Source organism: Diorhabda sublineata, chromosome 6, assembly GCF_026230105.1.
Source record: "Diorhabda sublineata isolate icDioSubl1.1 chromosome 6, icDioSubl1.1, whole genome shotgun sequence".
In the NCBI taxonomy this organism is placed as follows: domain Eukaryota; kingdom Metazoa; phylum Arthropoda; class Insecta; order Coleoptera; family Chrysomelidae; genus Diorhabda; species Diorhabda sublineata.
The window spans coordinates 26,920,825-27,043,644 of NC_079479.1; the positions used below are offsets into that span (position 1 = coordinate 26,920,825).

General features: G+C 32.3%; 7 protein-coding genes and 2 long non-coding RNA genes across 11 annotated transcripts; 5 read left to right on the forward strand and 4 right to left on the reverse strand.

Moving 5' to 3' along the window:
• Positions 1–239: 239 nt before the first annotated feature.
• Positions 240–23,880, reverse strand: LOC130444823 (proteasome activator complex subunit 4-like). The gene is made up of 24 exons (XM_056780089.1): positions 23,444–23,880; positions 23,000–23,140; positions 21,492–21,653; positions 21,207–21,423; positions 20,873–21,150; positions 20,619–20,807; positions 19,962–20,123; positions 18,201–18,624; positions 17,080–17,319; positions 16,765–16,976; positions 14,951–15,199; positions 13,315–13,492; positions 12,255–12,506; positions 11,884–12,157; positions 11,328–11,559; positions 9,850–10,176; positions 8,730–8,967; positions 7,119–7,427; positions 6,773–7,017; positions 5,469–5,614; positions 4,483–4,799; positions 4,276–4,395; positions 2,665–2,865; positions 240–2,606 (listed from the first exon to the last, which is right to left on the reverse strand). Exons 1-24 carry the CDS (start codon positions 23,662–23,664, stop codon positions 2,472–2,474), a joined length of 5,469 nt encoding a protein of 1,822 aa, XP_056636067.1. The 5' UTR covers positions 23,665–23,880; the 3' UTR covers positions 240–2,471.
• LOC130444826 (uncharacterized) lies at positions 23,401–28,588 on the forward strand. Its single transcript, XR_008910000.1, has 2 exons — positions 23,401–23,570; positions 25,931–28,588. It is a non-coding gene; the product is annotated as an uncharacterized LOC130444826 (long non-coding RNA).
• On the reverse strand, positions 24,610–39,317 carry LOC130444825 (non-lysosomal glucosylceramidase). Of its 2 annotated transcripts, XM_056780091.1 has the most exons (15): positions 39,053–39,317; positions 38,843–38,990; positions 37,080–37,242; positions 36,281–36,369; positions 35,523–35,703; positions 34,942–35,098; positions 34,161–34,281; positions 32,894–33,115; positions 31,658–31,919; positions 31,260–31,382; positions 30,177–30,421; positions 28,781–29,048; positions 28,052–28,301; positions 26,920–27,108; positions 24,610–25,823 (listed from the first exon to the last, which is right to left on the reverse strand). In XM_056780091.1, exons 3-15 carry the CDS (start codon positions 37,226–37,228, stop codon positions 25,626–25,628), a joined length of 2,454 nt encoding a protein of 817 aa, XP_056636069.1. In that variant the 5' UTR covers positions 37,229–37,242; positions 38,843–38,990; positions 39,053–39,317; the 3' UTR covers positions 24,610–25,625. The 2 variants fall into 2 exon arrangements, with proteins under 2 accessions (XP_056636069.1, XP_056636068.1); XM_056780090.1 differs by lacking the exon at positions 39,053–39,317 and having other exon boundaries at positions 38,843–38,995.
• Positions 39,318–39,423: 106 nt separating this feature from the next.
• LOC130444963 (uncharacterized) lies at positions 39,424–41,848 on the forward strand. The gene is made up of 2 exons (XR_008910011.1): positions 39,424–39,688; positions 41,661–41,848. It is a non-coding gene; the product is annotated as an uncharacterized LOC130444963 (long non-coding RNA).
• On the reverse strand, positions 41,730–44,361 carry LOC130444962 (RNA transcription, translation and transport factor protein). Its single transcript, XM_056780361.1, has 5 exons — positions 44,150–44,361; positions 43,871–44,086; positions 43,041–43,130; positions 42,809–42,969; positions 41,730–42,147 (listed from the first exon to the last, which is right to left on the reverse strand). Exons 1-5 carry the CDS (start codon positions 44,214–44,216, stop codon positions 41,944–41,946), a joined length of 738 nt encoding a protein of 245 aa, XP_056636339.1. The 5' UTR covers positions 44,217–44,361; the 3' UTR covers positions 41,730–41,943.
• A 275-nt stretch (positions 44,362–44,636) lies between these two features.
• On the forward strand, positions 44,637–82,500 carry LOC130445317 (transcription factor CP2-like protein 1). 2 transcript variants are annotated; one of them, XM_056780885.1, is made up of 12 exons: positions 44,637–44,688; positions 45,172–45,263; positions 51,261–52,148; positions 59,080–59,185; positions 63,902–64,140; positions 65,478–65,701; positions 68,221–68,433; positions 69,144–69,413; positions 73,115–73,179; positions 78,148–78,262; positions 78,486–78,679; positions 79,171–82,500. In XM_056780885.1, exons 3-12 carry the CDS (start codon positions 51,878–51,880, stop codon positions 79,463–79,465), a joined length of 1,992 nt encoding a protein of 663 aa, XP_056636863.1. In that variant the 5' UTR covers positions 44,637–44,688; positions 45,172–45,263; positions 51,261–51,877; the 3' UTR covers positions 79,466–82,500. The 2 variants fall into 2 exon arrangements, with proteins under 2 accessions (XP_056636863.1, XP_056636862.1); XM_056780884.1 differs by lacking the exon at positions 44,637–44,688 and adding an exon at positions 44,824–45,080.
• On the forward strand, positions 46,278–47,306 carry LOC130445867 (probable inactive tRNA-specific adenosine deaminase-like protein 3). The gene has a single exon (XM_056781754.1). The coding sequence runs from the start codon at positions 46,278–46,280 to the stop codon at positions 47,304–47,306; it is 1,029 nt and encodes a 342-aa protein (XP_056637732.1).
• Positions 82,501–87,317: 4,817 nt separating the features above from the next.
• Positions 87,318–98,953, reverse strand: LOC130445869 (odorant receptor 33a-like). Its single transcript, XM_056781756.1, has 8 exons — positions 98,944–98,953; positions 97,202–97,374; positions 97,007–97,147; positions 95,257–95,579; positions 93,617–93,716; positions 91,898–92,002; positions 89,970–90,125; positions 87,318–87,371 (listed from the first exon to the last, which is right to left on the reverse strand). The coding sequence occupies exons 1-8, from the start codon at positions 98,951–98,953 to the stop codon at positions 87,318–87,320; spliced, it is 1,062 nt and encodes a 353-aa protein (XP_056637734.1).
• Positions 98,954–103,217: 4,264 nt separating this feature from the next.
• On the forward strand, positions 103,218–117,706 carry LOC130445316 (pickpocket protein 28-like). Its single transcript, XM_056780882.1, has 9 exons — positions 103,218–103,289; positions 106,668–106,913; positions 108,456–108,561; positions 110,997–111,142; positions 112,442–112,643; positions 115,286–115,339; positions 115,404–115,620; positions 116,593–116,851; positions 117,416–117,706. The coding sequence occupies exons 2-9, from the start codon at positions 106,723–106,725 to the stop codon at positions 117,639–117,641; spliced, it is 1,401 nt and encodes a 466-aa protein (XP_056636860.1). The 5' UTR covers positions 103,218–103,289; positions 106,668–106,722; the 3' UTR covers positions 117,642–117,706.
• Positions 117,707–122,820: the final 5,114 nt, after the last annotated feature.

Sequence of the window (122,820 nt, forward strand, 5' to 3'; positions counted from 1 at the left end):
AATATAGTGTGCAAAATTTGGTATTTTTAAGTTAAAGAGTGGCAAAGAAATAATCTTTTTGCTCCCAATCGTCATATTTCGATTCTCCTATACACCTCTGCTCTGTATTGGTTCTAATCTGGCGAACCCTGCACATCTTATCGATTTATTTTGGAAATACTGGATTTAAAACTTTGGCAAACAAATAATCTACATATGCTGTTTAGAAGTTAAGGAAAATAGTAATTAATGAGAGCAGATGGATTAAAAAACTTTTTATTAAAACATTGCAATATAACTACATTTTTGTTTGCTATTATAATAAAGAACCTTAACCTTTTAAAACAGAAAAATACTATGATGAACAAACAGTAATAAAATAATTTTAAAAAAAGTGATATTATATTAGATCTTAATTTACTAATCAAACACAAAACAGAGGTAAAAATATACTTAAACAAGTTTTTTCTTTGAAATTCGTCATTCAACCAGTGAGGGCTCGTTATGTGCGATGGGACCGATAAAATAAATTCCAAATATTTGATAAATAATCAAATTTCTTTTCTTGGATATATTTCTAAAGAAGTATATGAGAAAATAGACAACTGAGTGTGTTTGCAACAATTATTCAAAATATCTAAATGTGTCACTTTGGTGTGTTTGGCGTTGTCAATTATTATATTTAATTTGCTGAATGTTAACACATTTGTGTTTTTGGAATTACAGACTATTTCAAAAATATCTGTGAATATTCCGCCTTTGTTTTACACGTTGCAAAAAAACTGGATGAATTCTAGTGAATGTGTTTCATACTTTACGCATTTATTTTCACAAATCTTTGCTTTTAAAAAACATTAGTGCAAAAACAAAAGGTATTTTGCAAACGGTCAAAAACTCAGGGATTATTTTAGAAGATAATAATTTTACTAAAAATATTTAGGTAAAATACACAACAAAAACAAATAGTTATATATTTAAAATATATCATTAATATATTGCTTTATAAAAATATGATTTCAAATAAAAGTGTCATTTGATTAGAAAGTATACAAAGTATGCAGATATAGGAGGAGGATTAGTAAACCCTAAAATTCAATCTGTGATTTTCAACTCATTCATGATCACTAATCAGCGTTAAGCCAATCATTAATTTTTTCTATAATAAAAATTATACAACTTATATCGAAATTTAGTATATGCTAATTCTTAATAATTTATTTTAGAAATTAGTCTTATCCAAGTTCAAATTCAATATTTTTAACAGCTCAATAATCATTTTTAAACAACAATGACTTATAAGAAAGCTTTCAATTTACCCTGTACTCTACCACTCTTAGTAGATAATTGGAGTCAGTTGGTAATTTAATAGTACGCGTCCATTCTCCTTCCTTTGTATAAAAATATACTTTGTAATATTGTAAAATTATTGAAAAACTTCGAACTAAAGGCAATTATGAGTGTACTTATATCATGGATAAAACTCATAAGAAACCAATTTCTTATAAGACTACAAGTACACCAGTATCTACAATTATGATTAATCCATGATTCAACGAGCCGTCACCGATAAAAAAGTTAAATCAGGTGTCATGTCGATTTCTGCCACCCTACAGAAAAATGTGTTTATCCAATTTGAATTTTGTTTAAACAAGGTTGGAATGTGTGGAACTATTAATGATATTCTTAATGAATAACATACTACTTACTACCACTACATCAGTTCACAGATCAAAGGTACTCCGTCTCTGAAGACGATAACTTGGTTATCGAAACAGGGGGATCAGACAGTGTAATTGTGAGTGTTGGAGTAGTGGTTACAGTGAACGGTATAGTATGTTCAGGTACCGATTTTCATTACATTATTTAATTGGATTTGTCACAAGTAAATTGTGTAGTCAACTAAACTTGTATTTCTATTCTTAAGCAATACCAATAAATATTATTATGACCATTATGTTCCAAATCATTTGCTTAGCATGAAATATTGATTGTTTTTTGTCAATTATTATATATTTGTATCACTTACATCATTTTTTTCAAATAATTGTTGTTTTTAATGATTATCTAGCCTCATTATGCAAAGTACATAAAAAAATCGCTTTTCTCAATTCATTTGATTGTCCGAATGTAGAATGACAACTATTAGTCTGATTAAAATATTATTTTATATCGTATATAATTTTTGAGCTGGAGGGTGAAAAGTAATTAAATCTAAATTTTAATAAGAAAAGATTCCATCTCCAATGAACGCACACTATCTTCGATAGTTCAGTTAATTTCTAAAACACTGCATTATTGTTTTAGTAATAAAACCTGGTATTTTTTTAGACACTAATATTAGTAACAGTGATGTTATAAATAATATATTTTATTAAAATAGTTTGTCGTTGGTTTTTCTGTAGCATGACGTACTTACAACATGAATATATACCTTTTCTTCCTCACTATATCACAAAATTGAATTAAATTGGTTTCTCAAAAAATTAATATTGCTATACATAATAACTTGGGGGCACCGTTAGATCGCTTAGTAGACAAAGCTCTTCTTCTGTAAATTTAAGTTTATGCGTTTCCCAATTATTGTGATGAGTTCGTTTAAAATCTCCTAAAGTCTTACGGATTGTTGCCTGAAACACAATGAACTTGATCAATATTTGAATCATTTAAAAAGAGTTGGTTACTCACAGGAATGGGTTGTGGATCACTAAGATGGGGCCTAAGATGTTGAAAAATTTCTGGTAAATCATCAGGTACGTCGTAAGGATGGGATTCTATAAAGGCACATAATCCAAGAACTGCGGCATGCTTGGTTTTTATATTATTACTTGTTGAAGCTGCAGCATCTTTTTTCTTGTATTTAGTTTTGGCTTTTTGTTTGAACTGAGTCTGAAAATATGAAAAAAAAATGAAAATTCTCATTATAATTGTCTTTATTAGAATTGAAAGAATTTATTTTTTCTGTTTGAATTTGAAGGAAAATTGCCTAGGTTTACAGTAATTCGTTAACAACTAAATTATTATTTTTTTAAATTAATATTATTATTTAAGTAGCTACAAGTAGAAAAATCCCATCACGTTCCATTTTTGTATAAAAAAAAAATGGAATCGTTCACCCGACCTTATCTAATCACATACTGGTTTTCTGGAATAGACAAATTCTTCTATAAGTTGTTTGGCGCATAGATATTAAGATAAAAAATCAATTTTAATATATTTGAATAATTTTCCAGAAAGTTTCAGTTTAATGTCTACAAACTGGAAAAAGTTTCACTTGCATCGTGGTGTCTTTAGCTTCCAACATACTTGTAGTCCTCCCAAAGGAAGCTATTTTTCTGAGGTTCTTGTGTCTTACTTCCCTAGGTGTTAGTACTATTCCTTCAAGGTAATTTAGTGAAATGTAAAGGACATTCGCAGAGTAGATGCTCTGCTGTTTTCATGGCTTGCTGGCAGAATCTGCCGTTGTCGTCTTCTGCCAAACATCGTCTTAAGGTGATATTTGACGGAACAGTGACCTGTCAGAAGACCGACCACTAATTTTACGTCGTTTCTAGTAATCACGAGGTTACTAGATTAATCAGACTTTTTAGCTGATATTATTATCAATCTTTTGGATTGTCTTAGGCCTGGAGTGTTTCTCCATCTCTTAGCTTTAATTTTTCTGTCTGGATTAACCTGCAGGCATCGCTAAAGCTTTTTTCTTAACGATAAAGTGAAGGAGAGGCAGATTTAGCAACGCCACTAAGTCTAAGGTGGGGTGGGTTGACATTGCCATCATAATAGCTAGACAGATCAGCCTTTGAATCCTGTTCAGTTTTTTCTGAGCTGTTGTTTGTCATTTATCGACTACCAAATGTGATGATGTCTTGCCAACAATCATGCAACAAGTCCATATAGCTGCAATGTCTTATCTAGGTTATTGTTACAAGTAAGTGACTCCTACATATTTTACTTCAATAGAAAGTATCAGTTGAGTTTCATCAAGGGTACGTGTACGTATAGTAGCCTTTCTTCTTGTAAATGGGACTAGCGTTATTTTACTGGGGTTGATCAAGAATTCCTCTTCATGTCCCCAGGTTTCAATTATGTTCATATCCGTTTGCATCCGGACAGAGATTATGACTTCATGCTTGCTTTTTACTACCACTACTATCTACGTAGCCTAGAACTGTAAATCCAGCGCTACTAAGTATAGGAGGATTTTTTCCACTATCAATGACCACAGCAGAGGTGATTTAGATTAAAGTACGCCTACTTTTATTGATTAAAAGAATTTTAAGTTTCATTTATTATGCATACCAATAATTCACTTGGTTCTGGAATGAACTGGCAGTGTAATAAACCACTCAAATCTTTAGCAGCTTGAATTCTAACTTCATGTCGAGGATCTTCCAATAATTCCAGTACTATAGATTGTATCTGGAAAATAACAATCAATTTTATTTATAATTAATATTTTGGTCTTTTCAAATACCAACTGGTTTTATAGGACATTAATAAACTTACTTCCAAAACCCACTCCCTTCTTGAATTAATAGCGGCCATGTTGTAAAACGTATAAATAGGTAAAAATTCTGCAATTATTGCCCTGGCTGACCATGACGGGCATCTGGAAACTCTCTTAATGACATCTATAGCATCCGGAATGTGCTTGGGAGAAGTACCTGTTTCTGACAATACCACTAATAAATTAGTCGACAATGTTGCCAGCTCCTCATCAGCTTCGTTATTTTGAAATAACGCAGCTAAAGGTATTAGTTCGAGGAATTCCTTTCGCGCAAAGTAGTTCATTCGAACCATGTATGTCATCACGAATTTAGAAACTAAAAAATATATATTTAATAAATATTTGGTATATTGGAATGACAAAAGCTGTATTTTGATAAAAAAAATATTGAAAACTATTTAGATAGATATCGGTATAAGTTTTGAAATTTCGAATTTCCAAATTAAGTATGATGCAAATTTGTTTCAAGGTTTCAATTATTATCACTAGATACCCCAAATGGGATAAGTGTTATGTTGTTTCTAAGCCGAGCAAATAGTACAGTATATTTTTTGATGTTTGTTGGATAAGGAATTGCCGATAATGTGAAAGAAACCTGTTACCAGATTAGTTTTCTATTGCTTCCCTAGTAACCTCAATATCCCGAGTAGGTATATGAACAATTTTCAAACATTAAATGTCTACTATTAAAACGATTAAATTAACGTTGTGCCATTCGCTCATTAAATACCTTTCACTTATTTTCCACGTCTACTTTAAACTTTTTTTTTCAATAATATCTCAACACATACTATTATATAAACAGAGAGATTGATTAAAAGAAAGTGTAAAGCGATTATACTTATAGAATTAAAGACCAGTCTTAACAAGTTACGACATGTTTAAATTAAAATGTAAGAATTTTCACCGATATTACTTATGGGACACCATCTGTAGTATGTATAATCAAATAATCAGACCCTTAAAGTATTTAAGACCTACTTACCTACTTTAAATAACCTAATCAGAGACTCTTTTTCTTCATTTTTGCTATCAGTTTCTAACGCAGTGTCTTTATTTTCTTCATCTATTTTTGCTAAAGACATATCTAATAAACATTTCAGTTTTGGCGAAACCATCTCAAAAAACTTCCTACAACAGATACCCACATTAGTATTGTTTAATTTCGATTGGTGTTGCTGGTTGAGGATTCGAAGTAAAACTGTTTAAAAGCAATAATTGTTTTACTTCTAATTTCACAATTTTATTACTTGTTTATCTTCATCGACGTTTGAGTTATAATGTACCATATATTTTTAGCTTTGATGAAGATCAAATAAAAGATCGAAACGTTGGAATTTTAAAAAAACTCTTAAGGCATTTTCTTTTTGAGTCCTCAACCCGCAACACTATTCGAAATTACATGCTAGGAAGGTCAATAATATAAACAATGACATCTAGACCTGGGTATTGCGTTTTATCAATATTGCATTTTTTAATAGTTATATTAATGAGTTAGATGATATTCTGATGGGTAGACATCTGCATGCCACCTGCCGGCGTCTTAGTCTCTAGCATTGTAACGCAACTGAATTGAATACAGTTTACTTTCTCTTTATAACCGTTAGCATCCCGTGATAAAACAAAACTTAATTTTTGTTAACTTATAATATCGGATTATATGTATGTATGTGAGTAGGAATAAATATTCCTCTAATTTTGATAAAAAAAATAGTTTGCCTTGTGTGTTTTTAACAGTCAACATTGATACTGTATATGTAACTACAAACTACTGTATTTTAAATATACATCCATTAATTTTTAACCGCTAGTTAGTAAATCCACTAAACTTAAAAAATTAACTATATATTTGGCGTTTCCCAGCTTCAGTCATTTATTTATTTCTACACACTTTTTAGAGATTTCTTATCTAAGTAGACGAAATGAAGTGGGTTTGAACTCTTGAACTGAAATTGTTCATTTAATGCCCCACAAATCAGTTTTCTTTTATTTTCAATTTCATGCAAGAGATTTCCAGTTGATCTATGTTTACGAAAGCAGTATTGATGGCTGCTTATGATGTTAGCAGACACTCTTTTTTCCTTTTTTTGTTATGAGTTGAGCCCAAGCAAGTTTCCAATCTACTAGTTACTAACGTTATTATCTAGTAGCGCCACTTCTTATGTTTCATTGAAAAACATTTAAGTTCTAGATGAAGAGATGAAAGTTTTAAATGTGAAATTAACTATCATAAATTTATCGTCGAGCTCTTTCGCTAGAAACGTTACAGAATTAAAAAAGTTACAATACTTCATTTTTGAGTAGCCATCTCCAGTTCCATCATCAACGCCTTGCCCCACATTGCTAAAAGTAACGGCTAATAAAGCTGATATTCGTTCACGAATATTTTTGAACTGATGAGCTAAATGCGGTTGAAGGTACTCCAGAAGTCGACCAGATATTTCTGTATTTCGCCATGATTGTTGACTTATGGCCACAAATAGTAAATGCAGACGGGTACAAGCTACTAAAATTGTGGGATCTTTTAGTGGATCCTAAAAAATAAAATCAAAATGAATGCTATTGTTGTAAAAGTTGATCCAGTTACGAATAAAACATTTAAAAAAAATCATTAGTTATCGGATTACAAAAGTACCTGTAGAAAATACTCAATCAGCCAATGATGTCTGTTTGGATCTCGAGATTCGAGTCCCATTGTAATACACAAAGCCCAGTCGGTTTGTGTTTCAGTTGAAATATTGACTATCGCCCTCTCTAGTAAAGGCAGGAGTGTAGACCAGAGATTTTTTACTTTTTCGTACTCCCAATGTTTTGATCCTCGTATTATACCGCTTATAATTTCTGCCGCACATCTTTGGCTAGATTCTAGTTTATCTTCAACTAGTCTCTTCAAATGGGGTAAAAAATAAGGTAATAATACGTCTTCAAACATTTTAAATAAGTTCTGAAAAATTGAAAAAATTAAACTGAAATACATTTTTTAAAGCTCCTTTATTGCATCACCTTCGAAAGATGAGCTTTCTGAAAGATTACATTAACCCATTAGCATCCAACGTTCTCGTTTGAGAACATTAAGACATTTTTTTTATTTTTATAGTAGCTACTTTATAAAGTTGATTTTTTTATTTCATAAAGAAAAAAAATCCTTTCTTTGTTCTACTCTTCTGGTGCAACCCTCTGTGTAATGACCTGGTTACACCACTGGACGTGAAGGGTCTATATTTGTTATCCTTTATAGTCACTATTCCTAATTTTGAAGGGCATGATGCAGATCTTTAGATGTATCTCGCGGTACACTCTTCAAACAAGCTTGTAACAAGTAAACACAGATCTTGGTTGTATGTTATTAGATGAGAGGCCAATAAAGAAGAAGTATGATATGTATGCGAGTGAATAGTAAAGGCGCAACTTGGCGTTATTATTAATAATAGGTCACTGAATGTACGCTATTAGTTTTAATCTCCATTAACAGGGGTTAAATCTGGTGTATACGGTGGATGGTCTTCCTATGATAACAATCTCTCTACAAGTAAAATATTGAATTGAGGGAACACGAGTTAGATCTAGTTATTACGGCGGGTGGTCAACTAAATATATTACATATACGTTCTCTTATGATAAAATTTTCTCTCAAAGTAAAATTTTGAATTTAGGAAATAGGGGGCTAGATCTAGTTAATACGGTGGGCGGTCAACTAAATCTATTCCTTCTCTAATAAAAATCTCTCTTCAAGTAAAATTTTTATTTCAGATAACGGTGGTCTAGATCTGGTAAATACAGTGGATGCCCCACTAATTCGGAGTGTAATTTATGAATTTTATCCATGCCGAGTGTTAGCCTTGTCCTAATGGAAAAGCATCGATATGCTATCTCAGATGGTCGTCCAGTACCATTTGTTGCAGTTTTTGGTCGTACCGAACGCCCGTCGTCGGTCAAGATGATTTGATAGAATACTGTACACGGTATCTAAGCGTATTAATTTTCAGAAAAATATATTGACAGCTCAATACTCAATTTTGTCCATTTTAATAAAAATCCTCACAATAATTGACGTATACAATTGTTAAACAGAAACTTCCAAAATAACTAAAATTTTAGTGAGAATCTTTTAATCAACGCGCAAATATATTTCCCATCTTCAGGTTGAAGTCAGAAAATTTTCAGACAACCCTTGTACTTCAATGCACTTATTTTATGTATGAAAAAGAATACTGAAAGATAATGATATTCGAAGATATTTATTTACCTTAAATGCAAAAAATCTATAGGCGTTGAATTGATCCCGGCCTTTTCTTTCCTCCAAAGATAAAAATTTAATGAGTTTTTCTAAATTTTCTTCGTTCGTATAAAATTCTAAGATATCTTTTTCTATTTCTGTTAAATTATTCAGTCTTTTAGCAGCAGTTTCTTGTTTTGAAGAAGAATCATATACTTCCAAAGATTTCGGCCAGCTGTAGTATCCTGTGTATTGATCATGAACATACCTGTCAACGTAAATAACTAGTGAAAAAAAACGTGATGATCCTATATAGTGAGTAATATTTTAATTTCTGGGAAAACATTTGCAGTAGACATGAATTAGCTGATTCTTAAAAAAGTTGAAAACGTTAGCACTAAAATTGATAACAGAAATAATGCAATAATAAAATATCAAAAAGAAGCCAATCAGCTTGTTACATATTGTTCAAAAATTTTTCGTATACTGTTGTTTAGTTATTGTGGATCAATAATCACTTTTGTTTCCTTATCACGTTCAACTTTTTGAAGAAATTATGTTGCTGCCGACTTCTAACTTCATTAGAAAAATTTAAGTGTCCATTCTAAAACGTCCTCTATCTGTAGCTCCTACCAAAGGTTATAAACATTAGTAAATTCGTGGTGACACTGTTCTACAGCTGGAATTAAGCGGTAATCTAGGAACCAAAAGGTGCACCACTACCTTATTAACATCATCTCTAACAACTTGTACCCCAGTGGAGGACTGCAACTATCCCAGCTTTCCGTAGATAAGTTAAAAGTAGTTTTAAAAGGTCAAAAAAAGCGGTAAAAAAATTGATATTTCATGTCGCCGGTTCAAGGTCAATGCCATAGCGACATTAAGACAGATTAAGCATTTTTCAATTTTTTTTCTCCCAGATCACTACAAGGGCTGGAATCGTGTGAACCAGGATGCAACGTTTTTTTTGTAGACCCCACTTTACTGGCCTGTAATTTATTGAAATTCTGTTTTTTTTATTACAATTTTTTTATATTCTAAAAAAGTCAATAAATATATGAAAAAATGGATAGTTAAAAAATTCTGAATTAGTGAGTAATTTTATTATAAATTTATTTAAAAAACCTATTTATCATAAAAAAATTTCTACCTTGGTTCATTCCAGTCTTTAGAATTTTTTGGGATATTCTCACTGCTATACATTAACCACTGGTTTTCTTGTCGTATACCAGGCCTAACTTTTCTGTTAATCACAGTTTGTTTGACAAATGAAAACGGATCTATTTCAATTTTTGTATATATTGATTTGTTCTGAACCAAAATATAAACGAGAATTTTTAAAGAAGTTTTTCTAACTAATAATGAATCGTCTATACATGATTTTAGGAAAAATTTCACTATCCTTGGACTATATTTCACATCTCTGTGGACAAGATCCTTGATAAAATTGATAGCCATTTGATGGTATCGCCAATGTCTGAAAAGTTTAAAAAATCAAATTGTGACATCAATATAACTCAAAGTCAATTGAAGTCGATAAACAACAAAAATAATATAATAAAAAAAGATTTCGACTTTATAAACCTGGAGCGCAATAAAACTGATTCCTACATTATCGTCTATAGTAGATCAACCGTTCGTGTTGAATTATTTTTATTTGCTTACGAAATTACCTTAAACGTCGGTATTTAATATGATTACCAACTACTAACATCCAGTCAGTAGAACGTGTCAAAATTATACGCCGTCGCTCTCTGATGGTCAGAAAATGGTATTATGCTGCTAAAATCGTACATACACGCTTCTCTGGATTCTTTTGTTGCATTGATATAAACCTGACAGATACTACACGAGACCAAAACCAAGACGAGTTTTTTTGATTATTTATTTATTTGTGTGATTACAACAAATAGATGTAGTAACATGGAGCATGTAAAATTGAGTAGCCCATTACCCTTCTTTTTCTTCTTTCGGTACCATGCCTAGCTTCAAGAGTGGTTTATCTCAATGACAATTTGGTTGAATTGGTATCTATCTGTCGCTACTCGGAATATTTGTTCTTGCCACTTGCGACTCATCCATCTTCTGTCGTCAACCTTTCTCTGAATGATCAGGCGAGGGATGTGATATTTGGTACTTTGCATTATATAATGTGGAAAAATTGACCCTTCTTGTTTTTATGATGCTTATGATGTCTGAGTACTTCTTTAAATCGTCCATTCATTGCGATTGTAGTCGTCCACTGTTTCTGTATGCTTCATCCCTGGAACGCCATTCTAGTATTCTCTTCGTCTCACTATTACCTTGGCAGTCCACTTCCATTTTAAATGTGTGACTCTTCCAATTGAATCTGTAACTATTGTTCTTCTATGCAGTTCTTCGTTTCGGATTTTAATTAGTCAATCCTAACATGGTCCTCTGCATGACTCGTTGAGTTATTCTTATTTTATTTACAATTTTTTGTGTCAATGTTAGTTTCCGAGCCGTGAGGCAATACTGAGAGGACAGTTTCGTTTGAGACATGTCAGTCAATATAACTGAAATATATGTCCTTGACTATGATTTTATTTACTAAAGAAAAAATAATATCTTCACACATAGTATTTAGGTGTGCACTAAATTACTTACAAACTTCCTGATTCAAGAGAGTCCATTAAGGCATTTAATGTTCCATTATAAGCAGCTCTTCTCTCTTCACTTCTTCTTTTGATATATTCTTTACCATTTGCCTCTAATTGATCAAATTGATTCATGTCACACACTGGTTCATTATTAGCCAAATCGTAAGTTAATTTTATCGCACTTTCTGGTATTACTAAATTAATGGCAATTGTTGGAAAAAATTTATCGACAGCCTCACCTGAAACATAAAATAAGTTCACATATGAGCTCATGAATATCCACATGCCACAAGTTAACGATTCCAACACGCCTTTTTGGTCTCAGTTTCTTAAGTAAGGGTTAGAGGTGAGAAAACGAGCTTTATTTTATAAGATGTTCCATATTTTAAAGTGTATGTTATTTTCTAAAATTTGTATTTTATCTGGATGTGTATATTTTAAATATCTGTTGTGAAATGTGCTATTTTTACCAAGGTCTCCTGAATATTTCAAATTATTTAGTAATTATCAAATCAAACGTCTGGTTTTGTAAATTGGAATCCCTTCTACAAAAATGTACTAACCTAACGCCATGATCAAATTAATAATAGACGGTTTCTCCGATGGCATGGACCTAATGATGAGGGGCCATAATTGTTCGATAAACTTCCAATCATGTCTGGCAATTATTGGAGAACCTTTAGGCCCCAATAATATATACAAACAACCTTTGAATTTTTCGTGATTTTTTTCTGAATCCATCTGGAGAATTTCCGTTATTTTTTCGGTTAGTACTGAATACGAATAAGGGAAATAAGAAACTATTGAGAATAATTTAGCTTGAGCTGCCACCCTCACCTAAGAAAAAGAAAAAAAAGTATTAATTATCCCTATTACGTGTAGATAGATCAACAATTGATTCACAATAATTTATATTGAATATTATTATTTTTACTTCACTGTATCTAGACGTGCTCAACTCGAAAAGATCCAACATTAACATTCGGTGTGTCTCCGTAAAAGAACAGTTTCTGCTTTCAATTCGAAATTCTTGTTGCAACATCACCCTATCAATTAACAAATGACGCAAATGAAGTTTTTTTTGATGTAAACGATCTTCTAACAGTTTTTTCGTCATATGAAAACTTTTCCAATGAAACTCAAAATCTTGACCACGTGTTTTGTTGAACAAAATTATATTGTAAATCTGCAAAGAAATATTTATATTGAAATGTCTATTTTGGAAAGTAGAGTTGATGTAATTGGGATATGTGAATAGGTATACGACGTAAAAATTAAATATTTTCAGTATTTTCTAGAAAAGAAAAAATGCAGTAAAATACTGTCAATATTATGTAGATATAAAATTCATCCCTTGTCCCAATTTACTAGTTTCATATGTCATATGAATATTACAATAATATATCAATTATCTACATATTCCAATAATTATGATTGTATACAGGTTGTCCATAAACTGTCCTGTTATATTTTTTTATTTTCTTATGAAAAAGTATTTCATAAAATTTAAAAGAAATGTTGATTGGATTTTACTTCTTATCAATCAGAGGTACCTACACCTGCAGACAAAAGATTTTTGAGACTGCTAGATTTACGAAGATATATAATGACAATATATAATGACAAGACATCTTCAACAAGAGTTGGCAGAAGCTCGAAATGCAAGAATAATTTTACAAACCATGAAAAATGTTTTAAGAAATTCTGGAATTTAAATCACTGCCCCTCAAGTGACCAGGGAACACCAAGCAGCTAGGCTAAGATTCTTCAAAAACAAGTGATCTGGAATGATTAATATTGTCCAAATTTTATTTATATACTTAAGACTGGAAAATTAATAAAATGAATAAATATCAACTGCATCAAATCAGGTTGAAGCCCTCAAGTTGTGTTATCATTGCAAATTTATAATTCTATTACTACAGGCATGAAGTATCTTGACAATTCCTAGTCACATGTTTTTGGTTTCGGATATAACAAATTTAGATACTCACGTTGATAATGTTCTGAATACTTTGTGTATCACCTTCATCCACTTCCATTAATCGTTTTTGCAACTTATGTAAAATAGTAACAATAGCTTTTCGAACATTGGAACCATCGGGCATTGTCACAGTTCCACATCCACTAACTTTGAGATTGAAAGTCCATGGTTCCAGTACTGTTTCTACTCTGAAATTTCAAATGCCAACATAAGTCTCAGGAATTTTTATATGGGTAATAACAATGAGTGATTTCGTAGAACAATAGTTGTTGGGAATAGACGAGGAGAGTGTAATATGAGAAATGATTTTGCACTTTCGACCTTAACCTAAAACTACAAGAATGGTACCACGTATATCTACTTTTATATCGCATTAAAGCATGTAACTGGATGTACAAATCCATTGTGCGATCATTGTGGTGGCCAAGAACAAAAACTAAAATTGGGAAAACAATCCTAGATAAGTCCAAGAGCGGCCTACCCGGCGATCTCACTGGATATCTCAGTATTCTAAAGGAATGTAAGATGTCCATAGATATGACCATGGACATCATGTTTTCCATACCTATGCCTTACCAAAAACTATAAAATTAAAATAAAAAGTCGACAGCAATGGATAAATGCAGAGAATGAGTTCCCACGAGGCTAATTAGAATTCTACACTGATGCCTCTAAAATGAAAAAAGGATAAGTAGAGGTAGAAATATATGGCCAACGAAGCAAGCTCGCTATCCCAATAGGCTGAGAACCTTTTATTTTCCAGATGGAAACATACGCTATCCTTTTATACTCAGCTCGTTGCATACAACGTAACTACCGCAATGAAAAGATATCCATCCTATCTGATAGCAAAGCAGCCCTACAAGCACTCAAGTTTCATAAAATTCAATGAATGAAGACGATCTAGCGAAAAAATTCCTTTCATACGACCACAACTTTTCATAGGTTCACCAAAAAGTCATGGTCATAAAAAGTGGAAATTCGATTAGAAATCAGAAACATGGAAAAAGACCCCAGGTCTGAAACAATGGAAAATATGTTAGTTACTGGTATGCTTACTGGATACAGTCCAGCGAACTACCATCTAAAGATCATTGGAGAATTTCCCGACAGCTATGTCGCTTTATAAGGAACCAAAGGAAACCGCCGAACGCCTCCTTCGTGAATGCGAAGTTATTCATAACAAAGACTACAAAACTTTTCAAAATCAGAAGAGGAAAGCTGAATAGCCCTCAGACAGGTAATTTGCTTTGCAAAGTCGTTGTCACCTGACTGATGGACAGTCATTATCTATCATTATCTAACCTAACCAAAAAACGAATAATGATTTGTTGCCCACATTAAAATGCGAGATTAGGAGGGTCCAGCTGTAACAGATCAGTCTAACACAGCTGTAACAGATCAGTCTAACATGGCTGTAACAGATCAGTCTAACACAGCTGTAACAGATCAGTCTAACACAGCTGTAACAGATCAGTCTAACACAGCTGTAACAGATAAGTCTAACATGGCTGTAACAGATCAGTCTAACATGGCTGTAACAGATCAGTCTAACATCCATGGCAGCCACTTTGACGATACAAAATATTTCGTATAAATAAATAAATCGATAATAACAGGTCATTAAATAAAATATAAAAACTTACAATGGGATGACGTCTTCTTCCCACATGGGTAAGAGGGGTTGACACGATAAAATGGAAATGATAATTTTTAGGGACCTTTTCAATTCGTGTCTCGTAAAATTTTCTTCTCCGTTAGAATATTTTTCTAGCTTCTCCAATTCCGGCATTAAATATCTGGCCAATAAATTTTGGGCTGCTTCGACTTCTTTCATACCTGGAACGTACCAGGATATTTTTAGGTCCTTAATTTCTTGCGCCTTACCCCATTCTCTAAAAGTAACACATTGGGATAATATGTATGATTTAAATGTTATTACTTAACCTCACGATTATCTATTTAGAAAATAGCGATACGAATTATGTATGAAATGTACACTTAGAAAGTATAGTTGATAATTGTGAAATATATAGGCCCGGAGTGGCCAACCGGTCGTTCAAGACTATTAATCCAGTCGATCGTGGCAAAGCAAAAACTACAATACGACTGTTCAACTGGCATTCGTGTTTCGGTTCAAAATATTTATGTGAGTCAGTAACAAAATATAAACACCGTATATGCTTGACAGGTTGTAGATTGTTTTGGGGATTCGTTTTGGATTCATAGCCACTCTGCACATATACCTAGAAGATATTTTGTACAAGACTACATCCATTGTTCTTCTTACAAAATACATACACTTCTCCCAAAGGATGCTTTCTTTCTGGGGTTCTTGTATCCTACTTTCCTAAGTGTTGGTACTAATCCTTCAAGGTACTTAAACATTTTAAAGAAATGGGCAGGACACTTGTAGAGTAGATGCTCTGCTGTTTCCATGACTTGCTCGCAGAATCTGCAATTATCGTTTTTGTTTATTGTCCCTGTCTGTTTGCTTCCTCGTGTTACCTTGCTTCTATATTTTTTTCTTCATCGCCATTGTCTTTGATATGTATTCAAAGGTAGCGGTATCTGTTGACTTGCTCGAATTCAATTATTTTTTGCGTGTATAATTCTATTGTAAGTTTTTTACGCAATTTAGGATGCATCATTTTCATGAACTCGTTTTAATATAATCAAGTTTATCACATGGTACAATTTTTTTGCAAAATTCATAATACTAAAACAAAAAACACTATTCTTCATAATATTTGTGAAATATAAATAGTAAAAAAATGTAAAACCAAATTTTTTTAACGAAATTTGATGATTTTCAAAATTCAAACTTTTAAAAACTTTTCGAATTCCAATTTTTTTTATAATAATAGCCCCAAGTATTCCAACCGAAGTCCATATCTATATTTATAATAGTTTTTGACAATTCAAAAAATAGAGTAGAGAAATTTAAAGAATATCGAAACTTTTAAAAACTTTTGATAGAAAAATAGGTGGAGATCATGTGAATTCGACTAATAGTTGGAATTGACTTCTTCAAATTTGATTAAATTTTGGTCAAAAGTTTCATTTTATCATAAAACAAAGATATGCCAAAGGGAAAAAAATTGAAAAACGAAAAACTTGTAGAATTTTTAATTTTTAATGATTATCGAAATAGAATTTCGATACAAAACTTTGGGCTTAAATATTTTACTATTATGTTCACCTTCAAATATTATAAAGAGACACTAAATTTTTGAGAGTGGCGTTTTTGTTCCAAAATAATGGATTTTTTTATTTTGACAAAAAAATTTAAGAATGTAATCAACCGAACATAAAATTTTCATTTTAAAAGTGAAATTTATTACATATTTTAATTCTTTTGCCAAAATTCATAATTTTTGATTATTTTCGGTATAATAATAATAATATAAATTAAACCTGATAAAATGTCCTGAATAAAAAAATCTATAAATGTACTAACCTAATAGCTAAAAAGTCTTTAACTGGCGTTGAATAATCTATTGAACAGCTTCTAGCTTCAGTCGGTTGAATATTAGTTAAGGATGACATCATAAGTTCTAGCATTCTAGCCGATAACTGGCTTGCACTTTGACATGTCATATGCAGAGTTTTATCCAATATTCTCGTTAATGGTTCCATGTAGTTCAATATTTCTGATCGTCCGTCAACTAACTAAAATTTTAAATTTTAATCATATTAAAAACATTTTTCTAGAAAATTTTTTTCAGTTCATGCAGATGAGACAAGGTTAACATTTCAATAGAAACTTACTTACTTCAGACAACATTAACAAATTATATAGTAGTTCATCATCAATATGTTCTTCTTTAAGGATATTTGGATTTTCGTTCAAGAGCTCTTCTATTCTTTCACATAAATACGGTAAAAATTGTTTTAAAGTTTCTTTTGGGTTTATTTTTGCAAAGCAGTGGCATCCAATAGCTAACATCTTACCAGAAACATGAACTTCCATTACTTTGCTTGTAACAAAATTGTAAATTTTCTTTAAGGCACTCTGAAAAAATATTTGTGGAATTTGAATAGCCATAAGCTTTACAAAAGATACAAAATAAGAAAACAGATACACTACTGGTCAAATTTCAATTATTATTGATAACCATAAATAAATACCATCAACTTGTTCGATTAGATACGTAATATTTTTCAATTTAAATACATAGATTTTTTTGTTAATTATTATGAGTATTACGATTATTATAATTTTTTCTTATAAGCAACAAAATTTTCCATAAAAAATAATTAGTCGTGGATAAAGTATAGTATTCTACTCGCGTATAATGTGTTATTAGTCATTCGGTGATTTATTCAATCTCAATCGCTCATGGCACTCATATGTTGTCCTCAGTAACATTTCCAAAATAAATCTTAAATTAAGGGTAACAATACCACCCTTGACCAGTGTCCATCCATTTTTATTCTAACTTTGTATCCAAGAGTGATTATGTCTATTATAAAATGATGGAAGGTTTTATTTAAAAATTATAACAATTATGACATTTCCATCTCTATCATCATAATTATGCGAAATTAAAGAAATTTAGGAATGAATATAATCAAAAGGCTTAGAAATAATAACTTAACTGCAATTAAAAAAAAACTAATAAATTATACATGGATATTAATTAAACGAGAGAACTAAAAAAAGCAAATTTAGAAAATTTTTCAGTAGTGGATTCAAAGATTGAAAGTTGCATGATTTCTATATATAGCAAATTCTAAAAACAAAATCTGAAAGCTAAGGAATATTTGATCTAAATAGCAAAAATGAATATATAATAATTAAGTTTAATGTAAGAATTGAACTTTAAGGAATTTATTTATTTATATTTCTTGGTTTTATATTGTTTTATTGTAATATGATAGTGTTATTATTACCTTGAAAATAGTAGGAGAGCACTGATTCAAAACAACTGCAATCACAGATCCCAATGCACTTTCTGAAATAGTTTCGACTCTATTCTTAATGTTTTCATTATTCGTCATCTGTTCCAACCTTATGAAATCTAAACTATTTGATTCCATCCAAACACACAATTTATCAAAAAACTGTAAAACGAAATCTTCGAAATTGGCCGAAGCTTCACAAACAATGTGTTCCTCTTCTGTCAAATCATGGTAAGTACTTGCTCCAGATGAATCAATTAAAGGAATCATGTTGACGAAATGAACGATGAAATTGAATGTTACATAAGATTTTCTAATATCATTTGGATCTATTCCAGGAAGAAGTTCCATTAATAGTGGAATTATGTGCGTTGGACCTTCTGGATAGTTGTTACGACTACCTTGCACCATGTACCTAAATATAATGTCCAAAATAATGTAATACAGAGGAATGTTTTTACTCATTTCTCAATGTTCAATGCAAAAATATATATTGGAAGAGAAATAATTTAGTTTATTACTGTTACATTCTTATTTTGTCAGTTTATCCAAGTTTTGTAATTTGTACTCTGAATAAAATTACAGTATAACAAATTGAATGGCCACTAATATTTGTGTCTGAGAAATTGATTCAAAATTTTTCAAAAATGAAAAAGTAAATGATTCTGTACATTTCGCTTAGACAAATTGAGGAAAAATAGGACAGTATTTCGATTAATGCGAAAAATAATTGTTTTAAGAAATTTGTATATTTAACAATTTCAACTACCTTGTGAATTTTTTCCCAAATTATTAAAAAGTTAATGTTTTGAATTAAATCCGCCAGCTTTTGAGTATATATATATTAAAGACCTTGTCAAAGGTTTCGTTGACATCAAGAAAAGTGAATGTGTAGTAGTGTTTGTGTTTCTAGGACAAATTTATGCAGTGGATTATTCTCTGCACCTGCTGGACAGTGAAATGTTCTTTTCGAAAAACCAAATTGGTGGAGTAGTATCCAATCTTCCGTTTCTAGGTCATATTCGATCCTTTGTAGCAGTAACCTTAATGTTGGACAACATTTGTAATAGGCTTATGGGCCTGTAAGACGTAACTTTATTTGGGTTTTCGGCTGACTTGTGGATTAGTATCATTTGAGCAGTTTTTGGCAATTTTCGTCAGTAATTCAATCTTATAATGGCATTTAGTAAGTAAGTGAACAATACAACACCTTCGACTGGAAGTTTACTACTCATTGTTGGAGTTATTTTGTCTATACCATGTGCTCTTTTTGTATTTATGCATCTTGTTGAACTTCCCTCACCATTAGTGGTTTAATTGATGGGATATTCATTGGAATGTTATTTAGGTCTTTTTCCAATTAATTGACTTCCATATTGAGTTATCAAACCGGTTCAGATTTGTTATTTAGTACATGAATGAGTTTTCTTGAGCTTCCTTTAGATTTTAAATGATTTTTTAAGTAAGTTTCTGGTCAAGATGGAGGCCTAGATATTTCAGTAGCGACTAGAATTTGAACGTCGTTTATAGTTACTGCAGAGCAAACGCTATGGCCCATGGTAAAGGTGACTTGGACTGATTCATTGTTGATCTGAGTTCGCCACTCAGTTCATCATTCATTGAGTAAGTCAAGGTAATTTTACAGGTATTTAAAGGCTACTAAATCAAATACAGTAAAATCAAATTAAAATTAATTTTTTTTTTTTACTTTTTTGGTCACTTCATTAGTACAAAATGATAAATTATTCTTACCTTCCGCATGCAATCACTGCTATCATAGAAGAAGTTAACTTATGAGGTTCTGTTAAACTATTCATTGATGAGTACAATTTTTCCAAAGTCATTGGAATGATAATATTTGGTCTTAGACATGAAAGATATTGAAGTGTTATACTGGTATCATGTAATCCCGCTCTATAAATTAAAATAAAATAATTAGTACTTTTAATAAGCAGATATAGATAAGGAGGTACAAAATAACATCCAACATTGGGTGACCACTAAAAATATGGATAAGGTTGACAATCAACATTAGAGTTGTTAAGTAGCTCAACCTAAACAGCAAATACTACTTGGCTATGTATTTGGCAACAAAAATCACAAGAAGTGCAGAGCTGGACCAGAAATAGAAGAACCAATAATAAAAGTAAAATAAATAATTGGAACACTTAGCTCCATACTATGGGCCAATAAAATTATTATATTTAACACAATTTTCAAGAGCGTTGTTATATATCCGTGTGAAACTTGGCAATTGACGTCAAGAACTGAATAAAAACTATCATCCCTAGAAATGGATGGTGCAGTGGATTAGTGAGTATAGAATACCAAAACAAATAATGAATTGTAGCCCACTAGAACGTCTTAAACAAGGAAGACTTGAGTTAAAATGACAAATTTTTCACATACCTATTATACAGGGCCTGTTCTATACATGGTTTCATTATATTTACAAATCTATCTACATCTTCTTCAGTAAGTTTAAAATGATCAGGTACTTGGAATTCCCAAGAATTTGTTTTATATCTTTCACAATGAACCCTTTGTATAAAATAAAACGACAACATTCTTAATAATTCTCTCAATTTTGAAGTCCACCTAAAAAAATTTGGTATATTATTGGATTGATTCATTTTAGCTGAAATATAAAAGTAAACATGTACCTTCCAGTATTGGCAGGGTAAAAATAAGATTCTAAGCTTTGCATGAACTTCTCAAAATGAAAAAAAGCTACATTCTTGTCCCCATTTAAAACACACACTATCCACATAGCAATTGCAGAAATGTCAATTTTATGTGATCTACCCATATGTCTTTGTTTGAAGGCTACAGGTAATTGAAAGGTTCTTTGAAACCTAACAAACATATTTGGGATGTAAGGTTGCCAGTCCACACGACCTACTTGAAATCTTGCGAGGCCTGTCATTATCCACATCATACTCTAAAAATAATAATTCATCAATATTGATTTATATCAATTGATGGAGATTTCATTACATTTTCCCATGAGCTATCATCCTGGCATGTATCCCAGATATTCATTAACTCTTCAAACCACAATTTGTAACTAATATCTGCTTCTTCCAACTTCATACTATTTGGCAGAAATAACTCTAGATATCTAATTGTGGTAGTCATTTCACTTTGATTAAAAACACATAATCTTGGTCTGAATTCATCCAAAATATCTTGAGTGGCCGAAGCCGGAAAATATCTGAAACGGTGAACAGTTATTTGAAATTTGTTTTTAAAAATAATACCACAAAGTTGAACAATACTTACACCTTACATAATCTTATAAGATGAAAAATTGTCATCTCAAAGTTAGAAGCATATCTATACATTCCTATTCCAGTTTTACTCTTTTCAGTTATCTTTATACACAAGTCATATAAAGGTCTCCAATCTAATTGCAAATCGTCTCTAGTAAGCAAGTATTTCTTTCTAAAAGCATATTATTACACTATTTTCAGAGAAAACGAACAAATTCGGATTTTACAAATATTTTAACATAAAATAGCTTTATTATGCCAATAATCTCAAATTCTATGAGTGATATACTACTATATACAAGAATAACATGGAAAATTGTATTTTCATATATTTTTTTATTGATTATAACAAAATACTAGTGTATACACTACTGGTTAAAAGTTTTTGCCCCCTTATAGTCTGTGTGATACACAACAAAAAATATATTAAAGATATCTTGGTCCAAGAAGTATAAATGACAGCACATTCTTGAATGTCACAGGTGTAACTGTGACTACTACTATTATAAATATGGAAGAGATAATTCACAGTTGAAGAATACAAAACAATTAGCTATTATTTTGAAATTTAATTAATGGACTATGAGGTAGATAAAAATTTTTGACTAGTAGTTAATATAAAAATATTATTTTACCATTGCCACATATCTGCAATACCTCGACATTCTTTAGACTAAAACATGACCAAATATGTATCTACAGGAGCTTTGGAGATAGAAAACATTCAGGACAGCCTCGAAGAATCACAACCTCTGAATATAAATGTATTGTAATCATCATGTGATCAACTACTCACAAACCTAGAGATAGTAGCTTATATTGATGAATCTAGGGATCTGCCTTTGATTTCTTCTATAGAGATTGAGGAAAGCTGGCCTTTTTAGAAGGGTGGCAGTGAAGAAACCTCTTTCAAAACATCAAAAGAAAATTGAGAGATTGTAGAGGGTTTAAGAGCTTAAAAGAGTCTTTGGGTTCAGGTCAAATAAAGAACAGATGTTAGCTCCATGTGTAATCTCAGCTGCAAAACACCGTGGAGCCTAGGTGATGGTTTCTGAACGTTTGGAGGAAGGGCACTGGAGACCTGATAAAAAATTGAAGGGATTTTGAAAAAAGAAGGCAATAAAAAATATCAAAGGAAAATGTAGTATGTTCTTTCCAGTGTCTGATTGGAAAGAATGTATCACCCAGTATGAAAAATTGGATAGGGGATAAGAAAAACAGAAAGTGGTGTTCTACTTCCACTACACATCTTTGGAGTATCCTCACCAACAAATGGAATCAAATAGACGGCGGTACTTGTTGAAATTGTTAAAGAGAATGCCAAAATTGTGCACCAAAATAATAATAGTGAAAAGGAGTTACATTGATGAATCAAAAATTTAAATATGTTACTAATACAGACTGTCATTTTTTGTTATTACAATATTGTTTTTGTTTCTTGTGTATCAAGTAAACTATAGGGTGGAAAAAAGTTTTGACCAGTAGTTTATATTGCCAGAAATTATTCATGATACTTACTTCAATAATTGGATCAAAGTATTTGCCCATTTATTAATTCTAGTAGGTTCTAGGTCTGGAATGATAACTAATTCATAGAATAACTTGATTAAAGTAATATGATTTTCTTTTGAGAATTTCAATCCATAAATTTTTATATACCTAAAAATAAACATATTTGAAGGGGATAGATAAAATACTTTGAAAGTAAAAGGGAATCATCTTATTGTCAATAAATATGCTTTAGAATGAATTAAACATTTTTTCATTCAAATTATGAATAGTATTTCCAAAAAGTCATTATAAATAAAGGGTTTTGAATGTCATGCTCATAATTATGAATAAGCAACTTTGAAACTTATTTATCAAACATATGTCAACTATCACAATTGTCATGACAAGACAATAAGAAAACACAAAATATTGCTAATTTTTAAAAAATTTCAATTTTGAAAATAATCTTACTTCATCAACCTAGATGTCCATAAGGCACAGCCAGGTCTCATTTCTCTAGCCAGTAGAGATTTCACAAGATTGCTCTTAATATCCTCAAATAATTTTGCGGACTCTCCTTCCAGTTCCTCAGCGTAAGGTAATAATTTATTATAAACATTTTCTTTCTGATATTTAGAATTTTTATTCAATGTTTCGCATGAATAAGAATCTATTTCCATTATTTCTTCCATTGTTTAGAATATTATTTTTTCACTATTACCAAAATACGATGCATCAGAAACTATCACATTGAAAGTTTACAATTACACTAGTTGTTTTTGTTCACCTTCACAATTAAAAAACCTAATGATAATTAAAAGACGTCTATTTTTATGACTCGATGAAAATTTTTCCTTTAGTCATCACCGTCAACAATTAAATGCCAGTGTCAACTAATACTGTCATCTGTCAGAAATACGCTATTCACTTACATTAAATGGGTACGTTCCACTATAATTGCATCACTCTCTGTATCGTTCCACGATTCGTTGTTTTCAGCTATCATTGGCGTCATACAAACATAGAGATATTACAGTAATATCTCTATGCATACAAAACGTTACTATTGGCAAACACTTGCCCCCCCCCAAGTTGCATATGCATTCATATATGGATAAGTATTGTTATTAATTGTGGACTATTCCGTGGAATTATTTATTCCAAACTACACCTAATCACTCTATTGTAAGCCCACATCGCTCAAGATGAACGTTTCGACCATAAAGCTTGACATAAAAACTCCAAGATACCTACAGAAGATGGTAGTAAGCTACTTCACAGACATAATACTTAAATACGATACAGAGAACGGTCCCAAGAGGTACTAAGTCATTGGAGGGGTAATTTATAGCTCGGTCCTAGATCCTCTCTTGTGGAACATCATGTATGATGTGCTACTCAATCTTATACTAACGGAGGAGGCGAACCTCGTAGCGAAGCAGCTAGAAGAGATCAACTTGAATATAAGTAATGGTTATCAAAAAGATCTCTAAGTGAATGAAGAGAGTCGGTCGGAAACTAGCGGAGCACCGAACAGAGGCTGTGCTGATTACCAGTAGACAATAAGTGGAGACGATGGAAGTGCAAGTCGGGGAGCAGGCGATAACATCTCAACCATTCATCCAATGCCTGGGAGTGATTATTGATGCCAGAAGTACCATAAACAAACTTTTAGCTCAATTATTATTAAACAACACAAATTTGATATTAGATTGCATACCAATGACTCAAAGAATAGATTGGGAAACTTCCTCCGATATTCTTCCATGCATCTCTATAATTTCCTTCACAAAAACCTGCTTTTTGAATAATATTGTTGAAAATATGTCTTTGGTTATTCGAATTTTCCTTGAAAATGATAAAGTTGTAGAAAAAGTTTTAGAACCAATTTATCCAGAGTATGAAAATAAACTATTATTTAATCAACTGACATAAAAAACAAATTTTCATGTTGGTTCACCCCTAACTAATCCTCCAGAATGATTCGATCGCCTTCTACTTACCATTACTTAATGCCCGTAAGTCTCATTCAGTGTACCAAATTTGGTATTTTTAGGTTAAGAGATTGCAAAGAAAGTAAGATTTTTCTAAATATTGGGCCCCACAATTCATTTTGGATGCAACTTTGTATAAAAGTAAATTGCCTCCAATCGTTGCCAACCCATGGACTAGCCATATTTCCATCAGGTACTTCTTGAAGTAATAGTAAGGAAACCAGTGAGATGGTATAGCTTCTCACTGTGGAATATTTTCGGATTTAGTAGTATCAAAGTAATTTTTTTTAGTATGTGTCTTCATTTTTTTGAGAGTGTATTTGCCTTTTATTTTCTTTTATTCCTTAACTAAAGAGATTCTTCACTTGTCAATATTTATTCTTGCGTATTTCATATAATGTTTTTCGATACTTCCATGCCAGCTTTAAGTAAAGAAATGACATGAAGTAGATATCAAAATAATATAATTAATAATTTGAATTTCAACCAATTCATGCCACTATTTTTATTTTGATAAATAATTTGATAACCGCACTTGAGGAAATGAGGTTATCAAAATACAAATAAAAAGTTTTTAGAATTATACAGAGATTGACTAGCAGTTTTAAGTTTTATATAATATAAAGTTAATACTAAGATAAATATTAACATAACTCCAATTATTTGTCATTTAATGATTTGTTGGAATTTTCCCAAGCTATTTGCATGGACCAAATACTTAGAGGTCTCATGTAAGCAACTGCTCTCATGTATTTTTCAGCATAGAGAGCTTCTGGAGTGTCGAAGGCTAATCCTAATTTATATACCATAGAGTTATACATCCCTCCAGCTGTTTGAAAACCTTCTTCTATCATACCCTAAAAAATTAGTATAATATGAAACAAAAATCACATATTTAATAAAAATATACATAGTTCATCATTTATTAGTCCATATTGATGATTGTTTTTGACAGAGAAATTAGATTGCAGGAAATAAAACAAAAGGCATAGGATAGGAAAGAATGGAAACTACCGTTTCCAGGGGGGAAGCCCACGTAATGACAACTCCAGCATGGCTTATGCCTGAAAAGGTAGAAAGGCTTCAGGATGAAGTAAGTAATGATTGTTTTATTTCTTTGGAGCTTGAAATTTATCTAGTTATAATATTTTCATTTTGTTATATTCAGTCCCAAGTTTTCATAATTTTCAAAAATATAAAAATTGTAGCATGAGTGACTCTGAATATCATTGTTTTATCAAAATACACAATACAAACTATTTTTCTGGAGGTTATTTGTCCCACTTCCTAAGGTGTTAGCACTAGTCCTACGAGGTACGTAAGCCTTTTGCTGAAATTGACAGTACATTCGCAGTGTAGACAATCTACTGTTTACATTGTCAACTTGCAGAATCTGCTCTTGATGGATTCAAGTGAGGTGCTCTGAAAAACGCCCCCTGAACAAAAAGGTCTGCTAGAGCAATTTACTGTTTATAGTAAACCCTTATCTATAGTGATCCTTTCTGATAAGAGAACTGTTTTGTGTAAAATGGCCTTCCAGTAAGAGCCCTGCTTCTTGTGTCCACACTTTTTAAGAAATGGGATGTCAGGCTGATCGAGTGGTAAGACTTTGGTTGATCATCTGGTCTTCTGTCCTTTTAACAAGTAAGTAAGTTTTGATATAAAACATTTGTATTCAATTTTTTTTTGTCAAACTACCAGCTACTATTAAGGGGTTATTGCTTTTTATATACAAAACACACATGTTTTGGTTGATAATAATTTTTGTTTCCTATTTTCGATTTTTTAGAATATTTTTCATAATTGAAGTAACTATTGATAGGAATATTGAGAAAAACAGTTTCCCTTCAATTATATTATAAATCAGTTCAGTCCTTGAATTGTTTGAAATACAACATGGTTGTAAACTATGGTCATCAACACTGACTAAAAATTTTATATACTAAAATTCACCTCTGAAATCATTGTCGAAGCAAGAGCGTAAGTTACTCCCGTCCAAACTTCTACACTTTGAACGGTACAGTTATCGACATTACCATCTACAGTACCATTCACAGCACCCATGGTCCCATTACAAAACAATTGAACATTATTTTTGAAAATACTGTTTAAGGTAATTTCCACATTTTCCTTAGGAAACACCTAAAATAAATTATATCATTAATTTATTATCAAGTTATATTAATATCAGTGGTATACCAATTAACGCTCGAGGTTACATACACAAAAAGCTTTTGCCGAAGTAAAACAAACTACAGTTGGGTATAGCCCGAAAACAGTGAAATGTACCTAAAATCCAATCAAGAGTTTTTTTGCCAATAACAAGAGTTACGTCAGGAAAAACAGCTTAGAATCTCAAAGCTTCATAATAAAAGATGGATTAAGACATGGAGAAGTAGTGGTTCCTTTGTTGTTGGGTATAATAAATCTGAAGAAGAATATTGGCAGGTCAACAGTAGTATAGATAGGAGAATAAACTGTTGAACATAGGTCAAAATGATCAGATACTTTTGCATGAAAATATATAGAGAAGGAATAGACGACGTGGAAATAAATTAAAGAAAGTTTAGTACATTGAAACAATATAGTGCATTTCTAGGGTTATTCATGGCAAAAATATCAGTAGGAAAATAAAATCAAAATGACGATATATAAGACAGTATACTGGCCAATATTGACATATGGAAGTGAAAGCTGGGTACTGACGAAAGGAAGAATTAAGCATTGAATAAATTTAGATTATAGAAAACAACAAGCTTAAATGGTTTGGTCAGAATGACAAATAAATAAGACACCAGTTAAATGTAAGCATAATCAAATAACAAACTGAAAAGAGATAGACCTAAGAAAAAATGGAGTAAAGAGATAGCAGAAATACTGGGAAAATGAGGGACCACATAGTACCAAGCAATAACTATGTCAAAAAAGAATAGAAGTTTATTCATGAAAAGAAAAATATAAGGGACTCAGCCCTACACATTTGGGTACACAGACGTTTAGGATTTTATATGATGATGAGTTTAATAATAACAGGGGCTCAATTAGTTATATAATATAGTTCTAATCTAATAATGAATATATTTACTTCATAATCTTTCATTCCCGCACACCTTAAATACCAATGACCACATAATTGGTCGGCCATTATAGATTTGTACTGCTCTTTGGAGCAATCAAAGTTATAATAACTACCGTTCCATAATTTTCGTTGATAAGCTGGTTTCGCCTTGTTTAAAATATTTTCAAAAACCTTTTTATGGTTACCCTTTCCTAGTTGATCCGCCATTGTCATCATTGCTTGTAAAGCAGCTAACCATAAACCTCCACAATAAGCACTAAAAATTAGTTTATCAGTAATTTTATTTCGTTCCAATAATTTTTTATTTCACAAAAAATATCACATAAAAAGAGGGAGAATGGAGGGGAGAAAAGCTTGTTTCAAATAAAGATATATAAAGAGGATAGTACACAAGATATATAACTTTTGAGGAGGTGAAAACATTGGTCAATTAAAGAATTATAATAACCAGAATAAAAACAATAAACATAGAATTATACAAATGGATAAAAAAATAGTAAAAATAATAGTGAAGATATAAATAGAAACAATTATAAAAATAAATAGAGAAAATAACAAATAAAACTAATAAACATTATTTAAAATTAAGTACATGAAATATTAGAAAAAGAAAGAAAATACTAACGACAGGACCGCATGGAGAATAATCAGCGAAGGTTGGATTGAATATATATAATGCAAATGAGATTTAGAAAGACTCGCGCTTATTTGGTTTTGAAAAAATAGAGCGTTTACCTTACTCCAGTCATATTCCACGAATCATACGTCTGGTCTGGAATGCCACCATTTTCAATTAAACCATCTTCATCAATATCATTTTCAATCCATATTTGTATAATTGAATAACAAGAATCATACATATCATTTAGGTAATCCATATCGGGTGTTTCGTATGAAGAATAAGCATCACGAAACGTTTGCAAAATGAATTTTGAATTAAGATCTCTCCATTTACTCACGTCGTGAACAGGATAAGCATTGATGAGTTTGAATGGTTCTTCACCTAAAATGTAGTCATACTGTTATATTGTATACACAGAAAATGCCGTAATAAAAAGTGTCACTAAGCTTCATACTTTTACTAAAAAAATAAACAATCAAGATCAAAAATAAAAAAGTCCCAATATATACTACTAGGTAATATAGAATTTTTCATGATTTAAGAAAGTGGTCCCAATGCTTTTGTCTTTATCATTTCATTTCTAGCCCTGAAACAGTGTATATTATAAAATTCGATAGTGATGCCTTTTAAAATATTTACAAAATGGTACAAATGTTTGCCCGTTGAAGCAAAAATTATATTTAAATTGAATTAGTAGAGCGACGCCACGAAAAATACTTTTAATTGAAAGAGACTTCAGGTTCAACGAGCATTCCTGAAAGTAGAAATTGAAAAATTGGGAATAATTCTATAGCTCATAAAAAACAGCATGAAAAGACAATAGCGTACCAAAGTGCATTGATTTCTTTCACCACAATCTTTATGGAATGTACGCAAAAGTGCCAACGTTATTCTTACTTTCACGGAGACTGTTCCAAAATACTGATGCTCACAACGTAGAAAATACTCTTAATAAATATGCCTTCAAATTCTTACAAAATATTATAGATTTTAAATAAGCAAATGATTGTACATTTTTTCGCATTGCACAGTATTGAGCCTTTAACTAATTCTGAACGTGGAGTAGGTAGATAAGATCGTGCTCCACTTTCTATAGTGGAAAGCTGTGTAATGAATTTTCTAAAATATGAGAAGCTTGTTTACGGATTAGACAAATATGAATAAGGAAGGAATAGCCAATATTTTAAATTCGATGAAGAATTTCTAGCAGTGAGTGCTACGTTTTTGTCTGAATAAATATCTAAAAGCTCTCTTTTGTAGTTTGGGGATCAGGATATTGGAGATGCGACTCAAAAATGGCATAATGAACTGTTATAGAGGTTGATACGTTTAGTTCCTTGGAAACAACTACAACAAGCCCTAAGATTGGAGACAAGACGAAAAATTTCCATTTAGATTTAAATTTTGGATCTTTAGGTTATGTTCAGTGGTTACAAAATAAGTTATTACAAATGTGAAAGCTACAAGCTTAAGTTTATGAGTAGATATATATTGAAATCGAAATATTACCAGGATTTCCAGCATCGTGAGGTACGGAATTTCGATATTTCCTTTCGATCTTATGTCCGTTGTATAATTCATCGCTGTATTGTTTTATTTCAAGAGAAATGAAATCTTTCAAATCATATTGTAAGCATTTTTGTAAAAAGGGCCAATTTTTGTGTAGGGCATGAGAAGCATAAAAGTGAACGTCGTACGAATTGTACATAATATATTCTTGTCCTTCCAAATACGCAAAACGACCATATGTGATTCTAAAATGAAAGAATATGTCAAATAATATAAAAATTTTCAAAATGTGTTTGTTTTATACATAATCACATACGAAGACGGTTCAAATATAAACCGGAATTTTACGCAAAAAAATTTAGTGTTATACAAGTAGCTGCACTGGATGTTAGAATGGTCTATTACGAAACCTAGAGAATAGCCTGGATCGCGTAACCTCGCTTTTCAGTGTACTTATAACCATGCGTGAGAAGGATGTTCCTGTGTCAGTTGGGTAACAGATCATGATTTGTTTTTTGATGAAAGATAATATAAAAACCGCAAAATTTCGGGAATGAGTGCTTCTCCAAGTCTCATGAGTATGAATGGTGTTCCGCTTTCAGGAAAGGCTACATGCGCGGCGCCCTAGAACCGATGAGAACGTCAGTACTGTAGGAAAACTCATATTGAGCAAATAATTCATTAAAGGCTCGGTACCGCAAAAGTTCAGCCAGATGAGCGGGGGCAAATGAAGCGATACCACACCAAAGGAAACCTTTTTTTAATAATCACCACAATCTCAGCCCTGCATAGAAAAAGATTTCCTATATCATAAATGAACCACACTCACGAAATTGATCCTACTTCCCTAATAAAAATAATCCAAAGAGACCCTCTGGTGACATTTTAAATATTCAAATAACATTCACACATCACAGTGCTAGTACCTGTACACCAATACCTCTACAATTAAACTGAGACAAAGACCATTTTACCTTTTGTCTCTGAAGAAGATAACTAGGTTATCGAAACATTCGGGAAATAGTGTAATTATGAGTGTTGTAGTATTTCTATAAATTATTTTAAATCATGACTTCTACATACCTAGGGTCATTTTTAGAATACATTTTTGCTTCTTCGTCATCCACCAAAAGCCACAAAGTTCCTCCATCACTAATAAAGTAAGTTTCATTAAACAAAGCTCCTTTATACCAATCGGGCAATTTGCTAAAAATTAAAAAAAAAAGTTTTCATACTATAATCTTTGAACAAATTTTATATTTAATAAAATTTATTAAATAATGTACAAGGTATTATCTGTATGAATATATGATGCAAGCAAAAAACCAAACCCTCTATTTTTTTAATTAATTGCTTATAACTTTTGTAATTACGAACCGAATGACACCTGATCAATATTTTTAGAAGCCGCGAAAAAGTTTTGACCTAAAAAGCACTTATTGACTAGACTACTATTTGATAAACATATAATTGTTCCATACCTGTCTTCTAATACCGGTTCCTGCCAATTATAAATGGCTTCTTCCCATGAAGAATAATTATTAAATGAGTAAGATATTATTTTCAATATGGCATTTTCTTTTCCAAAATACTTTGTATAAAACTTCGAGTAGATTTTTTGTCTTAATGGGAAATTAATTGTAGGTATATCCCAAACAAGGCTCATTTCAACTTCTTGACATTCTCTAGGACCAATACGTATTTTGGCCGCTATTCCACATGCCATTTCACCGTAAACATTTTCTGTCAATGCACAAATAAATATTTGAGTAATGAAATAAAGATAAAATGAATGAAAATTTTCTAAGTCTGTTTTTTCTCTTAATAATAATTATCTAAAGCATGCAGCCAAAATTAAGAATTAACATTAAATTAGTAGTTGAAAGATACTGAAACTACTTGTAGTTCATGCTGAAACTTAAGAATAAATTTGAAGAGTTCGCCAACTTTTACCTTTTTAGTTTAATTTCTGAATTTTGTGAGGTTATGAGCACAGAATACTTCAGGTTAGTGAGTATTAGTGGTATTTTTTTGTTTACATCATATTTGTTCTTTGTTTGTGAAACTATTATTTGCATTATTGCACCGATTTCCGCCTTTGTGTTTTATTTTTAAAATTGATAGCAACAAAATAAGAAAAAGCAATGTCTGAAAGTCAGCAATGTTCTTTGAACGATAGAACGCTGATAGATAGTGTCAGGTTTCCACATTTGTATGACAAAAAGGCCCATACAGGAAATTTCTATTGGTTTACCAGTAATTTATAATTATCCTTAATTTACTGCATAAATAAAAAAAACTACCAAGAAAATTTAGTTTAGTGTTGCATGACCAAGCTTAAGATCCATATTACAGTAACATTTCGATACCTCGAATGTGTACCTTTTGGTAGGTACACAGATGTATGGTAACTTCACAAGTTCAAGTTTAGTAAAACAACACATGTACACATGGACAAAGGATTGGCAGTAGATTGTTGAGAAGGCGCTGGTTGTTAAAGAATCGTAGCGCCAGTTGAAAAAGAAAGAAGATAATTTGCTTTGTGTAATAAATGCATATTTATGTTTAATTTACTACCTAAGTGAAAAAAAGAAACGTTCATATCAAAGTAAATCAATAAATTGCATTTTTTGTATATTTTCAACCTTGTTGTGCATATTTTGGGTTTCTATATGCATATTAGTCTCCCTAGTTATCTCTAAGGAAAAAATACTAACCAGTAACTGAAGTGTTGGTTTTATCAAATTCGCCATTATCTTTGAGTTGCTTCCATACGTCAAAACCATTTGATTTTGGATTGAAATACAAGCACTTCGTAACTGACAAATCATCTCGAGTTTTTGCGGCAAGTGCATAAGCACACGGCATATTGTCGATTTTATGATATAGAACAACTCCTTCGGAATTTTCATAAGAGAAGGCTTTCGAACTACAAGCACCTACAATTTACAAAAAATATAAGAGAAAAAGCAAATAATTTAAAAACTGGAAATATAACATTAAGATATTTTATAAATATGTCTAATTCCAAGGTCTTTCAAATAAGGGTTTTTTATTTAAAAAAACCAATTGAATTCATGATGACAGTATATTGGGCAAACTAAGAAGTATGTTGATTTCTGGGATAAAGAGTACTAAGCTAATTTGAAGCATGGACGGTAAAAAAAATCTGATATTGTCGATTCTGTCTGACATAATCATGAAATAAATACAAATAAAATAAAATTGTTGGAAAATGTATTCAACAATAAATTGTTGAATGCAATTTCTCGCCGAAGTGATATACCCGGTGGAATTAATTCACGCGGGAGCGATTGATTGTCAGGATAATTTAGTATATGTATATAGGTAGTTTGAAATAGTAAGTTTCATTTCACTTTCTATCTCTGAAGAATATATCTTGGTTATCGAAAGGTGCGTCAGACAGTACAAAAGTAATTTATTTAATAATAATTTATTCCACTGTATGGTCATGGACGTTGTTTTCAACTAGTTACAGTAATGTTACGATCCCTAAAAGTATTTTTTAATTTTTGATATTTCTTTGAACCTGTCATATTTCAAAATAATTTAAAATTTTATCATCTTAAGCTACAAAGGGTTAATGTTTTTTTTGAAATTAGTAACCCTTTAATAGGTATATACACTTTGCATTCTATCACAAATAAAAAGAACGATTAGTTCAAAGTCTGTTGAAGAATAATTATTTATAAAGGCTTGTCACAGCACATAAAAGTGATTATTTTTTAAATTTTCAATTCTTCAATATGTTTAGGGTTTACGAATATCCAGTCTCCCTTATTTGTAGTCAACTTGAATTGAGTTTGAAACGCGATAAGAAATAAGGATACCATAATCAACACTGTTCAGTAGATTTATTTAACAAAACAAGGTTCTCAATTAAGTACTTCAAAGTCTTTTGAAGAAAGTATATACAAAGTTATATTCTGGAATATAACACCAATTCTAGAAATGAAGTATTACCATTTGTATCATTTTTGCTTCCGGTTCCATTTTTGAATGTAAAGGCGATGGTCACCGTTTTGTAATCAGCAGAAATATTTTCAATATTCCATACAAACACGGCACAAGGTAATGCGCTATTCTAAAACAATTAAATACAAACAATATAAAATAATTTATTTTAAAAGAGGCAGTTACTACAACTTTTTACGTGACTAGCAATTTATATTAATATCTTGTAAATTCTTACACATATTAAAAAATGTATACTGAAAGCAATAAGAAATATTATGAAAATGAAAAAAGGACAAATAAGAGAGTGGTATAATGACAAATGCAATCAGTATGTAAAAATAAATGGAATTGGAAGAAAATAAACAGCATAGAGGCCAACAAAAATACAAAGAAGCAAGAAGAAATGTAATAAAACAATTAGAGAAACATAAAGAGAATCGATTGATGACAAAATGAGAAATATTGTAAGAGAAAGACGAAATAATGACACAAAACGAAAATAAATTAAGAAAACAAGACATATAAAGGTGAAATAACAGGAATCAAAAATAAAAGCCAAGCAGTGGTAAAATTTTTCAAATTTTTGAGATATTGCGAGCAATCCTATCGCCATAACAGAGTTTTTTTATCTCTATTTAGATCTCTCTCATCGTTCTCATATACATAGTATCAAATAGTCAAATTATTAACTGAACAGTAATGAAATAAATTCACACTGTATTTTAATGACTTGTCTAAATTGACACTATTCAATATTTAATTCTCTCTCTAAGGTGAAAATACGTACTTTATAGTCATGGGGTATTACAGGACTAATTTGTCTGCAAGTAAGTTTTATACCATATTTAGATAAATCATACTCTGTCCATGCTCTTGGGTATAAACCGGTATATGTACATTTACTGGCATCCAACTGACTTTCCCAACTAGAGAGACTGGATTTCCTACAATAAATATAAAATTTACTATTCAGATGTGAAAGTAAATTTGTACATAAATCATCACTCAATAAGTCATGTAACTGACTTAGAAAAACATTTTTTTGCCAAAAATCGATTTTATTCATCAATATAATCTCCTTTAAGAATAAAACATTTCTGGGCGAGTTTTTCTTGATAATTCAGTTTTATTTCAAAGCTCCTTTCTTTTGTTGTCATCTTAAGGAATAGCTTTCACAATTTTTTTTTATCAGGCCGAGCTTCATGTGCAACGTTATGAAAGAATCTCATCAGGGTTCACTTATGGCTTGGAATGAGCGATATACGCTTTATATTGTTATAAAGGGTACATCAACATAAAAAAAATGATCACAAAGTTCCTATGACAAAAAGAGTATTTACCAGTGTTAGCTTAATGAAAGATTGTTACCTATAGGTTGATAGCAAACTCTGGAATGTAGTAACATTTTCTTCATTCTTTATTGTAATGATAAATTGGTTGGCATCAACTGTATTCCATTCATATATACCTGGACGTAGTTGAAATCGACAAAATTCTCCTTTGAATCCCCTTCCTATTGTACCGCTACCAATTCCACCGATAGGCACACCTTTTAAATACATAAAAAGTCATATTAATCTTACAAATTTATTATATTAATGTTTAATTTAGAAATGTACTAAAAATGTACACCTGTATAGAGGCATATTCAGTAAATTTTGTACGTTTTGTAGTATTAAACATTCACCAATAACCATTTTCCAAGGAATTTACAAATAAATTACACTTTTCCAGAAAAATCAAAGAATTTACTTATCTCAGATAAAAGTATGAGATTAATAGCTTTCCAGTTATAGGAAAAGTAAACATAAACAACACTGTACATTGAAAATTTTTTATGTAATATGAAAACTGAAATTTTATTTAAGGTTTCTAATATCTTGAAAATTTTATCAACTTTTGCTACAATATTCAAATATATCTATGATGAAAGTCTGTAGTGTAAAATGAACCTCAAAGGAATAATCAAATCTACAGCAAACCTTGTTCAACAACTTTTGGACTAATTATTTTTTTAATTAGGCAAAGTGAAATTAGTATAAAAATCATAGTTTTCAAATTGTGATGGTGGTAAAGTCATTATTTTAAGTGAAAACCCTGTCATACCAAATAAATCTATACCATACCATAAATTTGTTCTGGTGTCCTGGGTGAAAAACTATCGATAAATAGTCTTTGCCCTTTCCATTTTGATTTTATATAAAACAAAATATATCTAAAAATGCAAAAAAAGATAATTACACTATATTAAAACATTCAACTTTTTTTACTCGAATTACTTCGTTTTTTGATCTTTATCATTTAAACTCGATAAAAGTTGTATTTTACTGTATCAAGCTTGCTTTAGAGGCTCGATTTTTTTTGCATAAATGTCTTCCTAAACTGTCCAAGAATGAAGGCGTGTGTTTATTGGAAAGTGCTGTAACAACTTGTATTCTTACACTTATATTTAGTTTCAAGCATACTACATACTGGTTTAATGTTAATACTGAATTTTTTTATCTGTTTAGTTATTTGTGTGTTTGTTTTATAATTATAGACAGTACAAATTGTTGACAATTTTTTGACATAAAAAATTTTTCTTTTTGTTCTTCTTCATTAGTTGTGTTAGCTTTGAATGTTGAAGGACTATATGTTGTTAAAATAGTTTCATCTAAAATTATCATAAGAGTTTCCATGTACACTTTCCATCTGAATCTTTCGATTCACAAAATTATTGTTCCTCAATGTTCTAAGTTATTTTGGTGATTATATTTAACTTCATTAAAATTTTCAAATGTAGTGTTTTTTCTTACATTATTTTTCCTATCTATGCTTGTTTCAAAACAATAAATGTTTTGTTTTAGATTCCATGCAGTTCCTTAATAGTAAATATTGTGTTAAGAATTATGTGCATATTTAGTTAAAATAAAAAAGAAAACTTGCCTTAGAATCAATGGTATCATACTCCAAATAACCCTAAAACTTGGAATATAATGTTGATTCCTTTTTTCCGGGTAAACATGGTCTAATTTCAACTTTAGACCATAATTTGGTATTAATGTATGAGAAATATTTCTTTTGTTGGACAACATTAGTCTTATCCTCACTAGAAAAAAAATTTCAAATAATGACTTTTTAATCTGTCGAGAATGTTTGTAGTCTACTATTAATACGAGAGAGTGATACTGCAAATTTAATATGGTCATTTTAAATATTATTATAAAATAATTTGAATATTTTCTTAAATTTTTATAAATGTACCTGTACGTCTTTAATATAAGGTATTTCTAGATTCTCGTATATCACATGCTTTGATACATAACCAGGTCCCTTGTAAGCCTATATTGCACACGGGGGGCACGTCCAGGTGGCGACAAATCGTGCAAATTAACACGTGAATCAAGTCAATGGTATTATAGTGAGCCCATCTTACGAAAGACATATCATCCCATGGAAGAAACTTGACCGAATGGCGTTAGCACTGCCATCTACTAACATCCGTTAAGATTAAGATGTAATATCAAAGTCGTCTAGAGGCAGGTTAAACCAGTCGGTGGTGCCCCAAGTATTCTATGAAAAGTAAGACAATCGAAGTTACGGTAATCCCATATGAGCTTTCTCCCAGTTGATTAGGGTTAGGTACCTAGGTACCAGAAAAGGATAAATCTTTTGGAAATAGAATTTCAAAAATGTATAGAAAGAAGAAAAAAATAGTAGATTTTGTAATGAAACTTATAAGCAACCCAGAAAATAAGAAAAGGGGAGATATTGAGGGAGCTTAACAATCGCCGCCTTAAATTAAGAAGCTATGCATATAATTGAAGAAAAAATATGTGTACTTGTGACTGAGAGTCAAGAATGTACTACTGAAGAGCTTGTAATCATTTTAAAGTAGACAGATAAGATCTTGTATTTCTACTGATTTATTTAAAACTGTACAATATTCAATTTTCCACAGCAATATGAAATATGATATTATATTGTAGGGTAACTGCTCATTGGTAAACAAAATTTGTGTCTTAGAGAAAACAAAAATAAGAATCATTTACAAAGCGTCCATTTTTTTTAGAGGAACTAAAAACCTGATCTTGATACATGAAAACAATGTATTTACTAAACTGGGTTCAATAAACTATCTACCTATCAATTTACTTTGATTTATTAATATTACTTCCATCAATATTACATGCCCTTACTATGTCATCGACTGTCATGGTTAACAATACCACGAAAGTTCATCACCTTGCCTTACCCTAGCAATTATTTTGTCATTACCCTTCCCCTAGAATTAAACAGTCATTTTCACCAATCATATCAACTTTCAGTTTTCCCATGTTCTTTATAAATGTCCTACTTTTCAGACTGTCGAATGCTCATTTACAGTCGATGATTAGTATATGGATTCCAATATTGTGCTAATAACTTTTCGATCACTTGTTTTATATTATAAATGGCATCTACATTTTCATTACTTAATAACCCTAATTCTCATTTTTTATTTAAGAACAACATCCCATCATGATTTGTACCTATATATTATTTTCTATTTTTGGTTGTGAATATCGAAGCAATAAAAATATACTATATAATCCAAAGCCATTTATAAATTCAAGAACATATTCTAGTTTTTCTATAAAAATAATCAAAAACCGTGTTATGCAGAAGCAACTTAACGAAGTAAGACTTAACAAGTTCAAAATGTTTACCTTTAGTTTATTGAAACTAACTCAATATTTGTAAACGTTGTGAGTCTGACTAATAACCTTGTTTCGATTTATCTGGTACTAAATACAACAAAAGCATGAAATAAAATATACTTATTTTGAACTCTATGGTTTTTAAAAGTATCCTAACCTAAAATTAAGAATAACTTATTAGGAGTTTTCGGCATAGAGATATTACCAGATATATATTACCTGTAATATCTCTATGGTTTTCGAAAACTATGATCCTGGATCAAATAGATCCAGAGATTTTGATCACAATTCCTGAACGTCACGTTCAATTTTCGGCGTAAATTTCAAATATAGATGATCTACAGAAACTTTTGATTTCTATATTTTTTTCGTATGAATAAATTATTTTTATGTTGAAATGCCAAAAATGTAAAAACCGTAACCAATAGTAAATAACAATTTAAGGGGAATAAATAAGTTTCATAAAGTTCAAAAAACCATAGACAAATGAAATAACCCGTAAAGTGATTACAACTACCCACTGGTCGGAAGGTATCCTATCATATGATTACGACTCGATTAACTCGATCAGTTTCCGTATAACAGTGAACGTGATCTGGTTTAGTTCCCGATCATGATCGGGTTAATCGGATCATAGTTTCTGTAAAGTGATTTTTGTTGTTATTTATAGGATGTGGTCCAACTATGATTTATGAAGAAAAGGTTGTTTAAATTTTGGAATGGAAAAAACAAAATCGTGTACCTCTTGTCAAATTGTATGTATCATATGCTTTTGTGGAATTGGTACTTATTTGATATCAACAGGAAGAGGTTACCCCAAGAACTCCAAATTGATTATAAATTCTTTAGGAATGGGTAATAGAAATGTATTTTTTATAAAATATCATCTGAGTACAAATATCAACGTGAAGCAAAGAAATCGTCTAACCTTGTGGGACAATATCATTTTGTTAAAATATTTCCTAATGTGAGAGTTATATTTTTAATTGTAAATCTCTATTGTCTTAGCTGCATTCCATAGGTGTGAAGTCAAATATAAATCTATTTTATCAAATCACTTATAAAAGTAAGGTAAGGATGTGCAAATAATCTAACATTGTTGACAATGAAAAAATTATAAAAATCTAATGGCGCTCTGCCTGGCCGTTTTTCTCCATTTTTTTGAGTGCCTAGATTTGTCATCAGGCATTCAAAGACGCTCAACTTATGCCCTCTTTAAGATATACATCCAACAGATAAGGTATTTTTTGACTGTACACATACTTTTTGTATCCCTTTGATGAGATAAATATTAATTGATGAAGCTAATATCACTAAAGTCATTGCTGCGGAGCAGCATGGATCTTTACATTCTAAGACTTTGACAGTGCATGAGGACATACCTGTGAACACTACCACTACAACACTCACAATTACTATGTCTAAGTTATAGAGTTATAGTCTTGGAGACTGGGTTTACCACCAACACAAAATTTGTGAAATCGACATATTTATCACCGGGGACAAAATCTAAAAATCGAGAAAAATTTCTGACAAAATTTTTTTCTTTCGAAATTATTTTCAGATTTTCCACCGGTTGTGGGACTCTGAAATTTTGAGGCCACTCACAGTAAAGCAAATGGTTGATAATAATTTTTGTAAACAGTGGACGCCTAGTTGTTACATTTTAAAAAAATATAGTAAAGGAGGACGAGAGGAGAAAAGGTGTTAGGTTTGTGCAGTTTTGGTAGACCACAGTGGGCCGTAAGGGTCAATGATAGAGGGGCAAAGACAAAATTGATCGAATCTTTCATATTTTTATTCTCAGAAATAACCTTGTCTTTATTATTTTTTACAAAATCTTTAGCATACAGAGACCTGATAGCCTTTCTTTAGACATTGTTGACTGCAACCAGGTTTTTACTCGATGCAAAGTGCTGAAAGATCTTTCAATAGTTGTTGTGGTAGGAGGTGAAGCTAACGTTTTTTTTTTAATGGAAATACTGACAGTAGTTATTTATTAATCCAGCAAGTTCAAGCTGTTCGAGGTCAGTTTCAATACTTAGAAGCTTTGATATCCACATTTCTCTTCAAGTTTCAACTCCAACTTCCAAATTTCATACGCTTATTAGATCGTCTGGATTTTTGTTTTTAGTAACTTTTTAAGTTAACTTAACAAGTTAAGTGGGGATGAAAAATGAATAATTGCTTTCTGTTTCATGAAAAAAAAATCCAATTTCAATGGATTGGATAATTGTATCCAGATATGGAACATACACAGAAATATGAAGATATTCTTCAGCATCACTAGTATGGTAGTTAGTCCTTTGAATTTGCCTTGCAGTAACTCTAGGAATTTTAATATCGATAACATTTCTGAAAAATTGACTTGTTCTTGTGATCTTTCAGAATCGATAAAAAGTTCATAATACGTTTTATTGTCAAGAGAAGGTTTATTGTTTTTGCTCTTAGACTGTTACACACAGGCTCCAGTTTGACACTATAAAGTGGAAACGCACAGGATTAGAAACAGCGCATAGCAACTGTTTGTTTTTGGATCATTCGATTTTTTAAATGTGGATTGACCACAGATCCCAAAAGTTTGGCCACCCTTGGTCTATAAATTGGCTATGAATATATAAAATTGCTGAAAATTGGACCAAGTAATTTCTGCCAGAACAACGGCGAAAAAAAAGGTCTAAAAATTAAGCAAAAGTATTTTACAGTAGGTATAAAATTACACCTAATATCCAGATTTCTGTTATTTACGTTTGGAAGGAGAGTTTCTTGTACATATTGTATTGTAATTTAACAAAGAACTCATTCAACTCAAATGTTTTTGTTTCAGGTAGTTTTGCACTAGGCGTTAAAGGATTATTGAATCTTTTTCGAGAAAAAAATAATAAATTAGTAAGAGACTGATATGAGAGTATATAAAACATATTTATTTGACCTGTAAACATATTAGGGTAAAATTATTTTTATACAATGTGTAAAAACATTAGCATTATAAATAAAGCATATATTTCAAACCAATTACTTCCTAATCTGTTGAAACTCTATTCCATCAAACTTATCAAAAAATCAACTTATCTTGAAGTTATCTTTTTAGATAATGTGTTGATATTTTTCTAAAATCCAACCTTTCCGAGTTTAGTGTCAGTTTTTGGATTAGCTGTAACAGATTGGACTGCAACAATCAATTCGTTCGCTTTAGTTTGCAAGTTCCTCAGGTCCTGAATATATATCATCCGTAGAATTTTTGCAGCTTGGTTTAATACTGGATCTTTTAAATCGAATCCCAAATCAGTTTCTTGAATTGGAAACGGAGTGCCCTATAAATAAAAGTATATAAGGGTCTTTTTTATTCCAACAAGTACATTTTTAGTATATGTTAATTTACTAACTCTCAATTACATGCATTTAATAACTTAATCATTAGGTACGAGGATAGTACAAATATAAAATGGAATTTTGTTGTATATAGAGATGTGACATGTTTTTGCCTGGGAAAACCATCCAGTTTGTTTATATTGGCTTAAGACGAACTAACCAAAAAATTTGTACACTTTATTGCAATTAGAGAATGATTTTTTTAACTGCCATAATTAATAGTAAAAATATGAAAAATTATTTATAGCTATCAAGAATTGTAATTTGAAATATATTCATTACTTTAATAAAGAATAATTTATTAAACTAAATAAAGCATACTTTCATTGTCTACAAAGTGTACATTCCAACTCACTTATAGTTAGTTATTTTTATTGAACTAGAAAAATATTTCCTTGAAGTAATTTTTATGGTAAAACAAACAATGTTTGAAGGGTCAACTAGTTACATATAAATCAAATTATGGCAGACAAAAAATATAGATGTAACTACCATGTTGGCCTTGTGAAGTGTTTTTAAGATACAGTCACTGTTAATGAATTGAATGAATTCTTATGGTAAACAAACATCCTACAGAGAAAAACTGTGGAAAGTAACACTTACTTTTAAAATATACTTTTCTGGATTTTCGACACAATCTGGAGCCATTCTTTGCACGACTACTTTTCTTACAGCTTTTAGAGTGACCAGAGGGTCTGGGTGACTCACAATGTTAAGAACTTTTGCCAATTCATTAATGCCACCTACAAATTCTTGACTGCTAACTGAAACATATGAATATTTATGATGTATATAAAAACCTATTGCATCAATAATGGACATCTTCCTTACTTACAATCTAATTTATCTAATATATTTTCGGCTACTACAGATGGAACATTTTTACTTTGTAAATTCTCTACTGCATGTTTTAAATACACATTTCCTACAAATAAAACTTACTTAGTTGAATATGAGTATATTATTACAAATAAAAAATAGACACAACACTTCATTTGCCACATTCAATGTAGTGATTCTTCATTAGTTCTTTAACTTTCTTTGAAATTCCAATGAAATGAGTATAACTTAATATATTTTTTACATCGAGTAGCCATTAGGCACCACACAATATTACAATTAACATGAATAAATATAATTTGTTTTGATTTGGAACTATTTTGACAATTTATTCTTGGGTAGGCTGATTAGGTTTGGTTTAAAATTGCAAAATGGCCATTTTTCCAATAACTTTAGCAGAAGTAACAGAACTTACTGAATTTAACTCATTATTGCCACCAACTATTAATACTGAAGCAAGAAGCCTAGCTACAGTAGCCAACTGGTGTCTGTGCAAACACTACTTCACTACATCTAGAGGCAATTCTATTAAATTTAATATTTAAACCATTAAGATCTTGAAGAAATAAAAATTAGTTTGTTGGTATTTTTCATTGACTTAACATCAAAAATTTGTAACTTTTCAACAGGTTGCTTCTGGTTAGAAGAACACATCTTACAAATACATTTACATAACACTTGTGTAATTAAGAAATTATTGGATAGTCAACTTTTTTGTAGTTATAATAAATTATTAAAGGGTTATGAATGTAATTTAATTTTTATAATTTTTTTTACTGATTGGTGGTCAATAGGATATTCCATATATTAGAGAAAAATGCATACTATTTTTATGGGATTCAATTTGTATGGCGTAACCTAAAATCCACTGTAATTCTTCTATTCTACTTTCCAATACAGGACAACCTAATCCATCTTTGTATTTAGAATATGTTATGTGCCAATCTCGATTATTTTTCAATTGATTTACTAAATCAGCAGTTGCTTTTTTAATCCAATTCTCTTCTAACCAAATAATTACTTTCCTGAATGTGTTTTCATCTAAAAAAGAAAAACAAAATATAGTTATAACTATATTTATCATGTAAATGAATAGTTGCATACCACTTAAATTTAAATTATTAACTTCTGGGTAATCTAATGCCAACAGCAGTCTTTTAGACATGTTCATAAAAAGTTATAATACGATTTTTATATGAAATTATTAATTTATTTATATGTAGGGAACGCATATAATTGATTTAGTGACTCTTGACGTGACACTTAGGTCGGTCATACAACATAACCGATTTCGTGTCACAAATTAGGCCATTTCGGAAACTATCATCAGTGATCTGAATGTTCGAAAAGTAATCTAGATCTCATTCAGTGGTATTCGGAAACTGAACGGGTCATAACCATATTAAACTGGAGATTAAAAATATGGATTAAACTCCAACTTAAGTCAAGAATAAACAAAGTTGCTTTATTTTACAGGTCACAGTTAAACCCATATTTTTTGTCAGTTGTCACCCTTGCGAAAATATAGCGGTATTTACCCAATACCACAATTTTTTTTCTATTTACGAATATACGATCGAATGTGCTCTCTAGTATTATTATGTCTATGGTTGGAACAAATATACTGTGAAAGATTGAATGAGGTATGTTCCGGAAATCATCATAATCATCATATATATATATATATATATATATATATATATATATATATATATATATATATATATATATATATATATATATATATATATATATATATATAAGTTCCTTAACGTACATGTTATCGTTTACATGCATTATATAAGAACTTATTAAAAGTCATCGGTTCAAGATTAGTAATGAATTGAACAATGTCTAAATTTATCATACGTTTTCTATAACCTTACTTTTATGTTCCAACATACCCATCTATTCTATCCCTGTTTTCAAAATTTAAAGGAAGTAGTGATTTGATTTTATATATTACGATTCTTATCTAAATAGAAGGATACAGATTGAATATCATATTTATTAATTTTCTATATCGACTGAAATTGTAAGTGAAAATTAAAATGTACCTTTATAACTTGTTTTTTGATGTTTACATAATTCCCGACCTACTTAATTTTTATTTAATTCTTTTACAGTTTTTGAAAAACCAATTGAATAACCTATGATCTGGAAAGTAAGCGTTATGTGTACATTTGATAATTCTATTTATTTATAGGACTGTAACTAGGTAAGATTATTAATTATATTCTATAAACGTTTTTCATTTCTCTTACTACCATGAACTCATAGTTGTGATATATTTTCTTGGATAAAAATTTATTCTTTTGATATTCTTAATTGACTTCTTGAATTGAGGTTAACTGATATGCTCAAGGTTAAATCAATGTATATTGGTCTAAAATGTATAAACCATTTTTTAAAGTTGTTTTAGAAGTAGCCCAATGCTTGTATTATAAAATTTAGCTTACTAATAATTATTTTTAAACTTAAGCAACTTTCTAATCATCTAGCTTTAAATAGGTATACCAAAATGCTTACCATATCAACAAAATTAAAAACAGTGATAACACATAACTTAAGTTCTAATATTTGATCTAGATACATTCAAAACTTGAATAAATTAAACAACTTTGAAGTACTTAATTCTTAAATTGAAATGACTCTAATAATTGTACTATTAAAAATTAAAACACAAAAATATTCATAATTTACTAGAAAGGAGCCCAATCGAAATCAGTAGGCGACTGCATTTAACTATGTTACGTTTGTTATATTGTAAATATGCCGAGAAAGTGTTGTAAAACCCCATACAGTGTGTGGAGAATTAACTTTTACATCTCAGCCTCAAAAATTACTCGATTAATTGAAAAGTTCTATTTAAATTATTTTCATTTTCAATTATTTTCAATTATTTTTCATTTCATTTCATTTCATTTTTCATATGTTATGTAACGTGTGGGAGACTCCTATTAAGTTGTTTTAAACAATAATCTAAACATTTGCCTTTTGGTACCTCAATGATTTGGATGGAACCAAAGATCATGTTAGTGATTGTTATTTTTGTTTGATTCACACATATTGTATCAGAACGATTGTTTTAATGATAGTTTTACTTCTAAGAAATGATTATTGGTGATCAAACCTCTGTATAAATATTTTTAATAAATGGACCTGGGGCAACCTTTTATCCATCGGACTTTTTTTCAGATCTACACATATTAAAGGAATTTATTTAATAAAAATGAATTCAGTCAAAAGATTAAAACTAAGTACAGATGATACCAGTAATTTGAATGACATACTATATCCTGTTTTACCAGATGATTTAATTTTGGATCCAATTGTAATCGATGTTTATGTAGATACAGTATGTGACACAAAAAAAATTAGTCATGTAATATTAGAATTGAATTCAAAGTTGCCTATGTTAGAATTAACTCATTTAAAGCGAATGAAAAATAAAGAAATTATTCTTTGTCCAACATCCACAAAACCAGCGGAAGTAATGGAATTGTTATCGGAAAAAAATTTTGATCTTTCTCTACTTCGTAATAATATACATGCGGTAAAAGTTGCTAAATTTCCACCTAAAACCAGAAAACAGTTTGAGAAAATGAATAAATTATGGCCTTGTAATTTTCATCCTGATAAATATATAGAAAAAATATCCACCAATAAGTTATTTACTCAGATAGATTTAGAAAAGCATTCTCAGTACATGCTTATAGCTATTGACACTGCAAAGTTTGCCAAAAGACATATTGGAGCAGTTGTTGTGGATCCCAAAATAGATTCTGTAGTAGCCATTGGATTTTCCCAAACCAATGAAGGACCGTGTCGGCACGCAGCTATGGTAGCTGTGGATAATGTTGCTAAGACCCAAAAGGGCGGAGTTTGGAACAGTAAACCAAAACACCCCTCAAAAACTAGTGGAATACCTGAAATATTTCTGAAACATCTTCAGGAAAAGTATAGCAACGTAACATTTGGTTCTCAGGAATTCAGGCTGAAAGATGAGTTAATCGAACCAACTGATGGTCCATATTTGTGCACAGGTTATTATGTTTATTTGACCAGAGAACCGTGCGTTATGTGTGCAATGGCATTGATCCATAGTAGAGTAAAAAGAGTGTTTTTTGGAGTCAATTCAACGAACGGAGCTCTAGAAACATTGTGCAAAATTCATACTATTAAAGATTTAAATCATCATTATGAAGTTTTTGGTGGATTATTAAGTGGAATTTGTAAAAGTTTGGATGATACTCTATGAAATATATATTTAAAAAAAAATATGATATTTTTTATTTATACCTCATCATATTTGAATGTTCCGAAGAATCATTCTAATTACTCAACAACATATTGAATACACTGTTTACACCACCACTACACCAACACTTAGATTACACTGTCTGACGCTCGTTTTGATAAACTGTTTACCTTCAGTCTCCGAAGACGATAATTGGTTATCGAAACGCGCGTCAGACAGTGCAATTGTGAGTGTTGGTGTAGTGTAAACAGTGTATGCAGTATAAATATCTCCAACGGTTCCAGAAATTCCAAGTTACTCAACAACAGATTAGTGATTTCTATTTAAAAAGATCGACCCTTGGATTGTTCTTGTAGACTTTATGTTTGGGGTGTCTCCACAAAAAGAAATCAAGAGGCATCAAGCCAGGGCTACGTGGGGGCCAAGGGATATCACCTCTTGGAAATTAGTCTTGCAGTCACAGCCTCCATAGAGTCATTTGATGTGTGACAGATCGCTCCATATTGTTGGAACCAAGTTCTAGTATTCGCTATTCTTGATCTCGCAAGTTCTGGAGTTAAATATCCCTCTAACATCGCAACATAGCGGTCGGTATTAACGGTGATGTTTCGTCCTCGTGAATATTCAAAGAAAAAAGGGCCAATAATTAATTTGCTTGAGATTGCTGCCCATACCGTTACTTTCGGACTATGCAGCTATTTTTGATGTTTCATTTTTGGATTTTTTTCGGTCCAATAACGACAATTTTGTCGGTTTATGAAACCATTTAAATGAAAAGTGGAAAATAGACAAGCATTTCTTCAGCAAATACCAACCTTGCCAAAGTCGGTATCTTTTAATTCCTTCGTTAACTGGAGCTTATAAAGATGAAGTTTAAGATCCAACTTTAAAATTCGTTGTAAACTTCGTCGCGACAAGTTTAAAACCGTCGATCACTTCCGAGCATACACATGTGGATTTTTTCCTTCACCCTATCAAATTGTCTGTGGTCCTAGACGACCTTTTGCTGGTGGTTTAAACGTGGAACCGGAAAACGATTAATGCTTATTTTAATTAAATTTGCACTCGGAGCTTCATTAATATGACCCATATTCTGAACGATACTGTCGCCTTATCAAGACGTATGAACGACCGTTGTCGTAAAACGTGCGAACACAAAAAGCGCGACGCTCTCCGTCGAAGTGACTCATGGCTATTAAAACTCCACGAGTGCAACTATCCAACTACGCTAGGCTCCCTCCGCTCATGCACTGTTTACCTCGCGAAAAAAGATGATGCAATATGCACGTTCTATTGCGCCACCCTGTATGAATGAGAGACCATTAAGGTAATAAAACATTCGCAATCCATAGTTCCCTTATTTTAATAGGCAAATAATAGTTATTTGTATAACAAGGGAGGAAAGTGCTACTTTTCCTCTTGAGAGTGAAGTTTACTAAACATCCAACGGAGGAAAAGGGACTTCACTCCCATTTTATAAATATTATTTTTCCGCCTTCCTTAAATAACGAGTCATTTTCAAATTATTTATGAAATTAACCAACAAAATTCATTGAAGAACTAAAATTAAGAAGTACGTACAGTACTTACAGGCACGTTATTTCCATTCTTGCATCTCGCATATTTTTAATTTGGGGAAGATTAATTATTGTAACGTTTTTCGTGTTTATTTACACTCTTTCTATTTGTGGGGTGAATTAATTAACACTGTCTCTTACGTTCTTGATTTATTTACACACTATACAGTACACTTTTAACTTATAATAATTTACTTATAAATATGACTTGAATAATTTCTTCGGCTACTTTCACTAATTCGTTTTTTTCACTACGACTATTTATTTAAAACTAAAACTAACTGCTCTAAATAAACTTATTTATATACCACAAATGGAATTTATAAAATTCTAGAACAAAAAGAAAGAAAAAAAAATAAATAAATAGACTTTCCTAGAAATTATTTAAAAGAAATACTATAAATAAACCGCTTTCTATAATAAAAAGTTCATAAAAGGCGCGTCCGCCATTTATAAAAACAGATTAAAGGCGCCATGCGAATTCGCCATTGTAGCTGGACAGAGCTGGCTTAGGACCAATTTTTCGAGTATGTTCGTAACATTATTTAAACTAGTGTTAAACGTGTAATTGTATGCATATATTGTTTGAATACGACTAGAAGTAAGAGCTGGAGATAAATATTAACTCCATTATAAAACTAGACACTTTTGCATTTTTGAACGACAACGTTACTCAAAAGATCCATCCACTCTCCCAATTCAAACACTTTCCATTAACTAGTGAACTGACAAAAGCTCAAAAGTGATATTATCGGTGCCGTTTTAATGTCTATTGATGATGAAAGAACTTTTAAAGTAGAAACTGTTGCATCCGAATACGCAATTGTTGCTCAGCTGTTTCAGTCTGGAAGATCAGTCGATTTTTTCTCGAAAATTTGAGCAACGTTATTCTTCTGTAGAAAAGGAGGCAAATGCCATAGTAAAGTCTCTTCAAATATGAAGAGATTTTCTAATTGATAAATGTTTTTGTGTAATAACAGATCAAAGATCAGTCGCTTTTATTTTTGATAAAAATGATTCAAAAATCAAAAAATACTACGAAGGTGGCTTCAGCTTTCATGCTACAAATATTAAAGAAAAGATTGTGGCTGATGTTTTCTCATGAATGTCTGCTACAGTTACGCCTTCTACTAGTAAAAAAATCTATACAACCTGTATGAGACTCTCTGTCATCCTAGTATGGGTTCGCTGCAAAAATTACCCTTACTCGTTAAGAGAATTTCATTCGATCGCCCCATATGTGCTGAAGTAAAACCTAGATTTCATAGGAACAATGAAACTTTAATAAAAGCTACCGTTCCATTCTAGAGAATGAATTTTAGAGGACCGTTACCTTCTGATAATCACAAGTATATGTTAATTTTGGTAGACGAATATACAAGTTTTGCTTTTGCCTGTCTTGAGATCTCCTCATCATCAGTGATTTCACGTCTAAATCATTTGTTTTCTGTGTTTGGTTCTCTTCTGCATCTATGTAGTGATATGGGAGAGATTCGTTCATGTCTGATGAGCTAAAAACTTATTCAACACAAAATGGTGTCGCAACTAGTCATACTATACATATATAGATACACATATATATATATATATATATATATATATATATATATATATATATATATATATATATATATATATATATATATATATATATATATACATTCAATCATCCTCAAAGATCAGAAAATGGCTCTTCAGTTCCTTATTGCTATCTACACATGGTCCGGTATTCTTAAAAACTTTCTCTTGTATTGTACAGGGTATTGAACTAGTTACCACTCTAAATAGGTTATAACTTTTCTAAATACACTACAACCTTATATTATTATGATGGTGAAGTCAAGCTGATACCAAATATGCAATAAAATATAGGGTGTTTCATTTAAAAAAAAATGTAATTTTGATACGGAACAGTATTCTGAAACACCTTCAAATTTTCAAATTGATAGCTCAAAGGACAAAGGAGGCACTGAACTTTATCAGTGATCCTGTATGAAGAAAACCTTATCATTTGCACGCTTTATTAAGTCTGCACATTCTGTTTACGACAAAAGAATAAACTCGAATGTTTTTTTAAAATAAATTGAGGCGTGTTTTAAGGTTCTTATCAACCGTTCTTGAGGTACCACGGTGGTCATCGGTAACCACCAGTAAATGCGTCTTGGGCAAAACATGATTTCGACTTGGCAACCAAAGGGTTAAGAGATGTATTGTTCGTAGAATTAGAGTTAAGTCATGTTTAAATTGAGGCGTACCTACGACACTCTCAGTATATTTTCTATTATATTTAACTACATTCCGGACAACTTATTTCACATGATGTTGTTATTTTGGTAAAATAAACTTTGTCAATTTTGATATGAATATTTTGTTACAGAATCTGAATGCATTCAACGTACTACGTTTCGGTAAATTTAAAACCATCTACAGCAGATCCATTCAAGCTCCTCCGCATTTGCGGTTATTTTATACAAAAAAGGGAAAGAAAGCGAGGCCTTATTTAAACAATCCTGAAGAATATCAATTTATCTTACAGTTTGACACTGTTCGCCAATTTATATCAATTTAACTAATTCAGCTGCTTGACGGTATAGCGACAGTTACAGTTTAAACATTGTTCGGGTCTGGATGTTTAAATTTTTTCTCAAGCGTTCTCTTTATGTGCTGTGTTCGCCAAAACGGCTTTATAAATAAAAAGTGTTAAACAAGTACACAGTTTCCATCGGGATCTAACCCTTAATAAATAGGGTTAAAGTTGTTTCAATAAATGGATATTGAATCCAGGCTTTTGTTGAAGAAAATGCTTGACATTGACTCGAGCCTCTTGCAAAATCATAGACAACGGGAAACTACAGGGATAAAAAAACTATACAACAGTTTTTTCGTTATGTTTTAAAGAAAAAGAAAACGTGAAACATATTTGGTAGTGAGTATAGCTGATATTTAGAATAGGAAAAAAAAAGTAGCTGGTAATAAAAACTTTTATAAATTGATATGGATTATCAACTTTACGAACATTCGGATATCTTGTTGAACGAGAATTCGGAAAATTCAAAAAAGTGTTGGAATTTATCAACGGAATGCAGCATGGACAATAATAGTGATTTATTCGGATGGAGTACCTTGAAAATTGACGAACAAGATAAAATTTCAAGAAAGAGGAGATTATCGGAGGAACTAGACCAAAGCAAAAATAAACAAGTGCCTAAGGAAACACAAGATTCAAATAGGAAATTGATTTTGAAGAAAAACAATAATGCTAGAGGTGAGTACGTAAAAACGTAAAAATTTATTTTTTCTTCTAAAATATATTTTAAGATTTTTTCATTCACTATGTTTTAAAACAAGAATTTTCTCATTTATACATTTTTTTGAATTAATTGTGGGCAGTATGGAAAAAATCGATACTTCTCATTATATAATATTTTATTGAAAAACTATGTTTTCAATTAAATCTAGTATTTACATCTTCATCAATGTTGATATCGGAATCTGACTTTTCGCTCTCAGATTTATCGTCACTTGACTCATTTGAGAGTTGGGGAAAATTTTTACAATTATCAGGGTCACACGTTTTACTAGTTGAGGAACATAGCAGCTGCCGCTCAGGCCGCCCGTCCCCACCGACTTCTAAACTAACATATAACGGGTTCATCCTCATAATTTCTTACCTGTACGATACTTACATTCTATTCTCTGAACCCCCTTGTATATGTTATAGCAGACCCGATTTTATTATAGAGTGATGATAGAGATCGAGCCTCACAACGAGAAAAACAGTTATTTCCTTGTTGTAATCAAAAAAATATTTCTAATGAAAAATTTCTCGTAGCGAATGATCTTTTACACTTATACAGCGCGGACCATTTGTATGGAACGAATTAAATTTTAGGGTTATTATGTACTATGTGAATAAAATCTGAAACACGTCGATTTTTATTCTTAAATTCAAAAATTTACATTATGAAAGTACTTTGATAAAGACTTCAAGAGAAGTCGAAACGTCAAATTTTATCTTTCTTCCAAAAATTATTAAAAAAACTAATTTTGAAACAGATGAGACACAAAATCAAGATCAAACTAGAACTTTGTTCTAATAAGAAAAATTAATTTTTCCTTAGTCCTTACATCTCAAATATTAAATTATTTGTAGTTTTATTTCGTTCTTAAGAATGTGAAACATTTCTAAAAATTCTCTTTTTCGCGTATTAGAATTTTTGAATCTTAATGATTGAATTTATGTTTTTTTGATATCTCGTAGCTCGTTATTGCAGTTCTATTTTTTTATGGTATTGATGATATAATACATCCAAATATTTCACTAAATTAAAATTTAAAACACCAAAAAATTATTAATTAATTATTAATTAAATAATATATATCAAGTGCCTTGTACTAATTGTGACGCTGTCTACATAGGACAGACCTCTCAATATTTAAAAAATAGATTATAAGGTCATCAATACGATAAATAAAAGAAAACTGCGTTAACGAACTATGAAATATCAAAAAAAATACATAAATTCAATTATAAAGATTCAAAAATTCTTGGAACGGAATCTAATATACGAAAAAGAGAATTTTTGGGAATAAAAACGAAAAAGCTATAAATGATAAAAAGACCTAAATAATTTAGGTAAAATTCATAGCTCTATTTAGTAAATTCTAATAAAACTACAAATAATTTAATATTTGAAATGTAAGGACTAAGGAAAAATTAATATTTCTTATTAGAACAAATTTCTAGTTAGCCAAAAAAAATAACACATCCATCAAAAAGTTTAGATTTCCATCTTCAAAATGCATGGTTTCAATATTCCATTCCATATGTTAAACGTGGGTCATATTTCGTATTTTACGCAGCCAGCGGCGCGTCTCTTGCGCGCGGGATGCATTAATACTTTCTAGAATTTATTCCGAGAAAACTTTCACAAAAAAGTGAAAGGGTTCTTGTTTGTCGAGAAAACTTACCCTACAACGTAGTATTTTTTATTTTCTTATATCCTCATCACAGACTAAAATATTGGGAAACTTTCAAAATCAAAATGATTCTCGAAATTTTTTTGACTTTGAGAAATCGATAGACCTCTGAAGTTTGTTTTTTATATCAATGTGGCGTCCAGCAACTGGCTATTCAATTATGTCTCGTTCCATTTAAAAACATGTTCAGCATGTTAACACCATTCCTAACAATGTAGCTATTTTCTGTAATGTGAATCATAATAAAAAATCTCGTTTTTTTATATAAAGCGTTCGTATTATAACGATATATAATGACAAATGTTTTGCGTTTCAATTTCAATATTCTGTCATCTCGTATAAATAAATAACTAAACACTACTTCAGGAATGTTTCTCAATAATTTCGCTGAATCGTCGGTTGACATGAGTGTCTGCTAATTGAAAAGGTCGCGCAATTGTGTCTAATCATTGACGTCAAAGACCAGCTTTTTAGTGCAGAGAAAATTGTTTGTAATTTGTACGACTTAATTTTTAAGATGTCTTAACAATAGTTATTTCCATGACATCCGTGTTAAATTTAAGACGCATTACAGGAAATTTTACACGTGTAGCTTATTATTTGGTCGAAATTTGATCAAGTAATATGAATTAGAAGGTTGGTGACTGAGTACTTTCCCTTTTTACTGACAGAGAACCTTGAATAACTCATGTTAGTCCTGTACTTTGCCGTTAGTCACGTGAAACTGGTCACATTGACGTAACTTTACAAGCAAGTAATTTCAAATGGAATGTAGAAACGAACATTTTCGGCATATTTTACTGAAATTAATGATGACCAAATCAAAGTCATAATTAAAGAGGATCGTCATAAACTGTTCTAGAAGTTGCGAAGAGGCTACATGTATCGCACACCACAATTGAAAAACATTTAACATGTCTTGGGATAGTTAAAAAGCTTGATATTTGGGTACCTCACGAATTGAAAGAAATTCATTTAATACAAAGAATCAACATTTGCGATATGCACCTTCAACGAAATAAAACCCACCCTTTCTTTAAAATAATCATCACTGGCGATGAAAAATGGGACCTAGTTGATAGGTCTGGGCGGCCGTTGAAGCCGTTGAGCACATAGTCCTTCAGATAGGCCTGTCATGCCTCACTTGACGTTACCAAAGCCCGATGTCCTTGAAGAAGCCGATCAGGCGTTTTGGCTTGATGTCCTTAGGCAGGTTATGGGGTTTGTCCAGGTGCTTAAACTGCGCCCGTGTGAGCGCAGGGCACTCACAAATAACGTGGTCTGCAGTTTGGTCCTCCTCCATGCACCAGCGGCACTCCGGATCATGCGTGAAGCCCATGGTGTGAAGGTGACGTCTTAGATGACAGTGTCCGGTTAGAAGTTCGGCCACTAGTCTGATTTTGCGCCTATTTAGCTGGAGCGGTTGTTTGGTGAGAGACGAACGAGGTCCATCTATATGGGCCTTCGTGTGTCTCATGCCAGGTGCCTCCATCCATCTCTGCTGAGCCCGCCTTGCGAGAAGGCTGTTGAGACACGTAATGACAGTGCTTTTGACCATACCAAGAGTTCTGGACCCATTGGTGGGTTCGCCGATCCCAGTCTGGCGAGTGAGCCCGCTTCGTCGTTGTCTTTGTTGCCGAGTGACCGGGCACCCAAACGAGCTGGATCTTGCAGCCATCACTCACCAGATTTGGAAGGACTCTCTTACACTCCAGAACTAGCCTAGAAAACTAGAAAAAATGGGTCCTGTACAGTAACATGGTTCTAGAATGATCATGGAGCAAACACGATGAACCAGTACAAACCACAACGAAAGCTGAAAAACAACAAAAAAAGCTCATGCTGTCAGTTTGATGGGATTACAAAAGTGTTGTGTTTTTTGAGTTGCTTCCGAGGAACCAAAGAAGCAAATCAAAGAAAAACGGCCAGAATTGTTAAATTGGAAAGGCTTAGTATTCCTCCATGATATCGCAACGCATCTTTGGCAACTCGTGGGAAACTATTAGAGTTTGGCTGAGATGCCACATCTCCTATACAGCCTTGATCTGGCACTAACCGATTACCATTTATTTAGAAGTTTTCAGACTTCTTTGAATGGTAAAACCTTCACAAATTACGATGACCTTCAATTGTACCTGGTTCAGTTTTTTGCTGAAAAGGACCAAAAATTTATGAAACTGAAAGAAAGATGACAAAAGGTCATTGAGCAGAATGAAAAATATATAATTGACTAAAAACTATTCTTTGTTAAAAAACTGTTTTATTTTATACCACAAAACCGAAATTACTTTGTCGCCAACCTAAGGCGCTATTTCCTGGCAACATTTAAGTCACATGACGCGATCTCAGCTTTTCAATAGGGGCAAATTGCAATGATGCATGCCACTGTTGTTCGCCAAATAAATTCGGTGGTTATCCGATTGCATCCAGCAACATAAACTTGTATATTATGAAAACTTCTTTTCCATTGAAAATAATTATAGCTTTCCAAAATCATGGAATTATTATCGTTATGGAACGAAACTCTTTTCTTAAACAAATTCGTACTTGCTTATCCGCAAAGTGGTGTACCGTGGATCAAAAGGTAATTTTTTATCTCCATTTGGTTGTATCCTTTGTTTCTTGTTTAGTCCGTTTCCAGTTAAGTTCTCTTTTTTCCAGATTGTTCCCATTTCCTTCTGGGTCTACCAATTCTTTGTTCATTTCCAGTTTAATCATCACCTTAACTGTTCTGTCCTCCTCAATTCTCATTATGTGCCCAAATCATCTCAACTGTTATTTTGTACAGTAATTACTACGTTTATTTCACATCTAATTGTGTCGTTCCTCAATTTTACTAGCCTCTTCATCCCCGCTATTTTCCTCAGTATCTTCATATTTCACGTAATTTTCTGAAGATATGAAGTTACCCAAAAAGTTGAGGATCGCGATCCAAGCTTTTATTTCTTTTTCATTTAAAATGGTATCTTTAACTATTTTTTTGGCGTTGGGTACAACAAATACACTTTATTTTACCGTCACTCGAAGAAAATTTTTGCTTTAAAAAACCAGTTCCATTTTTGTCCATAGCTTTTACAAAATTGTTGATTGGTCCTAATTTGATGTGCAAATGTGGTAAAATTATCTTTTCGGGGTTAAGTAAATCTTCATTTTCCACTTTTTTGCCCAGGAACGTTCTTGGTGGCCAAATTGATCTTACATAATGTTCATTCCTCTCTGGGCTATTCCACTCGCATGAAAACAATTTTCAGAGCTGCGGTTTCTCATGCGACAATAGCCATTTAGATCGCCAACCTCCGTAGGGAGACGGTTTCGTAAAAAGAAGAATGTAACATATGTGTAAAATAGTCTTTTTTCGAAGAATGTGAATATTGTAATATGATTCGATAAAAGGCGTTTACACACGAATTGCAATATACAATATTTTTTCTACTGGCGAACATTTCATCAACATAGAGAAGTTTGATGATAATTTTTCTTATAAAATATATGATATATTCATTAATATTTTGAACATTTTAATCAAGATTAGAATAAATTAACAAAACAACAGACGAATTTGTGTTATTAAATTTGTCAACTCTTCTCTTCGACATGTATAAATGCAACCTAAAAATAATTATTACTAAATAAGTAGAACAATAAAAAACGGCATCAGCGCGACTTGAACCTGGGACCTCCCGCATTTGAGCCTCGTACTCTAGCCACCACTTTATGGAGACCTTAATAATACGAGGATGTATTGATATCTAGTTAGCCTAGACCAGTTCCATACATAAACAAAATATTGCGTTACCATAGCAACGAACAATAATTTATTGAAAGTGTTAGTGTAAATTGGAGTATCGAGCCATCACAAAGTACCTGTATTTAAAAGGGTTTTACGAAGATACTCTTGGTGATTAATGTCCTTCGTATGCGATCGTGAAAAATTGGAATGCAAGCTTCAAAAGAGGTAAATTTTCCATTGAAGATGATGACCGATCGGGAAGGCCAGTTTTTGTGTCAGTTCCCGAAAATATCGATGCAGTTCATGACATGATATTATCAAACCGTCGAATTGGGCTAAAACGGATATCTGAAGCACTATTTCATATAAATGCGTTCATCATATAGTTCACGTCCATTTGGACATGAGAAAAATTGCTGCAATATGGATCCCCAAATATTTAAATGTTGACCAAAAGCGCGCAAGGGTAGAAGCATCCCGTTCGATCTGTGCTCGATTTGAAAACGATTTAGACTTCTTAAACCGAATTGTTACTATGGATGAGACTTAGGTACATTTCTACGATCCAGAAACAAAGCATCAATCGATGGAATAGCGACACTCTGGTTCTCCAAGACCTAAGAAGTTTCGTGTCCAAAAATCTGCTGGAAAAGTTCTTGCTTTAGTTTTTTGGGATTGCCATGGAGTAATCATGATTGATTTTTTGGATAAGGGCAGGACAATAACTGGAGACCACTTTTCGACATTAGTGACCACTCTTCGGGAAAAAAATAAAGAGAAAAGACACAGAGAACTATCCAAAGGTGTTTTGTTTTTGCAGGATAACGCCACTACACACAAATTTCATGTTGCCATGCAAAAAATTCGTGATTTAGGGTTTGAATTACTAGAACACCCCCCTTATTCACTAGATTTAGCTCCGTCCGAATATCATCTTGCCTTAACTGAAAAAAAGTTCAAAAGGTCGTAAATTTTCTTCCAACGAGGAGGCAATAAAAGCTGTGGAGGTCTGGTTTGCAGAGCAAGAAGAAACATTTTTTTGAAAGGTCTAGAGACGTTGCAAGTTGCAATAAAATATTTTAACATTGAAATTTTGTTTGGTTCTATAGTAGGCTAAGAATTTTTCAATATATCCTCGTACGTTGTTTCACGCACTACTGCTTAAAGTATGTTTCTTTATGGACTTTAAAATATGTCTGTAGCACGTACTTTAAGAGCGGTAGTAGAAAAAAGATTTTTTTTATCTTGTTTTTATCGTTTTCTGATCGATGTACCCTGTAGAAAATAATATATTCATTATCGTCAATTTACTACAAATGATGTTTAAATATGTGTTAATTTGTTTTCATTTTAATTGAATTTGATACCAGATAATACACTCCTATCTACGAATAAATGTAAAACAGAAACGTTCAGTTGTATGTCAAGTTTTCGATTATTCCACCATTGCGTAAAATGCAATAATATTAATTTTTTACACTTACAGATACTGTGAAAATGCAGCAGTGGCAAGTAGAGGACTATGGAGATTTAAATTCAGACATTGACAATTCTTTAAGTCTTGGTAATGATTTAATAGATGGTGCATATAGGTAAATGATTGAAAAAATTGTGTTTTTTATTAATATTTATTTAAACTAGTGTATGAAAAAGTATCATTCTCAAATTATAAAGGGTGAGTCATGAGGAACTTTCTACAACAGATATTGCCGAATTTGTTTGCCAACGCGAACGTTGTTATCCGAGGGATGTATTTTCAGCATGATGGGGCATTTCCCAACTTTTTACTGGCGTAAGACAACATCTTAATACGAGGATGGCTCCAAAAGTGCCTGGCCCACAAAAATTTTGTTTCCATATACTTTTCGCAGCGATGTTTAATAAATTTCGATAATATGAATCGTTAAGCTCCTTAAAATCATAAAGTCATTAACTGCCGATATCACCTCTTCATTGTTGGAAAATGTTCCGAGGGGTCTAAATCTGGCGAATAGGATGCATGAGGTAGCAATTCATTAATGTTGGCAATTGTAATAACGGATGTGTGAGCTGGTGCATTATCTTGATGAAACAAAACTTTCTTCTTGACCGTTTTTATTACCTTTATCTTAACCATCAATCTGTCCATCTGGTTCCAAAAGCGAGGCTTAGCTTTGTTATTTCCATGTTTATATCGGCCACAAAATATTGAATAAAATTTGATGTTAGAAATTTATTTACTATTGGATTTTTGTTAGTGGCAGCCATGAAGCAGTGGCAAGCGACGTGCAATATCAATCTAAGTAATATTTTGATGTTTCAAGGAATTGCATGCAATTTCCTGCACGTTGAATTGCATCATGTAAAGCTGTCTTAACTGAAGCTTCTCATTTTCTTTCAGTTTTATGTCTAACAAATACTTCAAATGAAATTTTCCAAAATTAATGTTAATTAGTTTTCGCAATTTGTTTGTTTTCCTTTTTTATATACAGGTAGTATCACATTTTTACCCACTATTATCGATGCTGCTTTACGCACTTCTCACTTTTTTTCTTTTTTCCCAACAATATAATTATTTCATCGTTTTCGTAAAATTTAACCTTTTGTATTTGTATTTATTACTTCTTTTTTAGTTATTTCTTCTGCATATTCTACTTCTTCTATATTTTATCATATTTTTGCGTAATATCATGATATCTATTTTCATAATATTCTTTTATTTCTATTTTCATCTATTTCTTTACATTTTATTCCTTTAACTTTATTCTTGTCCGAAATCTTCTGTTGTTCATTTCTAAGCTGCTTTTCTTTCTTTCTATTGTTACTTCGTCTTTGATCTAATTTTTTCTCTTTTGTTATTCTTCTCCTAAAGTTTCAGTTTGTGTGTACTTTTTATTTGCTACTTTCTTTTCTAACATCATTTCCACCAATTTGTTTAATACATCTGTTTTATCACACTTATTATTAGCCATTAACTGTTGACATCACCTCTCCATTGTTGGAGAATCTTTGCCACCGAGCCATTTTCCTTGGAATAGAAAATGATCCAAGGGGTTTAAATCTGGCGACTAGGGTGCATGAGGTAGCATTTCATTGAGTTTGGCCATTGCAATAACGGTTGTGTGAGCTGGTGCATTGCCTTGCTTAAGCAACACTTTCTTCTTAGCCAAATACGACTGTTTTTGCTTAATTTATTCGTCCAAACGTTACAAGAAATTTACACAATACTGGAATAATAGTTTTTCCCTTTTTCAAAATAGTCAATGAAAAATATCTCACACGCATCTCAAAAAATAGTCGCCATGATCTTGCCTGGAGATGGAATGGCATTTGTCTTCTTTGGATCCAGTTCTACCTTTTCAGACCAATGTTTTGGTTGTACTTTTGTTTTGGGTGTAAAGTGATGGACCCACGTTTGATCCAAGGGTATGAAACGGCTTAATTTCTGTGAAACATTGCCAAACACTCGATATAAACATCTTCACGACGCTGTTTGTATTTGTGTTCCATTGTGAGCAAACGCAGCACCCACCTTGCACCCATCTTTCTAATGTTCAAATTTTTAGTTAATATGCGATGTACCGCACTTTTGAAAAGCCTACTAAGTCTGCTAGTTCGCGCACTTTCAGTGGTCCAGTACCGCTTTGAGGATTTTTTTCAACATTTCTGGATTCGTTATCTCATTTAGTCGATCACTGCGATACTGGTCTTCGCAGGTCGTACGGCCTTGTTTGAAGTGCGTCAATGTCGTCTTCATCACTTACAGCATTTGAAAAAATATTATACAAGGTTCAGTGGTACTTAATTTATTTTTTTAAAGCTGAAATTTCGAATCTTAGCAACTACCAGTCAAATTTAAAAAACTAATTTCACAAATCACCATGTAAATAAAAAAATAGTAAATAAAACTTTTAGTAGCAACATGATATCTTCTCTGAGGGACTCTACATACGGTAGAAGCATGTAAAGTTCCTCATGACTCACCCTGTATATAAGATAAGGTGACCCATATATTTTTCTGAAAACCTGTAAGAGTTATAAAAAACTTTGATTACAAAAGTTCTTCGTTTTCAAAGGAATTTTTAGATTATTGACTTTTGGATTATACAGGGTGTCCCAATTCTTCAATATCGATACCGACTTTGGAATTTTAAATATTAAATATTTTATTGCGTTTTTTGATTTGGTGGAAAAATTTTTCCTATATATTTGATTTCCGCACGGCTTAGGATATATTTGAATTTTTATTGAAAAATCAATATGTTTAGAAAATTGAGAAAAAAATTAGGCTACCTGGCATCATTTGCAAAATGAATTTTTGAACAAAAAACTCAGTTTTATTAAATTCAAATCTCTCCAGATTTGAAATTCAGTATGATTCTAGACTCGAAAATCATGAAAATTCAATACTTTTGTGTACAAAAATTCATTTTGCAAATGTTGCCAGTTAGCCTCATTTTTATTTTGCGGAATTTTCCAAATATAATGTGTTTTCAATGAAAATTCAAATATTTCCTATACCGGTCGGTCTTATTGAACTTTTTACCACTAAATCAAAAAACGAAATAAAATATTAGCTGTTCCATTTAAAATTTCAAAGTTGATGTCGATATTGAAGAATTGGGACACCCTGTATAATCCAAAAGTCAATAATTTAAAAATTCCTTTAAATACAAAGAACTTTTGTAATCGAAGTTTTTTTATAACTCTCACTGGTTTGGAGAAAAGTGTAAGAGTCACTTTATGTTTGACACCCTCTACACCAAGGTTCTAACAGACCAAAAATTTGCTGATAAACTTCAATCACAACATTTCTGAGTACAAATTATGAGTCATCACAAGAATAAAGAACTTATACTATAAATCCGAAGAAGAGCGTTTAAAATAATAATAAGGTACCAACTTCCGAAGAACAACAAGGCTTCAGGTCTAATAGATCAACAGTGGACGCAATATTCACAGTTCGGCAGTTGGGAGAACAGTCGATATTATTCAATAAACCCATGTTTGTCTGTTTTGTTGACTTCACCAAAGCATTTGATAGAATACGCCTGGGAGACATGATTAGGAGTCTTGAGAAAAATAACATAGACTATAAGTACCAACGAAACAGGAAAGAACTTTATACCGGAACCAGAACAAGAATTAAAACTAAGGTAGGACTCTCTGAAGAAGTTCAAATTAATACTGTTGTTCGGCAGGGAGACAGTCTTAGCCCAACCCTATTCAACATCATAATGGATCAAATTATCGAGGAAGTCAACAAAGTCAATGCAGGATGCAGAATGGGTGACCGCTCCCTAAAGGTATTGTTTTATGCAGACGATGGTATTGCCGTAGCAGAAAATGAAGACGACTTACAACGTCTAATATATAAGATAAAAATTTCTGCCGAAAAATTTAATTTGAGCATCTTAGTCAACAAGACACAATCAAGGTAATATAAAAAATCCTATTAGATGCAAATTGGCAGTCGATAGCGAAATAATACAGCAGGTATCAAGATTCAATTACCTGGGAGTGAATTTATCTAGTGAAATAAACTTGACAGAGGAGGCACGAACACAAGCGATGAAAGCATCAAAAGTCAGCGGCTGTCTGAGAGATATAGTGTGGTGAAACAAAGCGATGAGATCACAGAGCAAAACCAGAATTTATAAAAAAGTGTGTGAGACGTATTCTCAAATATGCCTCAGAAACTATAGCCGAGACATCAACAATAAAAAGAATAATGAGAACCACAGAGATGAAAATACTGCGAACCATCAAGGGAGTCACCCTCAGGAACCGAATAAGGAGTGATGACATAAGAGAAAAATTGGGTGTACAGGATGTGATGAGATGAGCAAGGGCACGAGAAAGATTCTGGAGGGAAAGAATGCCAGAAGACAGATGGGCAAAGGGGGCTAAAACTCAGAGACCGAACACACGCAGACCTGTAGGCAGACCACCAAAGAGGTGGTACGAGAACTGGAGTTTAGCTTCTCAGGAAGATCCAGGAAGAGGGCTAAACGTACAAAATTGAACAGGACCTGGTCCTATTGAAAGAGGAAGAAGAAGAAGATACTATAAATCAGAAGAATAACGTTTAAACTAACGGTGAAATGCTTTCATTATTATAAATTAGGGGCATTCTTCGTTTTTTAATCTAAAAAATAATGAAATCTACTTAAGAGTCATCATTATCAGCATACTAGTTTGATCAATGATAAAAAAGGTTTCATTAGCTTCAATATTCATCAATCTTAAAAATCTTTCTGAAGTAAATCTATAAGAACTAATAATACGTTTTATTTTTTGATTTCGAACAATATTTTCGTTTATTTTAGTGAAAATATTTTAACGATGAACGGATTAACCGTTTTTAAACAAGAAGCACCATCACCGACGTCGAGTGATGTCTCAAATTTGCAGGCAGCTAGAAAAAACATGCAGAGCTCCTCCACGTCTAACCACCTGAATGTAAATAGTACAATCGATGATCATATGAGTCAAACTATGTTCAGTAATACGATAAATCAATTACTGAATCAAGGCAATTTGGCTGGGTTCCAAAACGTTGTGGAAAGTAAGTATATACTGTGATGTGATTTTCAGGTTCTATTCTGAACGAACTCAGACTGATACCGAGTTTAAATTTCTCGAGAAAATGAATTTTCAAAGTACAAGCTAATCGTAACAGGTGAAATAAGATAACGTAGAGTCGGGATTCTTCAATATACACTTTAAACTTTAATTCTGAGCTCTTACCAAAATAACATCAGTCAACTTTTCTCCTGCTTTTATAAAAATGTTTCGAACATATTCTAGACATCATCATCATCATTTAGTAGCCTGTATCGTTCACTGCTAGGCATAATCCTCCCAAAACCGAGAACGTTTTGCTGGGTCCTGGACATCTTGGATCTACTTGGAACATATCCTTTCTAAATCGCCCGTCCATCGTGTCGGCGTTCATCCCCTGTTTCTGTATGTTCCATCCCTAGTATTCTCTTCGTCAATCTAATTGCTCGTCGAAGATTTTGTTAAATTATTCGACGGTTACATGACACCCTAATGGAGATTTGATTCGGTCATGGGTGCGAAAGTTCCGAGCAACAAGTTCAACAGAAAACAACACACGACGGGGACCCAGAAACCCTGGTAGCGATCTTCCATGTCGCGTAAGCCCTAATGCATACGCCCTCTCTGCTCTTCGCTCATACTTCCTACATTTTTCATACACCTGTCCAGGTGATTATGGATAGAATGAATTTTTATGATCATGTTTCACTCCATTTTTTTTTAATTGTAACATGGCTTAAATCCAATAGAATTTCTAAATTGAGTATCTTTCGTGAGTTGTCCAATTTGGGAGCCACTAAAAATACCGGCATAATCTTTTCCAAATGTAGAATTTCTCGTCTTTATCTAGTAATTTAACAAACTGTTTCATTAAGGATAATTTTTTTCCCGAGCTACTAATGAGTTCTGGACTGTATTTCTCGACACTTTCCCCGAAAGGCCAGTTTCTTCTTACCAGATGCTCTTATTTAGCAGTGTTGTATAAATGTTTTTTTCGAATAATAAACTAATTAAAGGAAAATGCAAAATTTGTTTTTCCTTTTGGAAAACAGGCGATCAATTTACACGACGGATTAGTGGAGCAGGTAATTTTGACGACGAATTTACCACCGATTTTATTTATTCATATCGTGGCTCTTCCTCCTCGTACTTAATTTCTTCTTCATTTTTTGTACATAATCTGGTTTACTTTAACCCTCACAGTTAACAGATTCTTTAATTGCTATATTAGTTAATGGGGATTTTTCTCTCCCGTACCCAAATTAATTTGTATAAACAAAATCATTTATAAGCAACTAGACTTTCCATTTATTTGTATATCATTAAGTTTTTTATTTTTAGATACCAATTTATCATCTTCCAATTCTCAAGACAGTTACAATATAACATCTACCAAATTCAATCCTATCGAAGATAAAAGATTCCAGTACGTTTTAGCAGCTGCCACTAGTATCGCAACTAAACAGAACGAAGATACGCTCACTTATCTCAATCAAGGACAAAGTTATGAAATTAAATTGAAAAAACTTGGAGATCTATCCTACTACAGAGGTAAAATATTGAAGGTATGTTTCCATAACAATAAATACCTAGAGGCTTCAACACTGAAATTACATACCCCATCCTTTCCATTGATTGAAATAGTGCTGGAAACCCTGTGATGTGTGAAAATTATTTAAACAATTACTCAGTTATCCTGGAACCTGAGGAAAGAATGAATACCATACCACGAACACCATGAATATGTTAATTTTACGCAGTTTTTGAATTAAAAGGACTGATTTGAATTTAATTTCGCACATCTGTAGATTCCTGATTGGTCAAGTCGCCGCCGGTTTTTACAATTGTACAAATTGTAAACAAATAGTGTCCATTCTGTTCTTATTGCGTTTTTCTTATCGTTTTATTGAAATATAAAAACTTTTCTTGTGAGGACTAATTTGAAAATGCACTCTGAAAATATTCCAAGTAATAGCAGAAATCATTCGCCCCCCAAAAAAGGACCTCTGTAATCTTACACCACTTATCATCTACACTTATTATGGATTATTTATCAATCCATTCAGGTGAATTTGGCGTCTACTTTTTTCAGATATTGTCGATTAACAATCGATTGAAGCTGATTGAGATCGGTTGTCATTTTATATTAATTGATGTGTTTAAAATTGTAAAAACGTTGGATAAGTTTTCGAAAATAGTACTTTTATATGAAATTAATGGATTCAAATTTTATTTTTTAGGCGTTGCTAGATCCACTGTGTTTCGAATTATTAAAGAATATAGATAGACGGGAATAATCGTCTCTTCTAACCATTTTGGAGGTCGTTTAGGAATTGTAGAAACCTTCGACGATACAACAAAAAATATAATTCGATGCATTGTTCATATTACATCACTTAATAAGTCGTGTGACTGACACATAGATGTCGCTGCCATTGTTAAATTCATATGACGTTTATGTAGTACCGACTTTCAAAAACCTATGTGTAAAATTTTCTGACTTTTCGATTAGTCAGAAAAACATCACATCCATTTAAGTAAAGTTACTTTTGTTATTTTCAAATTGCATTCAAAACAATTTCGTATGTTAATTTATCATTGCTTCTTGATGAGAAAAATACTAAAAACAGTTCAGCAATGGTTTAAAAAGTGTTATCCAGATTCTGTTCTATCGAAAACAACCATTTGTTATTGGTTTACTGAATTTAAACAGACACTGATAATGGTGAACGTTATGGTCGACCAATTGAGGTGGTAACTCCAAAACAGTCCACAAATTGGTTATATCTGATTGCGTGAAACAGCTGAGGCTGTAAAGATATCAAAGGAAGTGTGTTTACAATTATGCATGAACATTTGACCATGAGAAAGCTTTTTCCAAAGTGGGTAGCGTGTTTACTCACAGTCGATCAAAAACAGCAACGTGTTAATAAATTAGATTTCTATATCTATATCATATTTTCTATATGAGTCAATGGATAAAACATGGATACATCACTTCACTCCTGAATTAAAATGATCTTCATCTGAGTGGACTGTAGCCGTTGAATCATGTCTGAAGAGTCCAAAGACACAACAGTCAGTTGGGAAGTTTATGGCTTCGGAGTAATGTTCATCGACTATCTCCAAAAGGGAAAGACAGTCGATAACTAATACTACATAGAGTTGTTGTATCATTTGATTGCAAATATAAAGGAAAAATGACCTCATATGTCGAAGAAAAAATCACTGTTTCACCAAGACAATACACCGATTCACAAACCGATAAATTGAAGTAATTACTCTTCGAATTGTTTCGTCATCCACAGTATTGTTCAGATCTGACCCCCAGTGACTACTGGCTATTCGCTGATCTCAAAAAATGCTCGCCACTAAGAAGTTCAACTCAAACAGGAAATTTCCAAATTAAAAAGGACCTATTTTATATAGACAACCTATTATAATTAATCCTCATTTTGAAAACAGTAATTTCAGTAATTAGAAATCAGATGTGATACAAAATCATTGAATTATTTGCATGATATTTTATTAAACATTATTTGTTACAAATAAAAATTTGACAGTATCTATATCCGAACTATTATTATATATGTATTTTGTGAAAAAAATGAGATCATATTTTTTTCAATTTATCATTATTACAAAGTATGGAGACGCCTTTTGATCCTAATTGGTTGAGTAGCTCCCTTGATCATTATAGTCCTATCCCATCGAGGCTCTTCAGTATTGAAGAAGATTCCACACGTTTGTGGCTTTGACGCAAGGCACTTCCACTAAGTCAATTCCCAGGATTTGCCTCCTTGTATCAATTAGAGCATGATAGTTACAGAGGAGGTGAATAGTAGTTTCCTCCTTGATCTCACAATACCCTTAGCTCCCATCGATGGCTCTAACTGTGTTGGATCAGTTAGAACTGATTTTCATGTACCATGTAGATTAACCTTCCCTCTATTTAGTCGTGTTATTTTCGTAGCCCATTGTAAAGTTTTTTTTAACTTAATTTGGTCGTTGTCTTAGAAAAATTACTACATAATTACCATTTTTATTCAGATTTTAATATAATTCAAAAAATATTTTATTTCAGACATATATACGTGTATGTTTCCACGAGAGACGTCTTCAATATATGGAAAAGGAACAGATGCAATTGTGGCAAACTTCCAGACCTGGTGACAGAATTCTTGAAGTTGATATCCCCCTTTCGTATGGAGCCTTTGACATTACTCAGCCAGCTAATGCTGTAAATGTGATCCACTTTAATTGGGATCCAACAAAAGAAGTTGGTGTTTATATTAAGGTAAGACATACTGGCTACAATGATATTAAGCGATTTTATTCCCCCTACCATTATCTCTAAAAAATAAATACTAACAGTTATATTCGTTTCAATTAGATAATAATTATTCCTAATTGGAAGGAAGAAAGATATTAGTAAACATGGGAAGGCATTGTCTGTTCTAATTATCTGGGTAGTACCTTTATAGTTTCCTATACCATGAAAACTCTTCAAAATTGGAAAATCCTCCTAGAACCGTTGAGGTATTAAAGCAAGGCTTTTCCTTAAGGTCAGATCCCAAAAATTTCTTTCTTGTATTGACAATTCCAAAGGATGTGCGTTATATATTTCACACAACCGGCAGTCAGGATGACCCGACCAACCGATGTTGGGTATGAAATAGTCGCTTACCGGATGCCCTGCGATTAGGCCTATTGGAATCTTTGCCTCTCGTCTACTTAGCTGCAGTATCTCCACCGCCCAGTCGATTAGGCTTAAGATGTATCATATCGCGGATATTCGGGCCCTATTGTCCAAGCTTGGCAAAGTAGTCGGCAGTTTTTTACCCCTAAGTTCTTTACACCTCTCGATCGTTTAAAATTATTAGTAAATATGTGTATAAAAAAGACTATAACTTGATTACAGAAAGAGAAATAGTGTGTTCAGTATGAATATCACTAACTTACTTATAATTTGGCTGTAATTAGAAATGAAGTAATTTATTTTTTCAGGTGAACTGTATCAGTACAGAATTTACTGCAAAGAAACACGGTGGTGAAAAGGGCGTACCTTTTCGCATCCAAGTTGAAACGTGTCAAAATTCTGATGTAACGTCTTTCAGTGGCCAAAAGAGATTACACGTAGCGGCTTGTCAAGTGAAAGTTTTCAAATTGAAAGGAGCAGATCGAAAGCACAAACAAGATAGAGAGAAAATAATGAAACGGTCAATATCCGAACAGGAAAAATATCAACCCAGTTATGATTGCACCGTTCTAAGTGATGTAAGACACAATTTGTTTTCAACTTATTTATTAAATATTTTTAATACCAATTTTAAATGATCCTATACTTATTTATTAATCACACCGCTACATACAAAAAACGAAATGTTTGATCTAGATAAACGCACAATCGCAATTTGGCTCAAAATGCTGAAGGAACTGTCCAAAAAAGAAGTCGTAATGCTAACCTGTATGTTTAACACGATCTTAAGACGGCAGTACTGACCAAAAATATGTAAAAATTCTGGAACAATACTTATAGTCAAAACCAGGAAAAGATTTGAGCAATACATCTTCGTATGGACCAATGAGCTTGATACTTTTTGAGAAATTGTTACTGCAACGAATTAATTCCAACCTAAATATAATTCCACACGACCAGTAGGCAAAACCAACAGTAACAACTCAACAGTGCCCTCGAATTGCACATGATACAAACGTAGCCCTATAAAAATAAATATTGTTTAGGGGTATTTTCAGATATAAGTTGAGCATTTGATAAGGTTTGGAACGACGGCATGCTATATCAAACGGACTCCTTTTCTTAACTTAATGAAATCATATTTATTAGACAGACTCTTTCGAACAGAAATAAAAGACAAAACGTCACTATTTAAACCCATTAAATCTGGATTTCCAAAAGGTAGCGTCCTTAGGTCAATACTGTACATAATTTGCACCGCGACCTCCTAGTTTCTAATTACACCATAACAGGCACATTTGGGGACGACAATATATTCGAGGTAGAAGAATGCGAGCCAGTCTCATACGTGATGATTGGTCTCACGATTGCCGTTTATATCCGCAGTAAGATACTTTTGGTGACAAGCAACCCCAATTCTTCCCTGCGAAATTTTTGCATACCATCATGGCTACCTCCTTTTCATGTTAGTTCTAGATGAGTTTACTATCTAGTGTTAGTTCCTTATATTTCTCCTCTGTGTTCCCCTCAATGGCTTGCTAGTCTAACTTGATGGTCTTGACTTTTTTCTTCTTCTTCCTAATGAAGGTGAGTCCTTTTTGAACTATCTTACAGAGTGTATTCTCAAAACTCCCCCTTGCATAAATGACTATGTCGTCGGCATATCTCTGTCAGAGGATGCCGAGGTCAGTAAGTTAGCATAAAAGTTGGTCTACTACCAGTCTCCATATTATTGGCCATGCGGTCGACAACAGCGACGTTATCTATTACATTGAATACTAACGATGATCATGGGCCTTAGATAGAACCATACAAAAACTGGTACAATTATTATGCACGGTATATAAGGGTATTATTAAGGGCCATCCATAAAGTACGTCACACGTTAATGGGGAGGGAGTGTATCACCGAAGTGTGACATCGTGTGACAAGGGTCATGGGGGGGTCAATAGTTTTGTGACGTCACATGTTAAAATTTAAAATACTAAAACGCAAAGTTTGGATGTGAATTGAAAATTTAAAAAATTCTATGAAATGTTGGACTTTATGTTGATTTTATTAGATTATTATTTAATAAAAATAAGTAAAAAATGAAAATAGCTGTTTTCTCTCGATTATTTTTAAATACATACATAAATTTAAAAAATGTGCGACGTCACATCAGGAGGGGGGGTTATAAAAATATGACAACCTCTGACAAGGACGGGGGGAGGGATTCAAAAGTCCTAAAATTCGTGTGACGTACCTTATGGATGGCCCCTTACTGACATTAACTAAAACTAATCCTTTTCTTTTCTGCCACGTACTTTCTGTGAATTAGTTTCCTTATCCTTGGCTATAATAGAAGAAAATAAATTAAGAAGTTCCAAATAAATGTTTCCAACACAAATCGCAAATCAACAAGGTTGAAAAAGTGCTTCAGTAAATCAACTGATCTGACGGACATTTTGTTGATTATCAAACTCGATGGCAACGTGAAATTACGAGATTTTGTAAGAATCGATTAACTGAGTTTTCAATGGAAACAATATAAAAAATTTCCAATACATAATTTCTTATCAAAAACAAAAATTCAAATAGTGAAATGTTTTGACTTTTTTATGCTTTGATTCATTTCGTTTGTCGAAGTTGAAGTAAATTTAATAATTTATGTAATACCACTTGTAAAAATTAAATGATAAAACCGATTTTTTCAATTAGTTCTATTCAACTAGATTAATAATTGAATGACTCTTTCAAAGCGGGAAGCCGGGTAGCAATGGAGAATGTTCTACTCCCCTTAGGATTACTGAAACTTTAATACTGTCTTAGGTTTCAGCTAGAATATTTTTAATTGCCTAAAACTCGTTCACTGATATCGCAAATTCAAATATTCCCCAATCACTTTGATCGTCAATCGACGATCCAATGGACAAGTCCTCTTGTAATTGAATGTCTTTCGCTGCGGATTCATTTTCGATCAATCTGAAAATTTCCTAACCACCAAATAACTTGTACTTTTTACAAAAAACTTTCTCCGTAGGCCTTCTGAAGTCTTAAACATAGACTGTTGCACTGTGTGACTCAATTTCAACTACTAACCTATGACGTTCATCGTCAATCGACGATCCAATGGAAAAGCTCTCTTGTAGTTGAATGTCTTTCGCTGCGGACTCATTTTCAATCAATCTGAAAATTTCCAAACCACCAAATAACTTGTACTTTTTACAAAAAACTTTCTCCGTAGGCCTTCTGAAGTCTTAAACATAGACTGTTGCACTGTGTGACTCAATTTCAACTACTAACCTATGACGTTCATCGTCAATCGACGATCCAATGGAAAAGCTCTCTTGTAGTTGAATTTCTTTCGCTGCGGACTCATTTTCAATCAATCTGAAAATTTCCAAACCACCAAATAACTTGTACTTTTTACAAAAAACTTTCTCCGTAGGCCTTCTGAAGTCTTAAACATAGACTGTTGCACTGTGTGACTCAATTTCAACTACTAACCTATGACGTTCATCGTCAATCGACGATCCAATGGAAAAGCTCTCTTGTAGTTGAATTTCTTTCGCTGCGGACTCATTTTCAATCAATCTGAAAATTTCCAAACCACCAAATAACTTGTACTTTTTACAAAAAACTTTCTCCGTAGGCCTTCTGAAGTCTTAAACATAGACTGTTGCACTGTGTGACTCAATTTCAACTACTAACCTATGACGTTCATCGTCAATCGACGATCCAATGGAAAAGCTCTCTTGTAGTTGAATTTCTTTCGCTGCGGACTCATTTTCAATCAATCTGAAAATTTCCAAACCACCAAATAACTTGTACTTTTTACAAAAAACTTTCTCCGTAGGCCTTCTGAAGTCTTAAACATAGACTGTTGCACTGTGTGACTCAATTTCAACTACTAACCTATGACGTTCATCGTCAATCGACTATCCAATGGAAAAGCTCTCTTGTAGTTGAATGTCTTTCGCTGCGGACTCATTTTCAATCAATCTGAAAATTTCCAAACCACCAAATAACTTGTACTTTTTACAAAAAACTTTCTCCGTAGGCCTTCTGAAGTCTTAAACATAGACTGTTGCACTGTGTGACTCAATTTCAACTACTAACCTATGACGTTCATCGTCAATCGACGATCCAATGGAAAAGCTCTCTTGTAGTTGAATTCCTTTCGCTGCGGACTTATCTTCAATCATCCACACCTATATATATTCCACTAATAATTTTCACACCTCGAATATGTATCAATTTTTATCATATTTTTCATGTCTATATTATTTATTTATAGATAATTGATGCCACTTCGCCATCACCGCCATCATCACCAGTTAGTACAGACGCCAGTACCGAATGGTAAGACATCTCAAAATATCCATTTTATATTAAATTGAACACAGTCAATTATTGTGATAGAAGATTGAGAGAACAAACTAAAGAATTTTATCAAAAATATTTTTCTATCTTTTCAAAATATTGGCTTTTTGTTAGCAATTAACTTTCTCTAATCTAGTCAGAAGATAGTAGCTTTGGAACATGACTCCTAAGTGCTTACTCAGAACATTAAAATTGATGTTCAAACACTTCATTATTAGATACTACTTGGGAAGTTTAGGAGGATAAAATCCATCTGATCTTTACTTGAATCTGAATATACTGAAATGATTGTTGGAACTGAAGAACTTTCAGTCAGTTAACCATGTTGAAAGATTGTTCACAAAACTTGGGTTTTCTTATTTTCCCCAAAATTTAATACAATTAATGATATATTTTTGTACATTTTCATTATGCCTCTTCATATTTAACACTTTAACCGTTTCACCGGTCTCTAAGACCGGAAGGGAAATTTGTCATCAATACACCACAGTATTGAAGCAGGGGTGGACCTGCTAGACATGAAATGTGCGATATATGCGTCCAATCAAAGAACCAGAAGATGGCCCCTCGCAATATTCTATCATATGTTAGATATTAGTTGTATCAACTCCTTCATCTAGTACCTTTCATTTCGAGGTAATCCTCTTCTGACTAGATACTAGATTTACTTACTAATATTTTTTATTGAATCATTGTCGCAAATGTCGAATTCATTGGTTATTTATGTAGTATGAAAATCATTTATTGCATTTAACAAAAAATATTATACAGGGTGCTATTTTCAAAACGAATACCTAAATTTTTCTAAAGCCGGCCCGGGAATTTCAAAGTTTAGCTAATAGCAGCCGAATGGTTGATAGTAGTTTATTGCATCATGAAAAAAATTGAAAAATTAAATGTGCCGTATAAACACCATACCCAATTAAAATTTATGGTCAATTTCCCATATCACCCTTTAAATTAATAAAGAAGATAAATTGACATTTTTTCGTAGCCACATGATATGGTAGAAGTATGTAAAATTCTTCATGACTCACCCTGTATATACATAATAATAAGAGAACCATTTGGGATTATTAAATATCTTTATTGAATTTTGAAATATTCCAGTTAATTTTAATGAATACGGCTCTGTTGTATTTCCAACATAGTTGTCAGCGATAATAATCGAAGATCGTTGAGGTTGATACGAACGGTTACGACGACATGGAAGGCATCAGGTGGAGGACGATCTAAAACGAAAGCGTCGAGCTCCAACAAACAACAATACGCATACGCAATAACAGTAGTTAATTTTATTTGGTTGATGGTTATAGACATTCCGCCTTGAACCGATTAAAGCCGGCGTAACTAGCTAAAACCGGTTAATTCAAAGCGTATCTGACCGCAACTTGATTCAGCAGTTTATTTAGTGAACATAATAAATTGCGTTTGAAGGTTCTAATGAAATTAAATCGTTGTTTTTCTAGTATGATCCTACGTTAAAACGCAATCATAAATTGGTTAACGTGTGGTGTAAATAAAGTGTTTTGAAGATTCTTATGATCGGTGTTTTAAAACATTTTGATGGTACAGGAATGGTGGCAGCAAATATATTATTTTTTGATGTCACAAAAAATCAATATTTTCCGAAATATTGTTTATACAAATTCACTATTGTGCAGGACTTTTTCGTTAGATGACAACAAGTTTAGCCTCCAAAGGGCTAGAAAGTGGAGAGATTTATATTTTTGTCACGGAAGAACATCTTTAGCTCTTATTTGAGACTATCATGGGGGAGGAAAATAGTTATTTCTTGTTAATACATACAATGACTGTCACCCAATCAGATTGTGTTGTACAGGCGCAATTTTTTCATGCTTGTTCTGGAAATTTGGAACGATTTACACTTGTTGGGAAAAGGATGAGCTTACGTGTTCATCCACATCTAAGGAATTGGAGATGTAAATCAAATCTGCAATTATTAAGTTCACCAAATCTGCGATGTTTAATGAAAACAAACGCGGCCAATGTGAAACATCATCTGAGAAAAATTCAAATGTAGGTATTATTGTTGATTTCATTCCAATTTATAAACTATTGCATATTGACTGCCAACTGTGAAATCACTCATAACTTACTACCCATAATTCGACTAAGAAATAAAAAGAGCCTACATTTTCTACACCTTTCAGTGATAACTTTGTATTTAAATTAGTATTTTTAATGATATAATGAGATTAAATAAATTTGTAGAAATTGTCTTGGCAGTCAAGGTGTTAATCATGTGTTTAGGAAAATTTAGTCACTAGAAATATATAAAATTAATTCAAATGCCTTTATTTTTATAATATGATGTCAGTAATTATCATGATGTCATCTATAAAGACATAATAAATCATATAAAATACCACTTATTATTAGAAAAATTATTAGCATAATTCAATTCATTTCCGTTAATAACAATCTTGTAATTGTCATCAGTTTAAGCCATAGTACCTGTAGAAATTTTTAATAAGTAAAAAGTTCTCTTCTTCTCTAATCAGTACCAGGAGAATTTTGGATTTTTTTTGCTATTAAAAAACTTACTTAATCTGCAATTCTCAATAAAACTTTCTGCTACACAATTTTTGGTTTATAACTTTCTGTGATTCTGATCCTTGATGAATGTGGCTTAGAATAAAATAAAATTAGCATTTTTGCACAAATGAAATAAATGAATAAAACACTCTGCATTTTTATTATTGATTACTCAAGTGGATAATTCAATCTGTCTTAATCTTAACCCATTAATCATTCCAGTGATCTGATTCAACTATATTGATTTGACACATATTTTCATATATTTTTACTATGAAAATGTTCCAATTTTTTAACTAACAATTCATATTTTCTAATTTGACTGTTTACTTTCCAAATCTATTTTTAACATGGAGTGTTTATATCACTGCTGTTAATTCCAATTCTAAAAATAGATGATAATACAACAGGATGGAGGACAATCAATTTGATTACTAAATTATACTATTAACTGCTTTATTGTTCAAGTTTGTCACATCATATGAACTGGAGCAAGTACTACAATGTATATTGTAGAGATATTTCATATTAAATCTAAATTAATCAACATGAGCCAATTCATATTCAAATACGTATCTTATACAATCTATGATGAATTTATTTATCTTCTAATTTTCTTGAAAATTGTTATTACATTCAACCTTGTTTTATGTGAATAATTTCAACACGTAAAAAATTTTTTGAACAAAACTTATATATTGCAGTTTTAACAATACAAGAGAAAAAACTTCAGCCTTGAATGGCTTAAACAAAAATATATGCATTACTTAGGTAAGGGTTTAAATGTGGTAGAGTATAAGATTATGGGGGACAAATAATTCATTCCAGAATGAGTGAATAAATTAAAGTAGGCACAGGTTTATTTCCAAATCGTTCTCAGTGGGTTTACATTGCTGAATATTTTTTTTCTTTGAAATATTTTTTTGATGAGACTTGTTTTGATTGTGTCAAAAAGGATATTCTTTTCAACTTATCATATTTGACAGAAATTTATCACTATAAAATTTTATCAGTAACAGACAACATCCTTATAACCAAGTTGGAATTTTTGGAACCATTGGTGGTATTCACACACTGTTCTGAAGGTAATCTGAAGACAATAACTTTGCTATCTAGATGCGCGTTAGACCGTGTAATTGTGAGAGTTGGTGTATTGATATTGTCAACAGTGTGTTCAGTATAACTTCATTATAAATATTCAGTTTAGTTATATACCAAATATATTATACATACAGAATGTGTTTTAATTTTATGCTTGATTTACCTACTAAGATTTTTTATTGAATCATTTTCTAGTCGCTCTCTTGATTTTTGACTTCTGAAATACAATTTTTCGTTTGTCTTCTAACTTCCATTGTGCAGATTGTCGATTAGTTTTTTCTTCTTCATGCCTATCTTTTATTTGACCTATCATTCCGTCCCCTCTGTCCAGCTGTTTATTCTTCGTTTTCAATCATTGTTCTCTCTGGACTTTCTCTATAATTTTCACCTGTTATTTTCTATTAGAACGATCTTTTTAATATTCGGTTTTTAGGCACCCTGTGTATGTGTCCAAACCATCTTAATTATGCTTTATGTATTTTATGTCTAATTGCTTTTATTTTTAGCTACTGTTATATACCTAATATAATTCCTTGATTTCAATTTTTCTGTATTTTGTCTCTTATCTCTCTTAGTAATTTCTGTTAGTTTATTTTTCCTCCGTCCATATATTTTATCAATTTTAAAATATTTAAAAAAGTTCCATCATAACTATGATTGATTCAAGAAAAGATGTCTTTGTAATGACTACATGATTTTTTAATTTTTCCACAATTTTCCCATTGCAGATTTTATTTTTTTCTACTATATACAATCGGTTGTACATTCCAATAGGAACAGTCACTGCTCTCAAGAGCTTTTTGACTCATTTCTTGTGGTGAGCCAATCCACATTCTAATCATTTTTCTTTTTTAAACTAAAGTTCCTTCCGTTTTGGTTTTTCCGTTATTTTTCTCAAATTTTTCCTGTCTTGAGTATTAATTACTTCACCAATTTGCTGTGACTCTATAAATCTCTGCATTTAAGATTTCTCTAATTTCAGCATTCATAAGGATTCTATATTGTCTGTCCTTATTTTTTTTAGTCCATATATTCTAATCATTTTTTTGTTCAAAGTTGTCAGCTCTTGTTAAATTCTTTTCCTAGTAGTCTTTTTAATTATATTCTTATCTATGTTTATAGAATGTTTTGGTTTTGTTGTTATTTTGGTCTGTAGAGTTTAACATTTGTTCAAGAATGAAAATCAAGCATATATATTTTATATTAAAAAAAAACAGTCAGTGCATACTGCAGCTGTGGATTGATGGACTTTAGTTTTGATTCTTACCTGCTTAAATTTTTTTTCAGCACCCCGCAGATTGGGAACCACTTTAAAATTGCGAAAGCTGATACTTCCACAGACATAAGCCAGAAGCCAGCCCCGATTCTTCCATTAGAAAGTCAAGAAGATTCACATTCCAATGTAAGTTCTTTTGTTTACTTTCATGATTCTGCTATCCATTACACATACCTCCATGAGGTACTATATAAGGTGATACATATCTCAACGATGGAAATAATGAAATAGACATTAAATATCCTGGAAATAATAAAAGAAACTATTCATACGAAGGCGTTATTACTAAAATGTATTTTTTCAGTAAAAATTTTTTATTCTTTTCATAATGAAAGAATTTGTGTTTTAGAACAACTTCCAACTTTCCCAATACTCTACACCAGAAGATACTATAAGATGGTTGACTTTGAACAGATTTGAAAAGTATTTGGAGACATTTGAGAGATTTTCTGGAGATGACATGTTAAGGATGTCAAGAGAAGATCTAATTCAAATTTGCGGCAGCGCCGATGGCATTAGATTACACAATGCTATTCACCTGAAGTGAGTGATTTAAATTATTTTTCTAATAGTGACTTTATAAAGAGGGCTGTAGTGCCAGTGCTAGTAGTAGTAGGATAGTTTTCTGTCCATCCTGTAAAATTACACGTTGGGGACTTATCGCCACTTCGGATGAAAACTGTATAATCTCAAAATTTACAAATTATACAGAAGAACATTTACGTTGCGCAGTAGATATATATGTATAGAATAAAGTTTCATAGGTGATTCTCTTTAAGCAAAAATTTGTGGAATTATCTTTGTAACTATTCTATTAAAAATATGGGCGATTCCGAGCAATTATGTATAATTAGTTGTGTTTTGGAGCATTTTCGACATTGTCATTTATCTGAAGTGGCGTTATGTGAAATTCATATTAAGCCGACAATATCTAAATTTATTAAAAAATGATAACACAAGTTCATTAATTCATATCCCAACCACAGTTATATTCTATATGTATTTGTATAATAAGCTTTTGTTTTTGTTTTAAGGACAATTTTGCCAAAACTGAAGCTATACATTTGCAAGGAAAATTCGCCAGTTTTCAATGCAATATATTTATCCTCGCACAGTAGCAAGGAATTGATTGAAAAACTGGTAGTGTTATTAGGAGTACCTCGAAAACAAGTGTGTGATGTTTATATGGAAGGACCACAATCCATCCATGTTCAATTGAATGATGACGTATTGAAGCATATTAAAGAAGAGGCCATGTTCTCAATCAAAATTATGCAACAAGAGAATAATGTCGGTTACGTGTTATTATTGAAGCGCACTTTTAAATAGTAATTTATTCAATGTAATTAGATTACAAAACAAATTTAAAGAACTATTGGGTAGGTGCTTTATTTATGATGTAACTTTACAAAAGTGATTATATTCATTAATGGTAAATGCTAGTATTATCTATAGGATTATGAAACAAACTGATTATTATTATGCAGAGGAGAATTAATGTGAACATATTTTAGTTAAAAAGTCACTTGAAATTTATAATTGGTCTTATTATGCATCCTGAGAACAAAAGTGACCTGATCTAAAATTTGAGAAAATCGAATTATATATAAACGATCTGGGTCATGTGCTCTAAGTGCCAAGATACAAAGTAATGGAAAAATGAAAAATACTAGTCAGTAACTCAAGTGTCTAGTTTATTTTTATTGACCCTCTACTGCATGAATTATGAAAAAAATATTTGATAGTTGTTAAGGTTTGTTCAGGGATAACATTTACTACAAAAATGAAAATTAAATAAATTTACTTACATAAACTGAGAAAAAAACCCAGTAACTACACCAACACTAACTTCGTCAATGGTAGTAACCTTTTCAAGGAAAAATCCACGTTCTTGTTTTTTTCAACTAAAGTCTTGTTCCTCAGAAAATAAAAATAATCTCTTGTGGTAACTGCTTAGTTCCATTAAATTTAAAATTATTTAAAATCTTCTAGATTCTATTTAGATTCCCATTTTATTTTACTGGGCGTATATTTTTCGCCTTTCCTATTTCTGTGTGGATTGTGGAGGGTTATTTTCATCATCAGAGCAATCACTATCTGTTTCTGTATAGCAAGAGATCGTCTATGACGTTGAAATTGTCTAGGGGAAACATATTCACTATTGGAATCGGAAGCTAATTCATTATCACTAAGCTAGCCGTCCCTAGGTGTAGTATTAATATGCTTCTGAGAGCCTTAAAAATGAGCGGGATCCATTCTTCAAGCAAGGCTTGATCTTATGCCATTAAATTAAATAAATAAATCTCTGCACTGATCTTCCCCATACTGTGTTTCGATCGTCTTGAGTATTATATTCATATATATTCATATTCGTGAATAAAACAGTTTTCCATTGCTTAACAGTTCAACGAGAATGTTGTTTGCCAAATAATCGCCTTTCTCTGTGATTCCTTTCCAGGAGTTTTAGCCTTGTCGCAGAATGCCTCGAAAAATTCCATGCTCCCTCAGTCTTGGCTTACACGTGTATTTCACGCCACTTCAAGTCAGACCTGAGGCTCAGGAGCTGTTAAATGTCTGTCATTCCATATAGACAGCGTTATAAATATGACGTTGTAGCCGCCGTAACGGACGCTTCGATCTTCTCTGTCAGGCATCATCTGGGGCAATGTCTACATTCTCGACCAAAATAAAAAACACGTCTATAATTGACAGAAAAAATGTGTAAATGTGCGAAAACATACTTACATTTTAGACTAGTTCTACCTGTAAATCAACTTTAAGACAAATAAATTATCTGAGTGTTATATAATGATCCACTAATCTTGAAGAGATTAGTTCAACGAACTTAGACCCCACATTCTCTGTATTAACCAGATTACTCACAAACAAACACATTCCTGACAATTAGCTCTTAATACGAAAAATATGATTTTTTTTTGCTGTAGAATTAATGTACGCCTCTGCATCACTTAACATCTAAATAACAATTATCTATCATCAGTAACATCTTAAGTTTTAAGTTGTGCTATTGCTTTTGTATTATTAGATGTAGTAGCATATTAATTTTATAATCTACACTCGTAAGGAAAAAAATCGACTCGAGTCGCAAGCTCGCGGTCAAAAGTCTAGCAAAAAATTTGTAGCTTCCAAACCCAATCAATACTTAGTGTGCCCTTTTCTGGATCTAATAACAACTTCCAATCGCTTTTTCATACATCGAATAACTTTTTCTACTCGATTTTGTTCGACGCTATCCCATTTCTCAATGAACTATGTTTTGAGGTCCGTTTTCGTGGCTGTTGCAGAACCGAAATTTTCTCTTTAAGTCAATTTCGACATCCTGTGAATACTGCCGTGAGGAACCTCATCTAAAACCACGTTTTCTTTTATATAACACTACTCGAATATTTCTACAAGTCTTGTAGACTCGTCCTCTTCTATCGCTAATATGCAGGCACACTCTGCTTTCGTTTGAGAAGAAAACGGAGCCCTATTGTCCAATTAACGTTCTTTCTGGAACATCGTAGACGGGATGCTTGGTGGACTGCGGTTAATTTGGGGTCAGTAACTGGGCTTTTTGGCTCAAGGTTAGCTGCCTTAAGTCTTTTGAGTGTCCAGCCATTCCTTGCGTTTCTATGAGCTTTTTTTGGTACACTAGGAAGGGCCGGATTACTTAACCATGTGCTAACAATGAATCGGTCATCTCTCTCGGATGTGTTCTTTATTCTTCCGAAAACGCATCTTCGATGAAAGTTACCAGTCTCTTGGTAACTATGGAAACAACAGACTGACTCATGTTTAGCGCACTGGTCAATTTCTCGCTGACTTCGGCCTTGTCGCTGTAGGGTGACAGCTTGTCATATGTTGTGTCCATTCATGTAGAATTCTTGTTTGTTAATTAAGATGTGTATCGATGACGTTTGATGGCTAACTGATAGTGGTGGGTCACGTAGATAATCTTTTATAAGGGTCAGTTACCCCTAATTAACATTATTGTAAATAAACATAAAAAGGGTGGTTACCTATCATATTGTTGGATTGTGAGAGCAAGAAACGTTATAATATTTCACATCATTTTATAGCTAATAACATTAGCTTTAAGGTTTTAGTAAGGAATATACAATTTCGTCAGTGACTCGCGATTTTTTCACTCACGAGTGTATTCAACTTGATATAACAATGTTATGTGCCTTTGATCACTAATATTAGAAACACTTCGCTGTTGAACGAAAGTTTCTTGTGAGATTTCTATTAGTTTAAGAAGTTATTGTTCACAAAATAAAATGTTAGAGGATATGTAAACTAAAATAGTAGTATATGGATTATTCAATGTCAATTTTTTTAAATAAAACTATTTTTTTGATGACTGGCTTTTTTAATTATATACTTCCAAGATCATTGTCGACACAGGAAAATTAAAGATTTATGTTTTCAAAAACCAAATAATAGTCTAGAGTGGTGAAATATATAGTGGTCACTCTGGATCCAAAACTGCTCTTCATGAACACGTGCACACCCGAATAAAGAAAACTACCTGCGCGTTATGGGTATGCTGAAAAGCCTTTGGGTTTACGAGTATATGGGGTCTTATGCCGAAGATGTTCCACTAGATATACACTCCAATGGTCAAACTCCTTACATACAGGTGTGGTGATACTGAACAGAGAAAGTTAAAACTATACAGCAACTGAACAGAGTTCAGCACCTCTTGTGGCTTAGTATTACGGGGTGCATGCGTACAGCCTCAACTAGGACCCTTGAAGCCCTACTGGGCCTTTTGCATTTGGATCTTACGATAAAATCCGAAGCTATGAAGATGGCATATCCTTAACCAAATGAAATTCGAAAATCCGGTCGCAGGTGAATGTCATTTTGACGGGCGGTGACCAAAAAGCGCCTGCGACCCTTAATTAGTGACTATTCATCAATTGAGAACGGTGGACGGTTAACTCGAAGCTCGAAAAACTAAATCATGGAGCCATTTGGTACACAGATAGCTTCAGGATGAATGGTTTGGTCGGAACTAGCTTTTGCGAAGTCCTACAGAAGCTGGTGAATGATGGCCGCGGGAAACAAGAGCTTATGAAAAGAAACCAAAATCGAACTTTTCACACAATATTGTCCAGAAATGATGTACGTCACATTGTATCACCATAATCCGAAGTATTTTCGATAATAGGGTTATAGAAGAATCCATATCTCCATATGTTAGCCCTGTTCTATGGATTGAGAAGAAGAATGGAGAAATTATGAATAATATTAAATATGCAATAGCATATCTCCATAACGTGATTATACCATGAGAAATCGTTGAACAAGATTTCAGTTTGTCTTAAAAGCATTACAAAAGACAGGCATGACTTTAAGACTCAAAGAATGGAAATGGTTGAAGCAGGATTTTGGTTTCCTTGACTTTTTTTCTCCGAGAGGGGGGAATGTAACATGCCATTCGGCTTTTTCTTCACACATTTTGAATATTCCTTTGTTTACGAGTTTTTGAAGAAATTAATTTGTTATTTACCTCCCGCTTCATTCGAGAAATTCAATAAAATCTCAAAATTGAATCAAATTCTTCCTCTACCTATATACACTTCGAATCAAAGTAAATTTTAGTAAATATGTGGTGATTTTACTTTTTATATTCGCTGTTATACAGTTTGTAAGTTTCAACGTTCCAACCACCAGACTACAAATTCAACTCACTCTAAAATCTTGGAATCCAGTGCCGAACCTGTCTTTTTATATTTTGGGAGACTTGAATTCAAATTTCCATGAAAATTGTGATTATAATAAGTCTTTTTAAAAAAAGCTTTCAAAATTACTACCCTCAGAGCTTTGGAGCAGTTGTATCTTTGTATTTTTGTATTTTAGTTATTAGTGTATTGTTATTACAGTTGTATTTTTGTTGTATCGAAGATTTTTTAATTTTTTACGATAAGGGGTAGTTTTCACCCATATAAAATGAAAAGCGACCTTCGGCAAAGGATAGATTTTGTTTAAGAGGGTAAGTAGAGCTAACATTCAAATTTCCATAAAAATTGACGTTGATAAACAAAATTCCACAGTTTTTTACCGCTGGTTCCTGGCCTAAAATGATTGGTGCCTCGTTGCTCTGATTCTTCGTATGCTATATGTCTTGTGCCCCCTCTTGAAGTATCACAAGCGCCGCCAAAAGTATAGAATTTATATCCATTTTATATCACACGCTAATACTGTTTGTCGACTACGAGACGTCATCGTTCGCGTATGAGACGTATTAAACGTTGACGTTGTGCCTGGCGTTCAGACATCGATCGGAACGTTTATAGTTCGGTAGCCAGGTGAAAATCTAGTTAATTATTTCCTTTCGAAAGATAATTGGTGATATGCATCAGAGAGTTATGTAATAAAGTCTAGTGAACGTCAGCTGCGGCTCGGTGGGTGGGATAGTCTCCCACGCTCGACAAAAAAAAGAAATTCAGTGAGTCGAGGAAAACCTGGTCAGCTTAACTCCTACATAACAACTTCCAAAGTATCAGCTGACGGTTTTTCCACCGAGATATATACTGACATATATTTATTCACATTTACATATCAGCTATCATCAATAAATTTTTATTTGAAGGGAAATCACTGAAAATATACAGTGCTTTTCAGATAAAAGTATCCACCTTTAATAACTTTTGTAATACCGGTATTTAGAAAAAATCCAAAAACACGTCAATTTATGTTGGAAGGGGCAAGCATTATGGCTTATTTAAACTTACTGGAAAAGCCACCCCCTCACCCCTAGCAGCATCCCCTTTATTTTTTTAAATTACTTGTCATATTTTTTATGTAAAATTTGGATACTCCTCTTTGAGCTGATTTCAAAAATGTATAATACTTGTAGGTTAAAGTGGTTAGTTTATGAGATAAACAATTTTTCTTTTAAGAGCACAAATTTTACTTATTATTTACTTTCACCTTATTTGCCTGTACTAAAATGGGTTGTACAACAGTTCAAACTCTTTAATCTTTTTAACTGTGCTATTTATTATGAAGTTACAATAAGTGTTCAAAATGAGTACCATTCACTTCCATACAATGGTATAATCTATTTTGAAATGCCTCTCTGACATTGCTTAATACGGCTGGATTTAATTGTCGACATTCATTTTCTATCCTCTCTCGTAAATCATCCAGAGATTCTGGTTGGATAGCATAAACTTTTGTTTTTAAATACCCCCATAAAAAGAAGTCTAGGGGTGTTAAATCCGGTGACCTAGGTGGCCACTCCATCATCTGCCCCCTTCTACCTATCCAACGAGCGGGGAATGTTTCGTTTAAAAATTGTCGGACAGGCATAGCATAGTGTGGGGGAGCTCCGTCTTGTTGAAATACCAGTAAATCTTCGGAAAGGTTATCATCATTTTCTATTATTGTTGTAATACGTGGGTCAACCCCTTCCCTGAGTAACTGAGATACCACACCAAACGTTTAACTTTTGGAGATGTTGTGTATGGAATTCACGCATAATATGTGGATCACTTTCAGCCCAATATCTACAATTATGCCTACTTACTAAGCCATTTAATGACCATGAGCATTCATCAGAAAAGCAAATATTGTTTAACAATTGTGGATTGTTATTGATAATTTGCGTCATTGATTCGCAAAACTCTAGACGACGATCAAAATCATCTTCATTTAACTCGTGCACCAACTTAACTTTGTATGGGTGGTACTTGAATTTATGTAGAACTCGGAAAACTGTAGAAGATGAAACACCGATCGCTCCACTTATTGTTGACAACGATTGGGGTTGTTGAGCCTCTAAGCTGACTTGCCCTAAAATTGCCACTTGGATTGCTTCGTTATTTACGAGTCCTTCTCGCTTATGCACTTTATAGCAAACAGACTCTGTTGTGGTAAATTTCTCCATCAGTTGAATTACATACTTATGAGTTGCATGTCTTCCGTCATGTAATTCGTTAAATATTCTAGCAGCAGCTCTTGCACAATTATTATTTTGGTAGTAAAAACCTACAATTTCAATTCTTTCTTGCAAAGAGTAAATCATTGCAGAGAAACAAAATAAATAATGTATCAAATTACACTATCAATAGTGACTACAAATTCTAGTTGACAATGTCAAACTTTAATAAAAAGTAGAGTTTTTTGTTGTTTGGATTTTTTAAGTAGAATAAATAGCACAGTTAAAAAGATTAAAGAGTTTGAACTGTTGTACAACCCATTTTGGTACAGGCAAATAAGGTGAAAGTAAATAATAAGTAAAATTTGTGCTCTTAAAAGAAAAATTGTTTATCTCATAAACTAACCACTTTAACCTACAAGTATTATACATTTTTGAAATCAGCTCAAAGAGGAGTATCCAAATTTTACATAAAAAATATGAAAAGTAATTTAAAAAAATAAAGGGGATGCTGCTAGGGGTGAGGGGGTGGCTTTTCCAGTAAGTTTAAATAAGCCATAATGCTTGCCCCTTCCAACATAAATTGACGTGTTTTTGGATTTTTTCTAAATACCAGTATTACAAAAGTTATTAAAGGTGGATACTTTTATCTGAAAAGCACTGTATATATATTTAATCACGTTCGAGGTGTCAACTGACGTATAATATACTATAGTATAGTCAGCTGATTATTTTGTTTTCTCGAGATATTGGGATAAAGTTTCAAAAATTTTCGGTTGGGAGGAATTTTTTTCTAATCTCATACCACCCACCGAGCCGCAGCTGACGTTCACTATGCTTTCTGATAGATTCTACTAATTATCTCTTAGAGGAACTTGGTCGTGTATTTGTGTTGCCGGCTCCCGGACTATTACGCTTAAGTCGGAAGCGGCATACAGCATTTAATAGAAGACCGAGGCCTAACAAATAAAGCTTTTGTCAAGAAAGCGTCAAAAGCAAAGGTCATCTCATAGCCACCTTAATTTATTAAGTCACCAAACATCCAACATTCAACCAAAGTGAACGCTTATTTATATGTTAGAAATTCTATTTTTCATTTGATATTCTTAGCATAAAATTTCCACGAGTTTGAATTAATTTCCGTAAATTATTTCTCGGTTGCGAATTTTTTAGGAAGGAAATATTCTTAAAATATTCTTAAAACATTTTATTCTACATAGGAAATAACTAGTAATGATTACATCATCAGCTAAACAGTAATTCTTTTCTTATATGAATGAATATTTTTTACGTCGAAATCTTTTTCAACATTGTGTAATACGAGAACGATGATTGAACAATCTGAAACAAAGTTAAAAACCTTAAATATTAAAACAAATATAATTGCTATTTTTCAAAAACTAATGATAAAACTAAAGAAAAATAGGAATTTTAGTAGTTACGTTCTGAAGCAATCTCAGTAGGTTTGTTCCATCAGATTATTATCTGTAACTACTTAATCATGCATGATATGAAAATTGCGTTCCAACAGTATAAATTTCAACTAATAAACAAAAAGTTTAACGTTCCAGGAACAAATTGAACTTATTTAGTAGTAGTACCAAAAATGTATTTAATAAATATTGGAACATATGGAATTTAGGGTCATTCATTCCCGAAAAATTTATTTTTTCTGTGCTTACACAATATTAATCTAAAAAAAAAATTCTCACCAAGTTTGATCACTTAATATCAATTTTAAGTACTTACAATTTAAATATAAAGTTTTACCATTTAAAATTGATGTAAATTTTTTTTTCAAATTTCTAATACTTACTTTTTACATTTATGCAAATAAGTTTAATTGACCTTGTGGGGAATTTTATGCTCTTCTTCTTCTTCTTCTTCTCCTTTTTGGCCTCCACCTAAACAGTATTTGGCCAGAGCTAGTTTTCGCTTTGATTTATAATTTGTAATATTGTAAAGAGTGACCACTGAGCAGGAATTTCTGGAACCGCAAGCGATATTCATACTGAATACACTGTTTACACTACACCAACACTCACAATTACACTGTCTGAGGCGCCTTCAGTCTCTGAAGACGATAACTCGGTTATCGAAACGCGCGTCAGACAGTGTAATTGTGAGTGTTGAAGTATTAGAATTTTTTTACCTGCATTTTAAATAGTAAAACTATATTTAAATTGTTAAGTACTTAAAATGTACCTAGCTTAATGTTTTGCTTAAGCACTGAAAAAAAATTGTTTTTGGAATTTAATCACCCTTAATTCCGTTGTTCCAAAATTTATCAATACATTTTTGCTACTACTTCTGAATAAGTTGAATTTGTTGATGGAACGTTAAACTATTTGTTCATTAGTTGAAATTTATACTTTTGGAACGCAATTTTTATATCACGCGTGATTAAGTAGTTACAGACAATTTGCTGGAACAAACCTATTAAGATAGCTTCAGAACGTAAACTAAAATTTCTATTTTTAAAAAGCATAAAATTCCTTGCAAGGCCCATCAAACTGATATGTAAAAAATGAGGAGTAGAAATTTGAAAAAAAAATTTTTACATGGTGGTTTTACATCTGTACGTAGATTAATATTTTGCTTGAGCACCGAAATAAAAAAAAATTCGAAAACGAATCACCCTAATTGAATACGAGATTTAGATCGTGTATCTTGCTTTATCAGGTTGTAAAGTATTTTTAAGATGGAAATAGAGTATTTATTCGGCGAGGAAGAGAGTGACTGATCCAATATAGAAACAAAAATTATGATTTTCTTATATATACAGCGGAGATCTTACAGCTTTCTTTGCCGCATCCCGCGTTTCGTATGCCACACTTTTCTATCTATTCACTCGTTTTCCTGGATAGCTCTGTCTTTCATATTTTGTTCAATTCCTTCGTTCTAGGTCCTTAAGGGTCTTCCCCGTCTCTTTTTATTCTGCGGTTGATACATCAATGCTTTCTATGAAGTCGTTTATATTCGACCTGTTCTTCGTCGTATATCTTCATTCCGTATATGTTTTGCTCTGGATATATCCTGGACGATCTCTAGTCCATTTCCACCGCTTCTATATTTTTCTATTGTCTACCTGTTAATTGCCCACACTCACATCCATACGTTAAAATAGGTCCCGCTATGACTTTGTATATTGTCATTTTTGTGTTTTGTGTTTTTTATTGTTCCATCTCTCGAAATTATGCTTCCTAGGTATTTGAATTGTTTATATTGTCTAACCCAATTTATATGCAGTTCGTGGTCTCCTTGTGTGCTTTTCTTCCTTGGATAAAAGGGAATTGTACGAAATTAGTTGTAATAATTGTAAGACAAAGTTTTTTCGGCAAACTAAAAAGTGTGTCATGCGATTTGGAGAGGATCTAGCTCATTCAAAATTTGGATGAACAGAAGAAAGTTTCGGAAGAGGTTCATTAGAGGAAAAATTAGTGGTAGTAGTATAAAAAGGTAGATCAAGTAAATATGCTTTAGTTTACCTTCAGTCTCTCAAGACGATAATTTTGTTATGGACATGCGGGTAGGACAGTGTAATAGTGTAATAGTGAGTGTGTATGTGTAGTAGTAGTAATATAAACAGTGTGTTCATCAATAATTGCAGAAATAGTCCATTATAATTTATAATAAATGTCGAGAAATACATGTAGCTCTCAATTAACTTTGTTTTTTATATTTGAATGAAAATAGTTTTTCAATTTTTTACTCCGGTTCGCGTATGAAATATAAACCTTAATCTTGCCTCCGCTACACAAAAATGTGTCCACTCCTGTTCAAGGGAATCTCTGTGAAATGGCTTCTAGCATAAACTAAGTATATTTGATCAAACAACCATCTTGTACCTTTGATAAAGATCTGTTTGACTTTTTTGCTTTCTACATATCTAAGAGGCGCAGTACAAGCATTTACGTATTAATTTGTAAAATTACTAACCTTTAAAAATATCTCAAGTGATAAATTGAAGAAACTTAAAGCTTTCAATTGTATAGGTTTTTGTGTGTTTTGTATGAAAAATGCTAGATCACGTTTCATACTTTTTGTGGCATCTACCCAAGGATAGCAATATGCGGCTACAGGAATATTTTCACTCTACAAAAAATCGTATCATTATGCTTGTTACATTATAAAAGGTTATGTGAATTGTACGAGTTCAACCTCCTTTAATTTCAAAAGTTTGATGAATATTTACGGGGGTTGTCTAAAACGATTCCGACTTAAGCCTGAAGCTATCGGCATTTATTAATATAAGTTATAAAATATTTACGCGCAGACGTGGAGATATACTCCTTGCATTCAGCCATTTTTACAGCATAGTATTTGACATTGTTTAGGTGGATCGTTGGGAATATTTTTATGAAGATGGAAAAAATTGAGTTTTGAACTATCATTAAATATTTGTTTTACAAAGACAATATACGCCTATGCAAATTTAAAAGAAGTTCTGACATTAGTACAGAGACTTTCAATCATTATTTACAACCGTAAAATTTTGGGTAGCTGAATTAAAGATGTTACTGGGATAGACATATCAAAATTTTGTATAAGCCCTTTTGGCGCCGCATTTGTTCACGTTGGACTTAAAATGTAATCGAATGAATATTTTACCGACCTGCATCCACCACTACGACGGTTACTACTCAAGTTTTGAGATCGACAAATAAAAACAAACATTTGTTATTGGATATGGATTTATTGTTTTTGAAAATGTTCTCTATGGAGATCAATACACTTTTGCATAACTTTGAACCATTTGTCGAAGCATTCCGATTGAGGTACCTCCAAAATATGTGATTTGAACGCATCGAACGCTTTTTCAGATGTAGAAAAACGTTGACCTAGCAATTTATTTTTGATTTGCAATTATAAGAAGAAATCATCGGGTGCCAAACAAGAATTGTACGGTGGATGACCCATCAATTCGACGTTTTGACTGTTAAAAAACGTTTTTATTTGAACTGATGTCTGAGAGCTCGCATTGTCGTGATCGATACGAGCTTTTTTTGAGCGATAGTCATATTACGCGGTATCCAATGCGAACAAATCTTTTTGACAGCTAAATGTTAATAAATTATTGAATACATGCGAGTAAAACTAATGCTCAAGTATGCCTCAATCTCAATATCAGTATACGTACAGTATCGATGTTTTCTGGCATAAAAGCCGATTTTGGACGAACTTCAAGAAAGAGATCGTGTGGCGAAAAGCGACCACGATTGAATTCGGAAAAGCAGTGAAACGCGGCACACTTCTGTTAGTTTAATCCTCGTAAAAAGTAATAGCACCATTAAAATGTCACACTTGCTGATGGTAATGTCAAATTTTATATATTCAATCATTGTTGCCATATTTCAAAACTTGAGTAGCAACCGTTGTACATTTCTGAAACGGAAAACCAGCCAAAACAGTCGATAGCAAAGAGCAAATTTGCCCCATTAAAGTCTAAAACTAATCAGCCGGAAACGTTTCTTGAAATAGTCATGAGATTATGTTTATCGATTATTTATCTTCAAAAATGTAAAACAACAGAAGAGTATTGGTGTTATTGCTCGATAAGGTGAAGGGAGAAAGTGTAAAAGACGACTGCATTTGAAGGGAGATAAAGTGCTTTTTCATCAAGACAACGCACCTTCTCACACTTACTGATCGCCATGGCTAAAATTCACGAATTGCACTCTTTCCTGTTTTTTAACTTTTTTTATCAGACAAGGCCCTTATCGCGCAGGCGAGCGCCTATTTTGAAGAGATAGATGGCAACTATTATTTGGAAGGGTTTCTTTGTTGGATCAAAAACTTTTCGGACAACCCTGTTATATTAATTCTATTTTATATTAATACTCGTATATTAATGTATTTAAACGTACCTTCCTCCTAATTTCTGATGAAAACCAGGATGGGACCAGAAGCAAATTAAAAACGGCGGCTTGATAAACAACCAGAAAGAAGAATTCGAATGTATATGGCTGAACCTATCAAAAAATTGATTCATACTCATTCCATACAAACACATTCACTCAATAAGCCGCGTGACTGACTCACAGATGGCGCTGCCATTGTCAAATCCATATGACGTTTATGAAGTACCAACTTTAAAAAGATTATGTGTAAAAATTCATGATTTTCAATTAGTAAGAATAAAGTGACAGACATTCAAGTGAAGCTACTTTTCAAAACAGTGAATTCAAAACAATTTATTGTTAATTTATCATTGCTTCCAAAGGCAGTCTGTTTACAATTATGCATGAGCATTTGCCCATGACAAAGTTTTTTTTAAGTGGATGCTGCGTTTACTCACGGATCCATCACTTCACTTCGGTATCAAAACGATCATCATCTGAGTGGACTGCAGCTACTGAACCACGTCCGAAGCGTCTAAAGGTATAACAATCAGTTGGAAATGTTATGGCTTCGGTATTTTGGAATGCGCATGGAATAATGTTCATCAATTATCTCCAAAAGTGAGAGAAGATCAATAGTGAATAATACATAGAGTTGTTGGATCGGTTCAATGCAAAAATCAAGGAAAAATGGCCTCATATGTCGAAGAAAAAACCACTGTTCTACCAAAACAATGCACCGATTTACAAGTCGACGGCAACGATGGTTAAATTGAATGACTTACACTTCGAATTACTTCCTTATCCACCGTCCAGATCTGGTCCCAAGTGACTACTAGCTATTCGCTGATCTCAAATAAATGCTCGCCGGTAAAAAATACAACTAAAATGAAGAAGCAATTGCTGAAATTTAAGCCTATTTTGAGGCAAAAGACAAATCCTTCTACAAGCACGGCATCGAGAAGCTAGAGAAGCGTTGGAATTATTGTATTGCACTTGAATGAGATTGATGAATAAGATCGATTTTTGCCAAAAAAGCGTGTTTTTTTTAGTTAGTCACACGATTTATTGAAAGATGTGTTAGTAGTTTGATTCGAAATATTAACCCAATATAAATTTGAAAACATCATATGAAAAATTGGAATAGTACCTCAAAAAACATATACATATTTTTTATAGCTTTTCCCTACCATTTCTATATCCATCTAACCCATTTTTTACCTTAAATATTTACTTTTCTTGGATTATATTACATTTTTGGGTCTTTCGTGCTTAGACGACAAACACTAATTGTCTTTATTTATGTGATTCTGACTTTCAACATCATCTTTAGTATTTACAAAAAAATTTCATTATACAATAATTATTAATGCTGTCAGTCCAGCCGACTGGATCTTTTTTTCTTCTACTATGTACTACTAAAACACTCACTAATAATGAAAGAAATCTTTTGCCGTTGTACCTATATCAACAAATATCTCATCCAACCAAAAACCATCCAACGAATATCTCTCTCATTCTACCCCTTTAAAGAACGCATAATGGACTCGTTGGCCTCTGAAAACGATAACTTTATAATTGAAACAACAATTATTGAGGCAATTTAAGAAATTCCAGTTTATCGCTTAAATGGTAGGTGAGAGTCACTACAGGCGTTTGGTCAACAAAATTAACAGTTTTCTTTTCAAATTAAGTGATGCTTTAAAATTTATATGGGGTGTATAAATCAAATCAAATGTATATTACCAAAGTTAATAAGAAGAGTGTCATACATAATCCACTTGTTGTAGCGAAAAACTGGAAAAAATATATAGTGCTGAATATATTTTCACAACTTTTTGCTATCCTAAAAATAGATTATTAGGTTATAGAGCCATTATTATAATTATTTTATCTATGAGTAATATTTTGCATGAAAACTAAGGGTTTCCGTCTATTACTATTCAAATACAATCGATCAATGTTATCTTATCTGACGTCACTAAGAGTAAACATGCGTAAACACAATCATTACACACTCTATTCTATCCTACTGAAGGTAAACATACGAGGTTTGTCCGTAAAATACGTTGAAAAGTGGAATAATCACTATTTTTACAATTATTCAAGTATTACAATATGGTCACTTTCAAAGTATTCTCCTTGAGATAAGATGCACTTCTGCCAACGCCGTTTCCACTAATGATAACATTGCTGAAAGTCTTCAGTTGTGATACTGTTCAGTTGCCGTGTATTTTTTGTCATGATTCTTTTCGCGAATCACCTTTTTGCATTTCGAAAAAACCACGCAAAAACTCACGCACAACGAACGATGTGTGAGCGGGTTTGTTCTGGTAAAGGAACCACCCACCCACTTGTACCAAATCTGGTCGAACTCGGGCCACATGAGCTCTGAGACGTCTCAAAACTTCAACGTAAAAATTTCCGTCTATTTCATGGCTGGAAGGGACAAATTGCTTGTGAATAATGCCTCTAGAGTCAAAGAAAACATTCAATATTTTTTTCGCAGTGTATCTTGGTTTTAGCAGCTTTTTTGTTCTCTGTTCTTCAGCTAGCTTCCATTTGAGCTCCACATCGAATTCGTAAAACCAGGACTTGTCTTCAGTGATGACTCGATTGAGAAAGTCCCCTCTTTCATCTGCTGCCTCACAGCACTTAATCTTCTTTTCTTTTTGCTCTGAAGTTTGGTAGGATTTTCGAACACAATTTCTTCATTTCAATTTTTTGTTTTAGAATTTCGATTATCAGCTCGTCAGCTATCCTTTTGACTGTGAATCTACGGTCTTTAAGAACACAAGCGAGAATTCATTTTCATTAGAACTCGATGTCGACGGGAGTCCTGGGCGAGAGTTTCCTTTCACTCCCTTTTGGCCTTGCCTGAATCTTTTTAAACACAGTTGGTTATTTTAGCGAATTGTTTCTGAAAACTTGTTTCAAATGTTCAAAGATCTCACGGCCATTTTTGCCTAGCTTTGCAAGAAACTTGCAGGCTTGGTTACAATCTATAAAATAAATTATTATTCAACTTTTATACGTATTTTCCGGACAAACCTAGTATACACGTATATTTATAGGGTCTCTAGTGGGCAAACGGTGACATTATTCAAAAATGTTTTCTCACAGCCATATGAACTTCAATTACTACTATTATCTGAAATTATTTTCCGCTATACAGAAGTAGTTAAACAAATCGAAATGGATCGCCATTCATGTCATCACATTTATGATTTCTCAAGTGTCAATTTAGGAACAACATTAGTTGGAAGAGCAGATTTTTTTTTAAATTCATTTGTTTGTACTTTTTATTTCAATATACAATTTGCTTTTATTACTGGAATAAAACAACAATTTGTATCGAAAATATGATTTGTATATTTTCAACTTACTTGCGAATTCTCTGATAGTCTTGTACATAATTTTTTATATTTGAATCAGATCCATTAGATAGTTTGTAACAGAGAAAATCACATTGAATTCCTATAAAAGTGAACAAACCAGATGCCAGCACGTCAGTTTCAATATTAACCAAGGACTCATAAAAGATAGCGATAGTCTGGTGAAAATAAACGAGTCCATGATTTGGTTTAAAGGAAATATTGAAAGGGTACCAAGCAGCAACTGGTAATCCTCCATTTTTAGAATAAAAAATGGGAGTTGTTATTGAGGATACGCAAGCCATTAGAGATATTACTGTGAGAGCATGCTTAACCTGTAAATGAAGTGTAAATGAATAAAGTTGTTGTTATCTAGTCTTTAAACTAAACTGGGTAAGTAATTATACAGTCTTTGGTAAGGAAAGGGTGATATTGTACATAATGACAGTACTTTCTTGAAAGTAGTTATTATCATGATAATAAATTTATAAAGGATAAAGTTTATAATATTAACTATTATTGTAGTCGCCGAAACCTGGTTGAAATAGTGGAAGCTGAGCAATTTGCATCTATTCTTGTTGGTGATATTATTAACGAAAAATTTAGGAAAGCTGAAAAAATAATATGAAAGAGGAAGTGGATCCAAAGACGGAATATACATACATATTTGTCGGTTTCCAAACATTTGAAAGTATATCTAATGCTTCCAGTTTTCTGCCGAGACTCTTTAATCGTTGAAAGCCCTGATAACAGAAATAATGAAATAAAAATAAAAAAGTATGGATTCTTTTTCGAAAAGCTTTATTTTATTTTATCCAAAGTCTTCATCCTTTAGGCTTTACTTTTCTATAACTTGCTTCAGAAAGTTACAAAAATAGGTGATGATTCCAATTTGTTCTGACCGAGTTTGTAGTAGCTGTGGTATCTCCAAATAAAAAAAAAATATTACGTTTAACAAATTAGAAGAGAATGGAAATTATTAGAACTTTTGTTTCTTGAACAATTTTGATACATGATATATTAATAAACATAGAAAGTAGATTAGATATTTTCCTACAAATTTTTTTATTCCTACTAAGGTCTAAAAAGGTAAATCGATTGAAATGCTTGATAATTTGCTCTAGTAAAATCCATCCGCCATCTTGAGTTCTTCAGAAATATGTATGTCAATAAGGAAAGTACTTTATGTCTATAGAAAGTGGGATCAAACATTATTTACCGTTTGTTGTTAGTATGTAGTTTTGAAGACACCATAAGCACTGTGTGTAATGAACGATAAGAAAGTAAAAATAAGTCCGCAAGATTTCTCAAAATTTTTCAAATGAGTTATGGCGGTTGAACTTTCACCTTCTTTGAACAGAATCTCTAAGGACACTATTTGTGGAACTTCTTTTTAATTGTCAAAGTACTAGATAATTTAAATAAGTATTTATTACTATATTTAGTATTTACTAATAGAAATAGTTTCCATGACTATGAAAATATAAAACTGGAACTACTCTTGAACAAGAACTAAACAAAGCTTAATAATTTTTGTTTCACTTCACTTGTTTTCTTATGTCTGTAGAACTGATCGCTTCCAAAATATAATTGATTTAATGTCTTGTATATGCAATCAATTTTAAGAAAAAGGATCAAATATAATACCCAGCTATCTAATTTTATATTATTCGGAGATCTTGGTGCTACATTTGATGGTAAATTAAACTTTGTTGAGCCTTAAGAACCCGGGTTTCCTACTGAGGAAGTCTAGGCAGTTTACTGTAGTTGAAACAGCATCTTTACTTTTTAATGTATTCGTTCTTCGAAAACTAGAAAATGTTTCTCTTATGTTTCTTCTATATTGGATACGTTTGACTAATTGGCAATAAGGGGTGATCACAAAAATCCATAAGTTGTGAAGCTAAATAGAGTTAAAAACTATGTAAAATTATAAGAAATAATTGTGTTTGTTTACTTTTGTAAAAAATGCCAAACTTTTCTCTGCTATGAGCTTAGCATCTCCGTTGATTGGCTGAAATTGGTGATTGTTCAAATCGTCGAAAATTGTTTTAAACTCTTTTCTTTGTCTAAATAAAAAGTAAGCCCTAACGTTTGCCATCATGCACATATTAGCAATATATCCATTACCTGAAAATATATTTTTATAAATAAATAACCGATAATCTTCATCCTTTAATATGGAAAATGATTGAAAAGTTGAATTTTCAAGATCTATGTTCTTAATCATCAACTTATTTTGAACTTCAAAGGATTGAAAATAAAGTCGACGAAATTAACTGAATAAAATAATCTTGAGTTAATAGTTATAGTTAATCAGAATTTTTATAATAATCATAATGGTGAGACAAATCTGTATAAATGTTCCTACCTATCCATCTAAAGAATTCTTTGTTATAATTATTTGCAATGCGCAATATCCAAACATGATCGACAACACGATTTTTAATTATATTTATATTTCCAAATGTCCAAATCTTTTAGAGACTTCTCGTTTATGTGTCAGGAGAATATGCGACTCAAGTTTTGAAATATGGCAACAATGGTGAGAATATGTCAAATCTGATATTGCCATCATAAAGTTTGACATGTTTAATGGTGAGCTTACTCAGAACCTATTCTCATACGGGTGCTATTTCAGTTATTTACACATACTTGAAATATTTATCAAGGTCAAAAAATGGAATTAAATCACGAACATTTTCGTGCGATGATGTTCTATGATTTTCGACGTGGATTAAACCAACAGCATTGTGACGATCAACACGCCTCAACTTTTGTTAATGAAGCAATATCACGGACCTCGTCCAAAATCAGCTTATGTGCTAGAAAACATCGGTGCTGTACATAATCTGATATTGCCAGATCATCATGTGACATACCTTGAGATTAAGGCATTCTTGGGTATTATTTTCCTTTCGCATATATTTATTATTGTATGAAAATTTCGCGGTCTATAATATTTGTTCCCGTTGGATACCGTATAATTTGACAATCTCTAACAAAAAGTTCGTTTCGATTGGCGCAAAGAAATAATGAAAACTATTGACTGTACGGATTTCTCAAGACGAGCCAAATCCAACAAAACTTGTTCGCGCACGAAGCAAATGGTCGCTTGTTTCGTCGGAATAACTGGACATGTCTTCACCATTCTATTAGAGTAAGATAGAACGGTTAATTCTACGTGATACACCAGCATTTGTTTTCGAAAAAATTAGGGAAACCAATCCCAGCACAGGAATCATTCTCCACCACGATAATGCGAGTTCTCACCGTACAGTCTTTGTTGAAATTACATATTTTGGAGGTACTTAGCTCAATCGGAATGGAGAAAATGCTTCACCTATTAGTGTATTATTGACCTCAATGGAGAGTATTTAGAACAACAATATAACCATATCCAATTATAAATATTTTTTTTCATTTGTTATCTCAAAAATTAAGTAGACACCATCGTATTTTATTTGATATAAGAATTATTATTCTCACCTGCAAAGCTTTCAATGCTGTCACATTCAAATAATATGTATAAGTATTGGCTACAATTGAAGAATAACATTATCGGGAAAAAGACGAACAAACAATATATGGCGAATATTTTGGGATATTTCATTTTACGCATCGGGATGTACACTCCGTTGATAAGTAAGATTTTGAGTTCTTGTTCGTAGAATTCGCGAAAATTTATAAATGACTCACTTTTACTCATGTCGACAGCTCTAAAATATGATGTGAATTCAATTTTCATACCGTTATATAAAATTCTCTTGAAATTAAGTTATTACATGAAAAAGTTATGTGATAAATATTCAATTGGATTTTGTGATTAACAAATTGAAGTAGGGAAAAATGTGATGCAGTAATTTATCGGAACATATAATTTTTGTCTATACGGATTGAAGGAAAAGAAAGTTAGTAGCTAAATTGCTATAAGTAGATACAGTTGAATATGTAAATTATGTATAACTTATACAGTGAAACCAATCAAAATCGATAGTACCGTTTGGTAAACGTAGAAAGACCCCTGGCAATTTTTCAATTGTATTCGGGCACTTCGTATTTAACATACACGTGCGTTTTGAGAAGAAAACTTAAACTTCTTGGTTTAATTAAATTACAATCAAATTTTTATTTACGTAAGACTTTCTTTGCGGTATTTACACAAATTTAGTCAATTAAAAAAAACTTCTAGCATTATCGAAATATATTAGGACACGTTTTCTGAAGTAGCATGCATGAATGGACGTAGAAAAAGTATAGTACGTTACACGAGTTGTAAGCTGCTTCGTGCATAAAATTTTTCACTTCATGCGTAATGGGTTACTTACAACTCTTGTTATGTAATATACTATAACAAGTCAAGGTCGTGATATTAAAAGCAATGACCCTAATGAATAAAAATCTAGCATTCGCTTTTTGTTATAAAATCGAAGTAAATGCAGTGAATAAAAACAGAAGAGTAATTCATTGTGCTCCAACTTGCTGAAAATTTCAGAAATTGCTATTAGTAGATACGCTTTCTTAAGAAGTATAATTGCATTGAGTGATGTAGGAGCTACTTGCAAATTTTCAAAATAGATCTAAATCTGCATCATGTCTTTAATCTTAATCAAATCTTGGCGAATTATATGGATGTGCGTGAAAGAAAATTACATAATTTACGTGAAAATTGTGATGATTTCCTAGTCTTACATCAATTTGATCGCGAAAATGTTGAGTAATTATCAAATTACTTTTTAACTGGTACTAGTGAAAAACCAGGGGCAACTGATAATCTGTGAATAAAATGAAAGTTTTGTGAACCAAAAGGTCGTTTAAAGATAGTAAGTTTAATTGTAGGCCACGATAAATCGAAAAGTGTAATTTCAGTCGATTAACAAACACGTACCGCTAGGAACGAGGCGATAAATTATAACAAACCTTGTATCTATAACATTAACCTCGTTACTCGTAACATTGATATTTTGCATGAATATCTTATTCTACATAATGAACAGAGACAGTTGTTATTGTTAGTTGTTATAATGTATGAATTAAAAATACACCAGTGATACTAAATATATGGTTTTATTAAGTTCACACTGTTTGGAGACTCCTGATCTAGACCAAAAAAGGTCCAAATGTCAATTTTCACCTGTATTCGGAAACTGATTTTCTATCAAAAGAGATCTGAAATAAATCAATGAAAACATATAACATGGTCTGATAAGTGAGATGTTAAAGAAATTTATCTGATAACTTGACGTGTATTTGTTGCTTTTTGTCGTCACGGATAATCCCAACAAATTTGAAGAAATAATCACGAGAAAAAGATTTTTTTGCTCTAGAGCATAAAGTAAAAATCCTCGGCATTTGTAGACTTTACGCTTTCATTTTAATAGAGTGATTTGTTATTTTACGCGTGAATGTAGAGAAAATATTTTTTTCACAGTAAAGTAACTTGATTAAAAAATAACTTTGAGTCAAACCACCATTGTAAACTCATATAATACTCATCCAGGTATTTTCGGCATGTACTTTCTACTACTGAGGATATTTGTAATTGTATTCGCGCTTCGTTAACTTTTTGTGTCTTCAGAAACAATATAGAAGTAGGGGGGATATTATTTGAGCTCTTCGGGACAGCCTATAAAGGCTGTTAAAAAAAGGTGATCCTGTTTCTAGGTTAGATAAAAAACAGAAAAATATTTAGGGTTTGTTTGATAAAAAAATTTCGTAACGCCATCCGTATTCAAGATAAAGGGCGTTGAAGAAAAAAAGACGTTTTATACGATTTTGCCGCAACTACTGACAACATTGTATTAAAATTTTATACGAATATGTTTTGGAAGCTGATACATACCAAGAATTTGTTTATATGTCTGACTCTCATAGAGGGCGCTAGTTACACGGTTCGTACAAAGTAGTATTGAACATATTTTTTCTTCAACGTCTTTTATCTTGAATACGGATGGAGTTACGAAAATTTTTTAATTTTCTATCTATCCTAGAAACGGGATAACCTTTTATTAAAACACTCTTTATGTATTGTGTTTTATGGATTTTACTATGTGCGTTATAATTGAAATGAAAAATATGTTGAAAAGTATTATAAGATCTAGAACGATCCCAATCCATTAAATTAATTAAAACAACAAGCACGTTCAAGGGAAAGAGTGATGAAGTTTTTATATTACATTCTATTATCCCAGAGACGTTCGCGATGTACAAGCGGAGCCGTAGAAAAACTTTTTTCAAAAATGTGTTGAAATATTTTCAGGAATACTGTAAGGTAACTGGAATTCATGGCTTTCAATACTTTGGAGAAAATAGATCAAATTTTGAAAGGTACGTAATATCAATGGATAAATATTATAAGTTTGAATCTCTGGAACGTTTCATGATATTCATACTGATGTCATTATTTATTATTTACAATTACACTATTTGGAGCGCGCTTCAATAACCAAGTTATCGTCTTCAAATACCAAATGTTAAAAGTATACTTACGCTCACTGGAATCGATAATTTAGACAGTATTTAGTGAGTGTAGATGTAGTGATATTAATCGTGTGTTTAGCAAATATGTTGATGAAAACGTTCTTCATGCTAAATATTATGTCATAGATAATTTTTAAAGGAAATTGTTAATAAACCTGGTATTTTATTATTTGTAATTTTATCTTGCGACAAAAATATATTAGTCAAGTAGTAGTAATGCCATTAAACTAAATTTTATTTTATTATATAAAATTGTAATTAAAAATAATAAAATATACTCACGGAGGAAACCAATACCATGGAAAAAGACAAACATATCTACAATAAAAACTTTGGAGGTGTTTTATCACGTAATTAATACGCCCGCAACAATATTCATGTAAATCAAATCAAAATTTCTGTCAATGGTAGAAATTATTGTTATGACTAATATTCCGAGTCGATTTTTTACGAATTGGTATTTAAAAAAGAAATTCAATTTTTTTAATTGAGTATATTTTATTTATATGGTTAACATCGACATTTTCAGCAAAAAACTTTCGATGAAAATATCAATATACCAGATGAATAAGTTACAAAATCCAAAGTTAATATGGCTTATTATTGGAATGCTGAATGAAATGATAGTTTATAAACTAATTTATATTAGGATTGTTAGTAGATTCACTCTCGAGTAACGATGGTAGCAAAATATTTAAGTGAGACTGTGGAATTGCAGCAGAAAAACTTTCTTTAGAGATCATTGATCGGAATCTGAGATGTCTTCACTAGTATTTATTCTGGTCAAGATCTACATTCATCTAATTCCGTTCTCGAATAAACTAGCTTTCAATTATTTTTTGGTTTATTTTTCTTTCCACATACTCAAGACCCTTCCATCCCCGTGCCCGTATATACCAATATTCTTATAATATGTCTTGCATTGAGTCCAAATAAGTTCAATGTTTTCTGAACAATTCATCAATGACATACATTTTTTTTCGGTTCAGTTTAGCAATTTGTAGATAGTTTCGGACTCGAGAGTTTTACACTAAACTCCTCATTGTTGACTTTTAACCAAGTGATAATTTCATATTTTTTTGTCGAGTGACTTAATCATAGAATGTGCAGAACCGCTTTCTACCATGGAGGTTTCACGTCTCGACTTATATACTTTCTCTTTTTTTTCTTGGGTAGATTTTTATACGATAAGTTACTACCTGAACATTTTCGCTACAATAGATCTTTCTCATTTCTCAAGACTTGTATTTGTCTTTTAAGAGACCCAACTTTATATTGACACGTAGTACGCGTATGTGTTTTGGTTCTTTTGCGTAGAATTTTCTTCTCACAGGGTCTTAAAGACTTCCTCAGCGGTCAGTTATACACTAGATTTATTATATGTTAACATTCATCATCATCCAATTAAGATAAGGTATGTACATTCTACTATTGTACAATGAAAAGAAAATTGAATTAAGGATAAAATGAGTCGTACTTTGTCGGATAACACTAGTCAACAAAAAACTTCCCAGTGGACAAGATTATGTGCTTCGTAATTATTATAAAAAACATAAATAAGAAAGGTGAGTTCCGTCACATTTTTGTGAGAAATAAATTAATTGTTTTGAAAAATCTTAAGTATTTATGAAAGTCCAGATTTATATCAGCTCTAAAAAAATACATGTTTTCTTAGACCGTTTCACATATCTCCGAAATTAGGAGTCAGGAGTGTTTCTAAATAATGACCAACAGCGTCCGCAAGCATTGCTGGCTCCCAGTTTCTTTGGTAGCGCTTTTCAATTATCGCGATATCTTAATAAAGGCTTTCTCCATCTGGTCATTTAAAGCGCCCATATTTTTAGTGAAAAATTTCAGATGGGAGTGTATTTTCAATGCTCTCCAAGGTTCTCTTTCTTTTTCATTGAAGATGGTAATGAATGATGTATCTTCAATTAATTTTTTGACGTCGGGTTCAAAAAATTCACCATCTCTTATTCCAGCATCATTGAAAGGAGGAAATGTTCGTTTTTAAAATTTAGAACCAGTTCCATCTTTGCCAATTGCGCTTACAAATTTTTTGATTAGTCCTAATTTGATGTGCAAATGTGGTAATATTATATCGGGTTTAACGAAATCTTTCATTTCCCAAAATTTTTGTTCAGGAACGTAAACAGTTCTTGACGGCCATATTGCTCTTACCTAAAGTTCATTACTCTCTTGAGTGTTTCAATTGCATAGTATCTCTATCACGGATAACCATTGGTGTGTACTGAATTCTATCTTTTCTAACATTATGTCATATGTTTCTTTATGAACTCTACAAGCTAAAAGTAGTGATTTTTTTTCCGTTATGACCCATGTTCATAAACCAGTTTTAATATCAAGGTCTCAATAACATTACAGTATACTAAGTCGTTCTCTTTCAGAAACCAAACCAACTGAGCTGTATTTACGGTACATAGTAATTTTAACTTCCAAATTCCACTGTTACAGCCTTAACACTTCACTTTTTTCTTTGGGTATATCCAAATCTCTTATGAGATCATTAAGCTCCAATTAGTTAATCAAATGCGGTGCCTAAGGACTGACAGGAGCTATAAATTCTGTTTCTACTTTTTCGTTTTCATAACTGTTCGAACACTATTTAACACCATAAGCTGGAGAAGGCACAGGAACTTCTTCCGAAGAAGAAGATACCGTATGCTTCGGTTTCCTCGAAAAGCTGTTGATATTGGTCAAGCAGAAATGACAGTCGCTTATGAGAACGGTAGATTTGCTCCATATAACTGGTTTACCAAAAGGTATTGCTGAATAATAAGATACAGCAGATGCGTGGTAATATTTATCCTGGCTGCTAATATCCTGGCTGAAATATGCACGATAGCACTTCTTAATTGAAGGTGTAATAGCCTTTTTTGACTTTTAGGTATTTTTTCACCGCAATTATAACAAAGTACATCGGGAAAATTGCGTGACATTTTACACGATTCAGCTGTCAACTAACTCCCAAAGGTGATTTTGAGAAAATAATTGATGTTAACCCTGACCTTCTTACAGAACTTAACGGTGACAATTTTCGTCGTGAATGATGAAAATTTATATTTTTCTGGTAACTTTTGATGCGCTACCCATATATGCACAACAGATTTGGTTAGAATAACTTTGAGCGTTGCCTAGATGATGCGAAATTTTGATCATATGTTTAAATAATATTGTCGTTAATGTTAAACTTCAATTACTATGTTTAAGTGCTATATAATCGTAGTTATTATGTTTTACATGTCAATGAAATCGATTAGTTAGAAGTTTATAATTAATAGCGTTATAGACTTTTCCAGAAAATGTGAAATATTACCTTTAATCTCGATAAATTATTATTTTCAATATTTTTTTGTATTCAACACAAAACTTATTCATCTAATCAGTATCCCAAAGTTTTTGCTGTCAAAAAAGCTGCTTTCTCTCCAGATAAATGTTTTTCTTTTAATTAGGAGCCAAACAAATCAGCTTTCTCTTTCTTTTAGCACAGATCGCTGTCGTTGAGTTGCACATCAGTAAACAATTAATCCTCTACATTAATCGTTAGCTTGTTGATCTAACTCCAGCTGCACATACGAAAATTCTTTCCTTGGAATACGGAATCTTGTTGTTACCATAATAGTCAGATTATGGATGAATGGTTGGGGTAATTTATTACTAATAATTATATTTTCAAATCTATAAACATTTTATGCTCAATGTGTATTTGGTATTTTGGATCACAAATCGCGTGCAGACAGTTATAGGCTTAGTACATGAACAAATTGGCACAGATCAGCTGTTTCAGCAGTACTACTAACGTCGTATACATCCATTAGATAACCGTAGTTTTTTCATTATTTCAGCTATAAACTTATGTCTTTATAAGTAGTACAGTATTCGGTACCCTAAATGCATAAGATATTTTATAGAGGGTGAAAAAAGTGACTTAATATCCAAAGTATAGCTCAACGTATTCTATAGTTTTAACCCAACCTTCAGCAAGCTCTTTGAGGCTTTGGTAAAACCATTCTTTAGGATTAGATTCAAAACATCGTAGTACTGCATTGTAAACAACTCTTTTGGATTCAAATGGATGTAAATAAATAGTAATCGGACAGTACAAAGTCAGGACTAAATGCTGGCAAAGTGGCATGAATTCAATACCACCACGTTCTTCGATCTTACTTCGTGTAACTTTCACAGTATATGGCTTAGCCTTGTCCTGTTCCAATTCCAATTTAAATCCAATTCCAGTTAACTGAACCTAGATATTTCCACTATATATATCGGCATTGAAAACTTGACTATTAAGAATGAATTAGTAGTACACTGAACTTTCATAAAATCACCAGTCACACAAGAAGACTTTCCACTCGGATCGTCCTCTTTGGATAGGTTCTGGAAATTGTCCTTGTGTAACCAATGATTTTCCACGTTTAGATTGTTTGGATTTTACATCGCAGGTAAGAAATGATCATATTTTAGCAGAGCATGGAGCTACAAACCTCTAACGATTATCTTTAGAAGGTCCAAGGAAGTACTATAATTGACGAGTGCTGGTACAAGGTTTCAACATCACATATTTTCTTTTTTGCCACGGCTGCTTTGAATTGTTATTGTCAATAATGTCTTAACAACACACGAATTTATCGCACTTTATACTATTAATTTTAAAAACGCACTGCGTCATCAATGAACAAAGTAATAAAGATTGAAAGAAAGTAAAGTAATTGTAATCTTCTCAGAATTAGAGAATAGTCTCAAATTGAGGAATTTTCCCATATGAAAACTGACCTTACTATCTATTTTTTAGCAAAAATTTTTATTCAACTTTGGCTGATGTTCTACACTAGTTTTTTCATTGAGGGGGAAATTGAAAACCTATTATGGAATCGAGATTAAAAAAGTTCAAATCAACAAAAATTCTTTTTTTTTTTCAGAATCTGGTGGTTGATTGTGTTTTCCGTAACACTCTCGTCATGTATCTATGCAATAATGGAAGTCTATCATAAATGGGATCAAAGTCCAGTCATAGTTACATTGGCTACTAAAGAAACACCGATCTACTCTATACCATTCCCAGCTGTAACCATATGTCCAAACTCAAAAGTCAATGCCAATATGTATAATCACACAAGTGTTCTTCGAAAAACTTTATATACAAGAAAACAGCTGACACCAGAAGAGTGAGTAGTTAAAACTAATTTTGCGTTTGGTAACTAATAACTCTGAGTCTGATTCCCAGTCAGGAGAATGTCCAAATGATTTTTTGATCAATGAAAATTGTTCGCTGAGTAGAATTTCCGTTTATAATATTTCTTTCTTTTTCTGTTCTTTCAATAAACTGAAAATTGCTCTATACGCTAAGATGGACGGTAGGTGGATCTCTTATGTAGGTGGTAAGAATAAAAATATGGTATGTATCACTAGGATAGATTAAATGGTAAAGATTCAAAGTGTAACCAATGATTCCTATTTCTCTTACTCAATAAGTACTCGTAGGTCTTCTCTTTCATTGGATGACAGTCGTTATGAGTTTCTACTATTTTCATTCCGAGACACAGAGTTAGTTTGAAAATCCCACGTTTTTATAAAAGTGACATTGATTCTTTTATCAGAATTATTTTTTACTTTTTAGTTTGATTATCACTAAAAGCGGGTATCTAAATTTTTCTAAGTAAAATTCAACAGTTACGAAATATTTGAAACCTCGGAATATGTATGAGAGAGAGAGAGTGTTCCATTGTCACAGTTCTACAGAAATCACGTCCAACTATTTAAATATATAATTTTCTTTAAACTTTATACTTTTTAAACCCCTTTCGTGATGATTTATCTTGATTTTGGGTTCCTTTTGTCCATTTTACAGGTGACTAGTGGAATAGCATTTCCTGTATTGAAATAATTTTCAATTTCAATTATATAAAATCCTGAGGGATAGAGCCCAGAGGCAATGAAACTGCCAACAACTGTACCCGCCTGGAGTCACTTAACTGCTGACAGGATCTGAATTCGCAGTGGAAAAGTGGTGGGAAAAAAAACACAGACGCATGACAAGTCGTGTGGCTGTGGTCAGATCAAAACCTTCATATGGAAGACGAACCACTAATACTCGTTGACAGAAATATTGCAACCAAGTAGAGGGAAGGTAAAGATTCTGCTAAGTCTAATCATAGGATCCACAAAAGCCGTTTATTAGACAGGGCTGCTGTTCCGGACTGTTGACAATAGAGTAGAATAGAATAGAATAGAGGAGAAAATTACGATAAATATCTTCTACAATTATTTTATCAACATATGGAGAAAAGTCCTACGATTTGACCTAGTGGAGATTCCTTGCTTCAAAGCCAGCGATGCCCAGAGGATTCTCCATTTCTTGAGAACCTCCATGGGCTAGGCAACTAAGAAGGGATTACCCCGGCAAATAAAACCAAGAAGATGTCACCATTCATAATAGTAATAATAGGAATTATATAATTACCCGGCTTTCCAGATTTTTTAACTGGGAAAGTTTCCAAGTAGACACTATATTAAAATATCAACAAGAATTTGTCAATAATCACGTTTTCGTGTTAAGAAATGTCAATTTATGGTATCAATTTGACGATTTTGCAATTATTCTCGATGCGTTATAACCAAAATAACGAATACGAATTCATCCCATTTGACTTTCAAATTCTCTATGTTATGAGCTGGATTTTGATTAATTGATTTGTGTTATTTTTCAGACGAAAACATATGGAACACTTGAGTCATCTATGCAACTTGAATTATAATATGGGCCTCTTCAAGAAAGTTTATTTACAAAATGATTTTTATGAAATTTTGAATGATGTAAGTAGAATTGAATCCATTCAATAAAAAATCATGTTTTTAGGTAGTTCTCAGTAACTAACTTCTTGTGAAGTCCCGAAGATCTGGTTGAAGGGATTAAGTTGTTCTAAGTAACTTTTCTACTACGGGTATTCGCTGCATTACTCGTATATAACAGAATAATTAATAAATATTGATGTTGTTAATATGAAAAACTAGTCCTTTTATATCTGTTGTTTCCAACTGGAGGTAGTCTATCTATTTTTGAGAAATAAAGAGCACTTAATCAAAAGAAAGATTATAGCACCAGATGTCAATTGCTTAGTGGTGTAATACTTTATGAGGATTGCTATTTACATCAACAGCCTTGGCAGCACTGACTGTTACTGATACTACTGACATGTGAAAACATTCGTGCCATTTGCCATAAGTTGTCACCACAAGTGTACATCAATGAATTCAATAGATCGTCGCGATATACCGTGAGACTTTAGAATATTGCTACTGTTGGATTTCGCAAAAACTGATCAATGTTTAAAAGAAGGTTACTGAGAACATTTGTCAAAGGTACTTCAAAGGTTATGTAAAATATGTGCACATGTGAAGAATCATTAATTTATGCATATAAACTCGAAACAATTGATGTTTCAAGATGAGCCCATTCAAACAAAGTTTATTAGACAAGAAGCATATTTTTGACTGTTTCTTTGGTATACCGATGCAAAACTGGAGATAGGACAATGTAAGTCGCTCAAATTCGAATTGCACACAACCCTTTGCTAGCTGGAAGTTATAGGAGAAAGGATTTATAGTTCATCAGACCAATGCTCAAATAGTTGAATTTTAGACCAGTCAGAAATTCAAGTTACTGGGCCATCTATCACCCAGGTTTCATTTGATGCTAAGTGAATTCTTTATTTTCTGCTTTCCACTGTCACTCCATGGAATCTTTTTTGGATGTCGGATTGTAGTAACAGACGATAGTTTCATCACTTGGTACATCGGATTATACTTTCTTGGTCCTTGCGTCAAATCTCTTGAGATCGCTCTCAACATTTCACTTGCTGTTTTTGCAATGCCTTGAGATTTTGAAGCACCCATCTTGCAGAAATTTTTGTCACATTTGAATGCTCTTGTAGGATTCTTAAAACATTTGTCTGTGCAGCAATTTCTTTTGTTTTTAAAGTCCAGTATCTTGAAAACATTTTTCAAGTAATTTGGTATTTTGTGGAGTAGCCATCGACACAGGACTTCTCGCACGTGGGTCATCTTCTAATGATTCTCTCGTCCATAGGGAAATGGCTAATTTTTGATTCTGAAATTGCGTGATCAATGAGTTTTGATTATAAATATTTTTTCATTGTCAGATCAGATATATAAACAGCAATTCTTTAATGCGTGCTTGAATAAAGGAGGTGGTGTTCGCCGTGATAGAGACAAGAAACAAACACAAGAGATCAGTACCAGAGATCGTAACTCTAGACGATCTCCGAACTAGACTACTAGTTTCGCATGTCTCTATCGAAAATCATTTAAAAAAAGTTAAAAAGACGTGCTGCAGAAGATAATATGTATAGACCTATGGATGTAGATGTAGATTCTGAAACTCCAGATGTTTCGATTATTATTTCAAGGGAGATTGTGCAGAAGACCAAAAACTACAATATTAGATATTATTCCTGCTCAAGACAAATAAGTGAAAAGGATTGCTATGTGAAAAAAAATCTGAAAGAAACGTATGACAGCACATAAATTCAGCTTTAAGTTTCACCAGTAACCATGATGCAACTGATAAGATATCATTTGACGTTGAGATGTCCCTTAGAAAACTTTCAAGAGCAACAACCTTTCATCCTCCAATGCGTACTAAGCCTCCAATTCCAGTGATTCAAAGCCAGAAATATCTTCAATGTGAAGATATTTCAATTAAAACATTTTACATTTTCAACAGTCTTGAAGGACCAATTTGAAACTTGTATAGATGTAAAAAAGCAACTGCCCTTAACTCTTTTGGATTTGTTGCTCCATTTTATTGGCATTATTTTTTGGGTAAACTCAATATATTTGTTTTATAATTGTTTTATTCAGCTGGAAGTACTTTCCGAACATATTAACATCAAACAAGAAACCTTTAGTTGTATAGAATTCGTTGGTAGGTGCTTTTCGTTTTCTTTAAGAGTACCTGGATAACTTGATATTCATTAAAATGTTAATTTCTAATTATCAAGAAGACATTTACCTCCATCAACCAACTCATCTTTACCGGAATTAGGGTGATTATCTCAGCGCTCAGTGTACTAGTGGAAACCAAAACATTTATTGCTGTTTTCCGCCCTGGTTTCAGGTCTCTTCTATCTTTCGATCCCCAAGTCGCCATTTTAAGAACTTATTAAATGGAAGTAACATTTTCGTAATCTTTCAAAGTTGTTTTTAATTGTGATTATATTTTTTTCTAGACGAAGAGCTCATTCCCTTTGCAGAAGTGTCGTTTTTTGGGAAAACCTATATCTTGTAAGGATTCATTTATACCAATAATCACGGATGAAGGAATTTGTTACTCGTTTAATATATTAGATAGATCGAAAATTTTCAAGGGGCGAGTGTAAGTGAATTATTAAATAATATCTGCTTTTATTGAATCATATTTAACACAATCATAGTCATATAGTCTGAAGCGGGTTTCGAAAACCAATCTACAGTTTTTAGAAACCGAAAATGAATATATTATGTACCACGTGTTATGGGGGACAACTAACTTCAATTATTTATTATTACAAGTCACAATAGAGCTTGCAGTATGGATATTCTTGTGTAATAGTTGGCACCAGTTTGACTATTACATTGAAACACACCTTCTCAGTATATCATATGATATTGAGGATTCCCCTTGGGTATCCACTTAATCGTTGGGAGTTTGTATTGGGGTCAACTCTTAGATGTGACTGTCTTGAAGTTGCATTCTACTGTAGGCTTCAACCGGTTCATACTTATCAGTTTTTATCATAAGTTTATATGTAATAATAATATCTAATAATTTCTGGCACTATTGTGATATTGATACTGAATCCACTATCATTACGCTACACGATTTCACTGTCTGACACCAATTTAGATAATTAGGTAATGATCTCAGAGACTTTAATGAAACTATTTACTACACCAGGATGATATTGGTGCAATGAGACTGCATACCAACTAAATATATTTTGTTGAAAATAGCTTTTGCGCGATTTAGCTGCTTCAACAAGTATAATAATTGTTGTACACAAATATTGAGGAGAATAACGGACACTTTTGCTTTTGTATTGGGTTTGGGTGTATGTGAGACCGTTCTAGATTATTCTGGATTAATAAATTCATACTTTGAGAATAGTTGATCAGCAAACCATGGTGCTGGGAAGTTTTCTTCCAAACTAATGAATGAATCGTACAGCACAGTCTAGTCAAGGTCGAATTTTTTATCTGTCACGCTTGTGCCCAACATGTTGGTTACATGCATTTGCTAATCGTCTGCTTCAACATCTTTAGTTGTAAAGAATTAAATACCGAAGGGACTAAACTTCTGCAATAATACAAATTGTACAATGTACAACTCCTAAATATACAAATTATGTTATTGTTTTTTCTTATAATTAATTTTTATCATATGCGCAAAATTTTCCGTGCGCTCTTCTGATAATGTCTATAAAAACAGATTAAAATAAGGTTCTTCCAGATAAGTTTAATAAAACATATGATACGTTGTTTTTGCTAACTCCTGAAGAGTTATCGTTGGGCAAGATTTGTAGCCCTGCAATATTCTCACCATAAAAATGACAAACCGTCAGACGGCATTTGGCAGTTCTTAGTGTGACTAGAAATAGAGCAGTCGTTCAATTGTGTAGTAGTTATGTCTTTTCAGTGCAGAAATAATGAATTTTCACAAAACTGGACATACTGATGACGTATGGACGATTGATAAAGGATACAGCAGTGATGCTCCACTGGAGCCCTATCCTAGAAGAGCTTTATTATCTGGAATTCCAAATGCATTAAACATCAAACTTACATCATATAAAAAAGATTATGACACAGTCTGTACATTTGGTTCACAAGGATATAAGGTAATAATAGTACTAATAATATTATTTTATTGTAACTCAAATTTTGTAAGAATCTGGTTCGTTCAAGTTATACATTAGACATTAGCTGTCTAGCTATTATAAGAAAATTATAATGAAATTTCACATAAAATTCATCATTTGATAAAACTTCGATAGAGGTTTCAGGGGCAATGATATTGTCGACGAATTGGCTCAGCTTGGAGTTACTGACAGATTAAAGAATATGGGTAACACAAAGATGCAGTTATACGAATGCTGATAGGTCCCCACCTTCAGATGTGAGACAAACTCCTAAGACTGCCGATAGAAATATGGCAGTCAAGCAGCGGTGAGGGTAAGAGAATGCAAAAAACGAAGGGGAGAGAAATTTTACAATTTTTTGCAGAAGTAGCCGGTTTTAAAAACATTTAGAGCAGCAGGTGATTGTTTAAGTGAAGTTCAAGAAAATGTTATTGGTGGGAGGGAGTATCGACATGGACATATATACAACTTTATGAATACATGTATTTGACAAAAATTACTTTTCGAAAGTAAAAAGGTTGTATATCACCGTAAAGAATGAATTGTTATTATTTCCTTACATAGTATAAATTCTTCAAATACTGTTTATTCATTTCAATTAGCTAAAAAGTTCAAATTCTAATCTGATCTGATCAATGAATCACCTACAAATATGTTTGTATGGAATTAAATAGTGAATATATACGAGGATTTTATGAGAAGATTATAACCTCAACAATTAATTGATTTGTATTTACTGCATACTCAAAAGAGTACAAGGAATCCAAAATCCTTCTTCATAACTTATACTGGTTGGGTGAAACCTCAGGATTATAAGTTCTTCTACATTGTCATCGTTGATTGAGCATGAATTAATATCCTACATTCCACTGCAACAGTGTGAGCGGCTTGCTGTTATATAGAGTCAGTTATAACACGACTTACTTAGCTCTTAGTGTCGCAAGTCCTGAGGGACTTTTGTGGTGGAGGTTGGCGTTGCATTCCGTTTATTTTCAGAATTAAGTATTGCCTCGACCAAGGTATCAGGTGTGACGCCTTGGTCCAGCGTGACTTGCAGTCCATGTCAGTAAATTTCAAATCTTGAACATTCAAAAAAGTCCAGCTCCGCGTCTTTGTCTGCCTTGCTGCAAGATAGGCATTCCAGGGACTCTTCGTACTTGTATTTGTGCAGGTATGCCCGAAAGCATGTGTGTCAGTTAGTAATTAACATTGCTACGCTTATGCTGTATCCACTTATCCAAGTTGGGAATGAGTTGATACATCGTTAGGTTCACTTTCCCTTCGTCTTTTGCCATAGCCTGTCTCTCCATTGTCATTGGTCGTTCTGCGATAGATGCACTTCTTTTCCTCAGATAATTGCTCAGTAGGTAACATTTCTACTATTACCTTGGTGGCCTTCTTCGAAATTGTATGGAAGGCAATTAACCGGTATACTGATGTCAGCATCATGCGTGTTTCGTTGAATTGTAGAGTATTAGCTCATAGGGCAATGCCATAACGACAATAATTTGGAGCATTCACCTGTGCTGCTTGAGGGCTTTTATATTGGGCTTCATTATTGACAAGGTCGCTCTAACTGTTGATGCTTTGGTAGCTGTATTTTCCACCTGCTGCTTAAAACACACCCTGATATTAGATTGTTGGCTGTGATGTTTCTTCCTGCTACTTACTAGAACCGTTTCTGTATTGTAAACTGCTAGATCCTGACTAATATGGTTGAGATATCTCTCGGTAGAGACATTGAAGAGGTTTTGCAGATCCCTCAAATATTTGCCTACAATGACAAGAGCGATGTCATCGGCGAATGCCGAAAACTGTCGTGCATGATATTCCAGAGAAGTGCCCTAGTACCGTGCGACTCCTCCGGTGGCTCGCTACTCTCTTAGTTCAAGTTCAGTATTGTATTTTATGACTCTGTTCGTGAGTTGGTAGTTGCAGAGCTGCTAAGAAAATAAAATGAGGAAGAAATTCTGAATATAAAGAAGATTATGCTCTAACATGTGCAAAAACTGAATCTATATTTCGAAATATAACTGTAAAGAAATCTGCTCTATTATGTTGGTTTTATGGTTTAAAAAAACAGAAAATACAAATTTCCAAACAGTAACAAAATATATAAGTTTGAGGAAAATTATTAAATATCACTGACGATGAAATAGAAATTTTCTAGCAGTATATATGAAAAACAAATTTAAAAAGATTTAGAAAAACTTACCAGCGAATATAAAGGATAATTTCCCCAAAAATTTCCCCACTAACATTTGTTCTGTTTCTGTTAAGCGTAAACTTTTTGAAAAGAATTGGAGGTCGACAATAAATTAGTTTCTTCGAAAACTTGTGACTACTCAGCCGCAACAATGAATCAATGGAAAAGAAAACATATTTAACGAAAAATGTAACGGGCCCATTGGTATGTTTTCATAACTAAAGAAAAGAAAGATTATTTGGTATCTAATCTATCGCTTTAACGTAATTGCTCTCATCTACGACTATTTGTTTAAAAATTTTCTGTATAAATTTGATCCAAAACTATGATGGACAGGGACAACTGGAAAATAATATTCCTTTACTATCTCATTTTATACCTATTTGAGAGATAAATGGAACTTTTTTTATTACAGGTAGTAATAGATCTGCCATCGAATATTCCAAGATCAATGCAAGGGTATATCATGGTTAGTAGATTCATAGTATCTCAATTTGACTTTGATCGAATTTTATTTGAAAGTTTCTTTCTAGGTACCTGAAAACGAAGTGGTAGTCGTCGGTATCACTCCAGATGTGATTAAAACTTCTCCTGCGCTTAGTGATTATGATATTGAAGCAAGAAATTGCTACTTCTCTCATGAAAAACCATTGAAATATTTCAAAATTTATACAGTTAATAATTGTAGACTGGAATGTTTGACAAACTTAACTCTACATCATTGTGGATGTGTCGCATTTTATATGCCAAGTAAGAAAACAAATTCATTAACATAACAGTTGTAACCTCACTTCCCCAGCTTGAGACTCTTCCTCAGGAAGTGGTATCAGCCTCAGTTAAAGTATATAAATAACTGGTACTTGGATGGGGTGAAAAACTAATATTAAATTCGACGCCCTTAGATTTTTAACGAACGAAGTTCAAAGTGAATAGAAAAGGTGGAAAAGCTGAGAATATCTCATGAAATTCTCCGAAACGATTCTCCAAATCAATTTTTATTGCCGAGAATAACGGAAAAGTTTTCAGTAAATAATGAATTATTTATTAAAAAGTAATAAAGAACAACAATAAAAAAGTAGTTATAAAATGAAAAATAACTCAGATTTCTATATATCAAACTGGGACTTATCTATGAAAAATCGGGATGTTTGCAGCCCTCAACTGAGTTCCAAGTTGTTGTAGTTGAATTTGGTGTATTGGTGGTGGTGTACCAGTTGGGTCCTTGGTGGTAGCCCAACTCCAGCTGTAGAACTGCGGGAAGAAAAAATAAAATAGGGTAGGGAACAGGAAAGTAGATGGGAATTACTAAAGAAAAACGTGTAGGTAGAACAAAATTGAATAATAAGAAACTTATGTTCTAGCATATAGAAAACTGAATTTATATTTGTTTTTAAATATTACCATACTGGAATTGAAATTGAAAGTAAAAATTTACACGAAATAGGTGTTAAAGGAAATCATTTTGAAGATAATTGGAATTTTGTGAGCATTATATATAAAAGCAAAATTTAACAGATATTAGAAAAAACCAGTGAACAGAAGAAATAGAATCACCACAAATTTACTTGATTTTATACTTTAGTTGCATGAATATAGATAGAGAAGCACTATACATACCAGCTATAGTGTCCCGAAGAGACATTGCGTCTAAGACCTATGAAACTTGAATCTAGAGTATATTCACTGATATCAAATAATTAATTGGTTGTAAATATGTTTTAGAAGCAAATACTACCAAAATATGTGGCAAGCGTTCAAGTGAATGCATGAAAATCGCTGCATCAGAGATGGATCTTTCAGATTTGCCAGATTTCAGTAGCCTAATAAATTCAACGAGAAGAAGAAAAAAACATGGTAACGTTTCGAAATGTAATTGTTTACCACCGTGTTCTGAATTGTCATACAATATGGAAACGTCGTATGGAAAATGGGATTGGTCTAGTACTTATCAATCCCTTTTCAATCTTACTTCGATTTCAATGTGAGTAAGTCAAAGTTCGTTTGAATGTTATTGACTCAAATATTAACTAGTGACATGCATTCCTTATTCGAAATTAATGTATAGAAACTTAAAAAAAGGTGAATATTTGCCTATAAGGAACAAGGTAGAGAAAGTTGCTATAAAATTTTTGAGCATTCATCAATGATCGAGGGTTATTCGGATAAAAATTTTTTCCTAATTATAGACAAAATACAGAGCAAAAGCAATTTATTTAAAGGTGTTGGTAACAAAAGAACAATAAGAAAAGTTAAGTGAAGATCTAGACGTGTTAGTTTCTATAACTGATTGAAGATGTAGGTATTTCTATCACGCATGCTGTTAATAATTTGACTATGATGTTTGGTATGTTTGATTCTATAATTTCATTAATATTATCGTCAGTACCACAACCAAATCGTGACATTTTGAAATATTAAATATTTGAAACGTCAAAACAGAAATAAATCAATATGTTTAATAAAGTTAAAACAGCCCATGGAATCTATTTCAGTAGAAAGCTTTGAGTAGTAGATCCTATTTATAGTCATTTTTTCCAAATTTCAGCAAATCAAAGTCGGAGCTAATCGTCTTCTTCAAAAATTCAGACTTCATTTTTTCGCAAAGAAACGCTCTTTATGGACCATTGGACTTTTTGGCTAATTTTGGAGGGCTCTTAGGTCTTTTCACAGGATTTTCCCTATTATCCCTCATGGAAATAATTTATTTCTTAACTTTGAGAATTTTTTGCAACTGCAGATTATATGGATATTGGGCAGGTAAAGAAAATTGATTATTTTTCACCAAATTTAGTTCCTTGCTTACACAAATCATGAAAATATAAATTTTTGTATTAGATTATGTAGTTTTATTTAAGTATTCCTTTATCCGTGTTTTTTCTGCTTATATATATTGAGCATAGATGACCCTATAAGAATTCAGTAACCTATACTACAAATCATTGAGGGAGCTCCGGAAATCGTGGGGATTTTATGCAAACCCAAGAAGACTAAGATTAAAGTCTTCACGAGGTGCCATAAATAACTGTATAAGTATTAGTATAAGGTTAAGAATACCTTATACTAAGCGAACAAAAGCTTCAGCACACCAAAAAGTATAAGTGGCTGGACAGAAAACACCTTGAAATCCTATATGGAAAAGTAGTGCAGGGTCTTCACGCCAGCTATGTGGCTAATATGGAAAATAAATTGATTGAATTTTTTTACTATAATGTGGATGCATGCAACAAAAATGGCAAAGTCAACAATGTCGAACTCCCCACGAGCCGATGGACCTTTACCAATTAGCATCAGCATACAGGATACCTACGTTCACTACCAGACAAAAGATTCTGACAAAATGCTACTGTCAAGGTACTGTCAATGGCCATGAATTTAATAGACGGAAGGATCCAAACAATAAGACAAGCAAAGGAGTATACAAGTGCAAAGGGGATGAAGAACACATGCTTACCCTAAGAAGATACGGTTTTGTTATGCAGATCGAGCCGGTGGCAATATTTACCGCCGCCCAGCTTCCTGATAATAAATACATTAGTACACACCCCTGTCTATGACATGACTACCAAATCAAAGCTGAAATGCTGCAAGGCACTTAATGTTCGGGGGTGGGACCGCTGTTCTAGTTCCTTCTCTATAAGGAGCTACAGAGAACTTTTAGAGCTTATGATTATATTTATTGAAGGGGTGCCAGAGCACCAGGGCGAATATATCGAGCCTGTTGGATAGTAAAGGACATGTAAGGTAAGACAATTTCAAGATCAGCTTAAGCTGTTTACACAAGAAGAAAGAGAAACTTGGAACATCTGCTCATTTATAGCCAAAATTCACATAAATAGCTTGTTTCAAGCAAGATCTACATGTACTGTTCCCAAAAATGATTTGTAACTTTCACAATACTTAAAAGAGTTTAACGTTTACTTTTTCTGATGACAGTGTGTCTGAAAACACTATATAAAACATGGTGGATGCTTATATAAATGGACACAGCGAAGAACTAATGAAATGTGCCCTTATTGTATGTATCAAAAAAGACTTTGAGTTCCTAAAATTCCCATCGGAATTTCTGCAAACAGATGGAAACGAATAGATAGGATCGTACAAGAAAAGTAAATAAATTGCAGGATCATCTTAAGTTGTTAATGACGTTGCCGAACTTGGAGCTTAATTAATGGAAGACTACAACAACAACAAAGACGACAACATAAATAGTACGCAGACTCCCAAAAACACAACTATGATTTCTTCAAATGACTGCATACCAGTGCATTACCTAATGAATCAATTTTTTTATATTGACATATTATGTCATTATATCAGATAGATGAGTATAAAAATTATAGATATTTTTTAAATATAATATTATCCAAAACAGGGTTCAATAATCCGTTCCTTTTTTTATTTCTTTAACTATGAAATTATCATTGGTGGCGACTACTCCTAAATTTAGTACGAAAATAAAGAAACATACTAAAATGACTCAGACATTTTTTACTTTATAGTATAAAATTAAATCACAATATTAAATTAAAAGCTTTTTGATTACTTGAATAATTTCCTTATTAACGCAGGTCTATTGGGCTATAAGAACTACAACTAATTTCCAAATTCAAATTCAAATCGATAACTTTCTGACTTAAATATTGTAATAATTACCGTTCTTTGAAAAATAAGCAGTATTACTATATCCTGTTCTCAGATTTTTAAGCTCCTGGAATTTCAGATGGGAAAGAAGGAGTCATCATCATCATCATCAAGCTTTTGAATCCTTTGGTTTATGGCTATAGCTTATAGCGCTTTAAAATTCTTTTTGAGGGGGATTACACCTCGTTTTCTTTTTTTATTTATCGTTTATCTTTGCTACATTTGTTATTATTTTCCATTCATTTCCGGCATTTTGCTCTCCAGTTCTCTATATTAAGTGTTCTTATGTCCTCCTCTATTTCGTCCTCCTTGGCCACAATGGCGTCCATTGCGTTATTATTTTGATCATTTCAGTTGATTTTCTTCTTATTATATGCCCAGCCCAGTTGTATTTGTGCTTTTATGTATCTCACTTTATTTTCCTTCTCCCACTCTTTCTCTATTTCTTCGTTTTTCTTTGCTCTTCTTTTCCCCTTCTGTGTTGCGTTTGGACCTGTTATAGTCTCTTTCTTCTCTCGGTTCTTTTCAGTTCTTCTTCTTCTTCTTCCCTTTTGTTGCTTACTGTTGTTTCTAAACGTGATTAATGGTCTTATTAGGGTCTTGTACATTTTTATTTTGTTTTTTTTTTGGTTATGTTTTTCAATAGGTTTTTATTTCTTCCATAGGCTGGATAGCCGTTTTGTATCTTCTCCTTTATCCTGTCAATGGTTGTTTGCCCCAACGTTATTCCTAGATAGTTAAAGGTCGATACTGTTTCATAATTATACTCGTGCTTGTTAGTTTTCAGTTGGTTTTGCTCTCTCTTCTGGTTTTCCCAATATTTTCATACATTTTGTTTTTTCTGCATTTATTTCCAGTCCCCGTAATCCCTAGCTTCTTCTTCTAATTTGTTGATGGCGCTTATTAATTCCCTTTACTGATTTGTAATTATAGTCACATAAGGAGTAATTATACATTATTCGAAAAAATATTCATGTTATTGCATAATTATTTATTTAAAACCATATTAAATTGAAGAAAATAATTTAGTTGTATTTTATGTGTAATTTATTAACCAAAATAAAAGACAAAATACGTATAATAATAACAACCTATTTTATATACTATAAATTAGCGTTTCCTACTCCATAGATAGATCGAGGACTTCATCTTCATCATCGCTTTCAGTTGTGTAACTATACATATATGTCAAAATTATATGTCTAGTTGCAATGTGATCCACAACTATTGTGTGGTCGGGACAGTTCTGCCATTCAACATCATACCGTATTGGAAAATTATTGTTACATTCCAGCCCTAAATTACGGAAATAACAATAATAAAGCGGACATTTTAATGGATGTGGAGTACACCATAAGCAGAAGTTTGACATTTTCACTACATTGCACCTACAACATATGATAACATTTATTTAAACGTTATTTAGGAATCACCCACGTTTTTGGCTTTCACTGGACGAAAAAAAATAAAAAAAAAATGATTTAGTTCACTATAATCCTCTGAGATCATTAATAAAAGAAATAGTTGTTTTGTACTACAATATTAAGTAGCCACATCAAGAATATAGAGAAGAGCAGCTTAAATATTTAACCTCGTGATCTAAAAAGAGGACTTATCTGTGACTTTGAAGACATAACCTCGGAACGATAAGAGGATACAAGAAATTCACAAACGAACCAATCTAATCAAACCTATTGAAGCAAACAAAGTTCAGTGTTTTCTTCAGAATTGACCAAATAAATAGGTATAGACGCAGAGAAATTTGTTTTTCAACACAATGTGGATATATTGGATCAGTTTAGTCTATTTATACAAACCATTCTGCAGGTTCTTATTGATTCAACCATCAAAAACTGAACATTTTATACATCTAGATTCTAGATCATCAATAATATAAAATTTCTGTAATCGTTGGTGAAATTCATACTGTACAATCTGGATACTCCTACTATTAAATCAACACTCATAATTAGACTGCCTGAGGTCTATTTCGATAACTAAATTATCGTCTTCATGGGCCTAAGATAAGTTAGTAGTAAACGCAAGATCTAGACCAAGACCAGGTTAGTTTTGGTCTTAGGTATACGATTTTGGTTTTGGTCTTACAGTGTGATATGAGGTCTTGGTCTTACAAGATTCAGTCTTGGTCTATGATTCCAAGAGAATTTTTTCATATTTGTGACAATTTATTGGCCACTTGTTTTATACATTTTAAAAAATATGTTAACATTAAGATAGTGCTCAAAGTTAATGTGGTGTTTGCGTGTTTATATGATTATTTTTCGTTTTATTGAATTAGATTAACTTTCTTCGGGGCTCTTTAAAGAATACTTAATTCGATGATAAGTTTTAAAACGGGACTCTGAAAACAAAATCTTCTTTAAAGACTACTTGTCCACAAACATCCACAAAATTATAAGAATTAAGAGCAGTATTTGAATAAATTGAAATTTTACATAATAGTAGTCTTTCGTTAGTTTAGCACCCTGTCTAGTTCTTGATATTGCGTTTTCTGGAAAACCAAGACCAAGACTGCAGCACAAAAACCATTCTCGCACATCATTACCGAAGGTAAACTTCTCCTTACTAGAAATAACAATAAATTAAGTGAGTGAAAGACAATGTTTATAAATTTACCCCTTTATTAAAGAACAGTTTAAATAAATTAAGAAATAAGAAAAACATTGCAATAGAATAAAGGTACTTTTGGATAGACCTGTAAAATAAGATAGTGAATGGAACAATTCATTTTCAATAAAGAAGATTGAGTCAATTAAAGTAATTATATAAACCATATTACCATAATTCGTCGATGAATATTGTTCTCAGAATCCTCTCTTGCAGTTGTATTCCATTATACCATAGTTGTTTAACTCTATACTTAATACATATCTTCACACGAGTTAAAGTTTCGGGAAGGCTCACATCAACTTCTAGATCCTTAAAAACATTTCTAAATGGAGTAGAAGATTAACTTTATATATCAAGCTTGATCCTTTTAGTCCGAATCTGATCTATTTATAAATCAATACTATTATCATCACGTCTTATTTTGAGAATCAGATTTCAACGTAATGAACTGTGTCGAGAACCACTTGGTGATTAAATACTTGCGTATAAAAGAATTGATGCCAAAGCAAATTCACAAAGATTTGGTGGATATACCAGGGGAATCTGAACATAGTGAGAAGATTCTTCTGTGAGTTTATACTTGGTAGATAGTCAGATACAGATGAAGATGAGGTGGAGCACCCGCAACTCCTACCATATACACAAATGTTAACAAAGCGTATGATCTCGTGTTGCAAG

What these genes read in the sequence shown, in the direction of transcription:
- LOC130444962 (XM_056780361.1), bottom strand. Translation starts at nt 44,216, where the DNA reads ATGAACATGTCTAAAAGACTGCTGTTGGCATTAGATTACCCAGAAGTT. An exon ending in TAATAATTTAAATTTAAGTG is followed by an intron (nt 44,087 to 44,149) that starts GTATGCAACTAT and finishes TTTCTTTTTTAG; the next exon opens with ATGAAAACACATTCAGGAAA. An exon ending in TATATTAGATAAATTAGATT is followed by an intron (nt 42,970 to 43,040) that starts GTAAGTAAGGAA and finishes CATATGTTTCAG; the next exon opens with TTAGCAGTCAAGAATTTGTA.
- LOC130445867 (XM_056781754.1), top strand. Translation starts at nt 46,278, where the DNA reads ATGAATTCAGTCAAAAGATTAAAACTAAGTACAGATGATACCAGTAAT.
- LOC130445316 (XM_056780882.1), top strand. Translation starts at nt 106,723, where the DNA reads ATGGAAGTCTATCATAAATGGGATCAAAGTCCAGTCATAGTTACATTG. An exon ending in TTTATGAAATTTTGAATGAT is followed by an intron (nt 108,562 to 110,996) that starts GTAAGTAGAATT and finishes ATTTTTTTCTAG; the next exon opens with ACGAAGAGCTCATTCCCTTT. An exon ending in CAATGCAAGGGTATATCATG is followed by an intron (nt 115,340 to 115,403) that starts GTTAGTAGATTC and finishes GTTTCTTTCTAG; the next exon opens with GTACCTGAAAACGAAGTGGT.
- LOC130444823 (XM_056780089.1), bottom strand. Translation starts at nt 23,664, where the DNA reads ATGGAAGAAATAATGGAAATAGATTCTTATTCATGCGAAACATTGAAT. An exon ending in TAATTTGATCATGGCGTTAG is followed by an intron (nt 11,560 to 11,883) that starts GTTAGTACATTT and finishes TTTATGTTTCAG; the next exon opens with GTGAGGCTGTCGATAAATTT. An exon ending in GAAGGGAGTGGGTTTTGGAA is followed by an intron (nt 4,396 to 4,482) that starts GTAAGTTTATTA and finishes GTTATTTTCCAG; the next exon opens with ATACAATCTATAGTACTGGA.
- LOC130445869 (XM_056781756.1), bottom strand. An exon ending in GACTATCAGAGAATTCGCAA is followed by an intron (nt 93,717 to 95,256) that starts GTAAGTTGAAAA and finishes ATCTATTTTTAG; the next exon opens with GATAGCAAAAAGTTGTGAAA. An exon ending in CACTCTTCTTATTAACTTTG is followed by an intron (nt 92,003 to 93,616) that starts GTAATATACATT and finishes ATTTTTTGATAG; the next exon opens with GTTCAGCCATATACATTCGA.
- LOC130444825 (XM_056780091.1), bottom strand. Translation starts at nt 37,228, where the DNA reads ATGTTGTCCAACAAAAGAAATATTTCTCATACATTAATACCAAATTAT. An exon ending in AGTTTGCTATCAACCTATAG is followed by an intron (nt 35,099 to 35,522) that starts GTAACAATCTTT and finishes TATTTATTGTAG; the next exon opens with GAAATCCAGTCTCTCTAGTT. An exon ending in GAACCGGTATTAGAAGACAG is followed by an intron (nt 31,383 to 31,657) that starts GTATGGAACAAT and finishes TTTAATTTTTAG; the next exon opens with CAAATTGCCCGATTGGTATA.
- LOC130445317 (XM_056780885.1), top strand. Translation starts at nt 51,878, where the DNA reads ATGGATTATCAACTTTACGAACATTCGGATATCTTGTTGAACGAGAAT. An exon ending in TTAATAGATGGTGCATATAG is followed by an intron (nt 59,186 to 63,901) that starts GTAAATGATTGA and finishes CGTTTATTTTAG; the next exon opens with TGAAAATATTTTAACGATGA. An exon ending in ACAGACGCCAGTACCGAATG is followed by an intron (nt 73,180 to 78,147) that starts GTAAGACATCTC and finishes ATTTTTTTTCAG; the next exon opens with CACCCCGCAGATTGGGAACC.